Source organism: Plectropomus leopardus, chromosome 12, assembly GCF_008729295.1.
Source record: "Plectropomus leopardus isolate mb chromosome 12, YSFRI_Pleo_2.0, whole genome shotgun sequence".
Lineage (NCBI taxonomy): Eukaryota > Metazoa > Chordata > Actinopteri > Perciformes > Serranidae > Plectropomus > Plectropomus leopardus.
The window spans coordinates 30,234,678-30,367,484 of record NC_056474.1 but is presented as its reverse complement, the minus strand read 5'-3'; the positions used below and the strand labels follow the sequence as shown (position 1 = coordinate 30,367,484).

General features: G+C 39.0%; 5 protein-coding genes, 2 non-coding genes and 2 pseudogenes across 8 annotated transcripts; 6 read left to right on the top strand and 3 right to left on the bottom strand.

Moving 5' to 3' along the window:
• Positions 1-16,673: 16,673 nt before the first annotated feature.
• Positions 16,674-30,693, top strand: LOC121951966 (tissue factor-like). Its single transcript, XM_042498465.1, has 7 exons — positions 16,674-16,861; positions 18,653-18,767; positions 23,247-23,336; positions 25,209-25,315; positions 26,572-26,750; positions 29,471-29,636; positions 30,315-30,693. The coding sequence occupies exons 1-7, from the start codon at positions 16,795-16,797 to the stop codon at positions 30,446-30,448; spliced, it is 858 nt and encodes a 285-aa protein (XP_042354399.1). The 5' UTR covers positions 16,674-16,794; the 3' UTR covers positions 30,449-30,693.
• Positions 30,694-39,182: 8,489 nt separating this feature from the next.
• LOC121951854 lies at positions 39,183-55,827 on the bottom strand. Its single transcript, XM_042498340.1, has 10 exons — positions 55,573-55,827; positions 53,209-53,370; positions 49,645-49,842; positions 48,252-48,410; positions 47,100-47,180; positions 46,669-46,807; positions 44,524-44,568; positions 43,906-44,373; positions 41,299-42,830; positions 39,183-40,264 (listed from the first exon to the last, which is right to left on the bottom strand). Exons 1-10 carry the CDS (start codon positions 55,771-55,773, stop codon positions 40,217-40,219), a joined length of 3,033 nt encoding a protein of 1,010 aa, XP_042354274.1. The 5' UTR covers positions 55,774-55,827; the 3' UTR covers positions 39,183-40,216.
• A 5,047-nt stretch (positions 55,828-60,874) lies between these two features.
• Positions 60,875-69,634, bottom strand: LOC121951853 (annotated as a pseudogene).
• Positions 68,469-68,542, top strand: trnan-guu. The gene has a single exon. It is a non-coding gene; the product is annotated as a tRNA-Asn (tRNA).
• trnan-guu lies at positions 68,761-68,834 on the top strand. Its single transcript has one exon. It is a non-coding gene; the product is annotated as a tRNA-Asn (tRNA).
• A 3,013-nt stretch (positions 69,635-72,647) lies between the features above and the next one.
• pdca (phosducin a) lies at positions 72,648-75,220 on the top strand. Its single transcript, XM_042496952.1, has 5 exons — positions 72,648-72,702; positions 72,962-73,098; positions 73,919-74,138; positions 74,335-74,447; positions 75,032-75,220. The coding sequence occupies exons 1-5, from the start codon at positions 72,654-72,656 to the stop codon at positions 75,218-75,220; spliced, it is 708 nt and encodes a 235-aa protein (XP_042352886.1). The 5' UTR covers positions 72,648-72,653.
• Positions 75,221-77,610: 2,390 nt separating this feature from the next.
• On the top strand, positions 77,611-96,531 carry LOC121951400 (kinesin-associated protein 3-like). 2 transcript variants are annotated; one of them, XM_042497706.1, is made up of 20 exons: positions 77,611-77,743; positions 79,524-79,655; positions 80,506-80,663; positions 80,980-81,041; positions 82,188-82,329; positions 83,261-83,360; positions 83,455-83,579; positions 83,719-83,817; positions 84,217-84,395; positions 85,913-86,075; positions 87,467-87,567; positions 87,707-87,815; positions 88,933-89,045; positions 89,169-89,334; positions 89,803-89,928; positions 90,317-90,415; positions 90,567-90,652; positions 91,236-91,392; positions 91,748-91,832; positions 92,783-96,531. In XM_042497706.1, the coding sequence occupies exons 1-20, from the start codon at positions 77,715-77,717 to the stop codon at positions 92,883-92,885; spliced, it is 2,334 nt and encodes a 777-aa protein (XP_042353640.1). In that variant the 5' UTR covers positions 77,611-77,714; the 3' UTR covers positions 92,886-96,531. The 2 variants fall into 2 exon arrangements, with proteins under 2 accessions (XP_042353640.1, XP_042353639.1); XM_042497705.1 differs by having other exon boundaries at positions 87,464-87,567.
• A 1,826-nt stretch (positions 96,532-98,357) lies between these two features.
• On the bottom strand, positions 98,358-119,066 carry LOC121951544 (protein Niban 1-like). The gene is made up of 14 exons (XM_042497911.1): positions 118,881-119,066; positions 114,889-115,019; positions 114,250-114,387; positions 114,035-114,152; positions 112,959-113,120; positions 107,129-107,244; positions 106,940-107,044; positions 104,985-105,147; positions 103,864-104,045; positions 103,582-103,728; positions 103,326-103,436; positions 102,094-102,201; positions 101,879-101,990; positions 98,358-101,513 (listed from the first exon to the last, which is right to left on the bottom strand). Exons 1-14 carry the CDS (start codon positions 118,933-118,935, stop codon positions 99,706-99,708), a joined length of 3,456 nt encoding a protein of 1,151 aa, XP_042353845.1. The 5' UTR covers positions 118,936-119,066; the 3' UTR covers positions 98,358-99,705.
• Positions 119,067-122,146: 3,080 nt separating this feature from the next.
• On the top strand, positions 122,147-132,103 carry LOC121951379 (annotated as a pseudogene).
• Positions 132,104-132,807: the final 704 nt, after the last annotated feature.

Below are 132,807 nucleotides of genomic sequence, written 5' to 3'. Positions count from 1 at the left end.
CTGTGTTTTTTTATTATCATAATTACATATTTAAAAAAATATGTTATGGAATTATTAGCATTTTTAAGTGCTTTTTCCGGGTTTTTTTTGAATTTCTTTTTCATGATTTCTTTTTATTGCATATTTTCAGGAAATTTTCTTGTACTTTCCACTAATTCCTTGCTCATTGTTTTATTGCTTATTGCTTCCCATGTTCTTGAAAGAAATCAAGTCAGTTTGCTCAGGTTTCAAAGAGTTAAAACTTCTGAAACCTGAGAAAACTGGTTTGATTTCATTCAAAAACTCAGAAAAAAACATAATGGGCAACTTTAAATACACACACACACACACACACACACACACACACACACACACACACACACAGTCTTTTTTTTACATTTCCTTCTTTCTTTTTTTTTTTTAAAAAAAACTAAAACTAATTTTAGAGTAACTTTATGGACCTTTTTTATGAATTTCTTGCTAAGTTTTGGGCCCTTTTTTGTGAAGCTGCTTGTTGCTGTCTCTTCATGTTTTTTAAAAAAAGAAATCAGCCAGGTTAAGATAAGACATGTGCTCTTCATCCCTCCACATCATGTCACAGAGCGATCTCCACATCTCGATAACCAGCAGCGAGGAATGCTTTTTATGTGAGTGTAACTTATCTGAAGGCATGTTCAGAGACCTGCCCGCCCTGCTCACACACATTTTTCACCAACTCTTCATGTTATTCTTATGTTGGAGCAGATGTGTGATGTTGAAGTTGGACTGCAGAGTTGTTTAGACAAACTGAGCTTTCATAACATCCTGACAGCCCTGGGAGTCGGTTAGTGATGGTCCAAAAGAACACGCTTTCTAGCTCAGTTTGGCTCCTGCAAAGATTTCACAGTGAGGAGGACCAATCAGATCTCCTGTTTGTTTGTTTCTACTCTTTCCCCCTAATCTTCAGGTAATTTTCTTGTGTGTGTGTGTGTGTGTGTGTGTGTGTGTGTGTTTTGTTTTTTTTTTAATACATTTCTTGCTAATTTTTGGATCATTTCTTCTAAATGACTTTCCTCATGTTTTAAGTCAAGAAATGTTTTCAGTTAGTTCAGTCAGTTCACACCTGTTGTAAAGGGTTAATAATAAGCTTTGGAAAGCCTTCTAGTTGTATATAATCAGATCAGATCAGGCGCGAGTTCAGAGCTGAGGGCTCCTATAACTGCAAAAGCTCGGTCGCCTTTGGTTTTGATTCTGGATCCCTGAGTAACAATCCAGCTCTGTAACTGGGAGCTAAATGTTGACCTATTTCGAAAGTCATCAGTTAAATCTTAAAATCCATCCGAAAACTGAGAGGTAAACCAGTGAGAGGCTCAAACAGGGCTGCTGGAATCTTGTCTTGTAGTATTTGTTAGAAGATGAGCTGCTGTGTTTTGAAGACATGCAGTCGTTTTAGGCTTTAGACCCTGAATATGAAGGGTGAAGGGTTAAGCCCTCATCATGGTTTAAAAGTCAAAGTGTAAGTCATGGATCTGAAGGCTGCAGATTCACATTTTACAGTCTGATACAAATTGTTGTTGGTTAAACTGTCAAATATAGCAGCTTTCCAGGAACACTGACAACAAAAACAGTCCTGTTTAAGCTTGATGACATCATGACCCTTCCTCCGCCGCTAACCCTTCACGTCACTGTCTGTCTTTGAGCACATTTGTGAAGAAACCAGCATCTAACGGATTCTCACTCAACGTGAGGCATCAAAATGCTGACAAGCATGCAGATTAAAACTGTCAAATTACATCATCATTTGGAGGACAGCATTTACAGAAAATGATGTGTCACAAAACACACACACACACCAAGGGTGCTTAATTAAAACTGAATTGAATAAAATTTAAAGGGATATGAGCTGGCAGTACAGGGAGAGAAATGGGCAAGATATGATACAAAACAGCTATGCTGCCTCTGATGGAGTTATTCAGATCAATCTGTTCTTGCTTTTGTTTTAATTCTTGTGTGACTAGATTAAGGTGTGTATGGTGAAAATAATGGCAGAAATTGGGAATATACATGTTTAAAATGAACTTTCTTATAAAATTGAAAAACAGGGGGTAGGATTCAATAAGTATGGAATTTCTCCTACTCCTTTTCAGACACAAAATACTTAATATGTTTACTGAATATGTCCAGTTGTTTATCCTGCCAACATATTATTTTGTTTTAATATTTTATTTTGCATGCTCTAAATAAAGATCTGATTGTAAAAAGAAATCAAAAAACTATTATTCATGATAATTTTAATTTAAAGACTCATATCTTTAGTTAGTGGTCCCCTACCTAGGGGGGGTCACAAGATTATTAATAGGAAGAAAGTATTTTTTTAAGAAAATACTGCACACATACACTGTGCAGCTTATGGCCTCTAAAAAAACGTAAAGACAAATAATTTGAAAAATAAAACATAAAAACCCACAAAGGTTAAACTGTGTACAAATCAAGTCCAACTGAAAAGTAATTATGGAGGTTTTATGTTTTTTTTTTTTTCAAATTATTATTAATGTAATGTACATTATAGTTGTCGCAGGAGAGTAAAACCTATGAGGAGGATATGCAAAATGGCAAAGCTGCTGAAAATGGAGACAAATGGTGTGTTCTCAGCCACTTTGTCACACACGATCAAAAACTGAGGAGCAGTTCTGTAAATATTGAAAGCAGCATCAGATCCGTCTGGGATCCTGTCCTCTCCTCCTGCTGATGGAGGTTGCTTGCAGCAGGAAGTGAGGCGGAGTCACTGTGCTGGCTGTCTGTACTAACACTTATCTCATATGTACAAATCAACCAAAACATAGGAACGCCTGCTTTTTATGTGACAGATAAGCCTGTTGGTTGACTGCATGTACTGATTGTGTCCTTTAAATATCTACAGTTAAATGTACCAGGCCATCACAGAAGAAACTAGAATTTGATTTGTTTTGAGATGTACCCCCAACAGTGTTTGTTTAACCTTTACTGTTACACCTGAATCAGGCAGCAGGCCCGCAGGAGGCAGTGGTTACACTGGGATTTATAAGGACGGGCACTTGTCCAATAAGGCTGGGCGGTTGGGTGTTTCCAGTGAAAAGTGTAGACTGTGTTTTGTGGATGTGAGCCAATTTCTAGTAACAGATTGACTTGTCTGATTTTTTAATGCTGCTTCATAAACAAAATTCCATTCGCTTTTATTGTTACTTGTATGGAAGCCCTAAACTACCAAACGTTCACACTTTTTTTCCCCCTCCGTTTTTCTGGATCAACATCACTTTTCTTGTGGTGCCTTTAAATGCATTTCACAATAAGTTTGTCTTCTTTGGAAAAAAAAAAAAAAAAAAAAAAACAATGAGATGACATGTCATGACATGACATGACATGATGAAATGTCACCAAATTTCAGGAAATTGGTAAATTTGGAAAATTCCTTTTTTTATGCGCTATGGAAAAGTGTCTAGAAAGGTATATGTATTATTATCATTATTATATATTTAACATATATTACAAAATAATTAGAATCTTTAAGCACTTTTCTCAGGTTTGTTTGTTTGTTTCTACTCCCCCCCCCCCCTTGTGTGTGTGTGTTTTGTTTTTTTTAAATACATTTCTTGCTAATTTTTGGATCATTTCTTCTAAATGACTTTCCTCTCATGTTTTAAGTCAAGAAATGTTTTCAGTTAGTTCAGTCAGTTCACACCTGTTGTAAAGGGTTAATAATAAGCTTTGGAAAGCCTTCTAGTTGTATATAATCAGATCAGATCAGGCAGCGAGTTCAGAGCTGAGGGCTCCTATAACTGCAAAAGCTCGGTCGCCTTTGGTTTTGACTCTGGATCCCTGAGTAACAATCCAGCTCTGTAACTGGGAGCTAAATGTTGACCTATTTCGAAAGTCATCAGTTAAATCTTAAAATCCATCCGAAAACTGAGAGGTAACCAGTGAGAGGCTCAAACAGGGCTGCTGGAATCTTGTCTTGTAGTATTTGTTAGAAGATGAGCTGCTGTGTTTTGAAGACATGCAGTCGTTTTAGGCTTTAGACCCTGAATATGAAGGGTGAAGGGTTAAGCCCTCATCATGGTTTAAAAGTCAAAGTGTAAGTCATGGATCTGAAGGCTGCAGATTCACATTTTACAGTCCGATACAAATTGTTGTTGGTTAAACTGTCAAATATAGCAGCTTTCCAGGAACACTGACAACAAAAACAGTCCTGTTTAAGCTTGATGACATCATGACCCTTCCTCCGCCGCTAACCCTTCACGTCACTGTCTGTCTTTGAGCACATTTGTGAAGAAATGCAGCTCCACAGAGGGCTGTCTCTCTGAGAATATTGGTTCAGTTTGGGCAGTTAAGGCCTGACTGAGGTCATGTTTATCTGGTTTCTTATTGCTCTCTGTGTGTGTGTGTGTGTGTGTGTGTGTGTGTGTGTGTGTGTGTGTGTGTGTGTGTTCTTCGACATGCTACATAGTGAGGACCACATAGTGAGGACCAAAAAAGTATTTCTACAGCAGAATGAAGACATTTTTGGAAAGAGAGGACATTTTGACTGGTCCTCATTTCATTAAAGGACTGTTTGAGGGTTAAAACTTCGTTTTCAGGTTCAGGTTTCAATTAGGGTTAGGCTTGGATTAGGATAGGGGTTGGGGTTAGGCATTTAGTTGTGACGTTTAAGGTTAGGGTAAGGGGCTAGGAATTACAGTATGTCAATGAGAGTCCTCACAATTATACAAGTACAAGGATGTGTGTGTGTGTGTGTGTGTGTGTGTGTGTGTGTGTGTGTAAGAGTCAGAGCAATTTTGTACTAAAAGCAAAGGTCATAAGGAGAATATAATATTTCTGCTTAAAAATGTTTTGCTCAGAAAATGATGATCAGCTCTGTGGCTCATCTACAAAACGCCCTCCCCTCTCCTCTCCCCTTTAGCTGGTCATGGGGTGCGCACAAGGCATCAAGGAAAAAGACTCAAACGCAGATAACCAGGAGACGGGAACAGTTCAGTGATGGAAATAGTTAAATGATGATTTAGAGATTTACAGTCAAAGGCAGCAAGTCCAAACAGAATGAGCCAAAAAGCGTAAGCTTGAAAGGAAGTGAACAGAAGAGGTGCAGGCCGGTATAAGAACACAGTCAGGTTCAGACACAACAACAAGTACAGCAGGTCAAGCTTAGAGCGAGAAGCGGTTCAATAGACAGTTATTCACACACACTCTCATCCCAACTCATCACATGGTGCCACTCTGTCAGTGACCTTCTGCGTCAGCTGTTTACACTTCCGATTCCGTTAACGTGATGTCAACAAATGTAGAGCACTAATATTTACATAATAGCACATGGCAACCAACTCGGACCCTCATGACCGTTAGTATTAGGCAACATCGTCACAGATGGTTAGGCAAAGGAGGCACATAGTAAGGTGTGGAAAAAAAACCTCACATCCACACGGGAAGCAAAGTCTGGACTCTCCCTATATTTAACTCTTTCTCCTGCCCTGCTCCCGATTGGTAATTTCTCACACTAATTTCCCAATTTCATACGGATCAGATTTTCCTGAGAAAAGAACATGTCCAGGTCACTGGCGTGCTGCCATCTTTGTTGTGATTCAGAAACAGTCATAAATTGGGAAACAGTCTAGAAATCTTGTTTCCTGGAAATACTTTCAGAGCAGTAAGTGAATTGATGCCTATGTGCCAGCTATCGCCATGGCGAGGGATCATGTTTTCAGGTTGTATGTTTGTCCATTTGTCCCATTCTTGTCAATGTGATATCTTAACAACGCCTTGAGGGAATTCCTTTAAATTTGGCACAAACATACACAACAAGTCAACTATGAACTGATCAGATTTTAGTGATTGAAGGTCAAAGGTCAAGGCCACTGCTGCCCTTATCAGTCTGATGCTCATGCTATTTTAAGAACACCTTGCCAATTCCAGGTGGGAATTGGCAAGGTCAGTGTGACCTTGCATCATTCCATCATTACATTTTTGAGGTAATTTCTTTAAATGTTTACGCAAATGACACAAATGTTCACTTGAATGCAAGAGTGAACCAATTAGAATTCATATGCTAATTATGACAAAATGGCACATTATTGTCAAATAGGCTAAAATAACGTAGTGATGACATACTGTATATCCAAAAGGTCAGAGCTAAGCTTCACTGTGGCATCATAATGTTTTGTAAAAACACTTTTCTGTCAGTTACTCAGCGTCATATCTCAGGAACAGAAGAGGAGACATTTGGTGTGATACTGAACTGGTGACATTTCATATATGTGGAATCTTCTGCAAAAACACTTAAAGCTGCTCTCTTTGGTCCCTCAAGGCCGATTCAAAGCTCTGTTACATGACTTTTGTGTGTCATCTTCTACATGGCAGTGTCAGGGTGTATCTTGCTGGGGTTTTTTTATGGTTTAGTTATAGCATATATGAACATACTTTTTAGTACTTCCTTGTGGTACTTTTTTTTGTTCTTTTTGTGTTTTATATTGTTGCTTTGGAGCTGGATATTTTGATTTAGTATTTTTGTTCCATGTTGTCAGTAACTTTTGTTGCAGTCTGTCTTTGCCAGGACACTCTTGAAAAAGAGATTTTTCATCTCAACAGGTTTTTCTGGTTAAATAAAATAAAATAAACAAACAAACAGTTAATTATTTTTGGGAGAAACTGATGGTTACCTCTGTGTTAGAATGTATGCTGAGAATTACTAACTGAGGCTAAATTCTGGGTTAATGTAGTTGTAGTTGTGTATATGGGATGTTGTGTTTCCAGTAAGGGAGGGTCTCTGTTTTCCATGACGTCAGTGACTCACTCCACATCTTTGAAAGCACTTTGGTTCCTATGCAGACGATGATCTGGATCTAGTTCTAAAAATGCTTCTTGTGATTCAACACTTACAGATTCCACCAGTGGATTTAATCTAAACGTATGTACTGAAACAAGTCAGCTGGGATTTGCATGTTCCAGCTGCAGCTGACAGCTTTTTTTACAACTGCAAGGTTACTGCAACCAAATCCCACAGAGCAGTAACTGGGAAGTCAGTGTGTTTATGTGACAGCATGTGGTTTCTGAAGTTAAGCTAAAGCTGAGACAAACCTACGTCTAAACAGTTATTCAGTGTGTGAGTCACAAGCATGAGTGAGATGCATCAGAGAACATGAGTGATCGGGGACGTCAGCTGTTGAATTTATTCATTCATTATATTAGTGGGCATGTGAGACAGCATGCTGAGCACACTTCCAAGAATCTGGCATTCCTTACAGACGTATCAGAGTGGAGGTTTCCACACCCTGATACAGGGAGGACATCCTGCTGAAATATTACACTGTGTGTATTCATAAAATGTCTGAGTTTCTCCAGCCTTCCCATCTTATTACTGGAAATCTAGCATATGTAATGTTACATACCAAACTGAGGCGCTGCTTTAGTCCCACAGGAGTAGCCTACACTCGCTCCAGTACTACACCACATATTTCTGGGCATTTTGTCGTGTTCTGCTTCAGGGTCAGCTCAGGCACACGTTTAGTTATGTGTAAATGCAGTGGCTCCCCCAGAAATGTTTCACAGGGGTGACCAGATAATGTAACTATAACGTTTGGAGTGGCACATCAAAACCAAAAGTCATAACTGAATTTCAGGAATTTGATTATGTGTTGAAGTATATTAGAAGAAAACAATGTCAATATAGAGTTAAGGAATCATAAACTGAAATACCTCGGTTTCTTATTTTACTCTGTTAATCATCTGATGTACATAGGCCAGGGGTACTCTACTTGCTTTGCCGAGGGGCACTTTTTAAAATGACAGAAGACCAGGGGACAGTTAAGAAAATATTAATGAAATTATTTAGCACAGAAGATAAATGAATTACCTGTTTTCAACCTTGCAACATCTGCCGTCCTTATTTCACCAACAGGCAAGTGGTCCTGCACAGATCAAGGGTGTTGCTAGGGTCTGAGGTCAGTCGGGGCCTCTTTTGGGGCGTCACTTGGCACTTTGAAAAATAAAATAACATAAAATAAACAAGCTCTATTTTGATCTTTTTATGCAGTCTAGCAAAATAATTTTCATTGTAAATCCTTTTATTTTTACTGCAAATCAGAAAAATATCAATGGGCCACACAGCAACCTATCGCAGGCCAGATTTGGTCCACAGATCATAAGTTGAGTATCACTGGCACAGACTAATACCACTACAGTTAACATTTTGAGTTCCACAACAATCCTGTTTTATGTGTTATGCATTATGTCATATCATGATTAAGGCTGTCAAATGATATTAAATAAAAAAAGATTAATTGCAGAAGTTCTAGAATTAATGGCAAGTAATCATATTTTTTAATTTCATATTTTCAATTCCATTATTTTTCATTTCAAAACAGTTATGAAGTCCATATTAACCAGGTGAAGCAATTATGACCATACTGTCTTGATTAGGAATCAAATGACAGCAAAAAACTGCACTGCACTGTTCACATATAGTGGGCATGTCTATAAAAGGGAGACTCAGTGGTACCCATAGAACCCTTTTCATTCAGATATCTGGAGGTCGGAGGTCAAGGGACCCCTGTGAAATGGCCATGCTGTTTTTCCATCATCAACATTTAGCCTGACTTTGGAGCATTATTGTGGGACGGGAGGGAGGGCAGCAATTGTATCAAGGAAGCCCTGCCCCAACCACGCACCCACCCATTGAGTGTGTAAATGTAAGAAAAGTACAATTAAAACACATTTATTCATAACCTTTTCGAAATTTAAATGTGTGTGGCTACAACTAAATATGTAGATATGTATTTGGAGCTCAGTGCACTTCCTTAAGGACCAAAGTTAGATTTGTCAGGTCTACTGGACTGTACTGTACAAGTGTAAGCACCTTATAATCTGGAAACTCACTGTAGCTTTTTCATCTCTATAAGAAATTAAAAGCCGGTGGTACATCCATTCAAATCACTGAGGATGAATCAGTGGGCTGAAAGAGCTGTTTTTATTGTTTCTGTGAAATGTTAAAGAACAATGGCTGTTGGACTGACAGTACCCCAATGCTTTGTTCAGTTTGTGTGTGTGTGTGTGTTTTTGTTCTTTGTCTCAGTAATCAAAAACAGCTGTCTGTGGTTTGTACTTATTTACAACACAGCTCAAAGTAATTCTAGTGCAGCTTCGGGCGAGGGTTGAGAATGTTTATGGGAATTCAGTTCACTCATTTGACTCCATATAAACATGAGGTGGTAGGGCTGGGCGATATGGAAAAAAGTCTTATCACAATAATTTTTTTCATATCAGTAAATATTGATATATCTCACAATATACATCAAATCACTATTTTTGTAAAGCTTAAAGGTTCCCTATTACTCCTAAGTGAGATATGAAGATATCATAACAAATATACTGTAGAACAGGCGTCACCAACTGGCGGACCTATTCTGCCAAAATTCAAAGAGGTCCAGTTACTACAGTTTCCTCCCAGCAAAGGTCCGAACCTCATACCTAAAATCACTATCACCATTAATTGAACATTTACTTCGACTACAATTAATGAATAATTATTTTGCTTTTAGCTTCTTTTTTTTGTAGTTTGTTTTTTGCGCTCATAGTTCCCTGACACAATTGCATTTGACCGTGGTGTGTTGGAGTGTAATATGATTATTTATTAAACTTTCCAGCATCATATAAAAAATAAAAGCTCCAGCTTACACAAACGTCAGGTAAATTTAAGCACATTGTGGTGATAATAGGCCAAAAATAAGATCATGTGCTTGTGGCCCCTGGCCCCCAAACCATTACATTTGCCCCTGGTAATAATTATGAGAGCTAAGCGCGAACGGCTGGATGAGACAGGGAGCGATGTGTCCTGCTGTTTCTAAGTAATTCATCCAAATCTGATTAAACCTGAAACTAACACAAAGTAGTCTGTAGATGTCTAAAGAAATCACTTTCCACCTCTGCATATGTGACACTCTGGTGCTTTGAGGAGAGGCTGCGCTCTGTTTGTCTGTGTCACTGCGCTGCTGTCGGACCATCAGCTGTTTGAGCTGCGATAATGAAACACTGTGGAGGCACATACGACTTGGTTGTCAAACACTCAGCTGTATTCTACAGACAAAGCTGTTCACTGCATTTGGTTCACCACTGCACCATTCTTATTATTATTGGCTGTTCGTGTTGTCTGTCAAAACAGCCATGTTTTGACAGACAACACTTCTATCGACATTCTATCGACTATTTCTCATATTTCATTTGAGGAAAAGTTATTTCGCCATTGATATCTTTATCGTTTTATCGCCCATCCCTATGAGGTGGTAAAAACTATGTGTTTGACATAAGGGAAAATAAATACTCAAAGGCTGGGTCAACCTATCATTGTATAATTCTGCTTCTGCAGCAACCAAAACTCAACACTTGGTTTCTTTTGGGACACTAATGGCGATCTCCTCAGGTGAAAGTCCTGTATCTGTTTGATATTCACCCCCTCTTCCATTCCTTCAGCTTTCTACACCAGCTGGTTGAACAAGACATCGCCTCGTAGACCTCAGGGTGGGTTGGCCCAGGTTACATCATAGATTTTTCCCTCATGCTGTATTTGGAGAGACAAACCTGAAACTTATTTCAAAAATATAAAAAAAAACCCTGCACATTTTAATTCCTTTTTCATTTAACATATGGCATGACGTGGTATTAAACTGCAGATTGTAGGGATCATTGAGATGACAAATAAATTGTAAACTATTACGCACAGAAAATATGGTAAAATTTAACTTAAAAAGAGTGACCATCCACTCTAGGTAGGATGTTTGAACTGCTGTATCCATGTGAAACTGCAAGAAGACTCTCTGCAGGATTCCTGAACAGTTAGTGCATCATGTTGGGGAGACTTTACTAGAATGACAGGAGTGACTGTCTGACTGTCATAGCCTCTTACATGTCCATCTATAATGTATTCTCTGCCCAGGCCACCAAAGTGCCAAATGTGCATTTGATACACCCGTGATGGACTGAATATAGTACATATTACTGTGATCAGTTCATGAATACAGCCCACATTCTCAGATCCTCTACAAGCATTGATTTAGCCTTGTTGTTGATACTCTCTAGTTTCTGGCCCACGGTGTTCATTTAAACTTGCTCCAAATGTTTGCCTTTAGGACAGACTTTATGATTGGCAAGATTCCTCCCTGATATGAAACAGCTGATGAGGATGTCTCTGATCTAGCGTTAGACCATCCAGAGAAACTACGGCTCTCTCACTGTGACAGATTCAGAGGTTAGCGGGTCCATAATGCAGTCTGTGGGTAGAGTCATTTCAGGTTTTACACATTGCTGATTTAAGTCCTCCAACACTGTGCTGGAATAAGTCGTCACTCTGTGGAGAGAACTCTGGCCCTCCTCTCCGCCCCGCTACAAGGCTCCACAACACAAACACATGTTGATGGAGGGACTGGCTTCTTTTCATGCAGTTGTAGTACTGTGACATGTTTGCCAGGTATTTACGAGTAGATATAACTGCTGCTGGAACAGCTATGTGCCCCGCCTACTTGCTACAACACTCTCCCACCATAGAGAACCCAAGTAATGAGTCTGAAAACCCTGAAATCTGTTCAGTCCATTCCAGCACTCCTGGTTCCCTTGTCTCAAAGTTCTTTGGATGGGTTTTTGGTAGGAAAACTGAGATAGGCTCTGTGGTTAACACAAACTAAAGAGACTGTCATGTTTTGTTCTATGACATAAAATACATCAGCAAATACCCCACTGTGAACTTTGAAGCGATAATGTGTCTTGAAAAAGACAATTTCTAACAAGTGGCTACATGAGACTACAGGGCGTGATCACACAAAACTGCACTGAACACGGCTTTACAGCCTTGTAGCAGTGGTAATGCAGCTGTAGTACAATTTGTTTTAGCCTAGCAATAGCTTTTCTACTAATGGCAATTGCGCTTTGGCTTTAAAAATCCTGAAAGGTGTTCATTTGTGAAGATTACTTACAAAATGTGTAAGTATCATAAACCTAAGATTTCTACGGAGCAAATTTTCTGCAATGATCCAAAATGGAAATATCCCATTTACATTTTGAGGGGGGAATTAAGGCAAGTTTAGCTTCCGCATTGGCCTATACAAAAACGCCATCCCTGGGGCACTCTATCAGTCAACAATCAGCCCCCTTCACTCCTTGGCCCAGAAGCGGAAGACCCCAAAAAATGCTAAGTTAGCATTAAGCTAACTATAGAATCTTACATTGAAATCATGGAATTTAACAGAGATACAGTTAAGGTTAGGGTATAGGTAATGGGTAGGCTACAAATTGTTACTTGTGTTTATGCTAAGCAATTGATGAGCTAACCATTAAGTATTACTTTAAAAGAGAGGCTGTCAAGATAAGGGTTAGGGTAATGGGAGGTCTACATCTTGTTACTTACTAAGTGAATCACATCTTCATGTACTATGAATTAGGAAGTTTGGTTTTTCTGCATTTGGTGACATATTTGTTCACTGCAGTGTAGCACTGTAGCAGGATTCAGATAACTGTTGTTTTAGTGGGTTTGTCTCCTAATAGCGGTGGATGTGGTTAGTAGGGGCATGTTGTGTACACTACAAATGGAATATGTCTGCAGCTAAACATGTCTTGGTATTTATGCCTAAGCGGTCACATATCAGATGAGGTGGACCAATGAAAGCGCAACCCAGTAAAGTCCTCTGATTAAATCCAATAAAACGGCAGTGCTGATTGAATATGACTCAAAATTATGTCTACGCTGCCTATTTCTAGCCTTAAATTTTTCCAGGAACACATTTTAGTGCTCAGTTTAGCTGTAATAGCGAGAGTTTGTGAACAGGAAAATGCCATACTGCTTCCTGCACTGTGAAACGGAGGATGAAAAAACTAAGATCAACCAGTAAACCTTGGTAGTGCTGATTAAACATAAACTAAGATTCTGTTACTGAGTTGCATATTTTCACCTCAAATATTTTCAAAAACATGTTTAGCTTACTACTTAACTAGAATACAAGATCATTTTGTCAGCCGGTTGTATTGTTTCACATGTGAGAGTTGTGCATCACCCACCGGCAGGAGCATTTATTGGTCTTATGCAACGCGTTGCATTCTGGTAGTTGTAGGTTTTTCTCAATTTTGAGCAAAAACATCAGTTTTCTCTGGTTATGTAGCACCAATTTATCTGTGTCTTTCTCCTGCAGAGACGGCCTAGTTTAATCAGCAGGCCATCTTTACAACAGTGAAATATTTCTTCAACACTGTGTTGTTTTTAATGCCGTAATTTTAATAAATAATTATGTCACACTGTTACTTTATTACGCTATCAGCTGATCTTTGTCCTATTTTCTAGTGTTCATTACAACAGAAGTTTTCAGAGGTAATTCAATAATCCTATAATGAAGACCCCCCAAAATCTGTGAAGTACATTTTCTCCTCCCTGGGACACTCCATCCTCAAACTGAACATCAACAATGAAAGCCTTAATGATGCTTTTGTTACAAGGTCTACCGATGAAATGCCGACAATGAATTTTCTGCAGATGTTTAACATGAACATTTTGCCAACAGAACTGTTTTGTTGTTATGTTGATAAAAAAAACATCCAGAATCATTGTTTATGACAAAATGGTAATGAGTTGCATATTAGGAGATAGGGATGAGTAATACAAAGATGGGGCTTTTTTTCTAACTCTGTGTGTGTGTGTGTGTGTGTGTGTGTTTTAGAATTTCTGTGTACATGTGTGGAGGCGAGGAACAACTAGCTCAGTCACATGGTTACTAATTACTACCAGGAGGTTTCCCCCAAATGATGCACACAATGTTGCAATGTTCCCACAGTTCCTCAGTAACACTGAATCATAAAGGTCACTGTTTTACAGCAGATGTCTGATAAATTTGAATGCTATTACCTTAACTAGGCATTGACCATTTCCACAAGAAACCAAAAATATCCACTGTTGTGATCTTTGCAAAAACTGTTGGGTTTTTTTTTTTTTTTTTACTTCTCTTCAGTCCCACATTCCTTGGCTGCTCTCTGCTGTCCCAGAGGAACAAAAGGAAGAGAGCAGAGGCCCATTTCAAACATGTAACAGAATCTGTAAGCTTATGGTTGCAAACTTTGCAAGGTCTTTGTATTATATAGGAAAATCATTGAAGTGGGTGTTGTTACTGTGTTAGTGTTGTATAATGGGACGAATACAAAATAAAACACATTAAAAAAAATCATAGTGTTATATACTAGTGTTTTATAGTGTATGTGTAAATGTTCTGATTTGCTTTGTATTGTTTATCTATCTTTCCTTTTACCTATTACAATGTTTATATTGTTAGTCTTGTTGGTTTATGTTTTATCATGTATTCTGCAGCTGCACTCAGCACTTTTGCCCAAGACAGATCTCTTTCGAGACAATAAATTTTATCTTATCTCATCTCATCTTATCTCATCTTGTCTTATCTTAATATTTTATGCCTTTATAACTAAGTAAAGCGTTCATTATTACTGACAGTGAGTTTAAATAAAAATAAATAAATGTCTCAAAGTTTATGTTGAATGTTGATAAATTGGTTGACTGGATTTGTATTGCAACACTGAAGCAACTTTCACAACATCCCCAAAGGGTCCTAATTTCATTGTTGCAAAAAAAGCACTACAGTCTATACCCTGTAAAATTACAGTATTTTTTAACTTAAAAAAGTAAGTGTCTGTGCTGCTTTCAGTTTATTAGTTGACTGAATTTGAGAAGACAAGTTGAATCATTACATAATTACCTCAACTGGTCTTCTAAAATGTAGTCAACCTCTGTGGGCGAGGTACCAAGTATTTTCAGGTCAGAAGGCTCAAGTCCAAATGAAGTCACTGCTGTCACAGTCCACATCGAGATGCATGTCCTCTCTTGTCAAGTCGAGTGGAAAGTCTTGGAATTCGTGACTCGAGTCCGACTCAAGTTCAAGTCATGTTTAGATGTTCATGTTTTTATCTTTATATAGATATCTAATTATTTTGCACTTTTTTGCAACTTATGAATGGAATGAATCACAGAGAATTTTTATGACGCAATCGCCGGAAACCACAGATACGTTATTATGTCGCAGATATGTTGAAACTTTTCATTTCAACAATCCTTCAAAGCCACTTAGTTATAGTTAGGAAAAGATCACATTTTTTTATAAAAATACCCAGTTTTGGAGGGACACTTCCCGCTGGAAACAAAGTGATGTTTCAGTAAAAACCAACTGCTTTCATGCTGCTATCCTTACTGGAAAAATGTGCCTTGAACAGTGGTCTCTCCTAGGTGACACACCAGCCACCACCCCCTCCTCCTTCTGATGACAAAGTCAGCTTAAATAGTACACAACTTTAGAAATGTTGATATGATACGTGTGAATTGTGCAAATGTAACACATTTACAGACATGTAGAATAACAACATCTTCTTCTGATGACTGGGCTGGATTTTAAATGATAATCAAACTTTTACTTAGAGCAACACATTCTCATCCCAAGTCGTCACATGTTCCCACTTTGCAGAGAACTTCCATGTCTACATATTGTGCTCTAGGTATCCCTCTGTGTGTACTGCCAACGTTCTGGGATGCGGCTACCATGATGTCAACAAATGCACATGGTGGGATTATGCTGCACGTGGTTATGTTTAGGATAACCCCTGAACATCAACAAACGCACATGCTGGCACAGATGGTTAGGATTAGGAAAAAGAGGCACATGGTAAGGTGTAGAAAAAAATATCACATTCAAAAAGGAACATCATTACAGGCAGAATTTCAACCTGACACCATCCAGTGGCGTATCACGCGGGTGTGACAGGTTCCATTTAGCAGCATTCTAAACTGACGCTGCTCGTCAGTGTATAAAATATCACAGCAACAGGTTCTGTCGGTCTGCGTTGTCAGCTGACAACGTCCAGCAGCGTATCACGCAGATACGGACAGTGATCGTTTGAAAATACCGGAACAAAAGTGTCAGTATTTGACAACTTCAGAATGAAAACAGGCTGAGCTGGCACACCTGAATGAAAAAAACAGCTGCAATTAACAGTTGCATTAGAACTAAGTATTGTTTAGTCTCTCTTCGCATTATTAAGTAAAGAACATGTTTAAAGAAATGGCAAAAAGGCAATGATCACATACATCAGTTGTGGTAAGGATTTAAATGAAAGAAAAGTCAATGTTTAATAATGAGTATTAGAATTGAGATCCCATATCAGGCTAGATTCTGGATGTTCTGAGTCTCCAGTGTTTCTGTGCGAGTTCAGAAAGAGATTAGCATGTTTCCTGGTGAGCTCAAAGTCTGTACAGAATTTGAACCGGACCACATGGGAATAAGTCTTTGAGCTGCCAAGGCAACAGGGCAGCAAGCCGTTTGCTTTTCACAGAAACACAGCTGAATCTATGAGCAGCATGGTGCCAAGAGTCTCCTTCCCACCAAGAAAGATTTAACTCTTTGGTTGTTGTGAGGGAGGGTGTAACCATTACTCACATCTCTGAGAGTCTACACACAGGTCAGTCACACAGGGACAGTTTCCAGGTCTTACAGGGGTGTCGTGCTTTAGCCCAAGGACATTCATGTTCTCAATCAGCACTTCGCTGAAAGGAGGAGTTCAAACTGAGCAAGTCTTTGCAGAATCCCCCATCAGCAGGCAGGCATGTGGGAGGGATCAGCAGGCGGAACGAGGCAAAACCCTCAACAGTCCCCCCAGTTCTCACAGTTACGGAGCAGAAACCAGTGAGCAGCTTAGACCCAGAGGGACAGCTACTACTCCTCAGCTCATAAAACTTTAACAACATCGAGGACTGAAGAAGAAAGGATTTTTAGTTGTGTTAACATGGCATCTGTGAAAACTGTGCTTTATCTGGGAGTCTGTCTATTTGCTGCGATCATCACTACTGCAGGTAAAACCACATGTTCCATTAGATTCAGATAGATAGATAGATAGATAGATAGATAGATAGATGCATGTTCCTAACTTTAAGGAATACTTGACCCACAAAATGACCATTTGTAAATCAGATAGTAACGCTGTGTTACCTTGAGTTTGTGAAGAGGAAGTTGTTGTTCCTGCATGCCTCCACGGAAAATGCCAAACAAACTGATTTATTGATTGATTAGAGACCACTAAACCCATTGAAACATGAGTAAATAAACAATTTAAGAAGAAATCACCCAAATATTAGCAAAAGAGTAGTAAAGAAGTACAATTAACTGATAATTCAGAAAACAAAAAAAAAGCAAAAGAAAAAAAAAAGAAAAGTACATGGAAAAACATGCTTAAAAATAATAATACTATTTTAAAATAATTTCAAATTATTACCAATTTGCTCAGGGTTCAAAAGTTTAAAGGTTTAAATACTTGTGAAAGGCTTTTGAACACAGCACAAAAAAGTGACGTTCATCAAGGTTTCAAAGGGTTAAACAGCAAAACTACATTAAAATGTCCACTTTCAAACTCACACAACTGGTGTGGTGCAATCTCAGTCACATTTATGCAAATACTCAGAACTTCACAACTCATGCATTTTTTACTAAAACCTTAAACTTATCCATGCGCTTTTAAAAACCAGACTTTAGTAATGAGGTTTTGGTCAGAATGCATATGTAGAAAGTACTGAAGTATCTCCTCTTGCTAACTGATATCAAAAGTTGGTCTTAATTGTTGGAAAAGTGAACAACGTTTCCATTGCATAAGGACTTTGTGTGGTAGTATTGATTGTTCCAGGTATTAGGTAAAGCCTCAGACGTTACCAGGGAAACCGATTTATGGCGAGTGAAAAACTTGAGATTTTGACTGAAAAAGAGCAAAAAAATATAAATGGAAAGTGACCATGATATAAGCATGATAACGCACTTGGAGGTGTACATTAAAAAGAATCAGGCCTGCATAAAGGACAGCTCACGCCTCCAAATCGGCCTTTAAAAACAGACATAATCTATTAAGGCAACCTCTAGCTCAGCAGGTACAGTGTGCACCCGATGTAGACCTACTCTGTAGCAGCGGCCTGAGTTCAGTAACAAACCTGCAACCCTTTCAGCCCGTGTCATCCTCGATCTCTTTCCCATTTACATTTCACTCTTCTATATTTACACAAATGCCCCCCCCAAAATACTCTTAAAAATACACATTAGATATAAATTCATATTAAAAATAGAAGTCATGCTCAGGCAATGGAAATGTTTGTGTGGTTATTCCGGCTAGTGTAAAGTGAGTTTAATGAAACAAGAATTCTCAATAGTTTTAGCATTCCGCAGCGGTTTTGTAATCAGTCAGTGTTGTATGTTGGCATTTACCTAATCATGACAAAGCCTTTTTTTTGACATGTGGAAATGTTTCAGCAACTAATGAACCAAACCAAATGTTCCTCCACATTCTTTAGATGCTGCAAGACGTGAACACTTTGGGAACATAACGAAATGGTACAAGAATGTTGTGTGTTTAGTATCTTAAACTGTATAAACAGCATTTATGAGATTGTTTCTATTACAAAGCAGTTTCACTTGAGCTCATATTTCCTTTGCTCTCTGGCTGACTTTAATTGTTAAAAAAAGGACAGGGAGGTGTTTTTTCCAGCTGTTTCATCAACGTTGATAAATGTGATACTTCATTACACTGACAAAACAAACACGGGGGGGGGATTCAGAGAACATGGATGATTAATAATTAATGTTGTGTTACATTTTATTCATAGACAGCGACCTTCTGCCTAAAGCACAAAACGTACGCTGGGTATCTCTGGACTTTAAAACCATCCTCCACTGGACTGTCGAACCATCGAAGTACAAATACACTGTCCTGTACTCGAGGTGAGTCCACACATATACACACACACACACACACACACACACACACAGAAAGAGAAAATCATATTTTTGTTCAAATTGGTCAAATTTGACTAGGGTATAAAATACTTTCAATTGCAATAAAGTTTTTTTAATATTGTGATACTTCTACTTTTTAAAGGGTAACTTCTGTATCAATGTGGACCCTAATTACTCAAGTTTTTTGTGTCTTAGTGTGAAAGCAGTTGCAAAACAGGACGCAAAGTAACCACTCTGGGCATTTGCGCACCGACAATTTACCAATCAAAGTCTTTCTTGTTGCCACTGACAGCCTCAGATTAAGCCTATCATTCTTACTGTCTGTTAACACGGGCAAACCCGACACACATGGCTTACACTGACACTGTGTCCTCAGTTCTAAGCTGAAATTATCTGGGCCAATGTGTTTTAAGGTAAAACTTTGTAAGTTCCATGTAACAGCTACGGACAGTTAAATACCGCTGCGCTACATCCCTTTTCATGTGCTGCTTTCAGATGCTTTTTACAAGTATTCAAACCTTTGAACCCAAATTGGTGCGTGGTTAAAAACAAGGAAAAAGATGCAATTAGCAGTTTGATAAAGATATGATTCATAGATTGCAAGAAAAAAGTAGATTTAAAAAATGACTTCAAAAAAAGCTAGGGCAAAAAAAAGGCTAATAATCATGCATAATTATTATAATTATCACAATTAAGGATTTGAAATTGTTGCAAACTATTACAACTTTTAAGCACTGTTCCCACATCATTTTATTGTTTTCTCTACTTTAAACTGGATTTCAGTTAATTTTCTTGTACTTACTTACTTACTAATTTCTTGCTAATTTTGGGTTAATTTCTACTTTTGTTGCTCATTGTCCTTATGTATTTGAGATAAATCAAGCCTATGTGCTCAGGTTTAAAAACATTAATTATCTTGGCTGCATTATAGACATGTTTTTTAGAATCCAGTGAGAAAAGCTTCATCTCTGGACAGCCCAATTCCTCACACACTGGAGCTCTAGTTTAAAGTAATTTTGGTAATGCTGCCATCTCCTGGTGTTATCACAACACTTCAAACCCAAAATAAATTGATAAGGGCTATACTATAAATTCATCCACGTACACATCTTAATCCTGTCTATTTAAAAAAAGCTTACATCCTTACATCCTTCCTCACTTCTAGGACACAATCAACCAGAGGTCGCTTGACAGACTTCATAAATTATCAATTCAACAGCCTAATAGGCAAAAATACATTTCCACACTTCATCAGAACAGTGGAATAATCTGCCCACAAATCTGAAACAGTATTTAGAGTGGCCTCAAGGAAATGGCTCAAAAGTACCACTTAGCATACTCACTTTTTAATTTGGAGCTTTTATGACCAAGAAAACAAGGACAAAGTAGCAAAAGGACATAGCTACCCCGCTGCCTGCTGTTGATTTTTATGCTGACTTTCTTATTTTGTTCTTGATGTGATGTTTTTATCTTGTGCTGTGCTCAGTGTTTGCAAGAGGAGCACAGTGGAAATGAGCCTTCAGGCTTAAATGTGTGTGTATCTTTGGGGATTCGTGACATGACTGCAGTGCTATGCTACGTGCTTTTTTAGTTATTGAATAAATACAATCAATCAATCATAATTATGGAAAGGATTCCAAAAGAAGGCGGGTTTCCATTAGCCTTCAAATTGCGCAGACTGAAAATGAAAAAATGAAAATGCCACTCATGGAAACGTGTCAGTTTTTTTTTTAAAAAAAACTCATTTTCGCGCATAAAAAGTTTTTACAAATGCATCTGTTTTCAGGTGATTTGAAGAAAGCATTTGGCAAAACTGCAATGGAAACACTTTTTTGGATTTCCTAGGTCACATGATGCTATGTGCTTGTCAGTGGGAACTGGCTCCCTCATGATGCAGCAGGAGCTACAGGAGCTGTTATTGCGTCACATAAGTCTTCAAAAGTTAAGCGGATCATCTGGAAGATTTGAATCTACAATTTCTCTGTGAAATCGTGAACTATCACCTCCCAGGGGCTTGCTTTTCCATTATGGCTTCGCCAACATAGCCTTGAATTAAAAATAATTACATTAGGTTAGATTATCCTTTATCATGACATACACAATCAAACTACAATTAACACACTGTAACCTCCCCGGATCCACACATTAGGTCAAGAAAACACAGGCAACATGATCACACACACATACAATCAGATTACAATTAACACACAATATACCCACCAGTCCACACACCCTGAGAGTATTGTACAATGCCTCAAATCAAATGGATGATAATTACACTGAAGTGCTATACAAGATTATTGCCCTATACATAATAAAAGCACACACACCACTAAGAACTGCACACACACTCCATACAAGTCACCTCATTTACCCTATGTCAGATATTACACAATGCCAAAATACTGCCCTAACACACACACACACACAGACATACACACAGACACACACACACACAGACATACACACAGACACACACACACACACAGACACACTTGATCACCTAGTGCTAAGTAGTTTGATTGATAAAGGGACTGATGAAAATGTGTACCTGTTAAGCTTACAGTTTGGTAACTGGTACCATCTGCCTGAAGGCATCAGCTCATACTCCTTATGTAGGATGTGATTTGGGTCAGTTGTGATTTTTAGGCCCTGCTTCAGTACTGTCTGCTCTAAAATGTCTTGCAGATAAGACAATGGCAATGCGGTGTCTGCAATAGAAATAAAGCTGCTAATGTTTTGAATATCCATCACCATGCTTCTTGAAATGTTATCCGCAGAGTAGAAGTCACAGAACATCACTCAATGTAAATGCAGTCATCTCATTAATACTGAATCCCAAATTGCTCCTGATGGCTGGTCCATCAGTGTGTGACTGTGTATCTAACTGAGTAGCAGGTAGCACCTTGTAGGCACCAGTGGGTGCATGTGACTCATAGTGTGAAAGCTCTTTGATTGGTTGGAAGACTTGAAAGGTACAAGTGCAGATCTATTAATTTTAAGTTTTCCCTTTAAGAAAAGGATCCTTTTTCCATGCTGCCATGTTAATGTGTTGCTTCAGGTAGGCTGAGGAATGTAAATACGCAACAAGAAACCTGAAGGCTTCTCACACTAAGACCCTGCACTCCCATCATTTTCTGCTTAGTCTAGACAACTTCTTATTTTTAACTACAGCAGTTTTAAACTCAGTCCAATTCTTGATGATGACCCTTTTTCATGGTCAAACAAATAAACAGCGAATGAAAATTTTTTTCCACTGGTTAAATAAGCACATTGCTTTGATTCTGTCTCTAAGATTTCAAAGGGGAAAACATGCACATGAAATTGTGTGTAGATGTTTTTTTGGGGGGTTTTTTTGTGTGTGTGTGGGCTTCAAGCAGCAGCAGACTCTAGCGATTGACCCTATTCAGAGCCAGTACACAGTGGACAACCTAAAGCAGGTCATAGTGAGCTTTCACCTCAGCACTCCCAAAAAAATGACGATCCCTCTGCAACACTGACACCTTTAAAATCACCTTACTTAGGTGACATGGACGTGGTCTGATCTGGCACTGTGTTCCTTTGTCTCCAGCACTAGATACTGGAAGTAGATACTCTGTATTTTAAAACCTGAATCTGTAACTTAAAGGTCCAGTGTGTAGGACTCAAGGGGCAAACTGGCAGAAATGGAATATAACAAGAATGTTGTGGGAGTGCAGGAAAGACTGAGTCAAGTGGAGTCTGTTTGCTCTCACTTTAAAACAGCAACTCTAGGACAAGCTCACAGCTAACATGTCAGCTAACCTGTACTCAAAACAAAGCCCTGAAACTCAATTTACCAGAATCCCCCTCTCTAAACTCTGCACTCTGCTTCTTCAAGCAGCAGCAGTCTCTAGCGATTGTCACTATAATGTGGGTCACCACAATGTATTCCTTAGTGTATAATCTCCTGAAAATGAGTATCGTTGTGTTTTTGTCACCTTCGAATGTGCTATTTATATCTACAGAGGGAGCCCATCCTTGTCTCCCCAGATCACCATGTTGCACTGCCATGTTTCTACAGTAGCCCAGAACAGACAGAGGAAACACTGGCTTTAGACAGGGACATTTACATTCTCATGCCAGCCACCAGTTAGCAGCAGCTCTACATTCAGAGCTTCAGAAATACACTGATTTGTAACGTGACACTGCTTTATTTAGTGTTTTTACTGGTTTTAATCACCTGGGGTGTTTGTTTTGCAGACAAAGAGACGTCTGTGGATAATTTGGCTCCTGGTAAAAACCTCCTGGACAACTAACACCAGAAGAATTCTAACCAGGAGAAGTTTTGGCTAGTAGCAATTTGCAATCCTCAGCCCTCGATGCCACTAAATCCTACACACTGTTCCTTTAAATGAATCATGTCAGGGACAAAAGTGCCACACACTGTTTTTTATTCTCTGTAAGGCTTCATTCTCTTGTTTTATCTTGTCATGTGACTTTTAGGAATGGCAGTGACTGGATGGAGATACTGGAATGCACTCGATTGTCGCAGTCAGAGTGTGATTTGTCCATCCACCTCACACCCTACAACAAGTAAGAACATGACCATGATCTCCTCAAGCCCCGAATCAAATCTCACACCCAACACACTGCACAGTCATCTCTAATTTCTAACAACACTCATCTTTTCACATATTCCTGCACAAACATTTATTCCTCTGTTATCAGCAGTATTATGTCCCACCCATCTTTATCTTAGTAACATACATTTTGATGAGGCCGCTCAACTGTAAGTTTGGGACTTCTTAACCCTTCGAAACCTGGACCAGGTTTACAAGCATTTAGATGGACTGTAAACATGGATGAGGGACATGGATCTGGAAGACTTCTCCAAACAAAAACTGAACCACACAACCTCCTCTCCACCACGGAGACAGAGGACAGCCTACACAAACACACGAGAGGCGAAACTCAAGAACATCATCAACACAGAGACACAAACACGCAAAGCATGCAGAGGGCTTCACCACACAGGAACAGGACACACTTTGGGGTGGTCTTGTGGTGGTTCTCTTTTGAGTCATTACACGTCTTTTTGTGGTTTTGTGTCTTCTTGTGGTTGATTACTTTCTCTTTGAGGTGATTTTGTGTCTTTTTGTTGTCTTGTGTCATTTTGTGTCTCCCTGTGATTGGTTTGTCTCTTTTTGTAATCGTTTGTGTATTTTTGACATAATTTTGTTTTTTGTCTTTTTTTTCCACTTTGTAATCGTTTTGTGTCTCTTTGTGATTGTTTTGGCAGTTTTTGTAGTTATCATGTGTCTTTTTTTGGTCGTTTTGTGTTGCTCTTTATTCTTTTCTGTGTCCTTGTGGTGGTTTTGTGTCTGTTTTTGGATGATTTGCCTGCTTTTGTCAGAATTTTGTGTCTTTTTTATGATTGTTTTGTGTCACTTTGTATTCGTTATGTGTCTCCTTGTGGTTGTTTTTTTATATCTTTGTAACTATGCGTCTCCTTGTGGTATTTTTCCTGATTTTTAGTTATTTTGTGTCTTTTTGTTTGGCTGTTTTGTGCAATTTGTATTTATTGTATGTCTCCTCGTGGTTATTTTATGTATCTTTGTAGTTGCTTTGTGCATCTTTGTGGTTGTTCTGTTTCTCTTTGTGGCTGTTTTGTTTCTCCTTGAGGTTGTTTTGTGTATCTTTGTCATCATTTTGTTTGTGTATGCGGTTGTTTTGCCTCTTTTTGTAGTTATCTTGTGTCTTTTTTTGTGTCACTTCGTATTCGTTTTGTGACTTCTTGTGGTTGTTTTGTGTATTTTTGTAGTTGTTATGTATGTATCTCTTTGTAGTTCTTCCTGTTTTTTAGTTATTTTGTGTCTTTTTTTGGCCGTTTTGTGTCACTTTGTATCAGTTTCCTTCAGCTTCTCCTTGTGGTTGTTTTGCGTGTCTTTTATCGTTCGTTTTGCCTGCTTTTGTATTAATTTTGTGTCTTTTTGCAGTTCTTTTGCATCTCCTTGTGGTCTTTGTGTTTCTCCTTGCTAATTTGAGTAACATTTTGCAAGTGATTGCCGGGGAGCCCAATGATAATTTCAGCCCCGGCGCCTGTACCTGATAGGCACCTTCAGAAATCCACTGAACTTAAAAACTTTGAATGGCTATTGCTAGAAAAGTAATCATGAAAGTCTTAAGAATTATAACTTATAAGATGATCATTTTTGCAGCGACTTATCAAAAACTATAAAAACAACATAAATTTTTTTTATCATTTTGTCCTTCTCACATTATTACCTGCCCTCTGCTTACGGCAAGCCCTCAAACATGTTTTTGTTAGATAAATCTCAATTTCTACTGTATTACTTTAGAGTTTTGGCCTCATTCCAATACTTATGTGCAAAATCCAAACCGTCTGCATGTTGAATACATATCACACATACCTCCATCTCATACCTCTGCCCTCGTGTTTGACAGGTTCTTCACTGCAGACATCAAAACCGAGCCTGAGAGTTTGGACTACGACTACGACCTGGAGGAGTTCCCTCACACTGAGTCCCCACCCTTCAACCCTTATAAAGACAGTAAGTAATGCATGCTGGCTCACTCACACACACACACACACACACACACACACACACATAATATCCACACCTAACACATACTACAGTGGTTGAGACGGTAGGAGGCATATTTATGTCTTCAATTTCCGAAAATGGCCCTGAGAGAAAAACATATTGTGACACAACTTCTGCAGATCCTAGTCCTGCTCTTGCCTGCTGTTTTTCCTCTGCCTCATGCCAACTCTCCTGTCATGCACATCCAGCCTCTCCCTCCTCCCCTGCACTAACTTCTCTCCTGCCTTTCCCATAAATAACCCTCCCCCTCCTCCTACCTGCTCACCTGTTCTTACTTAACCTCAAAACTTATACTCATGCATTTTGGCCTTTTGTTCACTAACAAATTTCATTTAAGGGCTTTGAAATCACATCTTTTGCAATAGTCTGCACTTGCTGAAGCCTTTCAATAACTCTGTTTCCACTGGTGATGAGAAAAAATGAAAAAATGTACATAGACCAGCAAATTCAAATCTGTGACAGAGAAATCTGATCAAAAACTGAAACAACAGTTGACTCTGGAACTCTCATATCAAAGACAAAGTGGCTGGGATCTTTGTGTACAACTGCACAAAGCAGTGTGTTTTTTACGTTTTTAATAAAATCTGGATTTTACTTTATCCTATGTAGACATTGGTGGCTAATTTTATTGTGTTTAATCTTGTTTATTTACTGTTAAGGTAGGGTGTTTGGCACATTTTACACACTTTTCATCCTTTATTTTTTGATCATTCTGGCTGCATGTGGCATACATTTTGGCAAGATCGTGCATTTTTGTTTAATCTTGGAATTTCCAAGATGTTAAGTGCAAAAAATGCTCCATTGAAACCCATTCAAAGTGACATTTTTGATCCCACAGCCATCAAAGCATTAAAGTATGTGTTGTATTATTTCTGGGTGTCATTCTGGGCTTTTGCCTTGGAATTTGTCATTTTTACTGTTTTCCACCTGATGATGTCATTTTTACTATATTTGTTGTTAAAAAAATAAGTCAATAAAAGTAGAAACTAAAATTAATGTAGAATATTTTTTAAAGCTTGATTTTGAAAAGTGCATGTTTTGCGCAGAGCGACACAAGTGTGTGTAATATTAAAGCGGGTCCTAAGGGTTAAATTATTGAACACCACAGTGCTTGTAAAACTTACTCACATCCTGCAGCTTTATGAAGAAGACAGTTGAACCCAGATTGAAAAGCCTGACAGGTGGTGTCGTCCTCTCCTCAGGTAACATCAGTGCGGTGAACTTCACTGTGGAGGCTGCGGATGAGAGCAGAGCCATTGTGAACATCATCGATCCCCTGACCAGCATTCATCAGGGCAAAAAGCAGCTCAGCATCAGAGACATCTTTAAAAAAGACCTCAAATATAAGATCATCTACTACAAGGCTGGAAGCACAGGCAAGGTACAGTATGCAGCTCCCAACACTGACACCAGCTGACAAAGAGTCTCACCACAGTACTGAAAACTAACAAATATTACTCAGTGCCTACTAGAATGATCATAGAGTTAAGTGTTAATGTGCTGAATTTATGTAGTTCAGTGGCTGGATATTTCAGATATACACTGTTATTTAAATTAAGATATAATTGGCCTTAACCCCTTGGAACCAAGATCGACATCACTTTCCTTGTGCTGCATTCAGACACCCTTCGCAAGGATTTCCACCTCTGAATTTGCAGCAAAAAACATGGGAAGAAAAGGCAATAAGCTACTTGGCGAGAAGCTTTCTGCAAATTAAAATAATGAAAAAAAAAGCTAGATTTAGATTTTTTTTAGAACTAGAATTCTGTTTGCAATATTTATATATTACAGTCACTCATTGCCTTCTTCTGATGTTTTTGAAAAAAAAAACCCATCAAGCCAACACAGACTGATTTCCAAAAAAGTTGGAACACACCGGTTTTCTAATCTTTTTTTGACCTTCCATCAAATGCAGTCCAAAAAAAGGATATTTGATTTCCAAACTGATAAATGTTTTTAGGGTTGTTTCTTTTTTTTTTTTTTGTAAAGATACAGTTATTCTGAATTTGATGCCTGCAACATGTTCCAAAAAAGTTTTGACAAGAACAACAAAAGAATGGGAAAGTTGTGGCATGCTCAAACAACAGCTGGAATATAAAACCTCTGCAGTTCAAATCATGTGAGGTGACACAGGGATTTGGTCCAGAGAAAGGTGCTGAGAAAAACAGCCTTACAACCACACCTGCTCTCCCCTGCTGTATAAAATACATAAAGGAAAAGATGCTCACAAATATGGAGTAGCATACACTGACAGCACTCAAACGTCTGTACATCTGTGTAGTACATATCATGCTGCAGTAGCGAGTGAGTTTAAAGTCATAAAAGTCTGGAAGCGCGGCTTAACAGCTATCCTAGCTCAGTGTAAAGGGCCGTCCACACCAAACCCTAAAACTAGAACCGTGACTATAACCATAACGATGTGAGCATCCACACTGATGACCAATAACGTTCAGTAAACAGCAGCACAGATCTCGCGTTACACACTCGATGAAAATGGATGTTGATGAGCTGCCCACTAATAACTTTCGTGGTTCAGTGACAGGACAGTCGCTCTGTGCTGCCTCCCACTGTTAGCTGAAGCACCGTCACACGGCAGAAATTAGCCTAGCGGCTAACGGAGGTTAGCATAACCGTTGACATGTAGGCTGTAATTTCCACAGTTTCTCACTCACCGCGGGTTTACGTCTCTGCGGCTCCCGACAGAACAGTTCGGTTGAATTTTAGCCTAAAAGCCCGTTTTTTTTTATCACAACATTGCTGAAATTGAGCAGCTAATGTTAATGTTGCTGTAACAAGTCAGCTCAGTAGGATACCTGTAGAGGCGGATACGTCATTTTATGCTGCCTTCACGTGCTCCTCGGAAGTATCGCATTTACCGTATTTACCACTTACGAGCACATGAGCGGCCCCTCAAAACTGTAATTAGGAGTGTTACATTGGGAAATGTAGACGATGCCGAGTTGTGACGTTTGCGTGACGTTTCAGGCGGTTTCAGGGCAGCAGAAATGGCAGAAAGCATCCTTCTTAACGACCAAAAGTGCGTATTAATGTACCAAAAAAAATTCATACTTTTTTTTTTTTTTAATTTTGTATTTCATCAACTTCAGCCATAAATAAAAATACAAAATACTCAATAACTGTCATATTTTTTTAACCCTTTAATAACAAAAAACTTTATTTGACAAAATGTATTGATATATCACTTGCTTTGACAGCAATAATATTTACAAAATCCAAATAAACAGTCCACAGGGTGTGGTTGTAAAAATGTTTTTTTTAAAGTAAGAAAAATGGAGAAGAAACTTAAGCAAATTGAAGGCACATCTATAATAATGCAGTCTATTTAAGAATCACAACACAATTCACAGATGGAGGTGTCTCCCTGGTAAGGTCTATTCAGGGGTACTGGAGCGTAGTCGAACCTCAGATTTAGGAGGAGCAATGCGGTTTTCATCCTGGTCGTGGAACTGTGGACCAGCTCTGGACCCTTAGGCAGGGTCCTTGAGGGTGCATGGGAGTTTGCCCAACCAGTCCACATGTGCTTTGAGGACTTTGGGTAGTGACCGAGAAAACAAGGGTACAGACCGAGGGTACAAGTGGCCGAAATGAGCTTCCTCCATTGGGTGGCTGGGCTCTCCCTTAGAGACAGAGTGAGAAGGTCGGTCATCCGGGAGTAGCTCGAAGTAGAGCCGCTGCTCCTCTGCATTGAGAAGAGCCAGATGAGGTGGTTCGGGCATCTACTTAGGATGCTTCCTGGACGCCTCCCTGGTGAGGTGTTCAGGGCACGTCCCACCGGTTGGAGACTCCGGGGAAGACCCAGGACACGCTGGAGAGACTATGTCTCTCAGCTGGGCTGGGAACGCCTCGGGATCCCCCGGCAAGAGCTGGACGAAGTGGTCGGGGAGAGGGAAGTCTGGGCTTCCCTGCTTAGGCTGCTGCCCTCACAACCCAACCCTGGATAAGTGGTAGAAAATGGATGGATGGATGGATGGAAGGAAATATAAATGCAGTAGTCAAATCAAGAAGTGCTGAATGTCTAAATGCATGGTAAGTGAAATAGATGTTAACTAGCCTATGTAATATTTCCTTCTTACCTCTTAGAGAGAAGTCATATCTGACACCAGTACAACAGAGGTGACGAAGCTGGACGCAGGACAGAGTTACTGCTTCATGGTGGCCGCTTTCATCCCGAACAGACGCAAAGCTACCCAGCAGGGAGCCTGGAGCATCCAGCAGTGCACACCTGGAGAAATTAATATCCTGCAAGGTGCGTATACACTAAAATACACAGTGTGTGCTCTTTGTAAGAACTGGAGGCCAACATCAGCCTCAAATAAGGACAGGTAGGATTTATTTGCACTCCAGCACTCATGTGACACTGCAGACTCCCATTGCCTGGGGTCCACCGCGGGGTCTCTGACAGGACACCAGCATTGGTTCCAGTTCCTGAAAACTGAAAGTGAACATTTTGGCAAAACAAGGTTTGGGAGCATAGTCAGGTCATGAGTCCTGCTTGAGGCTTTTATGGATAAGTAGTTCTTTTGTCTGGTGTGCGTAGAGAACTCTGCAGCTGACGCACGCAGTGGTTAAGCCTCTAATGGCTTTCTTGTAAACCAGCATGGTTCTGTTCACTGTCACACCATGAACCTGACAAACAGGCCTCATAAAACATTGGCTCAGCTGATTGTCTTGTGAAGAAACAAAAGTAGAGCTGCAAAATCATGCTTAAAAAGAGCTAAAAATCAAAGTTGTTGTTACCTCAGTGGTGTCTCTCAGATGCTTTCTGTGTGACTGGATTAAATGTGGCAGAGAAAATTCTTGTCATAATTCAGCTTGCATTATGACGAGTCATTTAAAGCATAATTTTCTTTGAATTATGACACAGAATCAGTTTTATTAGATGAATCTGTGTGCCTGACTGATCTGTGACTGATTGTCTCTGCAGATTTGAGTCTGGGAGCGTGGGTCGGTATAGTCTTCATTCTGCTCACAGTTCTCATCATCATCATCACAGTGACGGTCCTCTGCTGCAAATGCTGCCGACAGAAGAACCCATCTCAGCAATCGGCAACTATTTAATGTGCTTGTGTGTGTGTGTGTGTGTGTAGGTGTCTGTGTATCACAGGGAGCTGGTCTCCCATCAGTTTTCTATCTCCTTTCTGTTTTTAGGAAAACACTATTTGACATTGCTCTGCTGTGCATTTACAGTGTATTGTAGTTTGCACTTTTTTTATTTCATATTTACATATTTACATGAATGTGAGCATGTGCAGCTTTCTCTGACTATGCAGTAAGAAATCTTTTTTCAATTTTATACTATGATAACCACCTCTGCCTGTCTTGCATTTGTCCTGTGTGTGAGATCATTAATACATAAAGAATCATGTCTACCTTAGTTTTTAAATAACAAATGCTGAGCGAAGGAGCAGCTACAACTGGAAGAGCTTTGTTAGAGAGAGGTTTTAATGTTTGTCCACCTGTTAGAGTGTATGAGTGCAGACTAAATGTGTAACATTCCCTCACAATTTTATTAACAAATCTAACTATATTTTTTAACCTTAAACTAATCTCAGTTTTAACTGGTTGTGGCAGTCTAGTTGCCCTCACTTTCTTTCCTCAAGGCATGTTTTTAATAATTTTTCATTCTTTCAATTCAACATTTCTGTAACCATATTCAAGTTCAGGGTTTTTTAGGGTTTTTTGGTGTGTGCTGCATTCAAATGCCTCTCACAAGCTATTTCATACTTTGACACCAATGCAAGTTAGTTTGATATCATTCAAAAAACATGGAGAAAAATGGCAATGAGCAACTTGGCAAGAAATGTCCCACAAATTGCATGAAATTAGTAAAGGGTGAAAAAAACCCCCCGGAAAATTAGTTTTAGATACAGGAGGTGAATAATCAGAACATTATGAAAAACAACAAACAAAATCCATGTATATATTTATTTAACTTTCATTTTCTTGTTTTTTTTCCCCCCATTTTTCTTTCTTTCTTTTTATTATTATTATAATTTTTTTTTTCAGGGAATTTTTTCGTAGCTTTTGACTTATTTTCTAGTATTTTTTTTAGACATGTTGTGAAGTTACTCATTGCCTTCTCCCCAACTTTTGAAAGAAATCAAACCAATTTGCTCAGGTTTCAAAGGGTTTAAGTTCTGCAGGAGCAGATCCAAATCACCACTGACAGACAATAAAAGAAGCTCACTAGTGGCCCCCAGTGGCTGTCCTTTGAAACTACAGCAACATCAGCAAAATCTTCACTACTAATCCAGATTCATGTATATTTTTTTGCCTTATATGTTGAAACTCATTCAGACTCTTTTATTCTTTGACTTTTTTTAAGTCACAAGTGTAACTTTTGTTGATCAAAAGGACTGAAAAGCAATAAAACATAAAAAAATGAAAAGCTATGTATCTCTCTCTCTCTCTCTCTCTGTCTCTCTCTCTCTCTCTCTCTCTCTCTCTCTATATATATATATATTGTTATATATTACCATAAACATTCAAGCATCTATAACACATGGAATGTAATGAATGGCAATCAAGACATCTTGAAATTCAGCCATTAAGCTTGTAACTTTTTTAGTTTATGACAGAAATGTGTGTGCATGCATGTGTGTGTGTGTGTGTGTGTGTGTGTGTGTGTGTGTACATGGCTTCAGGTGATGATTATTGTCAGGGTGTTCCAGCGCCCCCAAGTGGCCAAAAACATGTTTCTGGTAGTTTGTTGATACTGCTGCTCATTAACCAAATGTCTCAAGCGTAAACTCATCTGTCATGTTTTTATTGAACAGACATGCATGAACAAAGACACAAATTCAAAAGTAAATCTGCAAAAAAACAGCACCATTCTTTTGTGACACTGATCGCTTAAAGACAAACCAGATCTCACGGTGGAATTATAGATGAATTTTATTTTGTAATTTTTCCAACACAGAATCTCACAATTAACACATCAACACGTACACATACAACATCACACACTAATGTATTATCATGACGAGAAACCACGGCCTCACCATGGCTAAACACACAGGTTCTTTTGAATATCACTTCACTCAGTCATGGCTTTTAAAGAGCATACATCATAGAAAACACACACATACACACACATACTGCAATGAAAATGAATGAATGAAAAGCTCCAGAAGCAGCTTCATCTTCTCTGAATCTCTGCACAGTATCGCTGCGCTCACGACTGCCTTCAGTGATGCTCTCATCACTTTCATATCTTCATCATGTAACATATATATTATAACAGCCTGTACATAAAGAAATACAAAAATGCATCCATTCAAAAATAAATACAAAAATAAATAAATAAATAAATATGTCAGCAACATGAAATGATTTAGCAAAACAAAAAAATAAAGATAAATGGTCTTTTTTACAGTTCACGGGGTGACATGTTTATTGTGCTACATGTGCCTATGTACAGTGATACGTTTTCAACATTTCAGCGACCATCCATCATTCAAACAACCTGTTTTAGCTTTGGAGAGTGGATGGTTGATTTTACTCTGCTCAGACGTAGAAACACGATCCCACTTTTAAAAAATCATGCTTAAAGGGAGAGGATTGCCTAAAGTTACCTTTTTTATTATTCCTCTTTGATAACTGTTTTGCACCAAACCACAAAAGTCAGATTCCCTGTATGTGTAAATGTACTTGGCAATAAAACCTGATTCTGATTCTGACGTTATCTCCATGGCAAAGCAAAGTTCAATCAATATTAGTGAACATGAGACACTCTTTTTTTAAAGCCCTAAAATCAGAGAAACTTTGTTTGTTTTCTATTTTATACCTTAATGAACTTAATTCTATTACAGTGTTACCAGTTAGTATGCCATGACATCACAAATTTGAATTTTAGCACTCAGGAGATAGTTGTTCTTGTTGACTCATATCTTTGGACTGTCTTGAACCACAGGAAAATAGTGTATGAATATTGGAAATGAGCATAGCTCCACTTCGAAACACAACTGTTTGGAGAGCTGTCTGATTCTGGCTGAGAATGTGAACTAAGCTGTTGCTTTTTATGATATACTCGGAGTAGAATATTTGACATATTTAGTACTCTTCTGGCAGAATTTATCATGATGACCAACTTTAGTATGTCCTGGATTTTGTTTCTGTTACTGCGGTCCCTTAATGTATGCAGAAATGCAGGAAATTAATTTCCAATTGCGTTTTTTTTTCTTTTGAGGGAGGACCAAAGAAAACCTCAGGAACAAACCCTAAAAATTGGAAATGAATTAGCATTTTAGCACCTCTGATTCCCTTGTCTCAAAGGCAATGTTTAGTTATTTTTAACTGCGTTGAGAGTTAACACGAGCTGAAGAGACTTTCACGTTTTGTTCTACGACATAAAATAAGGCAGTTAATACCCCGCTGCGTACTCTAACACTTTTATGGCTTAAAAAAAAAAAGTTGCTAAATAAGACTACAGAAAGAGCTAATGAAGCTAAAGAGCACCGAACATGTTTTTATCGCTTCGTAGTGGCAAGGTGACCGTAGTGTAGTTTGTTTTAGCCTAGTATTAGTTTTTTACTTCTGGCGATTACAATTAGGCTTCAAAAATCCTGAAAGTAGTGTTCAGTTTTGAAGTTTATCTTGCTGAATAAATTGTTTAAGTATCATAAACATTTGTTTGAGTTTATTTTCTGCAATGATCCAAATTGCAATGGAAAAATCCCATTTGCTTTTTGACGAGGGAGCCAGGGCAATGTTAGCTTTCGGGTTGGCCTACAGAAAAACATCAGCCCTAAGGCACTCTATAGACTTTATCGATGGACAGCATGACAGCTTGCCAAAAGTGAAGCCAAAACATCTAGATCGCGCCCCTGGCTACAGTAAAGGTCATTACTCCGCCTCCTGTTAGGGAATGGGACATAGGCCAAACTAAAAAATCAAAGTACACACCAAATCATTTTTCCTAAAGATGATTTCTGTCATTTTAGGTAGTTTTTTTTATCATCCTGATAATTTTTCAAGTCTTTTTTGTGATAAGTTTGTTTTTTTCAGTTGTTATTTGATGCTATAAAAATGGGATTCAACATCATGATTGACAGCTGTGTGTGCCAATTGGTGTGCTTTTGTTAAATGGCACCGCTTGTATTTGGTCAGATGGGTGTATGGGCGAGCACTCGAGTCTCAAGATCGAGACTGGGATACTTTGGCTTCATTTCTGTATCAGGGCCGGCTCTTGACATAGGCGATATAGGCGGTCGCCTAGGGCGCCATCTACTGGAGGGGCGCCGCCACGCCGCCAGTCCCCCTTGGCCTCGAGGGAATATAATAATAAAATACAATTTTTCTATGCCTACTGGAGCCCTCACTTAGTGTTTTCTGTCTAGAAAAAAATATATATATATTAACATTACAAATAAATAAACAGTGACATGTTCCTAAATTATGTGTGAGCATGTGATGTGTCGTCGGGTGCAGAGGTGCGTAGGTGGGGGTTAGGGTTAGGGCACCTAGGGCACCAAATTGGGTAGTGCCAGCCCTGTTCTGTATAGAAGGGTAAGTCGAGATGTGTTTCCATCTTTATATACCATCTATGACGAGGACCCCAAAGACTCCCCATTTTATTGTCTCCTCAGTACTTCTCAAACCAAAGCTACATTATCGATTTACTGTAACAAACTAATTTCTTCAATCTGTAGAGCCTGCACACTGAGGCCTCTCACACATGAATGTCTTGGTGATACGATGTGTACATGAACTTGCATTGTCTGGACTGCACATGTTTACAAAGTGTCAATAATCACAGAATGTTTGCTCTTACAGGGTTCACAGTGTTGTCATGCAATCATGGCAGATAGTAATGAGGTAGGCGTGAACGGAGACTTAATATTAACTAAAAATGCCTGCTGAGTCTGGTCCACTGTGAGGGTAGACTGTCATATAGAGAGTATACTGTAGATTTATCATGTGCATAGGACACACCAAGATTCACATTATTCATCTTATATATAAGAATATTTCTATATATGTATATGTAACTGTACTTGTATGAAGCGGTTACATGGTGTATTGAATGTACAGTGCTTTGCAGACCAGACGATAACATGTACTGGTTACACAGTAGTCATGGACTGTTTCTTACAGCAAGCAGAAACAGAGCTTTGTTTCAGTTCAGAGTTTCAGTTCATGGTTTCATTTTCCAGCTGCAACCTTACAGTCATAGTTAACTCTTACTAGGCAGGTTTCCATTACAGATTTTCTCAAAACTTAAGCCATATTTTCGAAAGTTGATAAAACACAGTTGCGAGATGACTGCATTTCCACTGAGTGATGTTCTGCGACTTCTCCTCTGGTGATAACATTCCAAGAACCATGGTGATGGATGTTCAAAACATCAGCAGCTTTATTTCTATTGCAGCCACCAAACTAGCCGTCATTAATTCCAATCCAAGGTCACGTAGACGTGTGATGGAGCCATAATGGAAAGACAACCCCCTTATACAAGTACGTGGGAGCGGCCACGTATGAAGGATTTCTCAGAGGTGATTGTCACGATTTCACAGAGGAATTGTGGATTCCAAACTTCCGGATGATCGGCTCAACTTTTGAAGAGTTATGTGATGCAATAACAGCTCTTGTAGCTCCTGCTGCATCATGAGGGAGTCAGTTCCTACTGACAAGCATATAGCCATAGCATCACGTGACCTAGAAAAGACTAAAAAAAATTTGCGTTGCAGTTTTTTGAAATATGACTTTTTGGTAGCCCCTGAAATACCACCTCAGGCGAGCGCAAAAACTTTTTTGTGATAAAGGGGAGTTTTTTTTCGAAATTGACGTGTTTCCATTAGGGATATTTTCTATTCGCAGTTCCAATTTGCACAATTTGAGAGGGTTAATGTAAACCCGCCTAGTGCTCTAACAGCTTCAAACAGCAGACAGGCATGATTACTGGTGGACATAGAGGAGCATCGAGCAGATTAAGAGCCACATATTTCCTTCAGATGAAGATATCAAGCTCAAAGGTTATGATATGCCAATGTTGTGTTCACAACTAACTTGTTTCTGTCCTCAAGAGACAAAATAAAACCACTTATTGCAGGTTTAACAAAAGAATGATGAGAAATCTTTTACTATATGCAGGACTTAGAAACGTCTCTCCTCACCCAGAGCCATTCGAAGACAGCTAAATTGGACATTTCAGTCTTCAGAGGCAGCCAAACCTAAGTCCATGCTATCAGAGCGGTTAGGACTATGTCTATCATAAAGCCCCTATGTCTCTGTGCTCACTCGGCCTCTCGGATGTCTTTGGTTCAATGAGGGTAAACGTGTTGGAGGTGATTTTCTCACTGGCCTATCAGACCCTCCCTTCAGTGCATTTCTGCTGGGCGAACAGCGCCCTGCTTGTGCCAGATTCAACCTGCTGACTGAGTCTAGCTGTGTCCCAGTTCCACACTTCATACTAACTCTAAGCAGGTTAAGTATGAAGCATGTTCACACTAAATTACTGTCAATATATTAAAAGGTGTCAGTATGCTTAGTAAATCCCCTTAATTTTTGAGTGTGCTGTGGTTGTTAACTTTCGCACAAAGGGAATAATGAGCTGCTCACAAGTGAAACAGGACAGCACGAGTGAAAAAGCTTCAGGGAACCAAAGTGTGAAAACATTGCAAAGTCTCATTGGTAGTGGTAATCCAAAAAAATCTTGTGTGATTTCCTGTTGGTGAATACTGTGAGACAAATTTAGTGACTACATTTACATGCACACTAAAATTCTAATATTATTCTTTATGTGACGGTTTTCTGAATGTGATGATGGTCAAGTAAACAGCATATTCAGTTTGGATATTTCAAATTTGGTCTTTTTTTTGTCGATTGCAGCATTTTCTGTTTAAGACGTTTGATTCCATTCCATTTTTTTGTCCAATTATGCGGGCCAGGTCTAAGGGGCAGCAGGCTGAGCAAAGCAATCCAGTTGTCCCTTTCCAGCTCCTCCTGGGGGACCCCAAGGTGGTCTCAAACAAGATGAGATATATAATTCCTCCAGCTTGTTCTGGGTCTGCCAGGGGCAAACTACCAGTTGGACGTGCCCAGAACACCTCTACTCGGAGGCGCCAATGAGGATCCTGATCAGATGCCTGGACTTCCTGAACTGGCCCCTTTCGACACAAAGCAGCAGCAGCTCTACTCTAAACTCCCTCCAGATGTCTGAGCTCCTCACCTTATCTCTATGGCTGAGCCCAGACACCCTACAGGGGAAACTCATTTCGGTGCCTGTATCTCATTCTTTTGGTCACTTCCCAAAGCTCATGACCGTAGGTAAGGGTTTGGACGTAGATGGACCAGTAAATCAAAAGCTTTGCCATTTGCTGTGACGTTTGATATATTCTGGTATTATTCAGGTTTTAGGCGCATTATTTAGACATGTACACAACACATTTGGAATATGTGTCTCAACTGAGGTTTTCACTGCAGTTTGTGACACACAGCCTCTTGCCTGTTTACAGTCAGCTCTGTGCGTTGTCCACAGAACAACTTGCCAGCAGTTTGTGAGACTGGGACAGACATGCATGCCCAAGAGAAAAGCCCACATTTCTGGTCAAAAGAAGAAACACACCTTCTTTTAAACTCTATGAAAGACTTGGATACCTCACATTTTATGATATGTGCAAATATCACAGCTCTGACCTTTTCAAGAAGGTGGCTGCAGGAATAAAAGAAGGAGGCTGTGGTTGCTTGGTCTAATAAAGCCACCACTGGTGGAAAAATGATGCAAAGAAGCAAAATGGTAAGCGGCTGTAGCTGTTCCACTTTTTCATTTGTTGACATGATAAAGGACATGTTAATAAGGTTATACACGGCTGCATATAAATGGGAATGTTGATGGCTTATTAAAATTCATTAGTCATGTAAACAGCTTAGTAGGAGACTTTGTTAAAAAAAAGAATATTTTGTGCATGTAAACGTTGTCACTGAGATCCAACTGTAAAAAAAGTTGACAAAAATTTAGCAGGTAGTACATGATATCAATTAACGATGGATTTTTGAACTTGATTCTGTAATCGATATTTGAGGTGGTAAAAAAAGTGATAAATAGGCCATATTAATGTTTTATAGAAGTGCAGAATTTAAATAAGCATATTTGATGGGGATCACGTAATGAGAGGGACATTTTACAGTGCACACTGGAGGACAAACTGTAACAGAGACACTGTGTTTTTACTATCTAAAACATTTCTGTCTTTTGCGGTATATGAAGATATATGTTACAAGCCACTTGTTGTGTTTTTAGTGTTGTGACACTTAACAAAGTGAAATTTAAATGATGAACACAAAGAAACTGAATGTTGTGTTGATGGACATTCTTGCCCCTCATTGCAGCATAACAGCTTTAAATCACTGAAGCAGACTGCAGACAGTGATGTGGAGACTCTTGTGGCAGCTCAGAAAACACATCATTTAAATTTGTTCTCCATTTTTTGCTTGCTGTTTGTTTTCTTATTTGAAATTGGCAGTAGTCTTTCAAAGTCGCAGTGTCACAGCAGATTGTGCCTTTCACACCTGCCCTTTTGTGTTAGTAGCAAACGGTTAAGGAAAGCTATGCTATAACTACCAAAATAGTGCACAGTCAACATTAGTGCATAGTATTTACTGTGTAGTATTAGTATATCATATGGAAGTGGGACACCGATGTGGTGAAATGCAGTGTACAGGCCATTCAATGCTGATTTCTTTCAGTAAAGGTCGGAAATTCAGGTTCTAAAATGCTTTATAGAGTAACTGAACACCTCCTGAAAATCTTTTTTGTTGACCTCCAGTTGCTTAAACTTCTCACTTTTGGGCAGTGACGTGCAGGTGTGCTGCAGGGGGACATCCCCGTTGGGTGTGTTAACTTGTTCATCAAAGCACTCTGGAGCACATGCTGAGAGGTGAAACGGGTGAAACGGGTGAAACAGGCTTGAAACTCGGAGCCAGAGGTGGCAGTGACACACTGCTTTAAGCCTGCTGTAATGATCCTCTTTAAGGAGCACCTTACTGATGACTGAAAAACACTGGGCATGTTACCATGGTGACAGTATAGATATGCGCTCACTGTACAACCCGACCAAAATATTTATACAGCTCTCATCCAACTCAGATCTAAAACTACTAATTGACTAGATAATCTGATAACCACAATAGCTGAGTATATAATTTATATACATTTGATCTATGTGACAGAGTCACACAAAGTCCACGAACACATGCTCCAACACTACGCTCAAATCACATTAGGAGAGATTATCTTTACTGTGGACTAATTACCCTTAAAACTGTAAAGTTGTAGAGGATGGGGATCTTCACTAAGAGACTCAGAGGACACAGGAGGGAGCTGGCAGCTGATAGTGTGAATAAATAACAGAGAATATCAACCTTCTGATTGACTGATAAGCATCTTTTCGGGTAAAAACAGTAGGACCACGCTTCAAAGAGAGTTGCTTATTTTTGACCTGTATAAACCACTCACAATAGAGTGAAGTCATGAGCCAGACAGGTTTTCTTAACGTTGATCTTTAGATCTTATGGAGTGAGACAGTCTAATGCTGCCTGGTAGTTGTTACATCCTGCCTGCTGCTAATCTTTCCATTCTGACTTAAATGTTTCGCTTTGCAACATAAAAACATCAGAGACTAGAATTATTGCAGTAAATAACAGCAGAATGATCTCTCCCTCCTGTCTGTGGAATCATCCCTCCTTCATCCCATCCCCCTTTGTATCCACCTCGTCACCCGTCCTCTTACTTCTCTCCTCATCCATTTCATGTCTTGTGTTGCCGCTGTTGTGGGATTTTTGTTTTTACATGGCAACACCCCGACATGAGTGTTGTTTGGTGAGAGATCACTTCAGGTCGATGCCCTGAGTCTGGGACTGAGCCTTCTCCTTGGCCTGAAACGCACAGACAAGACAGCAGAGGTTGTTGGTGAATATGATTAAAAGCAGTTGGAAATGGTATATATGAATTTAATGGCATGATATTTTACAGATAGAGCTGTCAAGTTGTTTGATATGTAAAATTTGCCTTTAAAAAAATCTATATTTTCATCAATACATTAAGAAAAACACACATAAAAAATCTTGAAGGATCCTCTAACGTTGGTTATTGAGGAGCTGCAAAAATATGTCCTGTGCTGGACATTTTATAGCTCAAACTTATGCTCTGTGACGGACAGACTATGTAATGAATATCCTGCTGGAGGCTTGTATCCTTTTTCCATCAAATGGTTGGTTTTTAAACTGGTTTTAGTTCAGGATTATTGGAACCTTGGTGCTATCTAATAAACCAGCCAGCCGTTCCACCAGTTTTAAGTGGAACCATTGTAATCAGAGATGTGTCATCAATGGAAGGCGTAGCATAAAGCACAATGAAAGTAAACAACAGTAGCAATATCACAGAATGCACTGATTACCTGCAAACTTTTGTCCTGTTGTAACAGGAGATTTGTTTTTACCCAAAATACAAGCAGGGACCACTTATTAATGAGACCACTGCACGCTCACAGACAATTTCTCACTTGACTTCTCCATTGTTGCCTACTCCACCCTCTCTTGACCTCTAGAATATGACACACACTGATGTCATCACAATTTGAACTTATGGTAAAAGAAAACCTGTAGGAAAAAGCTCTAGCAATCGCACACATCAAAAAGCAGTAAAGACTAGGTGCTGGACAGAACCAAAATAGATGCAAAAAGACAAATATAATATGATATATAACTGATTAAAAAAACACTCAGTCAGACCAAATCTAAGTAGACTAAATCATCCAAAATGCAGAACCAAATATAACAAGACTCTAGAAAACTAATTTAAATGTATATAACCTGGACGTGGCCTGATTCGGTCCAGAGTTGGGTCTTGGATACTAAGAAACTCAGAAAATTACCAAATATGAGTTGCACCAGTGTGGTTTCCAACTCACCCTGAGCGAGGGCCGAGGAGGCCTAACTGGTTTGGCGGATCGTGCTGGTTCTGCTACTGGTTTCGCCTTCCTTCTCTCCAGAGGCTCTAGGTCGTCCGCTACATCAGGACATCCGATGTATCCTCCAGCCCCAAACACGGAACCCAGATCACCTTCTAACAAGCTCTGACTTGTAGGAGCATTGGATGGTGCAGTGTCCTGTTTAGCCGGCATGTTGCTGACGGCCATGTTGAGGGTGTCCGCAGTATTGGTGTTTGTTTTGTTGGTAGTGCAGATACTGGTGTTACTGAGTTCCAGTCCCAGCAGGTCTTCTGATGCCACATCACTGTCTGAGCTGTTGTTAGTGGGACTGACATCAAGCTCTGGTTCCACAATGCATTGGTTATTGTTCGCTTCGGGGAGAACTTCCTTACTCAACAAGTCCAACACCTCTTGGTTGTCATGACTACCTAGGTCCAGCAATTCCTGATTTTCATTGCTACCGAAATCCAGGAGTTCCTGGTTGCCATGCCTACCTGAAACTGGCACCTCCTGATTTTCTTTGCCACCAAAGTCCAGTAAGTCTTCATTGCCATAGTTATCTAAATCAAGCACTTCCTGATTTTCGGGATGGGACAAATCCAGCAGTGCCTGACTGCCATGGCTACAAGGTTCCAGCACTTCTTGGTTACCATAGTTACAAGGTTCAAGTAGATCGTCATTGTTGATATTGCGATAGGGTTCCACAACCTCCTGGTTGTCATGACTACAGAGATCCAGGAGTTCCTGGTTTCCATGGCTAACTAACCCTGTGTTGTCCAGCCTAAAAGGTTCTAGCACTTCCTGGTTTCCATTGTTACGTAAATCCAGCAGCTCCTGGTTATTGCGGCTACAAGGTTCAAGCACTTCTTGGTTTTCATGGGTATGAGGTTCCAGTACTTCCTGGTTGCTATAGTTAGAGGGTTCTAGTTGCTCGTTGTTGTTAAAGGAGCAAAGTTCCATTGCCTCCTGCTTATCATGACCACCTAGGTCCAGCACCTCTTGGTTCTCTTCCTCAGGGCTGAGCTTAAAGCCATAAGGGTCAGAGTCCCGTGCCGTTTGGGGGGAAGTGATATCAAACCCATAGCGATCAAAGTCTAATTGGTCTGGTTGAGAAGAGGCAGGCTCAGGGTCAAAGGTCAGATCATTTTCAGAGGGTTCTGGGCTCAGTTCAGCTTCATCAGGGTCTAAGAGAGTGTGACTCGAATGTTCTGGACTAAGTTTAAAGCCGTATGGGTCAAAGGAAGACTGACTGGTTGGTTCATAGCTCAACTCAAAGCTAAGCTCTCTGTTGTGATCTGAGTCAGGCTGGATAAAAAGGTTCTGAGAATCTACTGAGTTTTGGGGAGTTGCAGGGTTTTGAGGTTCCTCTTCAATACTGCCAACCCATTCTGCCCCCTGACTGGAGGCAACGTGATGGGACAGAGTTTGCTCTGTGCCGCCTGTCAAATCTGGTTCCAACAGGACTTGTTCGCTGAGCTCAGGGTTAGCCTGAGTTGAACCAGAGCTTAGACCTAGGAGAAGAAAACAATGAGGGGTAAAGGCTAGAAATTTCAGGTACAAGTGAAAAATAACATGCTTATCAAAATGACTCTCTGATGACTTAAAACCGTGAAGTCAACCATATCAGAATATATAGAGAGAATCAAAGTACCTAAAACTAGTATATTTGAAAGAGGTAAGTGTCAAAAGACATGTTTTAGCAAATCCCAAGACACATGTTTTATACTAATTTAAAGGTTCCATCCAGACACATTCTAGTGTGTAAGAGTACTCTGATAAATATTTTGTTGCACAAGGTTTTCCCACCTGCATCGCGATGGTGTGCCTCTGTAAACTACTGAAGTTGCAGTTTACATCTATGTTTGTCTAGAATCATATGACAGTTAAAATACTTCAAATATGGATTTTACAAAAGGCTATATATTCTAAAACATGGATGCTTCACTTGTATCTTCAACCTGACAGCATAGATGATCCAGACAAATAGCACAGTTTTCAGATGGATACCCAAGATGAGAGTCACTAACTTAGTAACTGAGTTATGACATTCAATAATGGCCAGAAAAGTGTATTTGCAGTCATCACTTCATCATTTTATCCTGCTTGGCATTGTGTAAAATTTTGTCATGATTAGCGAACAAATTCTTAAGAGGGAAAATAAAGATGTTTGAGGCCAAAAAAAGAATCAGTTCATGGTTAAGTCAAAGAGGAATTTTGTGTCAAATTTGAGGAAATTCCCTTAAGTCTTTCTTGGGAAACCATTTCGTGACAATTAGATGGGTGAAAGGTCACAGTGACCTTGACCTTTGACCACCAAATTCTAATCAGTTCATTCTTGAATCCAAATTGACATTAGTGCCAAATTTGACGAATTTTCCCCAAGGTCTTCTTGGGGTTTGTTATTTACGAGAATGAGACAGATCCAATGTCATAGTGACCTCTACATTTGACTACCATAACCTAATCTTTTAATCTCAAGGGTTAACAAATGAACATTTGTGCTAAATTTAAAGAAAGTAAAATACTTTAGGAATAAGTCCAGTTTACACAAACAAACACTCAAAAGAACACTATAAAAGAAAATACCATGTTCAAGTCCTGCTGTAGCCTCGGTGGTAGCCTCTCCAGCCAGAGATCCTAGACTCTGTTCTTCTATGTCAGAGGGAGGTGAGACAGCGCCAAGGTCCAGCTCGTAACCATTAGGATCTGATTCTACAGAATACTGACCCTGGGACCTCCAGCCGTGGATGGGCTGTGGCCCCAGCTCCTCTGATGAGCTCTGAATTGGTTTAAAACCACGAGATTCATCGACCACAGCGATGGCGTCCAGGTCCTCCCGGCTGTAGCTAATCTCTATGTCGCTGTCTTCATCGGGGAATTCAGACTCAAAGCACTGAGTTCCTGTCGAGGCTTTGTTTTCAGCACAGGACAAACTGGTGTCTGCCTCATCACAGGCGTTACCTGCACCCTCATCAGTGCCGGCGTTTGCTTCTGGGAACAAAATATCTGCTGCAAAGGGGTCGCTGCCTTTGAAAGGGTCTGAAGCAAAGCCACCTGGCAAACAGGGTATTTGACCAAAAGTTACATGTCAGTTAAAATCCTACATCCATCCCAGCATTATTGAACAATTTCAAGAAGCCTTAACCTAGTTGAACCAAGTTTTATGTCAAATAATATGTACTCTACTAGAGTATTATTACTCACCAGAGGAGTCAGTTTTAGGGAACAGGTCTTCATTGAAGAGGTCATCTACAAATGAAGTGAGAGAGGAGCTGGAAAATCATTTTTACACAGACAATGATATATTATAAAGACTGATCGCATAAAGAGCCTGACATCATCTTGAACAGATGCTTTACTTAGGCCTGTCAGCATTAAGCCCTAAATTGCGATTACTATACGTACGTAACGCATTAATTTGTCACATTTTTCACATCACATTACTCGCTGACCTACTTTACTGTCTTTATGAGGCTGTTTTGGGCTGAGTTTTAAAGCTACAGTCATGATACTGGTATTATCTCACACAGGAGGCCTAAAGGACACAGATTATCAACCATGTCATGCCAGCTTCTTTGTAAAGCTGAATACCGCTCCAAATGTAGGCAAAATTTTGGCAATGGAAAACGGCATTGTCGTTTCACAGGGGTCTCTTGACCTCTGACCTTAAGATATCTGAATGAAAATGGGTTCTGTGGGTACCCATGAGTCTCCCTTTTAGAGACACGCCCAATTTATAACAATTTTTTGATGTTGATTCCTTATCAAGACAATCTGGTAAGAATTACTTCACCTCGTCAACATGGATTTCAAAACTATTTTGAAATGCAAAATAAGAGAACTGAAAACATGTGATCATAAAATGTAATTAATTGTGATAAAATATTGAAATTCTACGATTAATTCTGATTTAAAAAATAATAATAATAATTTGACAGCTCTAGTGGTAATCGTTGACAGTCTGAAAAGAGCATAAACCTTTTGATTAAATAATACTTAAATAGATAACACAACATGCCACTGGTCAGTAACCAATGAATTCTAATTCTACAAATCCTGAGAATGTTCTTGTACGAAAAAATCCTGCCAACCAGCAGCTGTTTATATGCAGTGACATATGTGCTCGAAAAGCCAAAAAGGAGGTGAAATGCTCAGATTTTAACTTTGTAAAACAAAGCTTTTTTTAGGTAAAGCTGCTTATCTACTGCTATATCATTCTTGGACACCGCCTTTGGCTGATGTCTGTTGCAAATGTTAAGTCAACTGTCAAGTCAACAAGTCAAGTCAAGTTAAGTCAACTTCTATCAGGTTAATGCATGTCCCCCCATTGAGGCCTGCATCCTTTTCTTGTTGACTGATGATCAAAATGTCACTCTCTCCTGAATGATGTGGTAGTAGTTGGTACTTCTAGAGGAATTAGTGGTAATTGAATCCCCTAGAAATCCCCCATTTGACACTCAGAAATGATCAATCGTGTGTCGCATATTTCCAGCTTTGAAGAACATTAAAAAGTATTACAGCAAAAAGCAACACTAGCTTAAATTAAGGAGCTGAAATAAAATTAAGAATAGTGAATGCACAAGTAAATGTAGACTATCTATGTAGGCAATTTTATCACTCCGTTATCTGTAATGTGATAGCTGCACATTCTGCAACTTTTAACTTAATGCAGCCAAAATAAAAATTATAATCAAATGAATAATATCTGTGATTAATATCAACAGACTGATCTTTCAACTGTAATGTAATAGAAGTGTAATAACAGACTTACGGCCAATAAGAAACTAAGCATATAAACATAGTAAGTGGCAATGGTGTGGTATGATTTGAAGATATTATGTTGCATTTCATGAGCAATCCTGAATAAAAAAGACAGACACATTCAGTCATTCAGTGAGAGTCACAACCTTGTGTATAAAGATAAACAACATTCTTACTCAGATGTTCTGCATCAATTATAAATGGCTGGTTCCTGTGTGGAAAAAAAAACGCTTTACGATGCATATAGCAATACTGTAACTGCACGGCGTCGTTAGGTAGCATTTACGTCACATTAGTGCTCAACAAGTTGTATAAAGTGTTTTTATGTTTTCTCTCAGCTGACAGTCTGTATGGGTTATATACTGACACAGAGACGCTACACAATTAAGTTTTTTAAGGAGCTTTTCGGCTGATTTCAAGCTGCTCCAGACCAAGTTAAGTTTGCCACAGAAGTTACCATGGCGATCCAGCCAGGTTAAAAGAGAGCCACCTTTGTAGAACAGCAAACCCCGGTTTTAGATTCGACATATCTTGCTAAGACACTAATCTCGCTCTCAGCCTCACGGTGGCTCAATGTGTGGTACATACGGTCACTCTGACAGTGGCCGAAGGGGTCGGCTTTGTAGAAGTCCAGTTGTGGACTAGTGGACTCCTCCTTCTCTCTCTCTCTTTCCCCTTCATTGTTGAGCTCCCCCTCCTCGGGGTCATCCTCTAAGTCAGATCTGTCCTGTGAAACAAGACAAGGCAGTGTTTAGTGTTTGCATCTCACACTAAGGACAGCATGTTATACGAAGGGTGACCACTGCTGGCTCATGTGCTACATTACACCAACTCACAGTCAAAATCATGGTATTATTAACCAACTCTACAACTTCTCAAAATCACAAGGGCTTTTATGATTTCAGTCTGCACCCAAGCAAAATTATGTTATTGTGTATTTATTATGTATGTATTATGTTTATGTGACCCAAAAAATTGTGTTGTGCATGACGTGGGATGTTCTGTGAGAATGAAGCTACCTTTGGCGAGCTGGTCCCACTGTCGTCTACTTCTTCTCTGGTATCTGCCAGATTATTGCAGAAAGAGGAGCCACTGCCCCTCTGGATGAGTCACACACACAAACGCACACACACACACAGAGGAAAAAAAGACAGTGAGAACTGTAACAGGAAACTTATTGCTTAATAATGTTAATTTACCAAAAAGAATTCCAACTGGATACATTAGGTAAAAGTAGTCACCTGTATTTTATTAAAACTGAAAGGTCTTTTATTCATGAAAACAATGGCTGCTAAACCTGCTAACCTTCAGCTTTAAATACATAGAAGTCAACAGTAGCAAAGTACATTTACTTAAGTACAGTACTAAGGTAGAGTTTTTGAGTATATCTACTTTAGTTTTTGAGTATATCTACTTTACTTGAGAATTACTTAATTTGACTTGACTACATTTGAAAGACAAATATTGTCCTTTCGACTCCACTACATTTCTATGAAAGCTCTTGTTACATTTGCTTAGAAGTCAGCGGATTATTTTTGTTTCTCTTCTATTATGAAGAAGTCCATCAATTCACAAAAAACTGTTTGCACTGTCAACAGAAGTTCAATTTTTAACTTGAACATTGGGTGAATGTTCTCCCAAAATTAAACATCGTCTGGAAGTTATATTTGGTTGTAAATTCATACAATATTTAGTAAAACTTTTATATCTAGCTGAGTCGCTTTTGAACAGTTATAAAGATACAGGTGTGTAACTGGGATGTTCAGGTAGGCTGTTTATTTTATTTGATTTTTTTTTAATTTGTTATCTTTTAAGAAGCTGCAACTACAGCAAATTATACTGCCTGACGGACAAGGTATTGACCAGAGGTTGAGCTTGCAGTAATTTTAATCAGAGACATAAAACGAGAACTGCTACAAAAAATTAGATTCGAAAAATGAAAATAGTAATGGTGGTCCTTTCGTCAGCAAGTGTTTCTCTGGACATTTCTGTAGGCTTTGCAGCATATCTAGCACATTGCAGCACATTTGTGGTCAACAAGTCCAAACTGAGATTACTCGGCTGATAACAGAACTGCATGGAACAAAAACACAACATGATACAACCTAATATTCTGCAGTGTTGGCTCAAAAGTGCTTAAAGTAGTGCTCTGCATCATAACTGTGATTTACCATGATCAGGTCAGCATAAGCAGGCAGTGATTGGCTCCGTCCCCAAGGCCTCATAGGTAGCGGATCATCTTCAGTGGTGTCTGCAGGAGATGTTGACTCCTCCAGCTGGCTCTCTGGAGTCACTGCTCCTCCTGACAGAGAGTAAAGAGTGTGCTCCTCCTGCAATTAAGACACCAGTCATAAGGAAAAATTCAGTCTGATTTCTCATGAGAGATCATAGTTAGCAAAAAAAAAAAAAAACAAAAAAAACAAAACGCATCCTCTTAGTATGAGTGAAAAGCATGTATGTGATAGTTTTTTTTGCCATTCCTCAGTTTTTCTAAATAACTGACATCTTCTCCCTCTAAGCATGATTATAAGCATTAAGATCATGAACTTGTCTTTCCCTGGTGTTGTTGTTATGTGGAGGTTTTTTTTGCCCCTACAATGGTAAATAATTGCAAACATTACTCCGGTTCACTCTCCCATTCTCTGACGTTCTGGGCATGGGGGACTCAGCAGCGTGGCTTCAGATAATGGTGGATCATGGCAGGGAAGCACCAAGTTAACAGAGAGAGAGGGATTTTCAGTCCCTGTTTGCGGTCCAAGGTTTAGACACATATTGGCTTTTGTAAAAACGGAGATGATCTTGATAAAATGCTTGCTGTTTGCAAAATACCGGCGGCACGATGGTGTAGTGCTTAGCACTGTCGCCTGAATGAGAAATGTAAAATCCCCAAAATCCGGAACTATCCCTTGAAGTAATGCAATAGTAAATGAGGTCTAAATAAGGATTTACTATTGGATTGGCTCATGTAAAGCAGGCAGCTATTCCAATGTTTGATGGTATGATAAATGACTGTCCCTTTTAAAGCACTAGATTTTGGGCGAGGTAACATGATTTGGCCATCACTTGCTGCTCTGGAGAAATGATTGTGAAAGTTACTGTATTTGGTAAAGTTAATGGCTGTGGTTACATGCAGTCGTTTTCTCTCACATCTCATTGACAAAATACTGCCCCATGTTGACATGCTCTCAGGAGACTGCTGGATCCAGAGGGGTGCTGGGTCTAAAGCCAGGGTTCCCTGCTCTACGAAGGTGGCTTTCTTTTAGCCTAGCTGGATCACCATGACAACTTCTGTGGCAAATTGAACCTGGGCATAAACAGGTTATGTTCTAAGTTTCAGCTTGAAATCAGCTGAAAAGCCCCTTTTGAAGCTTCTCTGCGTTGATAATCTTGATAATCGCCTTCGTGGTACCCTGTTAGCTCTGACTGAAGCTGCAGGCTTTGTCGAACCAGCTCAATCAAAGAGAGCCTAGCTCTGTTGAACTGGCTTCGTGATGTACCCCCCAGGCCTGTTGTTATCAGACATGCACACAAACACACAGCATACACATGCATGTCCTCTTGTACCTGCAGGATCTCTTCATAGGACTGTCTGATGGAGTCTTGCAGAGGAGTGTCCCTCTCTCCAGCCTCCTCCACCTTCCTCTTGGCCTGCTTCACTTCCTCTCTCAGCTTCCTCAGCCTCCATCTGACTCTGGCCAGTTCCCTCTCGTACTCCTCCACCTGGTTCTCCTTTTTCACCTCCTCCGCCTGCAGAGACAGGATCTGGCAGGGAAGGACAGGGAGTCAGTGATTAATGGTTTTTAAGCCATCATAGTTACAAGCAATTGGCTTTTTCTGTCACATTGTGGTCGTACTGCAGAAATGAACACAGAAAATGAACCAGAAATGTCCTAGGATGTGCTATTTTAGACTATTTTTTTAAACCCTTCGAAACCTGGGCAAATTGGTTTGATTTCTTTGAGGAAAAAACATGGGAGAAAAGGCACTGACCAATTTTTCAAAAAAATGATCCAACAAATTGCAAGAAATTAATAATAATAACAGCGATGACAACAACAGCAACAACAACAACAATAATAATAATAATAATAACTTTATTTACAAAGCCTCTTTTAAAACACAGTAACTAAGTGCCTTACAATTAAATCATAACAAATTTCAAGACTGAGAAAATTAAATTAACTAAGAGCCAAACACTAGGTACACTGTAAAAAAGGATGACTAAACAATGTCATAAAACACAATAGGTAAAAGGTTTTTAAGGAGATTATTAGAAGATTATCAAGTAAAATTTCCAGAAAACTATATATTTTCATTATCATAAACTTGTTACAGAATATTAAAAAATAACTATTTTTTATAGTTATTTTTTGTTGTTGCTTCCTTCCAGGTAATTTTATTCTAACTTTTTAATAATATCTTACTAATTTTGGGGCCATGTCTTGTTAAATTGCTCATTGCCTCCTTGCTATGTTTTTGAAAGAAATTGAACCAATTTGCTCAGAAGGTTAAATAACAGCAACAGCATTATATATACATTTGAATGATTCCTTTGGTGTCATTTTTTCTGACCACAGACAGCACCATTAAAAGGCTTGGGATGGCTGCGCCTCTACATGATGATAGTAATTTTATGTTGAAGCTTTCTGTTAATGACTTGGCTTGCTGAATATTGTTTATTATAAATTAACCTATATCAAATATAGGTTATGTTTTATATCTATCTATCTTTATATATAGTAGGAAAAAGACAGGCAGGAGAGGCAGAAGCCTGGAGTGTCGTAGCAGCGTGCTGTGGTGTTTGTGCAAAGCTGTAATGAGACTGTAAAGACGGAGCTAATTAAAAATAATGAGTGGTGCTGGTTGCGCCTCTACGAACCATCTTAGCTACTGATGTTATGAACCTCATCACAGTTTACCAGAAGATTATTTGCCCCGCTGCTCTCATCCGCTGTATTCCCTCAGTTTCATTAAAGATGGCAGGATTTTACGCAGCATCTTCAATCTGTTGATATGAATAGTGGCTGGAAAATGCTTTTCTGTTGCTTGCATCCTATAAATAAACTAGAATTATTGCCTTGAGCTTGTATTAAGTCACCAGCCAGCCTGGTTGCATTGTACATTCATGTCTGTCCAGACTTAAATATGGAGTCAAGGCTTTGACGAAATAACCCTTAGGGCTCGCTTTAATGTTTCATACACGCTGTTATTACACATTAATATTAGTTTCTACTTTCATTGTTATTTATTTCATTGTTTTTATAACAAACATCCGTCCTGATCATAAATATCAAACATTCATCAATTTTCAGAATTTTAACCCTTTAAATGCCAGGTTTTTGTCATGATGCTACTATGTTCATTAATTCATTTTCCATAACCAATCGTCCTTGTGAGGGTCGCGGGGGGGCTGGTGCCAATCCCAGCTGTCATCGGGCGGAAGGCGGGGTACACCCTGGACAGGTCGCCAGACCATCGCAGGGCTGACACATATAGACAGACAACCTACACGCTCACAGTCACACCTAAGGACAATTTACAGTCACCAATCAACCAGTCTCTGGACTGCGGGAGGAAGCCGGAGACCCCGGAGACCCCGCCTACTACTATGTTTTAGATTTTTAAAAAAACACAAAAAATAATTATTTTAAATATACTTCCTGACCTGTTTCATAGATTTTTTATGATCACAGCCTCAAATAAGTCAATAATAAGCAGTAACATTGATTGTGACAGTGCATCTAGTGGAAATAGCATGCCTTTTCTCCATATGCCAAATACAGTAAAAATGACATAATCAGGTGGAAAATAGTAAAATGACAAATTCCAAGGCAAAAGCCTACAATGACACCCAGAAATAATACAAAAAATGAAATAATGAAGAATGAAAAGGGCCTAAAATGTGCCAAGCAGTCCCTATGGGTTAATAAATGGTATGAAGTGTAGTTCGTGGAGTGTAGAGGACTGATTGTCACAACAATCAACTGAAGCTCAACATCAGCAAACCACTGAGGCTGTGACAGACTACCAGAGGAACAGGACAGAGCACAGTGTTGTAGCCATGACAGTAGACAACGCTTCACATATGGATGTTGCTGCAAAGAAGCTCCAAACTCTAAAACACAGATGCTTCACACACTTCCTCCCTCCGGCAGCACAGACGATCTCTTCAGTCAGCACAATTTACAGATTAGTGTCACCAATTCAGTACCTGACCAAATGTCTCCCCTTCTGTTCTGGAGATATGACGCTGAATTATGGCCAGAAAACATTATGATGTCACAATGAAGTTGACCTTTGACCTTTTGGATATAAAATGTCATCACATCATCATTTTATCCTTAACAATGACCTTGACCTTTGACCACTGAAATCTAGTCAGTTTATCCTTGAATCCAAGATGACTCTATATTATATAGATATTTGGATATTGCATTTGATGGACATTCGACAAACTGAAAACATAATGTCTCTGGCTGTGGTGAGAGCCGGCCCAGAGCAATAAAAACCTCTGAAAATGGACTGGGCTGACCTTTGACCACCAACATCATTAGCGCCTATAAAGGAGAACCCTTACTTTCTAGCCAATTACAATTAAAAACAATAATACTAACAATAATTCAAGTGAAGTTTACTCTTGTAGCTGCAGTTTAATCTGTGGTTTTTACCTAAAAAACAAGTTTGGTTTTCAGCTGTATAACGGCTCAATAGGTAATCGTCTAGGTCGGGGCTCTTCAATCACTACATGTAAGAGACCCTTAACAAAACTATTCATCTTTGTTGCATTTCAATTAAAAAAAATAACATTGACCTATATATTGGAATTTTTTAATCCCTAAAATACTGAAACTGAGATGATTAAATATGATGTCTTAGTAAAGTGGAAATTCGTTACTAAGAAATGTCTGAAGCTGTATCCAATGAGAAATCCTTCAACAGTTCAAACAGACATCAATGCCACATCACAGACTGTTACAGAACCCCCACAAGAAAGGGCTTCCACAGAAGACAGTGTTTTAAACTGACCCGCTCATCTCTTTCAGCTTGATCATACTGTGTTTATTGTTCTAAGAAGGAGGTAGTTTACAGTGAGAGCAAAGCAGCTGTGCAGTAGCTGGTCATCATTACCTGTTGGCTCTCTTCGTAGCACAGCTGTCTGGTTGTCTTTATTTGCTGCACCAGCTTCTCTTTGTGTTTCTCTAATTTCACCAGAGTCTCCTCCAGCTCCTTGCGGTCCGACTGCTGCTCCTGGAGCTCCAAGTTCTCCACCGCCACTGCATTCTCCAGCTCCTACCACATCACACACACATCGGACACACACTGTTTAGAATTTAAGAATGAGTCAAACTCAGATGTGGGATGATAAAACATGCATGGAGATGTATACACACACACACACACACACACACACAAGAAATGTGGACAGACATGTTTCCTCACAACATGTAAATGATCCTATGCAGGTAAATGGTGTAACTGACCTGATGTTACAGAGGTAATTACTTCTTAATGCTTGATCACATTAACATGTACCATGTTGAGCTCAGCATGTGATAGAAGATTTTGATAAAGAAACACTGCTTGTATTTTTTGCCCAGAGTTTGATAAGACATTGATGTCCTTTTCATCTCCAGTGAATAAAAAAGCTTAAAGCTATTTTTAGCTCAAAGACTGGAAACAGGGAGACTCTGGCTTCACACTACAAGTCTTGATGCCCAATTGTAATTTGTTGCCTATATCCTTTCAAATCCAATATATTGCATGTACACCTGCTTAAACTTTGCTCACAGCGTGCATGCATGAATGAATACTGAAATGTCCTCATAAACATGTTTGTTTTGATACAAGCGCTGTATTTTCATTGGTCTTTTCACTTCTTTGCCCAAAAGGCTTAAAAGACAGGTAACCTCTGCATCTGACCACTGGCTTGAGCCCTTGTTCTCCATTGTTGTGTTTTCTGCTTCCTGAGCACATGTAATTACGTCATTAAATGCAACATCATTGTTTTCATCATTGAGGAAAAGAAATCTGAATCTCTTGAACCATAAAGTGTAAATCCAGCCACTGTTAGCTCGAAAAAAAGTAAAAAAATATTCCCATTTTATACCTTGTAGCAAAGACAATTACCAATTACCTCTTCAAAGAGGTAACTTAGAGCCTGTATTAAAAACCATAGACTTGATGTTGCTATTATTGCTACAGCAGTTTTTTACACTGAGCCAGGACTGCAACAAACTGCCGGGACCCCAGGTAAACCTTCACTGTGGGCCCTTATGTTCCCTGATCCTCCTGGTCTGTCTTTAATAGCTGCCAGGCAAAGTGCACACTGTAGAGTACAAATGGAAGATTCAGCATAAAAGGCAATGATTTTTGAATTTGCAATTTTGAATTGGGCATTAAAACAGTAAAAGAGTAAAGAAAAAATAATATGACAATGTAAAAAGAATTGTTAGAAAATTATTTTAGAAACTTGGAAAGAATATACAAAAAAGTTATTATTTTTTAATTTTATTAAGATAATTAGAAAAGCGTAATCATACTATGTTATGATTGTTATTATAATTTCCTTTTTGATTTTTTTTTGTCACTTTTCTTTTTTCTTTTCCTTTGTTTTTATCTTTTGCTATTTTTCATGAAATGTCCTTGTAATTTTTAATTTCTTATTTTTCATTTTGTTATTTTTTCATTTTTTATCGGTTTTATACATTTCTCCTGGTGAGACAATAAAATTTGACCTGAACTGTCTTTTATTGTTTTAAACAATGTTTAACAACATGTTTAGCAGCCCTGAGATGCCAAATGACAGCATTTTTGAGGAAGTTATCCTGATAACAACAATGTATCCCATGTAAGGCTCAGACATGTGAACATGCCATAAGCTGATAAATAAAGGTGATAACCAAGCAAAACAGCTAGGAGTCCAAAGACTTGAACACAGACATATTTAGGAATATGCATCATGTAGATATGTACATCATATCAACTAAAACAATGAAAAAATAAGGGTGGCCTCAAAATTAGGTAAAAATGCAAAAGCTGCATTTAGGTCCTGCTATTTTTGGTTAATAGAGAAGAGATAACAAGTAAAATGACCACTGCCATGTTATTAAATTAAATGATAATGAAATGAATCATATAACAAACCAGGAAGAAAACCTGGGGCCTTTAGGGCCCCTAAGGGTCCGAGCTTTGCCCAGTTGGTAAGCCAGACCTCCACTGAGCACATGTATTGCTCCATCCAGCCTGACACTAGTCTTACGGCATCATGACATCACATGAAAGCATCATGGGAAATGCAGTGATGGAGGAGTCCCGAACTGGAAACATCATACATACACACAAACACACACACGATGCACATTCTGTCCACATCGCTTATGTAAACAAAAATGGTGATACCAACACAAAACCCACCCACACAACATGTATGAGAAACCCTACATACACACACAAACATGCACACACCAGCGCTAGGTGCTGCGGTCTTCTTACTCTGATCTCGGCTGTCTTGGCGAGGATTCTCTCATCCGTTTCCACGACGTCGGTGTCCCTGGGAGACGACCAGCAGAGGAGACAGGAGTGTTTAAGGAGGGAGGAGAGGGAGCCCTTATTCTTCCAGTCTGCCTTCCCTCCATCCTGCCCTCCTTCCCATGATCCCTCTATTTTTTCCTGCTGCACTGCTGGCTCCTCCATTGCTGCCCTTGCTAGCTGTCGCTACACTGCAGAGGAGGCGGAGCTGCCTCTGTGAACGTGTGTGTGTGTGTGTGTGTGTGTGTGTGGTGATGGAAGCATACAGGCAGAATGCACCAATGTGAGAATGGAAAGAGAGAGGGGGATGAGTCAGAGTAAAGGCAGGAGAGTAGGCTTATCCATCCATAGGAGAATTTATTTCCTCCCCTCTAGTCTCCTCCTTCATGTCCTCCCCCCTCCCTTTTCCCTCCTACCATCATGCTGCTTCTCTGGTCCTAACACATCTCTCACCTCCTCCTCTATTTCCTCCTCCCCCTCTGTCACCATCACAGGTCCACTGCAGTATGCACACACACACACACACACACGTACGCGCACACACACACACACACACACACACACACACACACACACACACTCACACACACACACACACACACACACACACACTGAAAGCTGTGACTGAGCCATTCATAAAAATCCCAGAGAGCACAGAGCCACAGTCTGCACCAGCAAAAACGTTACCAATCAATCAATATGCTTTCACAAACGCATGAATATCCAATAATTGCTATTTCTCACTATATACTGTAATCTAATTAAATTAAATGTATTTATTGCATTATTAAAATAAAATAATAATGATACATTTAACCAATAGAGCGCCTTACTTAATAATGCTGTGCAGCAGACTAGTTAAGTTAAAGAAAACTTAAAGCTGCATTAGGACTTGTGATTATATTGCTATTATATTTATATTAAAATTGCGATTGCAATTTTACTCACAATTTTATTCGGAATGGTAATTTTTGCATTACATTTTCACAGGAATGAGTATAAATATGATGATGTGATTTTTTTCTGGGGTCTGTACTAAACAAGCATGTTCTCTTCCATCTGGAACATGATTTTTAGGCCGGGGCATCTCTGCAGTCCCACAAGGCTTCATTTCAAATTCTGTGATTTGACAAATTTTTACATTACAGAAAAACTACAGATCCTGTTATTTAGATACTGCACTTGGACATAGTTCGATTTTGAGAATATTGTGATAAACTGTGAGGCCCTTGACTGCATTTGTTTATTTTTTTTTTCTTCTTCTTCTTCTTTCCCCTTGGGGTCAGTGAAACAAGCTGTACACATTATCATTATTATCACCTTTTAAAGCTGATATGCTGAATGCCTCAAGAACAAAATACTTGCCACAAGGACTGGGCGATAAAACAATCTCAATAATAATTATAATTCAATTTGCAACATAAAGTTAGTTACAGTAGCTGTGCAGTTGGCTCATCTAATGCTAATGATAAGTTAGCAAGTTAACTTGATTAACTATTTCATATAATGATTTGACATAATGTGACTAAACATAGCATTAACATTCATACATTTTCTCGTTGAATTTCTGCCTCAGTCCCTTCATAAAGATTTTAATCAAAGTCCGTCTTTTGTTATTGTTTTGATCAAGAAACAACAGAAATGACATACCTTGGTTGTAAGACTACACTACACTATACAGAAAGTACTGACCACAGTCAGGATTTCGGTTTTATCAATTTATTCTGTTTACATTGTTGCTAAAACACTTTCAAAATGCTTGAAACTGTCAGCACAAAGAGTTTAACAAGCTGTTGACCAGAACTAAGATTTCTTTGTTATTGTGTTTTTATTGTTTTATTCATTGGCATTATTTTGATTATATTTCTTTTGAATTAACCTGAGATTTGTGAAATATTCTGCTGTTTGGCAAATGTTGTCATGTTCTGACAATAAAAAACACTTTAAACCTCAATTAACTAGATGATTTCTTCAACTTTTACTCAGGAGCTAAAAACAAAACATTAAACCTTAAAAGAAATAATGGTCTGACTTTTTGGTAGATAATTATTGATATCAGCAAATATGAAAATTTTCATGGTGAGAACGTTGTTGACCATATCACACAGCTTTACTTCCACATCTGCATAGTTGTGAGGGCCTTGTTATGTAAACCACAAAAATTTGAGTGTGCCTTTACTATGCACAGAGCGTGCATGCTAACAAACCTGTGAAAATGCCAGTGTGCACAGACAACTAATATAGTGTAAAAAGAAGCACATGCATTTCTGCAGTTTTTAAGTAGACATACTGGATTCTGTTTAACCCGTTTTGCAACAGAATCATTCATTTGGAGTCCAGTTTGTATCCATCTGATCAGTGTAAGTCCAATATTTACTCTCCTTTCAGCTCTGGTTTGGTTTAGTGTCTAACTTGGTCTGTTGTTTAGTCTTGAGCTACTGAAAGTGAGGTTGATGAGAGCGGCATTTGCAGGCAATAAGGATTAGGATTTGTCCCTATAAGCGTCAACTTTCACATTACAAATGAATAGTTATTTGTAGACATCATTGCATGTTTTAATGGATTCATATCAGCTACTCTATCTCATCCTGCAATAGTTGTACTAATATAAGAATATTAATTTGTGCAGGTTTGACTACTTTAGCAGACGGAAATTGCCCACATTGAGATTTAAAAACAATGTGCTGCTACTCCAGAGTTTAAAATACATATCTTTAACAGCTATAACCTATATTTAAAGAAACTGGCATGTGCAATTACATTTAAGACCGCTGAATATGACAGCACTGACATGCAACATGACTAATAATACTCAGAAAATGTCAGACCCCAAAAATATATTTCATGTACTGCAATATGGCAAAACCAGGCAACCCTTGAGGAAAAAATGTGCCAGGGATCTAGTCTCAGACCGCTCTGACTCTCCATCGGATAAGCAAACTTTCTGTTGCTGCTGTTGCACAGGTTAGACCCAGTGCTACTCCTGGTAGGCCCATGTCAGGGGGGTCAAAGAGTACAGATGACCCCAGCCCAAGGTCAAAGGGTCATAAATGTAATGTATTAGCGGCATGTAATAAGGACATATTTTTGTACATTAAACTTGGAGAATTAAGGATTTATTTTGACCAAACCAGAGCTGGTGATTATTGAAACAATGGACTTACTAACTAGATTACTAGCAAGAGTCACCAAGACTGTTTGGTGACTACTGAATTCGAATAAATGTTTAATGAGTTAACAAGGCAAGTAGTAGGAGGGGGGTGTCAGCGCCAAACCCTAATATGGACCAAATAACCCGGTGAAATTCAAGAAATCAACATGACTCGTCCCTATTAACTCGGTGGTTGGCCTTAGCCACTTGTTAGTAACGCACTGTTAAAGTCTAGATCAATATTTAAAACATAATATTATCAAATACAATCTGGATAACTGTGTTGCAAAATGGCATGCAATCAATAAAGAAAATGATGCTGTGTGGCAGAATAAAACGTGTAAAGCTGAAAAAATATTGAATTAATGTTATTGAGTATAATTATGTGACACTGTATGATTTACAGTGATGTATCATCTGGTGTTTCTTGTGGTTACCTAAAACGATGAGCGATTTAAGGGGCTACGGGGATATGACTCAATAGACAGGCAACCAAATGAAACGCAGTGTTAGCTTGAATAAAATCTCAGATCACAGATCATATTTGGGATAATGGAGGCATACAACTCAAAAATAAAAAGTTTTTGGGGGCATTTTAATGTGGAAATGTTACATGTTATCTATATAAGTAACTGATGTCTGTTGTCTGCTCTAACATGTACATGAATAATAATGAAGGATATCACACCTCATCAGGGTTTTAAAGCCTGTCAATTATTTCCATTTGAGTTGGAAGCTTGACAGTGTCTTCTACTGCACAGCTACTGTGTCACTATGATTTGAGCTGCTGTCCACGACTGTAACACAAGCCTGCACAAAACAGGGCTGATGTTAGCCCAGTTACTGGCAGGCAGCAAGGATTTATCCATGACCTTAGTTATTCATACATCGATGCTTCCGTTTTTAAGTACCTCAATTACACTGATCTGTTAAAAGAATGAGATGGATCTGAATCACTTCATCGATATTTAATTTAAAATGTTTTCATTTCTTTGAAACCGAATCCCAGGTTTGTAATTCAGTGAACTCAGCAGTGAGGTCTGCTGCGGCTGCCACTGACACTGCTGACTATCACGCCAAGTCGAAAGGCAATATCGTTTAAACGGGTCCGGATTGAAAAATTCTTGCTGTCACAGTGAAAAATTGATTAGCCATAGCAGAATACCATATGATAATACACTGCAGTACTGCTTTATGCAAGATTGGATCGGCTGTATAAAAATAAGGTCTCTGTCTACGTAGACGGATAACTAACGGTACTCTGTCAAATACACCCAAAAAGAGAATACAGGACATGTAATTTATAAAAATGTATGCTGTAGTAGACATTTAAATTCAGCTGGACTTCTACTTTGAATCGAATTACTGTGTGATGTGAAAGTGCTAGCTTGCAGTAACATACTGTAACTTCAGAGGATTATAAGCCAGTTGCAGCTCTGCAGAGCTTTTTAGCCACTTGTAGTTAATTATTTTGGAACATTTACTTGAACACTGTGTTTTCCCTCATCTCGCAGCTACTATTCTCAGAAGCTGGTGGAGACCAAACCAAAGCTAAAGGGAGTCCCTTTTGGACTTATCTATTTCTTCATCAGATGGACGCAAACATGACTCTATTTGCTAATATTACTCTGTGTCTGCTCGATGTACAAATAGGCATCTATTTACAAATCACCATAACAACCTCAAAAGGTTACAATAGGGCTGTAGTCAGCTTGCTTTTCAGTCTACAATACTGTTATTAACCCAAACCTAAAAAAAAAAACTAAAATAATCAATCCTGTCACCGTGTGTGTGACCAGCACAGCACCAGCAGCAGCATCACAAACACTGAAATGTCCTCTGCCGAAAAGAAAAATAAAGGAAATGGGAATACACAAATATCTACATTCAAAACTGAATACCTACCCAATGAATGAATACCCGAATAGCCGAATATTTGGGTCCAGCCCTCGTATTATCTCATATTTTATATTCAAGCTACAGTATAAACTAGATCAATAAATCAGCAAGGCTCACATGTATCAGTTGTGGTTAGTTTACTCCTCTTATGTATTATGTTGGTCAGTAAATAACAACAACCTGCAGTACAGAGGTCATTTGGTCCCAATGTCACCATTACTGCTTGTTCACCTGAGAGCAGTGGCAAGTTGATTTTCACACTTTAAAATGTTCCACACAGTATGGTCACTATATCTGGTTAAACCTTTCCACAAATCTAAGGGATCCTAATGAAGACTGTTTGTGTTTTGTGTTGATGCTGGCTCAAGTGAATGAAATTTGAAATACTTTACACACTGGCTGGTAGTTTAACCCTCTGAAACCTGTGCAAATTGCCTGGGTTTCTTTCAAAAAACATGGGTGGAAGGAAATGAGCAACTTAAGATGAAATGACCCAGAAATAAAAAAAAAAAAAGCAAACAAACAAAAATAAACAAACAAAATGGGATAATCAAAAAAAGGAAATGACCTGGAAAAAAATCTTAAAAGTTACACTAATTCTGTAAAAAAAAAAAATGATATGATAATTGTGAATATATTTATCCAGAATTCTTTCCCTAGCTTTTCTAAAAAAAATATATATATATATATCTGTATCAACTAATTTCTTGCAATTTGTGGAGAATTTCTTACAACGTTGCCCATGGCCTTTTTATCAATGTTTTTTATTTATTTATTAATTTATTATTTCATCAAACCAATATGCTCAGGTTACAAAGGTTTTATTCTTTGCATAAGGCGACTGAATGCAGCACGAGAGAAATGATCCAGGTTTCAAAGGGTTAATGTATATACAGTTTATATGTGTGGATCAAATGTTCTGAAAACTAACTGGTGGGGTGAAATGCAGTGGACGTAGTACAACAGTAAGGCTAAGAGAAGGCTGCTTGGTCACAGAGTTACCCAGCATAGGTTTAGTTATGTTACATTTGGCACACTTCCCACACTAACATGAGGTTCATTTAGCACCGTGCCTGCTCAAATGGGCCCTGAGATGCTGTAGCCCAATTTACGCTGAGCCTGACGGGATAATTGCTTTTCTCGGTTTAAAGGGTCGCCTTCATTTTAGTTGTTAAAAGTTTAAAACCGCCTTAAAATATGAAACCACGCAGTTCCAGTCGCGCGAATGTAGCAAGGACACCGGCCTACTTTAGTCATTCTTTGTGGAAAAGTGTTAACAGTAATTTTACCCTTCATCCTTGGGGTTCCTCGCTCTCGGTGTCCTCAGGCAGTCCAGAATAAAACGCATCATTACTGCAGAGCTCGCGCTCTCATCCTCTGGCTGTCGGCTCCGTTACCGACAGGGCTCGTGCAGCTGCAGTGTCAGTAAATCTACCGGCAGACTGAAGGACTGTCCTTCAACTCTCTGTTTTCTCCCCGTTAACTAGACACCGTAACCACGGTGAGCAGAAGCTGCTAGCTCTGACAGACACGGTGCAGTCTGACCAGCTGCGACTACAGCGGCAATCTTAATCACAAAGGACTTCCTGTTTAACCTTTCAAAATAAGAACGGGCTCTTGTGACGAAGTTACGTTGTAGCACTTTCAGGCCTACTTTACAAAGTATAAGACAACATTTGTGACACATATTAAATATCACGCACTAACATGTAACATCTTTCGCCTGTTTTGACACTAGGCGTCAAATTTCTTTCCACTCTATATATATTCCCACGTTGCCATTAAAGTGTTGCTTTTACATTGAAGGAAAAATTCAAACTGTTTCCAGTATTGTGTCGGTGCTTGACGCAAGGCTCGCGCTGCATCTCTGCCGCATCCCTGTGGTGTTATCATACTTCACAAACTAATGCCATTAGGCTTATCACTCATCCAAATATGTGTGGAAATGGAAAACAATACATGAGAGGGGTGTACTAACTTCTATAAAGGACAAAAAAAATCTTTGCCTTTTATATTTCTTTGGGGCAATAAGAACAAAAATCCATGTTGTTTTTTCTTTTCAGTTTTATTAATTCATGTACTATTGTTATTATTATTTCATTTTATTTTGAATAGTCCTCTACCAAACGGTTGACATGTTCCTTCATGGTATTTGTTATACAGAAAGAAAAAAAAATTACAAAACTTACAAACCACATTTTCCTTCTCTTGAGCTGCCTTGTCCTCTCTGGCCTCAGAGAACTCTCCCTCCTCCATCCCCTCACCCACCCAAATGCATGCATAGCATACATCAGGTCAAACTTGTGGTCGAACCAAGCCCAGGCCTCTGCAACAGCAGTGGTGTTGCTCAGCATGCACACAGCCCTCTGGACCTTGGCCAGGTCTCCACCAGGAACCACAGTGGGCGGCTCGTAGTTGATGCCCACCTTGAAACCAGTGGGGCACCAGTCCACAAACTGGATGGTGCGCTTGGTCTTGATGGCAGCAATGGCAGCGTTGACATCTTTAGGCACCATGTCACCACGATACAAAAGACAGCAAGCCATGTATTTACCGCGGCAAGGGGCACATTTCACCATCTGATTGGACGGCTCAAAGCAGGCGTTGGTGATCTTGGCCACCGTCAGCTGCTCATGGTAAGCCTTCTCAGCGGAGATGATGGGGGCGTAGGTGGCCAGAGGGAAGTTGATTCGGGAATATGGAACCAAGCTGGTCTGGAATTTTGTCAGATCCACATTGAGGGCGCCATCGAAATGAAGGGACACAGTGATGGAGGACACAATCTGACTCATCAACCTGTTCAAATTGGTGTAAGAGAGACGCTCAATGTCGATTTTCCTGCGGCAGATGTCGTAGAGGGGCTCGTTATCCACAATGAAGGCACAGTCAGAGTGCTCCAGGGTCCTGTGGGTGGTCAGGATGGAGTTGAAGGGCTCCACCACAGCCGTGGACACCTGGGGAGCTGGGTAGATGGAGAACTGCAGCTTGGACTTCTTGTCTATGTTGTTTCAAGGACACCTGACAAGAAGTGGAACACTGTCCATTTGCTCATCGGTCAAGATGACAACCCTTCCCTCCTTCTTTGCCCAAAGAGACATGTATTGTCCTGTGACAATTGCCTGTAAATATAATTTTTTGGGTTGGATGCTCAATGTAAATGTACAAGCAGTACACTGTAGTGTATTATGCTCAGTTTCTTAAAGTTCCTAATTTGGTCAGGCAAAGAGGCCTCGAAGTTAGTGGTCTAGGGATGTTTAGGCCTGGAAGACAAATGTGTAGAATACTGGTGCCTGGCTAGAAGTAATATGGAATAAGGCTCCTTCCAAATAAGGAGATACTTGTGGGGTTTTGTGATTGATCACAGCAGGTAAAGAGTTGCTTTACGGACAAATGTATTGATGCCTGTACGTATATAAGAGACTTGCATGAGCTGAAAGGGAGAGATTCGCATTGGTCCTGAATCTTCTCCCAGGCAGACCATGGGGCCTGGTGGATGCTGAACTTTGCTGCAATAAATTGATTATTATGCAACCGAGTCGGTGTCCGCGGAGGTTTCTTCATCTTCCACACATCATTGTTACTTAAAGAGAAACAACTACAACACAAACAGAAAATGTCTCATGCTCAATATTTATATTCTTCCTAAATGTGGACACTTAACCAGAAGTCCGCGGTTATATTTTTACAATTACAGCCATTTTTTGGCACTGAAAAATACCTCTTCAGGCCAAGGTTTTCCACTAGGATGACACACACCACCTTCTAAGGAGAGCCATGTCATGCTGAAGAAAGAGCATAGTTAATCAATTTGCATTTCATTTCTGAAAGCATATTCATGTCTTTTTGATGTAATACTTACTATGCTGAAGTCAAAGCTTCCCCCCAAGAGCAAATACCAGGCTTACCGTAATATTAAAAATAATAACACAATATTAACACACATGTAGTGCACATATACCCAGTGAATCATGCCTGGCTTTTAATGTGGAAAGAAAGTGTTGAGGCCTGCACACTCTAATGTCATTTAATACCTTATATTGCACATTTTTGTTTGTAAATGTATATGGTAGCATGATAAAACACTGAGATTCACACTAAAGATTTGTCAGATGTAGATGACGGTGAATCACTACTACATGTATTTACAAATGAATGATGCTTACGCGTTCCATTACACATTAACATTAACAACAACTCACCATTATCATAAAGACACCACAGTCATTCCCACTGGTCTGCTTCGGAAACCCCAGTATGAAGAAGATTGAAAGTGGGCAGACAGTTATAATAACTGGGACTAATACAGCACAAACCATTTTTAAAATTCCACTGGCCTTTGTATCAGTCCCTCTAAGGAACGTGAAGAAATAAATACTGACTTGGCATACTGAAGACTCCTTTTTGTGTAAATCCATAATCACAACAGAAGGATGATGTCCACAGTTTACACATGTGAGATTATAGCTGTGTGACGAAAGGGCTTCAAGATGAAGGTAACCATGGAGCATGGACTCACAGTCTCGATATTGCTGGTTGTTGGTGGCTTGTAAAGTCTCCACAACTCTTCAGACTGTCATATGGTTCTAAAAATTGATGGAAGTGGTGAGGTAATTGATTGGAAAGAAATATATGCACAAAATTAACAAAACAATATCAAATTTGTATTACCTGTGTAGAGTTCCTCAAACGTAGACAGAAGTGAAGTGTCAAAATGACAGGATCATTAAAGTTGAGCAGCCCCTCTGCCCATTCTTGATACTGGTAAAATGTGCCACAGACAGCTCATTTTTTTTTACAGTTATAATACCTGTAAAGGGATGAATTGTCAATGAAACAATTGTCTCTGAATGACATACCACAAGTTTAGCCATGCATGGAACTTGTAAAAAGAAAACAGCAATAATAATTGCTCTCATGTAATGACACCTACCCTCCACAACTCCTGTGACTGACACAATCTTGGCTTTTTTGGATATGGCAATTGGCTCAGAAAGAGGGACTTTGTTGGGACACTTGTGGCAATACAACTCCTGTGGAACCAAGTGCCTCGGTATGTCCTCAGAAGATTGTATTGATGTCAGGTGCTTTGGAAAGTTTGTTGGCAGGGCTTTATGGAATATGAGATATTTTCCATTTCCACAAGTGCCTCTCCCTCTGGTGGATAGAAAAGAATATCTTCTGGGGACGTGTCATCTAACACAGGTGCTGCCTCAGCAAAAAAGTTTGAAAGAGTCTTCATCCTGCTGAGTTTGACAGCATTTATGTAGTTTTGTGCAAGGGCAATGCCAGGTTTTTCTGTTGTTATTGTAATGAACCATGACACTCCCAAACCTTGAATAGCAGTGGATGTTTGCCTCCAACACAGAAAAAAATAATGTTCCTGCTCTTGGCCTACGGTCACCTCAACTGATGCACCTTCAAAATTGTTACGTTAATGTCCCTTAGGACAAAAATGTGCTAATAAAATCATCAAGCTATAATTTTTTAAAATTATTATTTATTTTATTTTATTTTATTTTATTTTATTTTTTCAAACCAACATCAGTCCTAATCATAAATAAAACATATTAATACATTTTTAAAATTGTTAACCCTTCAATTGCCAAGTTTTTGTCATGATGCAACTCCATTTTATGGTCTAAAAAACACAATAAATGATTTATTTTCAATATACTTCATGCAAATTGGATTATTTATGCTTTGATTATTGCAGTCTGGTATATGTGAAAGACGAGCAGCAACATTTATTTATATGCTTTTCATTTTTGCAGTGTCATATTTCATAAAATGTTTTGGTTCTCGTGGCGACTGTAACTTTCATGTGCTGGGAAAGGTCCTGTGTTTTGTTTTTTCAAAGCTGTGCAGTTGCCCCTGTGTAGATGTGTGTTTTATGTATTTTACAGTAAAAAAAATGTTGTGTTGCTTTGGACATTTGCATAAAAATTACACATGAAACAGAGGATATGGAAAAGGTGCCACTTGAAAGCTATCTGCGCTTTTACACATTCGGTCATAATCCATCAGAATCGGAGGGAAACCATCAGACACTTAAAGCCACGGCTTCAAATGAAGCGGAGAAATGAGAAGATGTATGTTTTATACTTTCTTTTCGAGCAGGATAAAAAATAGTTATTTGAATGGGTTTCATTCAAACTGCACATTTTTGTGTGTAGGGACATTAACTGGTCTATTTCAGGCCATGTTGTTTACAATAGGCTAAAAATAAAAAATACATGAAAAAAACTGAGAACACCCAAAAATACACAACCTTGTATAAATCATCAACAATATGCATTAAAAAAGGATGAAATATGCTAGAAATTAAAAGCCAAAAACACAAAAATGTGCATGGGTGCGTCTGTCATCTTAACCCTTAAATGGACAGGCACATATAAATAATTTGGAAAATTAGTTTATTGTTATTTTCTTAGGTATCTAGGCTAAAATGACAGAATTTCACAAGTTTTTATTTGTTTAAAAATATGACCTTTAGTTTCCAAAGTACAGTTTGTATCTGTAGAAATGCATTGCCCTTTCATGGTATAAATTTAACACTTTCCCCATGACTGAATTGTTCATGTACCAGCTTTTTCAATATTTTTTAAACAATGAATTTGCTACTTTCTTCATGTTTTTACATACAAATTTATTAAGTCAAAATGTGCTTTACCAAAATGGCTGAGCAGAGTCTTATGGAGTCATTTGAAAGTAGTAAAATAACTTTTGGTGACTAAAAAAAGAGAGTGACAGATAAATATGTGTTTGTTATTGCTATTTTTATTGTTATTGTTTGTCATAACATATCATCTAAAACTTTTCTCACGTCCACCAGAGGATCTTGGTTTGACCTCGGGAAGCGCCTCTGCACAAACCACAGTTTACTTTCGGAAGCATCATTGAAGTCATAGCATTTTATTTTTTTCTTTTAAGACTCAATACAGAAAGCGCACATACAGAAAATATTACACTGGTATATTTGATATGTGGCTTTGGTTGTTGTGGCTGCTCATCATTGTGTTCCAGCAGTCCTGATTAACAAAATAACCATATGTCGGCCTTAAAATCCTCACTGTGTCAGCCAGATAGTAAATCCCTTTTCACTGATTAATGAAATTACTGTCATATATATTTGCATAAAGCCTTCAGCTCCTGGTCAGAATTCAGACATCAATATGGTGCACCATTTGGTCCCAAATACATCTGCCCAACTTTGTGTTGCGTGGGATGTACACGAATATTACTCAAAAGTCAGAAAAAAAAACAAAGGAAAAGCAATCAAACACCCCCCTTCACACCCCCACCCCCCCACCCCCCATCAAAACAAAACAAAAACAAACAACAACAAAAACAAAAACAAAAAGGAACATGACCTGAAAAAAGAGGCTTAACATATAGTAAAAAATCTGAAAAATAAATTTAAATACTTTAATAAATACTTTCCCCTAGTTTTTTTTCAAGAATTTTTCCAGATTTACTAATGTCCTCTAAAAACATATTACCGACTTGCAAAGGAAAGCTAACCAATTTGTTCATAGTTGGCAGGTTTAAAGGTGTACGAAGGTGTCTGAAGGCAGAACAAGGAGATGTTGATTCAAGTTTCATAGGGTTAAATAAAATCTTGCTTTTTGGAATAACATTGTGAAAAAAATACAGTAACTCAAAGTTAACTAACTTAGTTTTAATGCCATGATGTACCTTGAAACCAGCATACTGCTGCAGCTCTGCTAATAATCAACATTCAAAAATATAGTACAACGGCAACTGTGACTGTCTGAAAAAAAATCTCTGAGCACATGCACGACCGGCAAGAGTCTCTGTGGCGCAATCGGTTAGCGCGTTCGGCTGTTAACCGAAAGGTTGGTGGTTCGAGCCCACCCAGGGACGGCTTCTGTTTTGCACCTTGCCCTGTTTAAAACTTCGATATTTTACTGTTTCAGGGTTACAATGCTTCAACATCATAATGTTCGCAGTCCAGGCAGTTACCTGAGATTAATTGGAACAGATCTGAACTGACTACAAAAGAGCCACACTGAATTCACTGAGTGTGCTACCGCCCCAGACGGCTAAATAAGTCCTGCATCTGACGCTTTTCCAACATGGCTGTCTCTGTGGCGCAATCGGTTAGCGCGTTCGGCTGTTAACCGAAAGGTTGGTGGTTCGAGCCCACCCAGGGACGGTAGGTTTTTTTTTTCCCACTTTTTATTTTCTACTGCCAATTTCTTGTATAACATACTGTTCGAGCGAGGCTAAGCTATAGCTAGCCATTAGCTCTGTTTTATCATGCACATCTGTCATTTCATTCATTCTGTACTTGTCAAGTACTAGTCAAGTTGTAAAGCCAAGTTTATTGCATCAGCTGTCTGAAAGCTCATTAGTTCCTAAAATTATTAGACTTAAGCTAAAAATCAGTTAGCTGTATCACCAACAGGAAATGACTTTTGAATGCTGTTAAAGTGTACTGTGAAGAACTTTGCTATTTTTTCCCTTATGCTCATTGTATAATCATGTCTCTATTGACATAAATTAGTGATAAACTCAGTATAGTTATCTCAGTTTAATTTGACAGTATTGTGACTGTCAGCAGATGTTTCTTTTTTAAAATACTTTTTCATTGCCAGGACATACAGTCGTGTCCACTAGCAACTATTCTGTGACATCTGTCAGTCAAGTAGTACCCATGTAAAAATCACTGGAATCCCACTCTGCTACAGGTGCTATTTCTCAGTAAGCTATTTCTGGTCATTCTAAACTAAACATTTTTAATGATGACTAATGGCAAGGACGAACAGATGCAGTAAAAGCTCATTAGTAAGGTGATGGTGTTGGTGTCTGTGAAGTGGTGACTTCCATTAAAAAAAAAACATTGCCTAATGACAAAAGTTTACTCCAGGGTGCTGACTGATTGTTGAACCTCAGACTCAGGATGAGCAATGTAGAATCTGCAGAGCCCTCTACAGGGTGGTTCCTGAAAACCATTTGGTCCTTATATATCCAGAGTGAGAGCTGTTTCCACATACTCTACATAGAGTCAAAAATATTCTTAGTGGGTGTTGTTCTTCACCAAGGTTGTCCCTAGTCACCGATTCTGGTTGTGATATGCATGGAGAGAATTGGAAGTAGCAGCTAGGGGGAGGAAAGTCTGGTTAAGGTACCTTAGAATTACATCCTTTCTCTTTGCAGATGATTTAATTCTGTTGGTTTCATTACACAGTGACCTCCAACATGCACAGGGGCAATTTGCAGCCATGTTTTAAGTGGTCGGGATGAGATCCAGCACATCCAAGCACAAGTCTGTGGTTTTCTGCCGAAAAATGGTGGATTGCTCCCTCTGAGTTGGAAGAGAGCTATTGCACAGAGCAAAGGAGTTCAAGTTTCTTTGGGTCTCATGAGTGTGAATGGAGTGTTAGATGGATAGGTGATTTTGTGTGATTTTGTGTGATTTTGTGTGATTTTATGTGATTTTGTGTGATTTTGTGCGGCATCAACAGTGATGGGGGCGCTGCATCAGACCAGCATGGTGAAGAGGAAACTAAGCCTGAAGGCAAAACTTTCTGTTCATTGGGCCATCTACGTCCCAACTTTCACCTGTTGTCATGGGCTTCAGGTACAATAGCCTGCTTTCAGCATGAGAAAGAACTAATTCAAAGTTAATGAGAATGATCAGGTCTCTTAAAACCACAGCTTAACAATTTAGGACTGAAATTATAATAATAAATAAGATCACAAAATGTAGACTTGCCAAATTGATAATTGTTTATATGTGTTCTTTTAACAGTTACATTTAACAGTTGCCAGTATTAATAATTTCAAATTTGAAAAAAAAAAGTATCTTACCTGTCTACTTTCCCATCATCAGTCCACAACACTGAGCCTGGTATCACACCTAATCATATTAGACAACATGATATTACTGTGATGATGAAAATGTTGGTGAAGATTAAGCTTAATGCCTCATCTCTCACCCCACCCCTTTCTAAACTTGTGTTTCCCTCTCTCCTGTCAGTCCTCTGTGTGTGGACACTGCACTCAGTGAATGCCTAGTTTGACAGACAATAAATAGATACAACAGACAAAGATTGAAAAAAAAGAATAAGCTGTTAGAAACTGACAGACAGTTCTTACTCAAGACACAAAGGTAAGAATTTTTGGCTGCTTTAGTAATGTATGATGCATTTATTTGATCAGATCATGATCGTCTGTGTTCAGAAGCTAGAAATATAATTTCTCCAAACTAAAATACTTTCATTAGAGATAAAGTTTATTTTGTATAAGTCACTGTTAGAAGTAAAAGCTGTGATCACTTTGTTTGCAACAAATTCATATTCAGATGTTTTCTGTGTATATTTATTGTTGTAGTACAACATCAGCACTGCATCACCTTAAATTAAACTTGATTACCCAGAAATTTAAAGTTTTCCTGAACGGCACATGAAATATATGCTTACATAAATGTATATATGCTTAAATAACCATTGTTTTAATCAAATTATTTGTTCATGCATATCCATGTATTAGAAAGTGTTTTCATGTTATGTTGTGTTTAAAACCATTGAGGGTTTAAGTCCACTTTCCAAACTGCCTTTCAATTTATTTAAATAATTTTGCAAGAAAGGTATCGCTCTGATGGCGTGAAGGAATTAGCCGCCTCAGACTTAAGGGCATTATCAGTTTAATGACTGACGTGTTGTCATCAACAGCTCAGCTGTGTCAGCACAATAGCTTTTCATGGGGCCATCACTGGCATCAAGGGGAGAAGTAGTTCCATCAGGAGTGGATGTGTTATACTCAGAGCACTGTGCAACTGATTGCAACATTATCATTTATGTTGATTTATTCATAATTTAATGAAAGCTTTCATGCCACATTTTGGTAACTTTGAAAAAGGAAAACGTGTTCAAAGGAGCAAACGTATAATTTGACAACAGAATTACATTCAAGAACTACATAATCTGTTTAGTCACTGTCTATCCTGGAATCCAGTGAAATGTAAAATGATAAAGAAACAAAAGAAACAGCCTCTCCTTTATTCTCTAAAAATAGGGTGTGTCACCACAGGATAACCTTAAACTTTCAGGATCACAACAATCAAATAAAACTTTAGCTTTTGGATGATGTCATATCACACACGCAAATACATATCATGTCCTGGGCGTGTGTATGTGTCAGAGTGTTGGTAATCTCAGCGTAATCTGATAAGTAAACTTCAGTCTGGATCACAGTAAGTGGTCATGACAACGTGTCCAATTGCATGGAGGCATGCAGGACTCAATACTACCTAGTGGCTGCCAGGCTGGAAACCAGGCATTAGCTTTTGGTTGCCAAAACTGAAAATAAGGTTGCCATTTGTAGTCCCCCTTTATTTTTTAATAATTAAGGTACTGTATGTTTATAAGTCATCCTAATAAAAATGTGACACAAAAGAGAGCTTTATTATAGTAATTAAACTGGAAACCAACTGAAACTGAAACTGAAAACTGTTGAGACCTGCCTTGCACATATGCACACAAAAAATGTTGCAGATAGTTTTGGAAGTGTTGTGTGGCAGTTCATCTTTCCTTTGTCAATATGCATATTATATGCATAATATGCATATTAATCCTGAAATAAGGATAGCTCTGTATCAAACTCATAGTAAAATGACGGAAAGCATTATCAACATATAACATATATAACACAGAGGTAAACAACAGGACTTGTTCCTAGTCTAGCTCAGCTTTTTTCCTTTTTTTTTTGCCGGTAAAACCAAACATAAACGATCCGTATGTTACGCTAGAAGCTAGAATTTATAACAGCACACGCACACCTGCAGGACAAGCGCACATGACACTTTGGTCGTAATCCATCATTCTAATATATTTCTACCTGACATTTGAAGTGTTGTTGAGAGGGAGTTGTAACATGGTTTTCAGAGGACACATAACCTCACCTGCTCTCTGGATGGGCCTGATCAATTCATCCAGTCTGTGTGTTCTCTGTGTTGCAGACTGCTGGCAGGATGTCTGGCTGTGCTCAGGAAGAAGATGAGTTGCCTGCCAATCACACAGGTCAGAGGTAGAGGCCAGAAAGATACAGTAGACTTGAATAGCTAAAATGACAGTGTAGCCTCACTCAGTGTAGAGTCGCTTTTATAAATCACTAAAACCAAAACTATTAACCATTTTGACTCGAAACTGATGAATGTATGAATGTTGTTTCTCTGTAATAAGTTTATTGAGGCATGGATCGATGTTCACTTTTACTAGATTTAATGTACTAATTTCTTCATGAAGAAATGTTCTTGTGGGCATTTCCTTGTATCTGCAGGTCCAAAAGGTGTGATTAATGACTGGCGAAGGTTTAAGTTGGACAGTGTGGATCAGACTGCCCCTCAAAGCAAGAGAGAGCTGCTCAGACAAATGTCCAGTCCCCGAGAGGATGACAAGGAGAGACTCAACAGAAAGGTGGATGGAAACACTCACAGAACTTCACATAGAGGAAAACTTACCTTTGACAGATTTGATAGTCAGTGAGAGGATGACAACAGACTCACCTACAATCACACAGATATGTGCCAAACACAAAAAGATACATACAGACTGTAGCTGTTAATGACAGACAGTCAAGAACCCACAAGCACGACTCTTAAAAAGGCTAGGATAAAGTTAAAAGTCCGAGATTTATTTTGGCAAACAATCAGGGTCAAAACTAAGAGACCAAGCATCAAAGGTAAACTGAACCGACAGGGATCAGGCGGGTAATCAGAGTCCATATAAAGTGCAACTAATGGAAACATGTCAGTTTTGAAAAAATCTCGTATTTATCGCAGAGATTTTTCACACTCACATGAGGTGGTATTTCAAGAGATTTGAAAAAGCCATATTTTGCTAAACTGCTATGGAAACACTCTTTTGGCTTTTCTAGGTCACATGATGCTATGGCTATGTGCTTGTCAGTAGGAACTGGCTCCCTCATGATGCAGCATCACCATGCTTCTTGTTATTGCAAGTGGAGTTTGTGCAAATCTGTGATGGAAACCCGTCTACTCAGTGAAATGGAAAGACAGACAGAAAAATTAAGAAATACTAGATGAATCAAACTGGAGTATCAACACACAGACACTGAGAGGAAGACAGACACAGTAAAATAAAAACATTCACTTAACACAACAACAATATACTTTGACTTTGATTGTTCTTCATTTGTGATTTGCTTTGGACAAAAACAAATACATTTAAATGTAACAAAAAGGTGAAGCTGTAAGATATGTTTTCTTACCTCTAGATGAGTGTTCAGGAGTACGAAATGATCCAAGAAGAAGATGAACGTTGCCTGAAACGCTACAGAAAACAGTGTATGCAGGAAATGCATGAGCGCCTCAGCTTTGGCCCCACGTTTGAAGAGGTCCATGAGCTCGAGACTGGAGAAGCCTTCCTGGAAGTCATAGAGAAGGAACATCGGTTGACGCTAGTGGTAGTCCACATTTACCAGCATGGTGTCAAAGGTTTGTTTTCTTTGTTTGTTTTTTATTGTGTTTAAGTTTAGGTTCATTGACGCATGATACAACTTCAGTGTAATCTTACTGATCTACTAACATGCTACAACACAGACTCCAGAAATGTGTATATGTATTCCAGTGGAATGGTTCACTGCTGTGCTGTTTGCTCAAAATTCTGCATGCATTATTTGTCCTTTGTCAGGCTGTGAACAGCTGAACTCATGTCTGGACTGTCTGGCTTTGGAGTACCCCAGCGTTAAATTTTGCCGTATTGATGCTGTGGCGACAGGAGCTGCTGAGCGCTTCTCCCCAGAGGTTAGTAAAATGTTAGAAATATCATCAGCAAGAAAATGATGATTTCATGTCTAAATTATTGGCTATGTCATGTTGAAACTATGACTAAACTATTAAAGTGCTGCAGGGATGATGTTTTTTTTGTAGGCCAACATGGAAATAAAAGTCGCCCGGATTCCCTTGACCAAAAGGGAGTGTGGTTTTTTTTTCATTGGTTTTTGGATTTATGCAGAAAATAAGTTATATGGCAAACAAACATTTATGATACCTGTATGTTTTGTTCAGCAAAATAATCTTCACAAATGAAAAACACCTTCATGGTTCTTTAAGTGTAAATGCAATCACTAGAAGTAAAAACCTAACTTTAGGCCAGGGATATTCGCCTAAAAAAATCTCCCATCAATAACTAACTTAAATTGTTGTTGTGGCATTGTTAATACTAAGACTGATTTAAACCTTTTGTTATTGAAAAAAGTATATTTAAATTATTGTTATGAATGCAATTTAATGACTATTTTAAAATCAGCATCACATCACTAAGAAAAAATAATCAACATCAGAGACAGCTTATAGCTACATTTTGATTCGTTTTTATATCCCTCCAGGTTCTTCCTGCCCTGCTGGTGTACAAAGCTGGTGAGTTACTGGGAAATTTCCTGGCTGTTACCAAACACTTCAATGAAGACTTCTTTGCAACGGATGTGGAGGGCTTTCTCAATGAATATGGCCTGTTACCTGAGAAAGAGTTCACAGCATGTGCTGATGATGAGGATGTGGCAGGTGAGGTGGAGTAGTACGAGAAGTAAGAAGAAGAAGGATGATCACTGAGAGAGGGTTGGATTGAGTGGAGGAGAGTGGGTAAAAGCAGAGACAGAGGAAACAGGAAGAGGAAGTATAACATTAAAGGGAGGAAGGAGAGCTGAGCAAAAGAACTGAGGAAAAGGTGAAGGATAACAGTGGGGGCAATGTTGCAGCCAGGACACATGCACACAAGTTAAAGCAAATAAATTACATGAGCAGATAAACACAATAGTAAACATCCACCAGCACACACTGAATTCCCATTGTATTTAAATGTACTTAGGAGTAAACCACACGCTGTGAGTGTGAGCCGAAATACTGCTTTGCAGTTGTATCGTAGCTCCCCAATAAAGATGACTTGACCAAAGTGCTCTCTGTCTGTCTGTGTGGCAATAGACTTTAAAAACCCTGATGGTATGGATCTGATCTTGGCATCATAAACAAAATCAGTGCAACACAGCATTACGAGGATAATTGATTTACAGATGGTCATTTGTGAGTGAAGTATTCCTTTAAAGAGGAACAGTGGCTATTATTAAAACATGATATTATTCTGGAGGCTATATAATTTGATTTTAAAAAAATGCACATATTTCCAGGGGGTGCCGGGAAACCACTAGGTGGCAGTATGCTTGCCAGTGGTGTTTTGAAGGAAATACATAATTTAAACATTTGCTAAAAGGGTTACATGCTGCCAAACATGCTGTTACTTTTGGAATCTAGTTTATGTTAATTCTAAACACTTCTAAAAACTTCTGCTTCTGCGCTGGTGCCATATCAGGGAGGTCAAGATCTGCTTGTAAATAAATACATGCGTTTTTAAAGATGAAATGTTTCTGAAATGTAGTGGAAGTATTAAGTTGAATTAAATTAAGTTCCATGAAATTTGACGAAGCAGAAAATGCAAATACTCAAGTACCATTACATCAAAACTGTACTAAAGCACTGTACTTGAATAAATGTACTTTGTTACACTCTATCACTGGATGTTGCTTATTCACAAGTTGGAGCCTACATGTCTCTGTGTTGTGGCTGTTCAAGGTCAAGGGAGATCACTGTTTTGTCATAGAGCTGATTAGACTGGCTCCAGTAACTAATTCAGTAATAATTAATACAAGTAACCACCATCACCTTCACTTTCCAACAGTTATAACAAAAATCATTTTACGAAAACTGGTTCCAGTTAAGGAAGATACAGTCGAATTTATAGTGAAATCTGCACCTCTCAATACACGTGTATTTGTCTACTAGCAGATCTCGACCTTGCCAATATGGCGCAAGACGTCACGTCAAATAGGGGATGCGGTATCTACGTTTCTGTATCTATGGTTATTTCCTTATTTATTAAATTAGATATAACATAACATTATTTCATTGTTTTGTTAGCCAGTCATCAAAAACATAATGTGCCTGGTGCGTATAAATCCTTTCATGGGTGAGTCTGTTCCAGTGCTTTTTCTCAGTTCCAAAGGACAGGACTCGCATAAACTGTAACTACAGGAAGAAAAGGGAGTTAGGAAGGTAGGACAAAATTTCCCTGTATTAGGGCTGTTTAATATTAACAGAAAATCAATTCTGAAAGTGGCAGCATGTTCATGTTTATTGGCAAATATGGTTTAAATCTGTACTTAATTCAAAACGCCACAGGTAGGCAACTTCGGTAAGTTAAAAAAGTTTTTAAAAAAAAAGTTAAAAAAAAATAGAAGTTGTTCCCATTTAAGTCAATGACTCAATCATGGTCACTTCGCCCTGAATTGATTCTTATTTGGTAATACACAGTATTTTATCTTGATGGAACTTTGGTTCATATGACCAGATCTGCCTGCCACCTCAAAGGTAGGCAGCTATTCATTCAGTGTGCAAATAGACGCTCTAATATACAACTATACTGGTAACACACAATCAAATCGCAACCTTTAATCCCATATGATGTGAAAGACGGCTAAAATGATGTATTAAAATCAGCCCAATCACACGACTTAAATTTGTAAGCGTGAATGAAGGCGTGTTCATCAAGTGTGCCAATTTTTTTAAGCAAAACTAAGACACTGATTGTAGTTGCAGTCAGGGACATGCCCTTGTAAGTAGCATCCTGCTTAGGAAGAAATCCCCGAGTTTAGTCTCTCAGGCAGCTGCTGCCCTTTCAACCTGCCGATTGGCATTCGATTGGCATTGATTGGCAATTGTATATGATTACCCGTTGTGGCAAAATCAAGGTTAAGGTTTTGCTCACTACCTAATGTCAATCCTTTTCTCACGAGGTCGTATTTATATTCAGTACGAAAATAATGGCTGCCTGAGAGTCTTGACTGTGGGGAAAAAAGCCCAATATTATAAAAAATAAGAACCCCATGTTTGTAGTCCACTCTTATGACAGCGGTGCTAGCGATTAGCACACGGATTTTAGTGGTCGTGATTTGGGAGATCTATTAAATGTAATCTAGTCATCAAGTGAAATCAAAATCTGAAACATTAAATTTGAAGAAGATGCAGGATGACGCGCGCTACCTCAAACGGTAAGACATAACAAAGTTAACATTCATGTAATGTTAACTTAACGCTAAGTATTTTGGGAAAGAACATAACGTTAGCTAGCTACGTTAGTCTTACTACAATACATTTTAAATCCATAGATGTAACATAAAAACACGACAGCATACCACGCCAGGTGTAATAAAACATTTACAAAGCATATAGGCTTATGAAATGCCATCGACTAATTAGCCGCGATGCGTGCGGTTCTGTTGTATGGAGAATCTCACCTTTGATCGTTACTGGTCAAACATGGGGATTTCATATTTTCTCGCTCGCTAGGCAAAACGATTACAACTGTAAGGTGTCTTAAGAACTTTTGTAAACCAATATGACCCACTGATCAATTCGGCATATTTTCAATCCTAAAATAAAGCCTATTCATGCTAAAATGTCGCATTTTACAACTGGCACCGTTTCCACAATCTAAAACCTATCCACAGTGGCAGACAGCGCTAACGCATTGCAAAAATCTAAGAGGGCTTATATATGTGTACAAGAAACAGACTTGCTGTTCGTGCCGAATTCACCAGAAGACTACAAAAAAATGTTTAAAATGTGTTTATTTACAAACCGACCTATATTCTCGCCAGTAAATGCAACGCTATTAAACTGACAGATTGTCCAATGGGGTTTGGCGTTACCTTCACTCAACGGAAGGGGCTATATCTGGGTTATAGCTCATATAGCTAGCAAGCTACTGTTAAACGATGACCGATAAACTGCCCAGATAATTAACTTTCTTATGCTGGTTTACTGCGTGGTGGTTTACATCGTGAGTTGAGCTAATGTTTCTAATTATCCAGCCCTTTATGAAAACATGTTAGCTCGTAAATTAGCCAGTCCTGCACTGTATGCCGCTGTCTGGGCGTGCCCTCCTTATTGTTTTAGTGGATGGTTAATATTAGGGACAGTTTTAAATGGTTGTAACTGCTCCTGGGATGACAGTAAGAGCTAAATAGTATACACTGGTGTCGTGCCAAAGACTGTTTCCTCGTCAATATGTCTTTCCCCTATCGAGACCTGACCCAGACCATTAGTGGCTGTGCACTTATAGCACCCATCACTGTATGATTTTATTATGAACCCAAGTGTGTTTTAATGTCTTTTAAGTATCTCAGCACTTGAAGCACTTACATGATTCTACTTTAAATTATGGTCATATTTTGCGGATAGATTTAATTGATCTTTTATATGTTTTATATGCATATTTGTATTTTTCTTATATTTTAATATACCCTCTTCTATTCTCCCACTCCCCCTCTTTTCTTTCTTTCTTTCTTTCTTTTTATTTTTTTTAAACATTTTTTTTAATTTTTGATTTTTTGCATTATTTCTTAACACCACAACTTTAACACCACAAAAAATGGTGAACTATAAGAACTACATAACCGATCATCCTCTGCCCCTCCTATGCATGTGGACCAAACACTTTTAATTTTTATTTTTAAGGAAAACATGAAGTACTTTTCACTGACCTAGTCCTCATTCACCTCTGTCCCTCGCAAACCTAGGGGGGTGGGGGCACTATTCAATGGGAGAACACCCTTCGATACTACACCAGTATCTATTTCTTGTGCATCTCTTTTTTCTTATTTACATCATTAACTTTTAAAGGCTGGTAGGGACTGTTCTCGACGGTGTGGCTTGGATGTGACTGTTTTTTTTAAAAAAAATAATCATATTTCATATTTTGTGGTTATGATACATGAAAAACAATGACACTTGAGTTAATATTAACTGTCTGTTCATTGTCACCCAAAGCAAAGTGACTGCGGGCAGTTTGGATGTCCATCCCACAGAGAAGGCCCTCGTGGTCCACTATGAGGTGGAAGCATCTATACTGGGAGAGGGTGGAGGTCATATGCTGGGAGAACGAAAGGAGGGACAAAAAATGTGAGTGAACTCTTTTTGTTAACAGAACTTTTATTTTTCCTGTGATTCATCGTGTCTTCCTCCTCTGATTGAATTGAAATGGAGTAATAAAAGTTTGTCACAGAACTTTTTTAATGTTTGCAGTTGATTTGCTCTTTGTGTTATCTCCCCTCTCTCACACAGTCCAGATTTCCATTGTTCTTTACGTGTTTTTATTTATTGTTATCGTCACTGGAATTAGATTTGTTTTATTCAGGCTGGTCCCTGAAGTCACCACTGTAGTACTCTTACACATCTAGACTGTATAGGAGCAATGAGCAATGTTGTTGTCATTTAACTGGTACGCTAAAATGGTATCTCGTGTCATGCAAACTGACCTCACAAATGTGACATCAGCTGGTTCCTAAAATGCTTTTAGGTGAGGTTACACCACATGCCTGTCCTTAGGTGAATACAGATCATAGGTTAATGCCCAATTTGCAATAAAGAAAACAACAACTTTAAACTGTCATTAAGTCAAATCAAGTCAATTTTATTTAGAGCCCATTATCACAAAACATGGTTTACCTCAGAGGGCTTTAAAGTGTACGACATCCCTCTGCCCTTAGACACATTTAATACTCTATATATTTTTAAAGCAAATTTTCCAGGTCAATTCCATGTTCATTTCACTTTATTTTTCCTTTTTCCCCTCTTTTTTTCTTTGTTCTTTAAAATTATTTTCAGGTAATTTTCTTCCACTTTTTTCTTTCTTTTTTTCTTCTGTAATGTCATTTCATTTCATCATTGTCTTTTTCCAGTGTTGTTGAAAGAAATCAAGCCAATTTGCTCATCTGTCAGCCTTCTCTTTGTCCTCTTCTCCTTTCTCCAGTATCCGAGTGAAAAGTTTATCTCCCAGTACAGATGTGGGAGCTTTGGCCAAGAAAGTGGTGGAGGAGTGTAAACTCATCCCTCCTTCCCGTTTGCCCCAAGTGGAGCAGCTCCTCTACTACCTGCAGAACAGGAAATCTTCCCCCGTCGAGGGCAAAAGTCAGTCAACATTATTACACGCTTTGCTGTAGAGTCTAAATATTTATCCCAATTTTCATTATGAAAATGTGGTCACAAACCTGCTGGCTGACACTCACCTGGCACAGTGTTTACCCTCTCACCGATTAGCCATGTAGCTCCTGGAACATGCGCTATATATTAATACATGAAGAGAGAGTTTGTACATACAAGTACAATATTTAATAAAATAATAAAGCTTACACAAAGTAAATCAAACTTTCAGAGTTTTGAATTAAATACTGTCATACTGAAATAATGTTTTCATTGTTGGTTGTTTGTGTTTTTGTTTCACCAGTGGAGAAGAAAGAGAAACGAACTGTGAAACCGAGAGAGCTGACACCGTTTGAAGGAATGGAGGTAACAAATGAAAACACATGCCTTTTTGAAATTTTAAAAAAAAATTTTTTTTACACAGATCACACTGTAGTGCTGCCACAAAGTCCCCTTTTGCAACGCCTTTGCATTTTTACATAAATAATCGTGGCATCATTTCACTCCAGTGTGTGATTTTAAGATAGATAGGATAAGATAAAAAAAGATTTTTATTGTCATTGTTTAAAAATCAGCGAAAGTCAGCTGACTCTTCAGCAGCAGCACAAGGAAAAAACGCAAACAATGGACAGGATGCAGGCATCCCAGAAGCAAAAGAGGCGGGACAGGCATGACGTTTAACACAGCAGTTTAAGCCTCTAGTGTGACATATAACATACATGTCAGCAGCACAGTGGCAGAACATGGCAACAACAATCACTCACTGTCCTGTTAAATGGCAGTAAAACTCCCTCTCTGAAGGGAAAGGAGCTCCTGGACAATGTTTTCCCAATTTGCAGACATTTTCAGTCACTGTACTTCTTTGAGTTAGGTGCTAACAGCCTTCAGCTGTTTTTTTAAATCTCCTGCAGTGAATAGCATGCAACACTTTGTCAAAACTTGACACCCACGCTGCCCATAATCTCGTCCTGCTAGCTATTCCATCAACACAGAGGTCGCTTTGGTGCTGTTACTACCTTCAATGCTGGCTTAAAGGCGAGGTGTATGATAATTTGTCCGTGATAATAAAAAATGTCACAAGCTGTGTAACGTCTCAAAAAGTGCATGTAAAAGTCATTGGACCCAACTGCTCTGGAGTTTGAGTTGGTCCGCTCAGCCCCTCTCTGTCTCTGTGTTTATCATGATCCTGGATGCACAGTGTCTGTCACGGCTCCACCCTCAGCCACCCCCCACCCTCGCTGACCGAAGCTCTGATTATTCGCTGTTGATCACTCCAGCCCTACTACTGACTGATTATTGCTGTTTGTTCGTGCATCTTATTTCCTCACAGCCATTGATCTCAGTTCTCAGACAACATTGTCAAAATTTTGTTCTGTTACTTTCATTCTTTTTTATTTATTTATTCATCCATGCCTGTAGAGTTTAATTTGCAACACGGCTGGTGAAAGACTAAAAAGATTCAAGTGTCATGCCTTATTATCACTAACAGTATATATCTGTTTGTCTGCATAGTTAAATGAAGAGGCCAATATAACCAGAGTGGATGAGTATATTGAGCTGCTGTATGAAGGCATCCCAGAGAAGATTCGCGGCTCGGCTCTCATTCTGCAGCTCGCCCGCAACCCTGATAACCTGGAGGAGCTGCTGCAGAACGGTATAGTGTCATTCAACCTGCTAACTCTGATGTTTATAGCAAAGAAGCTCATACCTATATTTGCATGTATACTTATTTTACTTAATAGCAACAGATTTGAAGTACGGTACTTCAGGTTTGGCTGTAATCAACTAAAGAAAGTCTTGGTCAACTGACATTCTACCTACTCTTCAACCAGTCAACTGGCCAATGAGGGAAAGAATCTGCACGTTATCTCTGGATTAACTATGCACCTTTTTTAAAAAAAAATTCTTATTATTTTTTTTAAAGATTATTTTTTTGGCTTTTGCCTTTATTTAAGATAGGACAGTTATAGTGTGTGTGTGTGTGTGTGGGGGGGGTGACATGCAGCAAAAGGCCGAAGCTGGAATCGAATCCGCAGCCGCTGCAGCAAGAACACAGTCTCTGTACATGGGGCACCTGCACTACCTAATTTCACCACTTCTAAGCCGAGGGTCTCTCATCTCTCCTCTGTGACGCTGCCTGTGAGTCCATAGCTCCCTACTGTACCGGAGAGTTGAATGAAAGCCGAGAACACTCATTCCACAGCAAAATCTGGGGACCAAAACGTCCCCAGAAGCACACCACAACTCGATTTGAATCTATTTCAGTCAGACTTTGAAGGGGGCAACCTTACATATGGCCGTAAATAAAAACGCCAGCAAAGATCTCTTAGTCAAGATTCTGGTAAAGTAAGCCTATGCTGTAGTTTAACAGCTCCAAGTTTCTGTAACAAGCAACCAACAGTACCAACAACAATTCACATCTCAACCACACTTGTTGCCTTATTTAACACACAACTGGTGCCACAGTCTACTCTGCATGTACTTGCATGAGAACTGTTACCTCAAATGTAAACTTTTTTTTTTGTGTGTGTGTGTGTGTGTGTGCGTGTGTGCGTGCGTGCGTGCATGCATGTGTGTGTGTATAGAGGCAGCTCTAGGTGCTTTGGCCAGAGTGCTGAGGGAGGACTGGAAACAGAGCGTAGAGCTTGCCACCATCATCATTTACATCTTCTTCTGCTTCTCCAGGTAACACACACTCACAATGGCACACGTTCCTTTAATATGTCTAACTGTTCTGCGTCATCCTTTGATACAGTGCATTTCATCTCCTATCCTGCAGTTTCTCCCAGTTTCACGGAGTGGTGAGTCATTATAAAATCGGTGCTTTGTGTATGAGCGTGGTGGAACATGAGCTGAAGAGACATGATGTTTGGCGTGAGGAGCTACGCAAGAAAACCAAGGCTTATATCCTTTTATCTGCTGTCATCTGCTCATTCCATTTGAACTGTCGGGTATCAGCTGTCTAACCTCCTCCTGGATAGTTGACTTGACCAATTTTGTGTGTTAGTGCACTGTGTGTGTTCCTTAACTCTCATTTGTGTACGTGAGTCAGCACCAGATAATGGCTCTCTGAGAAGAGACCAGGACAAAGCTGTGAGAAAATACCATGGTCTTCTGGCTAAACAGGAACAGCTGCTCAGAGGTGGGCAGACTTTCAGCACTTAAAGAACTTATTTTTGTCATACATTAGCAATAACACATTGCTAGTGTTATGTGATTTGAATTCCGCATTGCTGCAAAATATTTAGATCCATTGGTATTCTTGTTTTTAATGGTAACCAAAGTATGGCCTGTGTGGTACTACCAGAAATATGAAGTTGCTGATATTTGAATTTTAAAATTTCTCTCTCTCTCTCTCTCTCTCTCTCTCTCTCTCTCTCTCTCTCTCTCTCTCTCTCTCTCTCTCTCTCTCTCTCTCTCTCTTCTCTCTCTCTCTCTCTCTCTCTCTCTCTCTCTCCGCTCAAGAACTCTAAGGAGCAGACCAACAATGTTTTTGTTTCTCATACCTTCCCCTTTTTCTGTCTCTGTCACTGTCTCCCAGTGTCTCTTTACCTGCTGTTGAACCTTGCTGAGGACACAAGGACAGAGCTGAAGATGAGAAACAAAAACATTGTTGGTCTGCTCGTCAAAGTTCTTGAGCGGGATGATGAGGAGCTGCTGGTCCTGGTGGTTTCATTTCTCAAGAAATTGTCAATCTTTCTGGAAAACAAGAATGACATGGTAAGTTGAAGAGATGTACTTGTCCTGTCAGCACAGACAAATCATGTGAGGAGGGACAGATAAAAAAACCTAAATTAAATGTTCATTTGCACTGACACCAAGCAATGTTGAGTCATTGCCAAGAGTGTCACTGCTAGCTTCGAGTCTACAACTCATCATTGATCATGATCATTTCCTTCTATTGTCAACCTAAATGACAGATTCACTATCACCAATGCTGCATAACAATTTCTATGGTAAAATAATGTGATAATTTGATTATCAATTAATGACCATTAAGATCTAGATTTTATATATTTACATTTGTTTTCATAGTGAGCTCATTATGTCCTGTCTCAGGGCTGATCAAGGCATTTTTTTTTTAACTGATTGGGATCGGCTGTATTGGGCTGTATAGAGCCCGATCTGATCCATTCTTTAGAATTAGCTGTCAAACAGGTGTTTTTTCTCACAAAGCTTTCATGCACAGCAATGTAAAAAGTGTACTGGTTGTCAACTATCCAACTCTCCGTCTCTTCTCCACTGGGCTGAGTTCTGCGTGTGTAAGAGCAGGGGCTGCACCCACCCACCATTATTAACAGCAAAATGTAGTATATGAATGTTTATTTATGTTATTTATCTAACTTGCGAGCAAATCCGTTTCAGCTCAGTGTGAGTCTCTTGCATTTTGCTGTTGTCTATGGCGCACGGTGTTGCACTGCCCTGGTAGGAGGGGAGATAAACTGTGGTGGAGGGCTAGAGACAGCCACACTCACAACACCATTGCAAGTGCATTTGTAACAAAAGCCCAGCAAGCGAAAAGTAAATGAATCTATTAATGTAATCTGCGCAAAATATGTAAAGATGGCAAAAACAAACATTCAAGACAGTTCATTCAGGTCACTCATGCAAGGCTGCACAAAAGCAACAAACAATGGAGAATACTCTCTTTTTCTCGTATACGTGATATTTCAAGAGGACCTTTCACTTGGATTCAATGATGAACTGATTAGATTTTGGTGGTTAAAGGTCTCTGTGACCTCTCAAAATATATTTTTTGGCCATAACTTGACTCAGTGTCACTGTGACACTGTGAATGTTCTGCAAAATCACTTTTCCTGCCGTTAGTCAACATCCTAACTTGGGAACAGAAGAGGAGAGATTTGGTCAGATACTGAATTGGTGACACTGATCTTGAAATTTGCTGATTGTAGAGATCATCTGTGCTGCTAGGTTAAAGATGTTTTGAAGCATCCATGTTTAAGACTTTGTAGCCACATCCATATTTGAAGCATTGTCTACTATTGTGGCTGTGTCTGGACAGACATGGATGTCATCTGAAGCTGCCACTTGATTGGCTGGCATACATACGTATGTCATATTTTCCTTTAAATTATTTAATGTTTAATCCAGGATTTGGACCTGGGAAATTATCTGAATGCCTTAATAGATTGTGGTGGTGATGCAGAACCTAACATAGTCTGTGATGGCAGAGACCCTCTCCAAAAACTGTCTGATTTTGTGTTTTTGATATGCAGGCTGAGGTGGATACTGTGGAGCGATTGGCTCGGCTGGTTCCCTGTGACCATGAAGACCTGTTGAACCTGACTCTGCGTCTGCTGCTCAACCTCTCCTTCGACTCTGGACTCAGAGCCAAGATGGTGGAAGTTGGACTGTTACCTAAATTGACTGCTTTATTGGGTAACACTACACACTAACATAGTAGCATACAATACATACTGACTATATTTCATATAAAGTGTGTACACACATACACAGCTCAGTGGTCATGTGATGAATTACTACCTCTGCTTAGCTCATAATCTTAAATTGTCGGGCTACCATTTTTGGTCCCGACTGAAATAACTACAGTTGTGAAATGAATGGCCATGAAATTTTGTGCAGATTTTCATGTCTGTCAGGGGATTAATCCTGATTATTTTTGTGATCTCATGACTTCTTTTTGACAGTTTGACTTTTTGTATGATGTGTGACACATGTTCATGCTGTTAAGGGGATGAATCCTACAGACTTCGGAGATTCTTTATTTATTTACTTAATTTCTAATTTAAAAGGGACACAACATATTAATCAACATCAGTAAAAAATACAAATGTAAATATGATTTAGCAGGACTGCTAATTTACATTCGTTGTCCCTTGGCAGGGAACAGACAACAGAAATATCAAGAAAGAAAGAAAAAGAAAAAAACAACATTAATTCATACAGAGGACAAAAGTGCAGTTACAGTAGCAATGTAAACTGTATGGCATAATGTGCATGCTGCAAAGTAAGGGGTCAACAGATATTGTTTTTTCAGGGCCAATACAGATTATTAGTAGTTAATGAGACGGTTATTTTGAACTGATATGTCAGTATTTAGGATTTGGAATATAACAAACTCCAACTCAAGGCTTTGTTTAAATGCCTTTAGCAAATGTTAAATCAAAACTCAAACCTTCAACATCATATACAGCAAGTTCCCAGCGACTTTTCTGTTAAAGTCAATGGAAAATTTAAATAAAAATAGCTCCCTGAGGTTTTACAAAGTAAAAGTTCCTCGGAAGCCCACGCTTTCTTTGCACTTTTTCATTAATTAATTTCATCTGAGGTCCTTAAAATAAGACTACAGAAAATTGGCAAAATGCAGAATATTGACTGCAATAGTCTGCCGGGCCGATAATCTGTCGACCTCTATTACAAAGCGCCTTATCTATGTGCAAGGTGCAAAATTCAGCATGTATTGCTTTGACCTTTCCTCTCTCACCACTGTGAGGTTGACAGTTGGGATATTCAAGAAACAACTGTAAGATGGATAGTCAGTGAATTTGGTAGAGACATTCAAGTCTCCACAGCATTGATTGTAATCACTTTGGTGTTCATCAACAGACCAAGCTTTGCCAAGTTTTTCCAATACTTTGGGTAATGACCAAATATGTGTAGGATAGTGAAGACCTGTTACATGGTGAACATTGTGTAAACATTATACCTGCTCAAAATCCATATGTTAAAGAGGTGTTGGAAGTGGTTTTTTTTTTTGCTGTTTTTTTATTTCAGTATTGCTCTGTGTATGTATTTTTGTTGTCAAGCAGGTGATGAGAACAACCGTCAGGTTGCCATGCGCATCCTGTATCACATCAGCATCGACGACCGCTTTAAGGGCATGTTTGTTTACACTGACTGCATACCTCAGGTACAATGAAATCCACTGAAAATAACTTTAAACAAACTTTAGAAATGTTAACGGTTAACCTCAATATTTCTGCTGATTTTTATAGCTATAGTTTTATAGCTACAGGTAAAGCTGTGCTTGTCTTTGTGTTTATATCTAGCTAATGCAAATGCTATATGAACACGGTGAGGAGGAAATCGAAGCTGAGCTCATCTCCATCTGCATCAACCTGGCTGCAAACAAGAGGAATGCACAGCTCATGTGTGAAGGTAAATTTATCTGAGCTGCTTTTAATGAACGCATAATGGCTCTCCAGACCACCAGTAGATCTTACTTTAACCGCTAAATGGGCCCAACGACAGCAATTAAGTCACCAATTATATCACTGAAAATATAATTTATGTATTTACATGATTAACAAATCCCTGTCCCGGCACTTAACATGAAATGGTGCGGCCCATCTGAGCGTGGGTCGCACCAAAGTCACACATGCTGCTGATGTAAAGATGTGAGGGGAGCTGCAGCCTGACTAGTCAAAATACCTCACCAAAATTTAGGGTCCCCAAAAGAAAAGCCAGGGTGCAGAGAGAACAGGAAAATGAACGGAGAAGAGAGGCAAAGGCCAAATGTCTGGCTAAAAAATATGAAGAAGCAGCAGGTGTGGCAGGTGGAGCTGCAAGTGAGGATTTAGGCAGAATTACAATAGCAAATGAAACCTGCTGCAGCAGGCTCTGTTTTACAGCTACAGGTAAGATATAGACATCATATTAAACTAGATTACCTGAGGCATCCAACCAATCATGTTACACTATCTTGTCAGGAAGGGGGCCTAATAGCGCTCCAAAGTTGGACTAAAATTTTGGTGCAGGAGAGAGCGGCATTGGGGACTGTTTATTATTTATGAGGGTGCTGCAAAACAGGTGAGGTGCTCAAGATAATTTTTGAAACACTGGGGAGGGAGTCATAATTTTTGATTTGGCTTAGGGGAGGGACAGTCAACCTTAAGTGGTTGTATTTTGTATTCAAAACTCACAACTCAGTTTTATGTCATGTTTTCTGTCAAACATACCAAATTCACACCATTTTTCATAGTCTGAAAAGTGTAATGTGGTTATTAATGGTGAAGGCAGGGTCATGCATTTTGACCCGCCACCCCTTATACTCAGATAAATAAAGTACTGTTCATCACTGTTTTTCAAAACAGGGTATTTAACAGTATATTTCTGTGCACTGGGGTGCCTCAACAATCTTAGAAATGCATAAACCGGGTATTGTTTGATTCAACATTTCTCTACTCAGTGAGTATATAGTCCTATTGAATTGATCTGTGATTCCTTGTAAACCAGTTGCTGTGTTTTACTGTGAAGTCTCTGTTTGTGTCTGCAGGAAATGGGTTAAAGATGCTTATGAAGAGAGCTCTGAAGATGAAAGATTGCCTTCTGATGAAGATGATCAGAAACATCTCACAACATGATGGGCCAACCAAACCAGTCTTTATAGTGAGTCACAAAGGTGTATTGTGAAAAAATTGAGGTTTTGTTGCAGCGTGAGTATTAGTGAGTATTAGTGTAAGTGGTAGTAGTACAAGCAGTAGATGTCATCTTTATTCTTGTGTCTGTCAGGACTATGTTGGTGATCTGGCAGCAGAGATCTGTGCAGAGGAAGAGGAGGAGTGGGTTCTGGAATGTCTGGGGACTCTGGCTAACCTCACCATCCCTGACCTGGACTGGGAGTTGGTGCTGAAAGAGTACAACCTGGTCCCCTACCTCAAAGACAGACTTAAACCAGGTACTGATTAGGTACCAATTGATTTGGATTGGTATATTGATTCAATAATAAATAATAAATAAAAAAAACACACTGTCATTGATGCAAAGTTAAACAATACATTCGTACCATCATCTTAAAGAAACACCTTTATTTTGAAAAACCCATGACACTTTTGTCACCATTCCAGTTAAAGTTCACCTCCTTTCTATTCATTGTTCGCAGCAGGCAGATAATAGCAAGCAGCCAAGAAACAGATAAGAGTGTTTACTAATATCTAGTATTGTTTGCAGGCTCCTGGATTGAACCAAATTAAAATGTTATCTTGGCTCACTGTGCTTAGTTTGTGTGCTTTGTGTGTAATTTCAAAGCTTCCATTTGTCACTTAATATATGTCATTTTTGCTGCATGTTTTTCTCTACCGCAACAGCCCAGATCACCAACATTGATGAAGGTTCATCTTGTGAGGTTTGTTTGTGTTTGTTTCAGGCTCAGCAGAGGACGACCTCATCCTGGAGGTGGTGATAATGATAGGAACGGTTTCCATGGATGACGCCTGTGCCGCCATGTTGGCGAAATCTGGCATTATTCCAGCCCTTATTGAGCTACTGAATGGTAACACACACACACACACACACACACACACACACACACACACACACCTGTAGTTTTTGTCAAGATGTGTTGTCTCATGAACAGAGTGACTTGGATATTTTAATTGTCAGTATACTTGCTTTTGTAAAGGTCTTAAAGGTACAGATGTCCTTCAGAATAAACCCTCTTATCCTCACTGAGATGTGAAATGAAAATCACTGTTTTGTTTTAATGAAAAAAACCCAAAGACGTCCAGGCCAAATTAAAGGCTGCTCATTTGTAACCATATTGAAAACACACAAATAAACCAAATAGTGCTCACTGGCAATATGAAATATGAAACCTGCTCACAGATATCACACCATTAACAGTTTACAACCTGCTTTCCGTTTGCTTTTTCCGTTTGTAGCCCAACAGGAGGATGATGAGTTTGTGTGTCAGATCGTCTACGTCTTCTATCAGATGGTTTTTCACCAAGCTACACGAGACGTCATCATCAAAGACACCCGTATCCTTCCCACAATGCACTTGTCTCCCCTATACTTAAAGATTAACAACCTCTTTTGCATCTACTGAGGTTGAAGTGAAACAAGTTTCACAGAATGCAAAATCTCACACCAGCACCCTGGAAGAATTTCTTTCTTTAACCTTCTCTGCAGAGGCTCCAGCTTACCTCATAGATCTGATGCACGACAAGAATACTGAGATCAGAAAAGTGTGTGACAACACCCTTGATATTATTGCTGTAAGTGACGACACACATGGCTGATGCACACACAGGGTAGCAACTTTAACCCTTAGGGACTGTTTGTTGCAGTAAACCCACTTTTCATTCTTCATTTTGTGTTAATTTTGGCTGTGTTCATGTGTATGGCATTAATTTTGGCAAGTCTGTGCATTTGTTAAATCTTGAAATTTCTAGTTCACCTCCTACAATAAGTCTAAAATACAATGTGGAAACTAAACTGTTACAATCAGACTGTTAAGTGCAAAACATGCACCACTGAAACCCATTCAAACTGCAGTTTTTGACCCCAGTTTTTGTTGTTGTTTTTGTTGTTGCGTTATCTAAAAACATAGTGGCATCATGACAAAAACCTGGTATTTAAAAATTTAAAATTCAGAAAAGCAATGGATAATTGATACTTATGATTAGGAATAATGTTGGTTAAAAAATCAAGTCAGTGAAAGAAGAAATAATATTAATGTATAATATTTTTAAAGCTTGGGCCCAAAGGGTTAAGTAACTAAGTTACATTTGAGTCATAGAAACACACCTTCCTGTCTTTGTAAGTTGTTATCTAATTAATGTAACCTTCATCTCTCAGGAGTACGATGAAGAGTGGGGGAGAAAGATTCAGTCTGAGAAGTTCCGTTTCCACAACAACCAGTGGTTGGAGATGGTGGAGAGTCGCCAAGCTGATGAGTCTGAACCATATCTCTATGACAACGACAACGACAGGACCGATCTGTTCTATAGTGCAGGTGCAAACACAACTGGTCTATGCACGTAGAATAACATATTCTGCAAAAAGTGACATACCGGGCATTTTATCTCATATCCTGAATAATCAAGTTTACCACAAGAATTTTAAAGGAAAAGTTAGAGTTGTTTGAAGTGGGTTTGTATGGGATACGTATCCATAGTCAGTGTGTCACTTATATTGGATGTCAGTTGGAATGCTCCTAGTTTGGAGAGGGAGGCTGGAGTCAGATGGAAGCAAGGGAAACCACTGCTGCAAGCTCTCTCTGCAACACCAAAGAGCTTGTGAACAAATTGTTTTGTGTGTGAAATGTGTGTGTATGTGTGCATTTTATCCTCATGTGTATGTGTCTTTAGATGGAATTACTCCAGCAGATGGTTCAGTCAGCCCAGATTTCTTCAGTGACCTACAGCCTCAAAATGGAGACTTGCACCATACAGGGTGAGGCAACACACTTGAGAAACATAAGCTGTCCCAACTGGTTTGGGTGAAAGAAAAAAAACAAAAAAAACAAATATTTTGTCCAGTTTCTCCAGCTTAAACTCTGCTAGCAGAAAAACAACAGAAAGTGCTTTGCCTTCTTCCCCTAAACAGTTAAAAGCATTTCTTTAGCTGACTGCCAAAGATTGATTATCTCCTAATGTATGCATTATAAAGCATCAGATGGTGTACACAAACAGACAGCTGTGGAAAAGGTCAGTTCAACAAAAGAAAGCCAGTCACACTTGAATTTAGCCAGTTTTAGGGCCAGAATTATTTTAGTTTTGGCTCCATGCCGGCCATTGCTGTGGCAGGAAGCATTACGTTTTCAGACTATTCGTTCCATTCTCATGAACGTGATATCTCAACAATGAGGGAATTTCTTCAAACTTTGCACCAATGTCAATTTGACTCAGTGAAGACTAATTAGATTTTGGGGGTCATGGGTCAAAGTCAAAGTTACTGTGACCTATTCTGTCTCATTCATGTAAACGTGATATATCAAGGACACGTTGAGGTATCTATTTTATTTTTATTTTTTTCCAACTTTGGCACAAACGTTCACCTGGATTCAAGAATGAACTGATTAGAATTTTGTGGTCAAATGTCAAGGTCACTATGACCTCACAAAAACATGTTTTTGGCGCTAAGTGAAAAATTCGAATGGTAATTATGACAAAATTTCACAGAAATGCTTATTAGGATAAAATGATGAATTGAAAATATTTTACATCTAAAACGTCAAAGGTCGGCTTCACTGTGACATCATAAAAGACTTTTCTGAAAATGATTCAGTGTCATAACAAAAATACTAATGTTGGCTTGTATGCTCTTAACTGTTCCACCACAATGTAAAGCTACTATTCTTCTTCTTAACTGTCTGTGTTCATTTGACTGGCTTTGTTTTCCAGAGATGGCAGTGATGTCTTTGACCAGACCAGTTCATCGCCTGGGAGACCAGCTACCGCCTACGGCTTCAGACCTGATGAACAACCCTTCTATCAGTACTCATAGACACACACACATACACACACACAGGACGTCCTGTCGTCTTAGATCCATTCCCTACTAAACATGATTACATCTTTAGATAAAACGTTCACTGCTAGAAACCCTCACGACTGAAGACATCACATTGGTATACATACTAAGAAAATAGCTGCAGTTACATGGACACTATTTCTTCTGTCCGACTGGAATCATTCTGATTAGAGATTCAAATTTTAACCGTTTACATGGATGCTAAATAAGGTGATCCGATAAGATGTGCGTTTATGTGCCCAAGCGAATTTTACCAACTTTTTTCTTTTGTGCAATGTGGATCCAAATAAGAAGAGTTTTTCCAACTTTATTGAGACAATTCCATTAATTCAATACATAATTATAGAAAGACAAGAAGCAGTTACACCTGCTAATACATTTGAGTAGTATGTAATGGAAGTGTAACGCTGGTTATTTTCTGTTGCTGTAAATTACAGATGTCCCCTAAACACCTCACATGCAGTCTGTGGATAGATGCTTTCCTTAACATCTCATGCAGGCCACAGCTGCTGGTAGCAAGAGACGATTGTTGTGTCCAGCGACTCAACAATTCAACTTGTAGCAATAACATAACATGAGGCCACTGTTTCAAAATCAAATACATGTAGTAATCCAAGCATTCACATGCTTAATATTTTTTTGAGGAGTGCATATGCAGCATGTTGTGTGCATTACAAGCACCAGCAAAGATACCCAGTGTTACCACTACGTGAGCAAACATGCACAGAAGAAAAAGTTTATTCCAACCAAATTGGACTGTATACAAGGTTATTAGGTGCTAAAATATCCAAAAGGTTTACACCACCCCTCTCAACCTGATCGAAAATTCCTTCAGATCAGGCCGCATTGGGTCAGTCTTCTCAGATTTAGGATGTAGCATAAGGAATTTTAATTCTGATTGGGCTACTATTCTGATTATTAGTGAAATAATAGGATCCATGTAAATGCACCTATGTGTCATAAAGACTGAAATACATAATCCCAGCAAGGACTGAAATACTACCACTGCAGATTTAAAACTCACCTTTCATTACACATTTCAGCAATCTAATTAACAAATAATTAGTTAAGTCTTCCTCATCCACAGGTTACAGTCTCTTAGAGTGACTTCCCAGTGGGTCAGAAAATACCTTAAAGAATGTGAATGGACTTAGCATCTCTAATGATATACTGTACCATGGTTTGTTTCTGCATGTTTTCCTGTGTAACAATGAATGTTTGTTGCCTCTTCAAGTCTACAGAAACAAACATTTAGTGAAATGCTTTCTGACATTCCATTGTTAAATGGTTTGAGATCCACAAGTTTGACTTACCACCACGTCAGCCTGCTGAACTACAGTATGACTAACACAGTCTGAACATGTACAAAGCTTTCTTTTGTCCATGTCACTGTCAAATGGGCACATTTTTGTTAATGATCCTTACAACTTAAGGTGCTTTCACACTGGCAAACTTGTCATTAGCCCCAACCAAAGCTGACTCAAATAAAACCAAGCTCGTTTTTATCAGACTTCACACAGCTCCCCCTGGAGACACAAAAAGTTTTATACAATTTGTATTACCAGGGTATCTCACATTAATTTGTGGCAGCTTACTACAATTAAAAGATCTGCCGCCATGAATAGATCTTATATTTTTGTAACAGGACTGTTCATTATAGAAACCCTGTTGAAATATATATATATATATATATATATATATATATATATATATATATTACTTTACAGTTGGGGTATTTTTAGCGCCATACTTACAGAGTGAAGAGTGTACTCTGGGCACAGATGGAGCAGCAGAATGCCAGTCACAGTGAAAGCTAAACTAAACCCTTCATTCTACAAGGTCTTTAAGTTTGCATTCACTCACAGCAGCTGCTCTTCTCATGTATCGATCTGATCACCTCAGAATGGATCGACAGATCTGTTGTCCACCCCGCAAGTCACAAACTGCTGCTTTTTGGAACACTTTATTTAACAATACAACAGGACAAATCACATGTAAATCAATTAGACAAGGAATGTACCTAAAATGAAAAGACAGTAAATAAAAAATAACAGCCATAATATAAAATTACATGAAATAAAATTACCCCTCCCCCAGAAAAACACATCTTCAGGGCTGTCTTTGAGAAAAGTACAACGCACACTTTAAGGAAAAGAATAGTGTCCCCTTTACACTGTCATCTTTACTTTATTAGTAAGAAAATCAATGCTAAGCCACATTTAAGCTTAATGATGTGTTAAGCTAGGAGGGTAGTGGAAAACAGCTGCTTGTTGTTGGCTTCTTTGCAGCCCTCACAGGCAGCTGCGCTCCCCTCAACCGTGGTTACATCTCTCTGCCATTATTCTCCATTTTCCCCTTGTATGTCAGAACACTAACCAACCTTGTCTCTAGGCAACCGTGGTAAACAGCTGAACTTTAATGAGCAAAATATCACCACGTATTGGAAAAACCATCAGAGCAGCAGGACAAAGAGGGGCCATCAGATTTTTAAAAAAGCAAACCCAGTGTGAAAGTGGCCTAAGAAACATTGGATCCAAGTTGAAAATGGTGCCGACTTGTGTCAGCATATGTCTTTGGTCATTTTTTTGGCCACCACTCAGTGTGATCTTTATGTTACTGATGTCAAACCATAACAGTATTACTTTTATTCAGCGATGAGAAAAGAAACCATGTCACTGCACAAGAAGTAGGCCTTCTCTTTCTAACTGGATACAATATGTCACTACCATTAATTGTATATAAACATGAATAATGCATGTCCACTTCTTCCTCCTGTACAAAAATAAGGCTAAAATATTGGCAGCTGCCATCTTTTGCTGGTGACGTCATAGTGATTGGGAATTGCAGCCACAGTGTCAAGTTCTCATCCATACGTCTGTCCGACCAATTGCGATCAGCGCCACTAATTTTGAGCACATGATTGGCTTACACAGCTGTCAGTCATGTGTTCAAATCCCCTATTTATTGCATCAAATAACTAATAAAAGGCAAACTTATTAGTAAAAAACTTTAAAAAAAGAAAAAAAGTTTCTAAGAACTACCTAAAATCCACCTCTTAATCTAAGGAAAAAGGTGTGTTTATGTCCTGTACTGTTGCCAGCCACCAGGGGGCGATTGAGACATTTTGTCTTAACTTTTGGGAAGCTGTTTTGTTGTCCATCTTTATATACAGTCTGTCGTCACTTTAAAATGATTTATTGACCGGCCACTTTACACCCTTATACTGCATCAGGAGCGTCCACTTACAATGTCAGCTTTAACTGCTGGAAGTCACAAGTCCTTTAAGTCATTGCCAGCACATGTAGCAGCTAGCAGTAGGGCCAAAAATGCTCTGGCAGAGTACACAGGTTTCTGTTTTTTCTAATTTCACTTAGTTTAGCTATTAACTCTTATTTTGTAAAGGACATCAGAGAAACCACCTTTCATAACTGAACTGGCTTGAAGGCTGTTAAAGTAGGAGAGGAACCTTTAGTTTTCCATGCTTGCTGAATTAGAAAATACACCAATAATCCTCGATGGCCCAGGTCCCATTATCTCATGGCTGTTTAACCCTTAAAACCTGGAGCAACTTCACTTTTCTTGTGCCGCTTTCAGACTCCTTTCACAAATATTTAAACCTTTGAACCCTGAGCAAATTGGTGCGATATCTTTCACAAACACGGCGGGGAAAAAAGGCAACACACAACTTGGTAAGAAATGTACCATGAATTGCAAGATATTAGTAGATTTAGAAAATAATTTTAAAAGCTAGTGAAAAATATCCAGGTAAAAAAGAAAAAAAGTGAGGGAAAACTATATTTATAATGATCCTGATTATTATAATTTTAAGCACCTTTTCCAGTTAATTTCCTTGTTTTATTTTTACTTTTTTGATTTTAATTTGAAAATTGAAGATTTTGAGGTAATTTTCTTGTAGTTTGTACTAATTTCTTCCTAACTTTGGGGTAATTTCTTCTGTCATTGCTCATTGCCTTCTCTCCATGTTTTTGAAATAAATTATAATTTGCTCTGGTATCAGAGGGTTAAATAGTCAGAAGGCACCACATTGAAAGCATACAAATTCCTCATACTACTTGTTAATAGGATGCACATTTAATTTCCTACATGTTAAATCATATACAGTAACTAGTTGATTTTCAGTGCATATTTTGACATTTAACCAACTGAGATGGAGGTTTATTTTGTGCGTGCATGTTAAAGGAAAATGCAGTGATGCTATTCTGCAAAACCTGCTTTGACATAATGAATGTCATTGCATACATTGACACTACAAACAGTGTACAGTATTAAGCATCATATCATCACTCTTTATGCTTTTGGGCTCTCTGTACTTGAACAGCAGTGAGATCAGAAGACTTGAGGCCACGTGGGGTCAATGCGTCCATTTAAGTCAAACTTATTGATATGTTTTTTTTGTGGCTAACTTAGTAAATGATGTACCCTTGAGTATGGCACTTACTGCTGTAGAGTAGAGCATGTCTGAATGTATACATGCTGATCAGAGAATATTAGATACACTTTTCAAAACAAAAGCATATTGACTAAACGACATGAAGAGGAGAATCACATATACTGTATTACATGCTGTTACTTATAGGCATATTTGCACTTTAGTTAATTTTTTAATGCATGTGATGTTTTCTTTTTTATTGTAAGTTATTGTTAATCTGTATATTATTGTTGTGTTTTTATAATGATTGATTTTATTGCTACTTAATAAGACACTGTAAACAAAAGCAAGTACTGGACTGTAGATATTTTCCATCTCTCTCACTGTCTTTAAGGTTCTTTTATGAAAAATAAATCATATCTACATAGTTTTGTTTTTCACATCAAAATAAATGTATGTACCGTTAAGCCTGTAGGTACTTTCAATACATTTACTTGGTTTGGTTTATTGACAATATGGTTGTACACTTATGAAATGTCGGCCGTATACTAATTTGTACTTGTATGGCGACAAAAGTTGTTTAAAATGTTGAAGTTGTGAATTTCTTTTTTTTTCTTCTTGTTTTCCTTTGTTAAAAAACACTGGCCTAAATCTGACAGTAGTTTTTCCATAATCTTGCTGACAGACAGAGAAACAAATCCAACTGAAAACATCATTTTCTTTGAAGAGGTAATTGGGGTTTTTTTTTTTAATATTAGGGAGGTTTTTATCCACTTAAAGTTTTTTTTACTTCCCTGCAGATAGACAAAATTAATGGCAGAGTATATGAGCCAAATATATCACTAGAATTGGTGGAGACCGAAAACAGAGCTAAAAGCAGAGTGAGTAAGTACACATACGTCCGTGGACAGATACATGACTAAGAATAAATGATATTTTTGTTCCGTGTCTGCTGGATGTTTGGTAAGACCTTAACTGTATCAACATACCAATAAATTTATAATGCGATTAGAGGTAAGTGTCGGTCAAATAGCTGACAAAACAGTGAATGCAAGTTAAGATCAAGTTTTTCCATCTTTATTGAGTCTTTTTTTCCCATTTCAATGTAAGTGGAAAAAACAAAGCAATGCAAACAGCAGAATTCAAAATAATTTGTAGCTTTTATTTAAAAAAAAAAAGAAGCTTTTTGACTTCAAAATGTGGTAGTAAAAAATGTGATGCAGTAATAATATAAAAGGTTAACCTTCCTTCCTCCTCTTTTTGTTTTTTCTCACTTTCCTTCCTCATTCGCTAATGTTCACTGTACAATTAAAGGGAAAATTCGCCACCTTTTATGTGGACGTCCAATCAGTGTTGATAGTAAATGCTGTCAATTCCTGAGTGGATGCTATATTTACCAAGAAAGTGAAGTTCACAGCTGCAAAATCTGTTATTCCTTCATCCAGCATTATTATTTGATATGATGGTGATGTTGTTGGAGGCAGGCAGAACTGCAGGTTGGAACAGCAGTAGCTCAGTCCGTGGGGTCTTGTCTTGGGAAATGGCAGGTCTCAGGTTCAATTCCAGATTGATTTGGTTTGTGTGGATTGACAATATTTTTTCAAAATGGAAGAAGAGGTTTGATATTGTCTCTGGGTATTTGGGGTTGTACTCGTATTTAACTCAAAAACAGAACTCCCTGTTGTCTTTGCTTGTATTGCAAACTAGCTCCACTTCCAACAGTAAAAATGGCATCGCAAAATATGAGTGCAGAGGATATTACAGACCAGGAAACATTTTACAGTGCAGCGGAGTTTCGACTAGTGGTCCCTTTGCTCAAACTGCCCTACAATGCCAACAGAACCTGAGTCATGCTGCAATGAATCCCATTGTTTGCAGATTTTGTTGGATGCTGACTCTGAGAGCCTGTGTGTGTGTGTTACTATGCATGAAAATTTTTCAGTGCTGAAGACCCTCAGAATGCTGAAGAAAAACTGGCAAAGACAACCAAGACCAGCAGATCTGAGAGGGCAGATGAATATTGAGTGAGTTTTTTTGATTCCCAACACTGTGTTTTGGCTTGTGCACAATGCGTCGTGGTAGCAAATTTGCGAATCCTTGGATAGCGAAGGAACAACGTGCACTCCTCTCATTATGAGTTACCCCCATTAAGGCAGAGCAAGCCAGGCCATCCTTTTGTCATCCAAGGACTCAGATTTGCATCTTAGTATATGTAGGCACTGCTGGCACACATCTTCAAACATAGCACACACCGAGGAATATATTGTTTTACGGACTATATATACCGTCAACACTGATTGGGCATCCACATAAATCCAAGAAATGTTCCTTTTACTTAGAAACTTTGAGGAAGGTAATAGTAAAGGACATCTGGCTGGAAGATCTTCCAGTCGATTGCAATGACTACATATCTGTATGGCTGCCATTGGGGCAAGGGCTGACCACAGTTTCCACTTCAGTAATCTCAGTCACAAGTTCTCTGATAATAGCCACACTGTCCAGTGGCAGTTCAGTGGTACTCTCTGGCTGTGATTCGACTGGCTGCGTGCTTTGAAAAACCTCCTTTTCCTCTTTGTCTTTCTCTTTCTTTCCTTCATTTTCCACACAAACTCCTCTCTGTTCTGCCTCCTCCTCATCTTCTTTTCTTTTCTCAGTCTCAGGCTTACTACCTTTCTCCTCACCATCTATTCTCTCCTCACCCTCCCTCTGTTCTGTGGTGAGGGCAGTGGTGCTTTCTGCTGGGGGTTCAGACGATCGGCAGCCTTCATTGACGGTCTCACCCACTGATTGGTTTATACCTTTCATTTGCTCTTCACTTCTTTCCTTTTCTATCTCCTCTTCTTTCTCTTCTCCTGTCTGTGTCTCTTCCTTCACCTCTTCGACTGTCTCATGCACCTCCACCTCTTCTGCTGCCTCTATCTTTTTCTCCTCTTTGACTATCTCATGCACCTCCACCTTTTCTGCTGCCTCTATCTGTTTCTCCTCTTTGACTCTCTCACGCACCTCCACCTCTTCTGCTGCCTCTATCTGTTTCTCCTCTTTGACTCTCTCACGCACCTCCACCTCTTCTGCTGCCTCTATCTTTTTCTCCTCTTTGACTCTCTCACGCACCTCCACCTCTTCTGCTGCCTCTATCTGTTTCTCCTCTTTGACTCTCTCACGCACCTCCACCTCTTCTGCTGCCTCTATCTGTTTCTCCTCTTTGACTCTCTCACGCACCTCCACCTCTTCTGCTGCCTCTATCTGTTTCTCCTCTTTGACTCTCTCACGCACATCCACCTCTTCTGCTGCCTCTATCTTTTTCTCCTCTTTGACTATCTCACGCACCTCCACCTCTTCTGCTGCCTCTAACTGTTTCTCTTCTTTGACCCTCTCCACCTCCCAGTTGTCCTTTATTTGTCCTGTCAAGTAGACAGCTCTGTCAGTGGTTTGCCGTTCCATCGTCTGCATTACAGAAGGTGCCACAGAGTCGCAACCAATGGCCTCGCATAGTGACCCAAGCCTGATTTTAACTGAAGTATCTGTACAAGGTGGGGGTGACGATGAGGGGCAGGGATGCTGGTCCGAGGTGTCTTCTGTCACTGTAACTGAGGTTGAGAGGTCAGGTGTTGCAGAACTTTCTGGCGTTGCAGGTGGATCACTTTGAGCACATGCAGCTGGAGCATCTGTGGACTGTGGCGAGGATAGACTGGACATTAGAAGATCGGGGGAGTCTGTGATGGGATTGGTGGAATCTGAGGTTGGTGTACCAACTTCAGCTGCATCAGAGTCAGTTGGGGCTGTGCTGGAAGGCTCAGCTGTAGCTGACTCCATCTTAGAAGGTGCGGAAGTAGCAAGCTGGAATTCTTCTCTGGTTTCCTCGATGCAAGAAGCCTCCTCAGCTGCAGATTCATCGAACTGTTGGGTCACAACAATCACAGGAGACGGAGACACTGTGCTCTGGTCACGGCTTTGAGTCACACCAGGGTCAGGTTTGGCATCAGTGTTAAGATCTGGCTCATTCTTAGGGACTTTCTGACCTCCTTCCTCCACCACAGGAGCAGGTTCTGGATCTTCAGCGGCCGCTGCTGAGGAGTCTCGAGCAGAAGTGGCTGGACTGTCTGGCGCAGAGCGAGGTGGTGTCAGGCCCAGCAGACTGTACTGACTAATGGCCAGGTCTGAGGTGTCCAATAAGAGATTGTTGCTCTTCTTACTGGCTGCATCCTGGACCGCTGAGGAGAGGACAGACAGGTATGTTCAGCAAATGCATAAATTTATAGGACCCAAATGTGTGAATCCTAGCTAGTATGGCAAAGAAATGGCCAACCTTAATGTGCCTTATTCTGCCTTTGATTGGCCCAACATGACGTTCTTATCCTAACCCCAACCACTCCCATTGTACATGCTAAACCTAACCAATCCAACAGACGAAGGCACCAAGTGCTACTACTACTAATAATTATTACTGTTATTAATAATTATTAGTAGTACTAGCCAATCAAAGGGAGAGCAGGGCATTCCTTTGCTGTCCTACGATTTGCTAATTTGGGTCCCAAAGGTCCCAGGACACTTTGGAGTGGCAGCCACCAGTGTTTACCTGTCTCTATCTCCTTGCTGAGGATGCTTTGCAGTACATCATCATAGATGTTACGAACCAGGATGAAACTGCTGTAGTCTGAGAAAATGTACTGCTCAAACTGCTGCAGCTCCTGAACAGAGAAGAAAATGTGATACTTGGTAGACTCAAACTAGTGAAATGAGAAAGAGTAGGAATGTTTCCACTGAAGAGACAGAGCAGTGCGTTTGACCTACATTCTTCCACTTGCTGTCCATTTTGCTGCTGAGAGCGGGCAGAGTGATCTTCAGCAGAGCTTCCTCATAGAGCCTCCTCTGGACAACTCTACTATCATAGTCCAGCTGCTGCTCACACACACGCACACACACACACACACACACACACACACACACAGTGAGAGAGAGAGACTTTTCATTCATAAGATTTGAATGTAGGACCTGAAACATTTCTACACTGTAGTATTGCAACTTTCACTTAGGTAAAAGTTCTGAGTACTTCTTCCACCTCTGAGTATATAGGACTTCTTATTGTGGACAAAAAATAATGTATTTTAATATCATACCTAAAACTAATTTTAATCTATAAAATAATATTTTGTGGAGAACATTGACCCTAAATGATTATCCATATGCAGTAAATAACTACATAACCCACACCCACAACTATAATTACAGTTGTGCAGATGTATACCTTTGCACACCAGTCACTTACACTTACAGTTTACACCCATGCTTGTAAAAAGGAAGACCTCTACAATCAGCACGGTTTCAAGGTGAACACCAAAGATTAGAGTCCTTTGTTCAGTATCTGACCAAATGTCTCCCTCTCTGTTCCTGGGATATGATGTTGACTTATAGCCAGAAAAGTGTTTTTAGCTGAATATTTTATTGTCGCTTTGACCTTTTGAATATAAAATGTCAACACTTTATAATTCTCTCCTATTAGACATTTGTGTGAAATGTAATGATTAGCATATGAATTCCTGAGTTATTGCAAAAAACATGTTGTGTGAGGTCAAAGTGACCTTGACCTTTGACTACCAAAATGTTCTCAATTCATCCTGGGGTCTATGTGGATGTTTGTGCAAAATTTAAAGAAAAAAAAATCAAATTGAAAAAAGAAACCCCAAAACCTTAAGGTGTTCTTGAAATATGTTCACAAGACTGAGACAGATAAGGTTACAATGACCTTGACCTTTTACCTATGACCACCAAAATCTAATCAGAATATCATCATCTTGGAGTCCAAGTGCACATTTGTGTCAAATTTGAAGAAATTTGGACTAACTGTTAACATAACAAAACATGTAACTTAATGTCTATGTCTATGTGCTAACTGCTATGTCTGTTGTCGGCATGGAGCCATAAAAATTATTCCAATTGAGTTTAATCATAAACTGACTTTGGTGCATGCAGTGTCATACAAGCTTGATTTCTAAAGCTGAAAAAGTATTCCTTGCCACCTTTACCTTCAGGACTCTTTCTTTGGCTCTTTCCATCTTGACAGGAATTTGAGACGGCTGTAGTCTGGCTGATGACTGGAGGAACAGCTCTAAGGTGTACACAGTGCTATCCAACAGCTGGAACATTCAAATGAGAAGTACTGAGGGCTTAGAACTTTCTCTGTTTTGCTCAGGCTTATTAAAAGGTCTTGGTTGTATTGAATGTTGTACTTTGCCAAACTCAAATGAAGGCCATGACTGAACCTCTAGCACTGCTCCGTACCTGCTCCATTTCCAGGTGTGCAGAGTTAACCAGCCTCTGAGGGCTGTTCAGTCCAAAGCGCTGCTTTAACTTTTGAAGTTTCTCTGTCAGGCTCTCCACCTGCCCATAGCTCTGATCCAGACTGATGGAGCGCAGAGTGGACAAGGCCTGCAGAGCACACACAAAACCAGATTTTAAACCAGGTATTAATAGAATTTGACTTGGGTAATGTGAGCTTAAGTTTGGGGCAAAAAAATGAAAAGAATCAGATATGCATACACAGCTGACACAAAGGTCTCTCACCTTCTTTGTGTCCTCTGTTCCTCCGTTTGTGTGTGTGAAGGCTGAGTCCATCTGTGTGTGCAGTTTGTGTCGCATCCCCTGAATCCCTGCACTTATGTTTTCCGTCAGAGCTTCAAGGATGGAGGACAGGTAGAGTGCTACAGACTCACTGCACACTTTCTCTGCTTCTTCATGTATACATGCTGCAACATATGCACGCACATATAGGGACACAAAATGTTTACTGTGACTTTTTGTAGGTTACTGTAGGACTCTTATCAGACAGGAAGCTGATATTGCAGCCCTAGATGTTGGTTTATCCTTTTAAAACCTAGTTCAGTTTTCTTGAGCAGCCTTCAGACGACTCTCAAGCTGTTTAACCCTTTGAAACCTGTGCAAAGTGGTTTGATTTTTTTCAAGAAGATGGGGCAAAGCCATTGAGCAACAGGGGGTGTGCGGCACTTCTTCTGCCACTAGACGGCAATACCTGTGACCAATCACACCTGAAGCACTTTTTGCACTTACTAAGGGTTTTTTCCTTAAGTCTAAATTCTTGCTTGTGTTGTACGTCACTTTGGATAAAAGCGTCTGCTAAATGAAATTGTAGAATTGTAGAATTGTAGAACATGGTTAGAGATGTCCCACAAATGACTAGAAATTAGTAAAATGTAACAAAGAAAATGAGCTGAACATTTGTTTTAAAAAGGGGGAAGAATTATTAGGAAATTATCAAAATTATGGGAACATGTCCAGAAAACTACATTCATAGTCATTATTTTATTTATTTTTTAAAGAATATTTTATTGAACTTTTAAGTGTATTCATAGTCATTATAAATGTATATTTAAAATTTGTTACAGAAAAAAATACACATTTTTAAATTTTCTACACTTTTTTGGTTTTATTTTTTACTTTATTTATGTAAACATTTGTTTTGCTGATTTATTATATTATTATTTATTCATTTCTTCCATTTTTCGAGGGCATGTATTGTTAAGTTGATCATTGCCTTTTCCCCTAATGTTTTTGAAAAAAAATCAAACCAGTTTGCTTATGTTTCGAAAAGTTAACTGTGCTGTGTTTGACCTTCCAAAACAGTCAGTCATTTTTCAGGTGTGTTAAAAACTTTACTGGTTCAGTACCTCTGATTTTCTCCTCCAGAAAGAGGTGAGAGGACATTATCTGGTCCAGGTTGGATCTGATTAGAGCCTGATTGGCTGATGCTGTCTGACGACATTCCTCCCTCAGAGCCTCCAGACTTGCAGTAAGTTGTTCCAGCACCAGCGTGTAGGTGGCCTGCACTGTCTGTGATTACACAAACATAACATGATACCATAAAACATTTAGTTTCATATGTGCCAAATTGTTAACAGTTATGTTCAGTGTAACACAGGATAAAATATAGTATTTACAGGGTTTAAAGCTGCAAATGTGATTAATATCTAAATTAAAACAGCTGATGCAGTATTCTAAGAAGACAGAATTTATAAGATAATAATCAGAAATTAGTGGAAAGGAACGACTGAGTACTTTGCATTGCACTGAAAGCATTCATTGCTTTTTGTGGCCACTTAAGGGCAACATTACAAGCTGTAATATTTTCACCTTGTAAAGTTGTTGAGGCAAATTAAAACCAATTACCCATTAAAACCAACCTGATTACCAGAAAAAAGGATGGCATTATAGGTTCCTACAAACCATGGATACTTTATATTTGCATGTTATTCTGTAGTTGATATGTTGAAACTTGACATTTCAACAATGCTGTGGTTGACATGTGGTTATGTTTAGGCGCAAAAGCCAATTGGTTATGATGAGAAGTGTTTCTTTTTTTCTTTTCTGCTTAAATTTCTGGTTTGGGGAGCACAAACCAGCTAGACAAGAAGTAATGCGAAATAGCACCCACGTTTGCGGTTAAAAAGTAGCTGGAAAAAATGCCACAAGTCACAAAAAAAATGTTTACATTTAGGGGCTGAAAAGCTGCTGAGATTAACACCTATGGTTGCTAAAAAAAACATGTTAAGGGGCTAAAAAGTTGTGGATATGCATGATTAGTTAATAAAAAACAATAGCTTTTGTTGTTTGTTGGTCTTGAACAGTGGTCTGCAGTGATCTGCAGCTTTGCAGGCTGCCTGTGTGTCATGCCACCCACCATCCCCTCCAACTCCCTATGACAAGTTCACTTTAGAAATGTAACATTTGTGGTTTGCAGAAATGCACATTGCCAACATTTTCTTGTGGTGACTTGGCAAATTAACACTTCCAACAGACACAGAGCTACATTAGAATTCATTTGGAGTTGTGTTTGTGGCGACTGGATGAATGTTAGTCCAACATTCACTCTGCTTTTAGTTCTGGTTTGGTCTCCACCATCATGTGAGAAAAATATCTTGCTCTTTAACCACTAAATGCTTCACTGTGTTTGCTGTTTGGTGCTGGGCAGGTGGTGCACAGTGGGTTTATCAGGTGCCAGCTGCTGCTGGAAATTAGATTAATAGAAGTAGTAAGAGTGAACCAAAACAGTAAAGCTGTGGGCGACAAAACCAAAACAACCAACAACCTAAAAGATGCTAAAAAGCTCCCTAGAGTTGTGGGAACAGTATAGTTACACGTTAATGCCTGTGGGTGTGTTGTTATGTGACCTATTTCACATATAATAAACACACATTTTTATACATTAATATAAAGATATGTACAAGTGCATTTTCAGGATAAAATCTGTGTTATTTAATTTCAGAATTCAACTTCAGTTTCTGAATTCTGAATTTAGTTGCGCATGAATTCTTCCTTACTGTTCTCTTGTGCTGTGTTCAGACGCCTTTCAAAAGCTATTTAACCCTTTGAACCCTGAGTAAATTGGTTTAATTTCTTTGAAATCACTGTGATCACACAGCTGCAGGAGGGATGTGCTCATTGGCCATCAGTTGTGATCTTCAGTGTGTCCATGAAAAAATGTTTTGGCTGAGACACAGGCAACATGAGGCAACGCACCAGTTGGCTTTCGTCATTGCTACTTCTTTGATGTGGGTTTAGTATATTTGAGCCTGACTTTTCATCACACCTCTGTCGTGTTGGTTGGTGTATAAATTCAACTCACTGCCAACCACTGTCGTATCCTTTCAGTCTTCTTGCCCTTCACTCTAGACTGAAGTTGGCTTTGTAACCATGGCAACACTTCCTCCATCACCTGGCAAGCCAGCACCTACACATGCAAACACACATTTTAATAAGCAAGAGAAGGAACACCAGAAACAGACAGAAAGCGGAGGTGTGTGTGTTTGCTGACTTGTTCCTCAGTGCCCAGCAGCATTTCCCAGGAGTCATAGCATCCTTTGTCCTGTCGGTAGAGTTGGAGGGCTCGAATGTACGCCTGGCTCTCATAGGATGAATCACACCAGGGGTCTACAGAAAGGAGATATAAAGGAAATTGGTTGAAATCATGTTTCAACTACTGTGTGTGTCTCAAGTTTAATATATCTTCTTTCTCTGTGCCATACAACACCATTGTTTTCCCAAAAATTAGTAAAAACATTGTGAGTCACACTGTTGCACTGGGTGACATGTTCCTTCCTTACAACCAAATGTAGATTAATCCGCCACTTAAAATAATCCCCAACAAGTGCACTATTTGGCCCTGTTTGAGTAACGTTTATTAAAAACTACAGACAAGCTCCTTCAGGATCCGTTGTGGTTCTCTGGTTGAGGAAGGGTTGGATTAGGTTTGCGACTTTTGGTGCAAAAAGCCCCAAAACAAACAAACAAAAAAAATTAAAAAACTAAACAGCAAAGTCTCATTCCAAAAATCAGGACCTGGTTACTCAAGGTTATCCACATATCTTGTGAGCAGTTTCATGAAGGAACTATTTTCTCTCTACTGAACTACACCTACCAACTATATCTCCATGAAGAAGCAAGCGTGTATATACTGCTAGCTCACCCAGTACCACAGACCTAGCTAATGTTGCTAGATACACGCTGCCTTCTACGTTGTGATACGGTTGTCTGGTGTAGTTCAGTTAAAAAAAAAGTTTCCTGAGCAGTTTCATGTAGGAACTATTTTCTTACTACTGAAGCGGGTTACTCAAGATAATCCACAGACCTTGTTGTGGGCAGTTTCATGTAGGATCTATTTTCTTTCTACTGAACTAAACCCACCAATCGTATCACTGCGCAGAAGGAAGTGTGCATCTACTCATGGACAAGAGATTTGTGCTCATGATAGCATAAGATGTAAACATTAATGGCGTCTTCTTCGGCTAAGCAATAACATAAGCTAGTTCAGCGGTGCTTGGTGAGCTAGCAGTAGTGCACACTTCCTTCTGTGAGTTGATGCACGTTTGAGTGTAGTTCAGGAAAGAAGATAGTCCTTTAGTAATACAGGTAAGACTATGTATTTCTGATTTCAGGGTGAACTCCTGTAAGGCATTAAACGCCCCAAAAATAATAATGTAAAAAATACAGTATATATTTGTGATTTGTTATTTTAAAAATTACATTTTAAGTAGGAACTATGGGCTTGTAGCTGAGAGAGATACTCAAAGTATTGAGAAATAGACTAAACTATTATTGGGGTTGGCCTTAAAAATCTCTCACAAAAGTAAATGTGATTCTTGCGTCACATCATGCATGTGTCCCAGTCACTGCTATAATTTCTGTTGTTCAGACTCTGCAGTTAGTTCTGGTCTTGCTGTGTTTAGTAGTTTTAGGTTTCACATCTCTAATTTATGTCCTGTTTTCTTCCGTTTTATATCCAAATATTAATTCTTTTGTGATCTTGTTCCCCATTAAGGTTTTTGGGCATTCTAAATTGATGGAGGATGTTTGAGGAACAGAAAGCTATACAAATGCTGAGTAAGTATATTTATCATTAACACCATCAGTGTAATTCACACTTGTGCCACTCAAAACTGAAGCAGGCAGCATGAAATCATTTCCCTGCTGATGTCACTGACATGTGATGTGCTCCAGTGCTTTAAGGGTACACCAGGAATACAGTTTGAAGTACAAAACAGTCACTCAGTTGACAGAAAACACACACACACACACTCACCCAATGTGGTGACATAATTTCCTTTACAATTTAAAATTTTTATTTCACATCACTGCAACCAGTTTGGTGGCAGTAGGGCGCCCTTTGGGCTGACTCTGGAGATGGTCCATCTTAAGTACGACATGGTGCATTTAAAATGGTAATGAAAACGCAAATCAGTGTGACATGGATTTATTAGGTGTGGCAAAAATGCCAATGGAAAATCTGGTAACAACAGACATTGTTAGAGAGGCCTAGTGCTCAGTGGGGAAAAAATGCAGCTCAATTCCCTTTCAGATGAGCTTTATAGGTGCAGTGTGAAGGACTGAAGGGGAAATATTGGCAGAAATATAATATTTATTACAATGTTTGTCTTAGGTGTATAATCACCTTGAACTAAGAATCGTAGTGTTTTTGTTACCTTTTGTTACCCCTGAAACTCGTTTAGTTATGCATGAAGCCAATAAAGTTCAACTACCAGGGTAGAAAATTGGAGTTGTTCTGTAAGTAGAGCAGGCGCAATAGAACTCTCTGCCTGCCAAGCAGCTAACTTCAATTTAGCCCCTCTCTAATCTGAATGAGGATAAAACAATTTAATCTTGGGGCTCTTTGAGACTTTAAAAATGTCATTGGACTGAATGGATCAAATTCTGATGGTGAAACATGTCATTTCATGTGGGTTTTGATGCTTAGAAAAATGTATACACCGATTTACAGATGTCTGTTTTACATTGCATGCTAATGGGAAAAAGTATGTCTTTTGGGGCCTAATGGCATCATGTGACCCATCAAGTTGTAGTCACTTGGTTTGATGTCAAGTTGGCTTGGCAAAGTCTGGCACACTTCCCTAGGGTCTGATATGGAGTAGGTCCTCTGTTGTGGTGTGTGATATGTTATTTCTACAGTAGCCCAGAACTAACACAGCAAACACTGTATCTAGATAAGGCCATTCACATTTTTGCATCAACCACCGTAGTTCTCAGTTGTTTGCAAGTTTCAGTTTTGCATCCTGCAACCTCACTGCTGGTTGCCGCTAAATCCCACACACTGGGCCTTTTAAGGTACAACGTGTATGGGTGTTTAAAACACATTGGTTTAGTATTCAGCACAGCAATATTACTGATCTTCTCAAGTAGCAACATTAAATAAGCTACCAACCCTGCTATCCAACGTTTTGCACCTAAACTGTCTTACTGTATTTCCCAAGGAAATGCCTGTTTTCCTCAAAATTATACGCATCATCTCAAAAGACCGTAAACCAGCTTAATGAACACTGTATTTAATGTTTTTTATGGCCAGGAGTCCAGGCTGACCATAACATTTGACATGTTATCACCTTATAAAGTTGCTCATGTGTTAGCAAACAATTGCCTGTTTAAACATCTAGCAGACATGAAGCAACATTAGCATTTATGTATGCTTAGTCTTAATTAAATATTAGCTCTACTTCTCGCTCTGTTTTGGTATCCACCAACATGAGAGACAGATAAAGTATGCCAGCAAATGCTAAACTATGATCGCCAGCTGGTTGCCAGCTTTGTTAGTCTACTGTTTGGTGCTGGGCGGGTTGTGAGATGAAAACGGCTTGCTGCTGCTGCTGTAAAGTAAGTTGATGAGAGCACCGAGACTCAATTGGAACAGTAAGGATGTGGGCAAGAGCACCAAAAAACATGAGCTAAAAGATGCTCAGTAGAGCTGATGTGAGTTGTTGCTATAAGCAATTTGTTTCATGTTACCCAAGGTCATTTGACCCATTGTTATTTAAAAAACAAAGTTGATTGGTGCATCTCAAAGGAATTTCAATAAGACTTACTTTGGTAATCTTGTAAGAGAAAAAGAGAAATGTCTTTTTTTTGTGGAAGTTCCCCCGTTTACTCAATTTTATCTGGTAAAATGAAACAGAAATGCTTGTCAAGACTTGTTTCATGTTATTTATTTTTGACACTAGAGGGAGCCATCTCTAGTTTATTAAATCAAAGAATTAAAGTTCCAAAAACGTAATAAGAGTAAATTTAAAATGTTGTTTGGAAGAGAAAAAGACTCATATATTATTTTGGAATTAATAAGGTCGACACTTTAAGTCACTGCTGGCCAGCTGTTTGTTGTTTCCTGTTTCGGCTGACAGTATCTTAGTAGCTGTGCAGATATGACATGCCATACTTTCGCAACCTTATGACTTAAAGTAAAGCAGTAGCTTTTGCTTTGTATCCTTGCTAACCACACAGGAAGTCAACAGCATTAATATTTTTATCTGTCGCCAGGGCAACTGCCACCACAAATGACAAATTGACAAAGAGCCAGCCAGTAAGACAATTCTCACTCTTCAGCGGGTTTAAATAATCTCATCTGACATTACAGACACGTTAAAGTGTTGAGACCTGTTTAAATCATCAGAGGGCCCACACCACCTCAGCAGATGGTGGTTATGACTCAAATACCATTTTGGCAGTTAAAAAAAACTGTTCAGATTTTTTAAAAGGGTACATTTTAAGGCATGTGGTGTTGTGCATCACTGGTCAGTTTTAAATTAACATCACCTATATTATTGATGATATCTCTTTTTTTTTAGGTACTTCATATTTTCTTGTTTTAATTGATTTAATTCTTTGTCAATATTTTTGGGATTAATTTCACATTTTGGAAAATAAGCATGTTTGCTTTCTTTACAAATGTAGAAAACAGGAGCAAGGACTAGCTTAGCACGAAAATACTAAATGTTGTATCTCAAATGTTTAATTAGTAACTCGAAAGCAAAAAAAGTGAAGTAGACAATGTGTGATAATAGGGGGTTGTTTGGCGTGCTGTAACCAAGAAATAGTTTCAGCATCTCTAAAACCATGAACTGTCATTTTTACATTTCTCTTTGTATTCAGATTAAAAATCAAGTTAGAGGTTGAGTCAGCTCAGTCACTAGAAGCCAATGTTGGCATTGTGCATTTCTGAAAACCATGGATACCTTACCTTTTTACATTATATACGAATCATATCAATATTTCTGAAGTGACATAGTTCTCTTTTCATCTAGTGAGTAAGTGACTTAGTGGGATGGCTGCCAGCTGCGGACCACTGTTAGAGATCAACAAACAAAAAAACAGTTGTTTTTTGGCAACACATCAACAACATTTCCAGTGGTGATTGTCCCACTAAAACCAGGTATTTTAACCCAAAAGATCCATTTTCCTTATCATGACCAGTAGTTTTTGTGCCTAAACCTAACCACGTAAACCACAGCATTGTAGAAACGTTAAGTTTTGTCATATCCGCTACATTATAAGTTAAAAATGTTACTTTTCTGTGGTTTTCAGAAACATACAAAGCCAACATTTACGAGGTACCAAACCACTGAAATGTTCATCAGTGAATCACAGCCAAGTCAGGGAACTGGGTCAGGCAGGTGAGTCACTCAAAAAGTTTGATTGTATAAGCTAATATTTACTAGCCTGAGCTACTGGCCATAAAAGATTAAGAAAGACTATAACAGAGACGTGTAGTAAATAAGGCAATATATAGTTTCATGTCAGAGAAAGTTGTTTGACATATCATCTCTTCTTGAAGGATACTTTGCTGATTTTCAACCAGCTTTGCATCAAACGGTAGTACGACCCACCTAAACTAGGCAGTGCTGATCAAATATAAATCCAAATTATGATACTGCACTGCCTATTTCTTGCCCCAAATGTTTGTGGAAACATGTTTTAGTGCCCTGTTTAGCTGTAATAGCGAGAGCTTGTTAACAGGAAGTGGGCAACATACTGCTCTCTGCACAGTGAAAATGGAGGCCGAAAAAACTTGAATCAAACGGTAAAACTAAGCAGTGCTGATGAAATATAACCTTAGATTCTGTTAGTGAGTTACATATTTCTCAGCTCTGTTTCACCGTAACTGTAATACGATATCTGTAACTATCATCATCATCTTCTCATCTCTTAGAAAGAAAGTAAATAAGTGCATTTCCAAATATGTTTGAACTATTCTCTTTGGCAGCTGAGACTTTATAAGGGTTGTTTTCTTCCGATGAGAGTTAGCCCCCACTTTCAGCTACGGCTTGCATTACATTAGCAAATGTGTGGGTGAGTGTGTGTCTTACCAAGGTTGCCGTGTCTAATGCAAGTCTTGAGGGTAGACAGAAAGTTATCTCGTTCCTCTTCCTGTTGGAACAGGAAGCATGTATGGCCCATGTAAGGCAGGTGCAGATACACAGCAAGGGCAGCTGGAGACGATACCACTGAAGAAGAATCCTCCTTCACTCCTAAACACACACATGGACACACACAACAGTTTACAGATATTGCTTGACTGTTTTTTCTGAAACATGAATTAGCGGCATTAACCATGAACAATGCTCAATCCTGTAATGTTGATCAAACTGGTCATTTCTCATTAGCTGGCCACCAATGTTGATAGATGTTGATGTTTGGTTGAATTAAAGTTACAATTTCAAGTGACCAAAATTCAATGGCAGGACAACATCTAATGCCAACATCAATCTGATGCACATTACTGAAGGCAGGTGATATTTTGTTGGTTTCAAGTTGTGTTGTTGATTAACAAAAATCCCACGTTCTCTTAACATCTCATGCCAATTTCTTCTTGATGTAAATAACAATGTTTGATCATAAGGTATGGAAAACAAACCCAATGTCTGCCAAGCATCATGAAGTTTGCAACAACACAACATGGATTTCTAACACAGCAGACATTTAAAATATCCTCAACCTGATTATAATTCCAACCAAAATTTAACATCTGTCTAACTTTAGGGCCCACACCTTTCTGACATCATTTGAGAATCTGAGAAACTACAATTTTGGGTACTTTCACATTGGCTTCATTAGCCATAGTTAGCCGCTTGTTGTGAACCCAGAATCGAGCTATTGTTAACTTCTGTAAAGATGTTGTTACATTGGAATAAATTGTAAAAGGGACTTCTGCACACTGTCTAACTTGTAATGCCACTTTTGTTTGCAACGTTTCTGTGCTAGAACTTCATCAGGCGATCAGAATGAAGGTCTAGTACTGAAATCTCACAAATAAAAGTGATATTGCACATTAGACAGTGTGTGGGAGTCCTTTTGGTCAATCCGTCCCTCTCCAACGCACCCGTCTCATGTGATAGATGTGCAATGTGTTCTTCTGTTGGATATTGGAATATGTTAAAATTACCATTGAGTATTCCTGCACAGGTCTGCTCCAAGTGAGCTCTGGACTCCTCCTCTGTGGTGAACACACTGCCCCCTGCTGGCTGGAGGACCAACTTTGCTGCACATCCACGATTGAAAGACTACAGGTGAAAACAGAGAAAACAATCTCCAGTACTAGCATACATTTCATTTGTATTATGAATGATTTTCGTGAGTGTGTATATATGTGAGTCTCACCTCCATGTTTTCATGTATCTCCACTTTGTAGTCACGTCTCAGGATGGTGTATCTCTCTCTGCATTTCTTTCCCTGCTCATCCCAGCAAGAGAACTTTACATTCCCTTGGTACAGCACTTCCTCTGGAGCATACTGAGGCTGTAAGTACACACACACACACACACACACACACACACACACACACACACACACATTAAACTTTACACATTTACCTTTTCAAAAATTGGCAGATTTTCCTGCCACATCCAGCATGTGTGTAGTCAGCAAAAAATTCTCTCCTCAAACTCATCAATTGTGGCTGCTTAATGAACGACTCTACATGTCACACTATGCTCTATGTACCCTTTTAGCGTCTGTTTTGGATTGTCATGGGTGGCGTGTCCTGTGTTTACTACTCTTCCATCTCACTCCACGCAAACTTTCTCACTCTTTATAAAAGACAAGTTGCTGAGTGAGTCTCAGAATGATGTGGCTCAATGTGTCTCATACAGACACTAAAAGGCGCCTCGCTACATTGATACTGAGGACCACCGACCAAAGGTCGCTATTTGACGAGTTTGGAGTAAGAGCACCCTGTCAGCCAGTGTTAACAGGGCATTGTTGAGTGTTGATGGACAGATCTACAGGTGCAGCTCTTACCCCTCTTGTGAGCAACAGGCCCCTCCCCTCTTTCTTAGGCTCCACCTCTTGGTGTAAATGTCCGATGTAGGCTGCAGAATACTGCTGACAGTAAAACACACGGAAGCGCTGGAATGAACTGTCCACAAGTCCTGCAAACACACATACATAGATGCACATATTTTTAAAAAATGATATCATACTGTATTTATCTCTGTTTATCTGGACCCTTTAAAAATATTTTGTTTTCCACCTCAAAAATTAATAATCACCTTATTTAATTATTGCATGGAATAATTAGTACATCCTAACCATAGGCGCAAGATTTGGTTTTAATGGGGAACAAGTGCATATTACTGTAAAAGCTGCACTATGTTTTAAAATTTTAACAATGGATTGAATGCCAGCATGTTATATGAAAGTGGACACTTACAGATGAGCCCACACAGAATGATCATCATACTTTGCTGTTTACATCCCACCTGGCTTATTGTTCAGTTTTATGCCCCATATCTTTACTGTTTTGGTTCACTCTCATCAAACTTATTACCCTTGATGTAGGCTTATAAAAGTTGTGATAAACCAACTGTACACTACCCTCTTAGCGCCAAACAGCAGACAGACAAAAATAGTGACCAGCTGCAGAACATAGTTGAGTATTTAGTCAAAGTCACGTCAAAGTCAGCTTTATTGTCAATTCTGACATGTATGTTAGACATACAGTGCAAATAAGTACAATTAGCTTCTTAAGAGACAGATATTTTTGTCAGAAATTGGAGACCAAAAACAGAGTTAAAAGGAGAGTAAAGATTGGTCTCCAAATATATAAAATAAAAGACTCCAAATATTTTTTTCCTGTAGACATTTCAACTGGTTTTGTCAAAATTATTTCTGTAATCTACTATTTTTTTTTTTTTTGCAATTTATGGTACATTTCATACTGCAATTCAATTTATGTGTCTGAATAATCCCATGTGGGACGGGTCATACAAATGACCATACAAGTAAATAAAATATTAATTAATTAATTAATTCATACTAAGTTGCTCATTGCCTGTTTTTTTTCCATGTTTTTAAAATAAATCATACCACTTTGCTTAAAGTTCAGAGGTTACATACTTGTGAAAGATGTCCAAGGTTTTGAGGGGTTAAATACTCATGATGATTGATTTAATCAAGCTTAGAAAGGGGAAATGTTAAATGAAATAACATAACATAACACAGATACAATTTGTACTACCTATAGAGGCAAAATGCTCAAGTATTAATGATGGAATCATAACAAATCATATGCAGGTGTGATGCTGTTTAACATGTCTGAATTGTCAATAGTTTTTTTTCCAGATCTCATTCTCTTTAATCACACCAAAAGTATTAATTTACAGATCTGAAGATCTTTTTGGGAGGGCAAAATCCATCTTTAATAACATCTTCAAACCAGTGTCTGTATGAGATTTGTCAAATGTCTTGAGAGAGATGAGAAGGGTAAATGTTCTCCCTTAACTGGAGCCTCTTGATGTGTTTGAGTGTGGCTCAGTCATAATCTATTGTTTATCATTTGTTTACACTGTATGACCATTATCACACATTGTTTGGGTCACTTACAGAGTGACCCAAACACTGTGACTGACTTTCATCTTACACACACACACACACACACACACACACACACACACACACAGATCAGACAACCCATAATAATGTAATAGTTGGAAATGGCTGTAATTACATTGTAGCAGATTAGTGACAGGATGTGGTTGTGCTGATAACATGTATGGGAATGCACACATTGACATAAGCAACTCACAAAGTGCATCATGTTGTACAATTTTTGTTAGTCAATTTTAAATTTTAAAGTTAGTTTGAATTTAAAATTATAAAGTGTGCCTTAATCCCAAAACACATTTTTATTTATCACACTTTCAATGACAAAAAGTTACTGTCCCAGTGTCTTGGTGGTTAATGTGAGTACCATAAACCAGACGTCCCCACGTTGTTTCCGGGGACCTTTGCTGCATGTCACACCCCTCCCCATGTTTCCTGTCTGTGCTTAGAGCTGTCTAATACCGACCACCGAATGATATGTGATGCCATCCTCATGTAGAAACACTTTTAAAGTGCAGTCTGATACAACGTCCCAAAAATGACCATAGATTTGAATGAACTGTTCTGTAATAGTGTCAGTGCGGTATTCAGTTTTTTTTTTCTCTAACAAGCAATAGTCATCACTGACGTAACTTGTTAAAATTCTTCTTACAGTCTGCCTTATTAATATGCATCTTGGCTAAAGTGGTTATCTTACCTCCAAAAATCACCCAAACCAGAACACTTCATACATGTCTCATGAGATAACAATTCCTACACTGTCACTCATAACACACTAAGGGACTGTTGGTTACTAATGAGAGAGGAGGGGAGTAGTGCAAAACGGGGGATGGATATCATTTTTGAAGCACTGGGTAGGGAGTTATGGGTTGTTTTTTTTTTAAGTTGGGGAAGAGACATTCAACTTTGGTAGTTGTATTTTATACCCTCAGAAACCACGAACCAGCACTTGGGTTTGAAAATCTCTAAAAATCTGCCCAAATGAAATTTTATTTATATAGCACCTTTCAAACCAAACTAATGCATTTCAAGTGCTTTACAGTTAAATTGAAGAAACAAAAACAAAACAACACAGGAAATAAGCGAAAATAGATCTTAGAAAATGGATCTTAATAAATAGAATAAGTATCAACCATGAAATTGTGATAGTAAGACACTACACAAAAGCCAGAATAAAAAGTTAGGCTGTTAGTCTACATTTACATTTATTTCCAGGGAGCTTGGAGGGCCCCCCTTTAATTGGGGCCCTGGATAAGAAGTCCCACTCTCCTCTCCAATACAACAACCCTGTGTTTTTTTGTGGCTGGTGGAGGATGAATGAGAAAAAGGTTTATAGATTTTACAGAATATGCTCATTGACTGTACTGTATTTGTGGGAAAGCAATGAAACATAATTCACAGTTTGGGCCACACAAACTTCTGTTTCACTGACTGTGTGAAGAGTTTTGACAGTATGACTGTGCATTTTAAAACTGTAAGAACATATAAAGACTCATGTAAAATAATGTGGCATTTGAGGATAAACTAGTTCTAAATCGATGTTCAGATTTAAAGCAGATGGTAAACCAACATTAACATTGCCAATAGGGGTCGACCAGTACAGTTTTTTTTAAAATTCAATTCAATTTCAATTTTATTTATAAAGCCCATTATCACAAAACACATTTTGCCTCAGAAGGCTTTAAAGCATACGACATCCCTCTATCCTTAGACCCTCATATCATCTAGGGAGAAACTCTCCCAAAAAAACCTGTAACGAGGGAAAAATGAGAACGATAACCAATATTTGGAACTGATATGTATTACCAAAAAAAAAAAGAAAATATTTATATATTTAAAATTTGGAATATAACAAACTCTAACACAAAACTTTGTTTAAATGCCTTTAGCCATGTTTTAGCAAAACTGATATGTTCAGCATCATATGCAGCCAGTTGCCAGCAACTTTTTTTATTTATGAATATATGAATATTTTTTCAAAAAAAAAAGTAGCTCCCTGTGGTTTTACAAAGTAAATGTTCTTCCCATGCTAACAGTTTCTTTGCACTTTTTAATTGAATAATTTGATTGGTGATTGGTGAATATACAGATAATCGGTAAAATGCCACATATTGCCCTGATAACTATGATTACAAGTGTTACCATCAGTCCTACACACACACACACACACACACACACACACACACATACATCCTGACCACTTCTGTTATTTCTCCTTTACTTCACTTTTCTGTCTGCTTCTCTTCCTCTCTATTTATCTGTTTTTTTCTCCTTGTAAAACCTCAAATCGAGCAGTCATACACTATAAGATACCTCGGCCAAAAGTCCTCCTTGAGGATTCCACACAAGAAGTGCTGATAGAAATGTAGTTGTATAGGAAAGTAGGAAAAAATATCTCTCAGTTTTACCTTTGATGTTGCTGATTTTAGCCTCGTCCAGCAAGCCAGAGGAAGATGCTCCCATAGTGTTTCTCTAATCCCTTCTTCTCAAATTAAAACTGAATTCAGTTCTGTGTATGTACACACACAGAGTATACACAGGAAACCTGTATGTCAACTAAATGAGCTGCTCTGATGTGTCAAGAGGTTTTTGCTCAGCTCATTTCCTCTGTTTGGCGATGAGGCAGTGTGTGGTGAGCGGGGCGGTAAAACAGGAGGTGAAATCTGTCACAGCAGTCATCTCAGCAGCTTCAACACCAGACACGAGTGTCACAGCCTCCCCTGTAGGGCCATCTGCTGGTGAACACGCAAACAAGGCAGCATTTTTAGGTCCAGTGAGGCATGTTACTCTAACATCAGTGGAGTTACCACTTAAAGGTTAGTCTTTCACAAATGAAACCTAAAACATAGGCCTAAGGGTTTGACTGTTTTATTGTCAAAAGAAACTAAGGGGTCTTTTAATTTAGGGGGTAAATTAAGGAGTATTAAAGGTACTTGAAAGGAATACTTAACCCTCCTAAAGGTGTGTCGGTGGTGAAGGTGTAACCCTTTGGGACCTGGAGTGACATCACTTTTCTTGTGCTGCATTCAGACGCCTTTTACATGTATTTTGTTTAAACCTGTGAACCCGGAGCAAATGGGTTTGTTTCCAAAACATGGGAAAAAGGCAAAGAAACTTGGTGCAAAAATGCTCCACACACAAAAACAAGGAATTAATAGATTAAAAAAAATAAAGGGGGGGGGGGGGGGGGGGGGGGGGCCACCTGATAACCACAGGCACTGACTGGGGGATGTACACTTTCCAGGAAGTGATGGGGAATTTTAGAATATATAGAATTACCATAATTACATATTTAAAATTATGTTGCATAATTTTTATTATTTCATTTTAATCTCTTTTTTTCACATCCGTTTGTCTGTTTATTTGGGTTGGGGTTTTGTTGTTCTCTCTCTAATATTTGGGTCCTTTCTTCTTTTGTTGCTCATTGCCTTCTTCCCATGTTTTCGAAAGAAGTCAGGCTAATATGCTCAGGTTTCAAGGGGTTAATCGCAAAGAAAACTTTGTTGTTCTCTCATGCCTCCATGATGAGCTAATAATCCAAAAAAAGGTGGACATTCTTGATGAAATGGAGTCATAGGGGGCCATGTTTTACAACAACATATCTATAGTGTCCCAGGGATGTTGTTTCTTTTTTCTGGCTGTCGCCATGGTTCCCTTGTCTATAAGTCTGTGGGACTTTTCCATTGTATTTTGGATTATAGCAGAAGTTCTGTGGCAAACAACCATGTATGATACTAAGATGTTTTGTTCAGCAAGATCATTTTCCATTGTTTCCATTCTTTTACTGTGTCAATACTAGGGGTAGGGGGAAAATTTGATTCTTGGATGCATTGCGACGTGGATGATTCCGAATCGATTTATATATGTCATATAAGTCGATTTTTTTCTAACTTAATTTTGAAGGACCGAAAAAGGCAGAACATGGAACTCTAAACTGCAGAAGTGCAGCAGCCGCCCGGACAGTCTATTGGGTGAACATAGCAGAGATATGTGAAGATGGCTGAGTGCGAAATTCAATCAGCACCCTCTGGATTAAAAATGAGTTTATGGAAGCACATCTGCCGTGAGTCCTCTCAAGACACAGAGGAAAATCTCACACCAAAACATGAGTGTTTGACAACCAACTCGTAGGTGCAGTCAAACATTCACTGGTGGAAAGTGATTTCTTTAGTCTTTCTAGAAGAAGTAGGCCTCCTCAATTTTTTTTTCCCTGAGTAAAATGATTAATGACACAGAGCAGAAGTTGAAGTCAGAGTCCTGCAGTCAGGAGAGGTTGTCCTATTATCAGCACAATATGCTCAAATTTACCTGAAGTTTATTTAAAACAGAGCTTTTAATTTGTATATAATGCTGGATAGTTTAATAAATAATAATAAATCATATGTTTATTACACTCCAACACACCATGGCCAGATGAAACAGTGTCAGGGAACTATGAGGGAAAAAACAAACCACAAAAAAAGCAAAATAATCGTTCAGTAATAGAGGCAAAATGTTCAATTAATTGTGATATTAATTTTAGGTACAATTGCCCAGCCCTAATGCAAGTTGTGTCATACTAAGTTAAAATATTTTGGGAACATGACAAACATCAGAAACCAAATTACACGTTTCCACCCAAATGAGGAGGAAAAACAGCTGGCTGCCAACCAGACAACCATTGAGCGAATGATCACAAAGCATGACAGACATACCTCTTCCATTTCTTTATTAATAAAAGATAATGGAAGTAAATTCAGCTGTTTATTGTGTTAGTGTTTATTTTAATAATGGATCATTACAAACACACTGCTTTGATAGTCACACAGTGAGAAAAAAGAAATCACGCATAGAAAAAATGATCCATAAAAAAATAATTGAATAAAACAACTGATCACAAAAAAGATGCATCAAGATCATCAAGGTATCGAGATGCATCGGTAATGGTTTTATCATTGCATCGTAGCCCTCTGAATCGTAATAGAATCGTGAGGTGGCCAGAGATTCCCACCCCTAGTCAATACTATATATTGCTTCAAAAGTATATTACCGTTATATTTATTACAGTATTTTACAGTAGACTATCAGGTTTACAGTTTAATATTGGCTCCAAAAAAGCATAAAGATTTGCAGTATTTTACTGTATTTTGAAAAGCAAAACAAAACTGTAGATTACTGTTATAATTTGGCCGTATTTTACAGCAGTTTGTTAGTGTAGGCTACATACCATTTCTACCAAAAGATGCCATGACATCCTAAACACTGGACCTTTAGATAGGCCTGGTAAGATTTCTTTTAAATGCAAAGAAAGTTAGAGAGTTTCTTCTCGAATTCAGCATAACTTTGGGTAAATTATTGATATGCAATTTTTTTGGGTGAAGTATTCCTTTAAGGGACTGCTGACTAAGTCTCTCTCTCTCTCTCTCTCTGTCTCTCTCTCTCTCTCTCTCTCTCTCTCTCTCTCTCTCAGTCCTGGTTTGGACCGGGTCCGGTATGAAGGCCTGTCTCCTCTGTCGGCGCCACCCATCTCACCGGCGACACGTCGAATGGAACCGGTCCCCGGTATTTTATTCATGAACTTTTTCATGTTTTTTAATTCAGCCCTTTAATGAGCGAATTCACCGTGAATAACTCACATCCGAGAACTGCACGAGTCGGATGTGTAAAGTTTATTTTTAATTTTCCAGGCTGAAATGTTGTCAAGCTTTTGAGGACACTTGGACGTTTTTTTTTTGAAGCATTTGGAAGGAGGACAACTGTTGCGAAGCTTGACTCCAAACTGGACGACTGGATAAGCAGAAGGTGGGCGTTAGTTCCCCGAGACTGTCAGACTGGACCTGCTCAGCCGTTTTTTGGCTCCAGCTACTTGGTAATTGCCTGAGACCTGTGTCCTCTTTCTGAGCTGTCCATTGTGTGCTGCTTGTGTGCAGAAATGTGGCGCAGGTTGTCTCTGCTGATTTTCTGCTGCGCTGTCAGCGGTCTGGATGCTCTGGAGTCGGGCGCGAGCGCTCAGCCCTCGCGGGAGAAGACGCTGCTAACCGACGCAGCGGAGCTGGGCACACCGGACAGGGATGCTCCCCCCGCGGCTACACAGCAGGGCACAGTCCCGAGGACAGACGCCCCTGTTGTGGGTTGGGAGGGGAGAGTTCAGCAGCCAACCGCGGAGCCTCTGGAGGAGGAGACGGATAACCAGGAGAACGTTATTAGCCAGGTCAGTGTACCCCAAACATACAAAACTTTTCTTTTCTTTTTTTTTTTTTTAAATTGCACGTTTTGCAGATCAAAAAGAAGCAAAATAGCAAGAAATTTGTAAAAGTTAGAAAAACAAATACCTGAAAAAAACAGATTAAAAAAAACAAACAAAAAAACAAGGAAAAAACCTGTGGAATGTGATTAAAAACATAATTATTCTGTAACATGATTTAAAATATTCAAATATGATAAATGTTAGTATTGTTTTTCCCTTGCTTTTTCCTCTTACCCTAGATATTTTTTCCTGATCTTTTTAAAAACTATTTTCTAAATCTGCTTATTTCTTGCAATTTGTGGAACATTTCTTACCAAGTTGCTCATTGTCTTTTCCCCATGTTTTTTGAAAGAAATTGCTCTATTTTGCTCAAAGTTTAGGTTTCAATACTTGTGAAAAGTGTGTGAAAGCAGCACAAGAAAGTGATGTTGCTCTAGGTTTCAAAGGGTTAATAGGTGATGCTGGCTAAAAGATGAGAGACCCGGTACGGTTGTAACACTTTTTGTCTCAGTATAGTAGGGCTACAGTGTAGTGTCTCTTGGTTGCTAGAGCTCTCAGATTATGATACAAAGTATTCTTGTTTGTCTTTTCCAAAGAAAATGTTTCCAACATTTCCAACAATATCACAGAATTCATTAAATTATGACAAATAGAAGGAGTTCCATTGTTACAACCTGCCCCACTACAGCTGTAACACTACCTGGTTCAAGTTCTAACAGTTTATGGGACAAATTGCAAAAAATACATATACAATTGATACAGAAACTAATAATTAATCCTTACTTATGTCTAACTCACTAACCTGACAATGTCAGATGCTCAGTAGCCTCCCTCGTGTGGAGGGAGTCTACAATACAAGTCTGCTGCTTTAGTAAATAACCAGTTAAGACATCCGCTTACTGGTAATTGAAGACTTTTTGACTGTTGTGTTAGCTCACACAGGTCAGCTGTGTTGACCCTCTTTTTTGAGGCTTTGTAATTTCTTGCAGTATCTACTCAGTGTCACATAGTGGACAAAGCATTTTTTGGGGACAGACCTCAGTGTCTTGCCTTGCCCCACCTCATATGATGCTGATTTTAGTGTGTGGGCACACCCCTGTCAGTTTCTCTTACCAACAAAAAAACTATGTCATAATCAACATAATGATATATTTAAAACTTGTTACAGAATTATTACTTTTTAAAGCACTCCTTTTTAATTCAATTTCCTTATTTATTTATTTTAAATGTAGGACTTTTTTAAACTTTTTTTTTTTTGCTAATTTGTGGATAATATCTTCTTAAATTGCTCATTGCCCTTTTTCCATTTTTTTAAGGAAATCAAGCCAATTTACTCAGGTCTGAGAGGGCTAAACAAAAATCTGTGATTTTGCTTTAAAATCTTCGCACCTCTCCGCACAGCTATAAAATTTCATATGCAAGGTTACTAAGGAAGGGGTTGAACAATAAATGTATGACATCACTAACAGGTCATTCCTTCTTGGTGAAAGTGGTGCTGTTACAACTATGCCATTGTTACAACCATACCCAGTCTCCCCTAATCCAGATAACGGGGGATATTAAACAGCCTGAACTTCACCCTAATACCAGTTTAATAGTCCTCCCTCTATCTGATCTCACTTGCAGACATTCTCAGGGTATCAGATCACATCTCAGTGGTTACTTGACCTCAGGAACATTTTCCGTCTACTTCATCAAGTGAAAACCACATGAGAACTCAAAGCACTTGTGCCTTTTGGACACATATTGCTTTTTAACTACAAACCTTAAACTTCTAATTTACGGTTTGAAAATGAGATTAAGAGATTGTATTAAGCTGTTTTTACTTGCACAACTAGGACTATACTTAATTTTTCCTTTAAACACAATCCAAACCCCACAGTCGGTCAGTTCAACTTAAATAGTGTGTTAATCAGACCCAGACCTGCGTGTGTGTGTGTGCGTGCGCAGCACGGCAACGGGTTGCATCCCTCTGGTGGTTGGTTATGTAATATCCTTCAAACTGTAAGGGTTCCAAACCAAAAAGTGGCTGTTGTAATGAAATGCCTGCAGCTATCCTCTTCTCAGGCAGCTCACCACTGCTGCAGCTACACATCAACACAACTGTAACTCTTTTTTAGATTTCATTCAAGTATTTATGCTTAATATATATTACAGAGTCCACACTCAGTAGAAATACTTGAATGAGAACTATATTCTGTCTAAAGCCTAGTATAACAAACATAAATAGTAACAACATCAATAATAATAATAATAATAACTTTATTTATATCGCACCTTTTAAAAACAGACTTTATTAAGTGCTTTGAAAGTTAAAGCAAAGCATAAATGGGATACATAGACAGTGATACAACAACAGAAAGCCAAACAGTCCTATTGAACACAAGCGAGACAAAACTAGGGAAGAATTAGGATAAAGTTTAGACCAGAGGACAAATTCTGCAAGATGCAGGACACATAATGTCAATATAAAAGAATACAAAGAAAAAGACCAAAAACAACAACAGAAGCAATAAAACCACAAATAAAAGGAAATAAAATAAATGAAAAATGAATGAAAAAGGTAAAATAAATAAAAAGATGACATCACATAAAAGCAAGTCTATAAAAACGGGGTTTTAAGAAGTAATTTAAAAGAAGTCACTGAATCTGGAAAAGTAGCCTATACTCATAGTGAAGATGAGTGAAAAGTTTAAGTTTGTTTATTATTCCTTTAAAGTTTCATTTTATCTGAGCAGCCTGAGTGAGATGATAAAGATACTGAGAAAGAAAAGACAAACTCTGTTCCTCTCTCTCAGTTGCTGGGTGATTACGACAAAGTGAAGACCGTGTCCTCGGGGTCCGACTGTGTGTGTCGCTGTATTGTTCGACCAATCAAACGCTCTGACTGCAGCCGCATCCTTAACGACGACCTGGCATCGCCATCCCAGGATTTTTACACCGTGGAGACGATCACCAAGGGAACGGATTGCAAGAAGTGTGTGTGCATGGCTCCGCCTTCAGCTGTCAACCCCTGTGAGGGAGAGTTCAGGTTCAAAAAACTACAAGAGGCCAGCAAAGACGACATTAAGGTAGAAACACAAACACAATTTCACCCTCACAGTTTTTCTGGTGGTTACTAGTAAATTATTTCTTGAAGCAGCGTGAAGTTTTGAACTTTTAATTCCTGTAAACCTGATCAAAGTTTTTTTCTTTTTCTTTGTCCTTCTTTAATCCCTCTGTATCATTTTTCTCTTTAGCTGGCAACTATTATTGACCTGCTGGAGGGCTCTCTGTATGGAATGGACTTGTTAAAGCTCAACTCTATCACAACCAAGCTGCTGACCAGGGTGGACAACATGGAGAAGGTAAACGCACACAGCGACATATGTACATCAACTCCTGGTTTTTACCCACATGTAGCTTATATATAAGGTGTTCCATGGAGGAAATATAACTCCAAACTCGCTTAAAAAATCTGCTCTCCATAAGGAGGAATGTAACAGGGTGGTGCGTGGGAAATTGAGGCTGTTAGGCTTTCCCTGAGCCAGTCTGTTCAAGGCAGGATTATCGGGCTGTCATGCTACCTTGCCATTCTGTATGACGCTCGCGGAATGGGGGGGCAGACTTGCCTCACCATTAAGCCGCAATGGGAAGTAGTAACAGCGCCAGGACAGTGTCTGTTTAAACAGGACATCCAGCAGGACGGGACCATGGGTGGCAGGGGTGTGACGTTTTTACATCATGTTATGTGGGCAACCCACTGTAACAGATACGGGAGAGGTCAAACTTGTTATTTCTTTGGTCAATAAGTAAAAACAAAAAAATTCCAGCGCACACTGTTGCAAAAGTTAAAAAGCCTAATAAATGAACTTGATGCCTACGCATCTGTAAGTGAATGTGTGTACTGCTTAGGATGGACTGTTTATGTACTATCATCATGTATGTGTACTCCAGGCTATTGCCCGTAATTTTACTGAGAGAGCAAGAGAGAAAGAACGTGCGAAGGAAAGAGCAAAAGAAAAAGAGAAAGAGAAGAAGGCCCAGCAGAAAAAAAAGAAAGTGACTGACTTGGAGCGTGCAGGACAGAAAAGTGGAGCAGCTGCCTATGCCAACAAGCAGGTACAAACCATCTGAAAGTTTGTGTCCAACATATCAGACGCAAAGACTCCCACATCATATCTATTTCCAAATAACATATTGTCATCTCAACTAAAATGTCCATACTTTTCAGAAATTAGATGGAATGTGCTTGTTCTGTTGCAGAAGACATATGAGAGCACACTGAAGAAGAACCAACAGCAAGATGGTCTGGAGCAACCACAGCCAGCCAGGAATAAGACAGGAACTCAAAAGCCAATCAAAGAGAAGCCAGAGTCAAAGCAGCCAATCAAAGATAAACCAGAGCCAAAGCAACCAATCAAAGACAAACCAGAGCCAAAGCAGCCAATCAAAGACAAACCAGAGCCAAAGCAGCCAATCAAAGACAAACCAGAGCCAAAGCAGCCAATCAAAGACAAAATCAGAGCCAAAGCAGCCAATCAAAGACAAATCAGAGCCAAAGCAGCCAATCCAATCAAAGACAAACCAGAGGCAACACAACCAATCAAAGACAAACCAGAGGCAACAACCAACCAATCAAAAATAAGACAGAGCCAACGCAGCCAATCAAAGAGAAGTCCGGTATGGTCATCAGGGGTGTGACCTTTTACAAAGCAGAGGAGCAGAGCTACAAGGAGGAGGATGAGGAAGATGAGAAAAGTAGAGGAACAAACAGTAAGTCTGACATATCCTTATTGGGTGTTAGAGCACGGTGAAGGCAACATTGACTGAACATTAATTGACATCAATGACTGATTGCTATGGCAAATTTGTTAGCAATTGAAGCATACAGAGCAACTTTAACACTGATTTGGCATCAAGAATCATGCTCATTTGTTTTTTGAGCATTTGATTTATGTAAATCCAATACTGACTCTCTTTTAGCCCTGTTTTTTTTGTCTCTACCATCTCCTGAGTAAAATATCTGGCTTGAGTTGTGGTGAACTGTTGGGTAATGATTCTCTGTAGGTCAATAATTACATGTCATGATCCATTGGTCCAAAAATATTGATGATAGCCCGGTTGTGGTTGCAGGTCATATCCATAACCTCCCGGGGACAATCGTGTTAAGGTCTCCGCAATCTTATGATACAGTCTTCTGAAATATATCATTCACTGCAAAACTTTGATTACTTTAGTGGTAGCAAAACTGACAGCTCTGGCGGGCAGATAGAATCATCTGGAAAAAATAATTCAACACAAACCCGTGCTCTCTTTTATCTTATTCCTCCAACCTTGTATTGCAACTGCTGCACAGCAACTTCCAGTAGTTCTGTCTTGTCTAATCTAGTTCCTATTTTGCTTCTTTACAGCAACTCCTACTGCCACCAAGAGTCCAGGACTTTCAACCACACAACTACACTTTCAGGACCTGTCAGAGAGACCTAGCAGTCCTGCACCTACCCAGCAACCAACAGCTCCCCTGACTACCACACCAGTTCTCACCACTACAACCACACCAGTTCCCACCACTACAACCACACCAGTTCCTACCACTACTACCACACCAGTCCCCACCACTACAACCACACCAGTCCCCACCACCACCATCAAACCCACGACTGAGTTAACTACTAACATTCCACCAACAACTCCAAAACCAATGACAACCAAAATGACAACTACTCCCCTCCAAACTACGCTTCAGCCTTCCCAGCACGCCCACCAGCACACCACCGCACCCTCAGATACCATCATAGGTCCACCCATTGATGCGTCACCCACAGCAGTGTCTCGGCCAGGATTCAGAACCCGGCTAGTATGGACGGAGAGCCCCGCTGACCAACCAAAGACCACAAAGAAACCTGGTAGCGATTCATACAGTACAGTAGTTTATCTGGTAGTGAGTGAGCATATTTTAGGATTTTTATCATTACAGTAATTAAAACATGCTAATTGTGTTATATAGTCTTGATTCACAGTGTCATATTTATCTGTGTTTTTGTAGCAGTGTAAGGACACAGTAGCCAGCATCTCTGAACCAGTCCAGCACAACTCTTTCGGCAGTAGAGATGGATCCTGGATGAGAGATGCTCGCGGCCATGGCAATGTCATCTACCTTACCAATGGTCACTATGGCAACAATCTCCTGGAGTTCAGAGACATGGACACCTTCAAATCGGGTATAAGATTTGTTTGTTGGTGTGTGGGTGTGTAGAAGATAATGAACCCATAACTTGTTTCCAATCATGCCAAGCCATCAAGCCGTGTCCAGTTTAAACAGTTTACATGAGGGGCCTAGCCATGTGTGCCACTATTAGCATGCCATAGCTTAACTAATGGCATACTAGCAAAAAGTATACAAGAGAGTTTTCCACACACTCACTTATTTGTGGTGGCCCACCACAACAGCATCTGCCACTATGTATTAATTTTATAATGTTGGCGCTGGAGTGTCCATTAGGAGTACTAGGTATCAAACAAACGCCATCTCTCTGTTCCAAAAAGTAGCTCGAAAGTCAAGAGCGCTCACTCTGCAGGAAAATCGGGGGTCCAAAACTGTCCTCAGAAGTACACTGCACAGAGAAAAACAACTGCTCCACTTGATGTAATCGTAGTTGACTGAGGGTCTTTAACTGATGATTTAAATCTCCAGCTTTCAAAGGGGCAGCCCAAGCAAAAACACTTACTACTATTGGATGTATGGATCACACCTGGATATGCAGTCGTGATTACACATGTTCTGAAGGTCATGGTGTGGTTTGTGAACCTGACCAGCTGCATCTATGTGTTCTGTGTGCTCTTCCCGCTCAGGTCAGGCAAGTAACTCATACAAGCTGCCCTACAGCTTCACTGGAACAGGCCACGTGGTGTATAATGGAGCTTTCTACTACAACCGTGCCTTCAGCAGGGACATCATCAGATATGACCTGAGACACAGATACGTAGCTGCCTGGACCACACTGCATGATGCTCTACTGGAGGAGCAAGCTCACAGGACACAAACTGAAGTAAGACCCATGGTATACTTAATGTGAGAGTGGTAGCTGCGATTTAACAGTACAAGACGCACCTCATGATGATTTACTAGTGGGATATACACTGGGGACACTTTGAGGGGTCATAACAGGTCAGAGTGGGGAACAAAAACACTACAAATCACTACAGAGTTCAAAAGGGCAAATAGCAGGAGTAGAAACAAGTGCTGTAGTTTTGTTCTTTGTTCATTTCAATTCATATTTCACCTGAAATATCTCAAGACTTTACCCTGATTAAAGTTTTAAAAAATTATTTAAAGGAATAGTTATACATTCTGGGAGCACATCTATTTTATTTTGGTTCTGGGCGTGAGATGAGTAGATCAATACAACTCTCCATTTTTGTGAATTAAGCACAGAGTTGCAGTTTTGAAGATGTTCGTTAGCTTAGCAAAAAGGCTGTGGAAGCATTGGGAATCAGCTAGCATAGCTGTCTTTAAAGTTCAATAAAACCCCTGACTCAAAAGCTCACTTATTTACATTTGTATTAGGGGTCGACCAATACTGGTTTTTCAGGGCCGATAATGATACCGATTATTAGTAATTAATGAGACTGATAATCGATATTTGGAACCGATATACATTTACAATAAAACTGTAATCTTTCTGTGAATATTTAGAATTTGTAATATAACAAACTCCCAACACAAAATACGTTTATATGTCTTTAACAAATGTTTAATCAAGGCTGAAATGTTCAACATCATATACAGCAAGTTCCCAGCAACTTTTTTTATAAAGTTTTTTTATAAAATCTAAAAAAAAAAAAAAAATTTTAATAATTAATAAAAAAAAATTAAGTAAATACATAAAGAAATAAATTAAGAAAAATTAAAATAAATTACTAATATAATAAATAAGTAAATTTGAAAAAAGCTCCCTGAGGTTTTACAAAGTAAAACTTCCTCCCATGCTGACACTTTCTTTGCATTTTTTAAATGATTTTATCGGCAATCATTGAAATAAAATACCGATACAGCTAATCGGCAAAACGCTAACTATCGGCCCCAGTAATCTGCCAGGCTGATAATCTTTCAACCTCTATTTTGTTTCTTGTGTGTTGAACCCTTTGAAACCTGAAGCAACCCCAAGCAACCAAAATGGAAGAAATCAGTAGATTTAGATTTTTTTTTTTAAATAGGTAGGGGAAAATGTCTTGGGAAAAAAAGCTAGAGAAAAACTAGATTTATAATTATCAGAATTCCATATAATTACATATTTACAAATTTACAAATTACTATAATTTCTAAAGCACTTTTTCCAGGTCATTTCCTTTCTTTTTTGTTTTTTTTCATTAACTTTTTCTTTTCATTTAATTTTGTTGAACTTTTTACTAATTTCTTCAAGGTCATTTTCTTTTTTTGTTCTTTTTTTAGTGTAAAATAGCCTAGTAAAAAAAAAACTCGATAATTTTCCTAGTTACATATAGAGTTTTTGTTACAGATTATTTAAATAATTTCTAAGCACTTTTTAGGTAATTTCCTTGTATGTTTATTCTTTAAGCTAAAAATACAGATTTTAAGTGTAAAGGTAACAAAAGCTTAAAGTATGAATGAGTTTTAGTCTTAGATGTTTGGCCCTCTGTAAGTTACAGCAAGTTTGATATTTCACAGGTGGAGTTTGCTGTTGATGAGTCGGGCTTGTGGCTGCTCTATCCCGCTCTGGACACTGAGGGGTTCCACCAGGAAGTCATCCTGCTGATCCACCTCCGCCCCCGAGACCTGCAGCCAATACAGAGCTTCCGCACAGGCCTTCGGCGTGGTCGCTACGGAAACAGCTTCCTGGTTTGCGGCGTGCTTTATGCAGTGAACAGTATGGAGCACCGCTATGCTAATGTGACGTACGCCTTTGACACACACACTCTCACACACACCGTGCCGAGCCTGGCGTTCACGAACATGCACGCGCACACGTCTCAGCTGGCTTACTGCCCGCTGGACAAGAAACTGTACGCATGGGACAACAGTCATCAGATGACGTATGATGTCGTCTTTGCTTATTAGCACAGTGAATGGACACACAGATGAAAAAAATGAATGGAGGACTGAGAGTTGGCATTTCGCACATCCAGGAGGTTCGAACAAAGCTGAGAGCATAATAACTAAACAGATCTTGTATTGATGCTTTATTTCTAATTGACTGTTAGACTGCTCAGTCTAACTGAATGTGTTTTTATATTGACCTCAGCTGCTGCTTTGTCTCACACACCCAATACAATATTAGCAAGAACAGCACTTAACTCACAAGAAGTCAGAAAACAAGTGGAAATATATAAATTTGGAAAAAGACAAAACCCCAGGGGTCATATGAATGAATGTAAATAAATATATTCACGTCTTTATTTCTCCATATGGAAAGTTCCTTTCCCTCTGCACATCTGACTGCAATGCAGAAATCACCGTACAGCTGCCACTCCCAAAACTAAAGGGTAACTTTTGCAATTTTCAAACTGGAACCATATTTTTCCATGTTTTTCTATCTAAGTGACTGATGTGAACATCATGATTTTAAACTGGTCCACTATTAAGAAAGAGGGCTGCAGCCCCCAATTTAAGCACATGGAGCATTTGTGCACTGTCACAGTACATCCATTTAAAATGGTTATTTTTGCCACAGACAGACACTGGTTGTTATTATTGTCTATAGTGTCCCTCTACCTTTGGCTTGATTTACCGTTGTTTAAATCTCGCTTAAGAAGAAGTTCTAAAATCAAGGTTATAGTGATTGTAGTGATCATTGTAAACCCAATATCTAAAGACGACATTGAGGGAGTTTCCCCAAATTTGGTACAAACATCCACTTGGGCTCAAGCAGTAAACTAATTAGAATCTGCTGGTTAAAGGTCAAGATGACGGTGGCCTCATAAAACATGTTTTGGACATAACTCAAGAATTCATACACTTAAATTCAATAGAAATGTCTCATAGGAGATGAAGTCCTGACATTTTATATCCAAGAGGTCAAAGGTCAAATGTGGCATCCTATTTTCTGCAAAAACACTTTTCTGGCCATTACTCCAAGTCATAACTCTGATTGTAGAGATCTTCTGTG

Bases quoted from the DNA above. Each gene is read 5' to 3' on its own strand.
- LOC121951966 (XM_042498465.1), top strand. From the start codon at position 16,795: ATGGCATCTGTGAAAACTGTGCTTTATCTGGGAGTCTGTCTATTTGCT. The intron at 18,768-23,246 runs GTGAGTCCACAC...TGTGACTTTTAG, and splicing joins TACACTGTCCTGTACTCGAG to GAATGGCAGTGACTGGATGG. The intron at 26,751-29,470 runs GTACAGTATGCA...CTTACCTCTTAG, and splicing joins AGGCTGGAAGCACAGGCAAG to AGAGAAGTCATATCTGACAC.
- LOC121951854 (XM_042498340.1), bottom strand. From the start codon at position 55,773: ATGGAGGAGCCAGCAGTGCAGCAGGAAAAAATAGAGGGATCATGGGAA. The intron at 46,808-47,099 runs GTAGCTTCATTC...CTTGTTTCACAG, and splicing joins GTGGGACCAGCTCGCCAAAG to GACAGATCTGACTTAGAGGA. The intron at 42,831-43,905 runs GTATTTTCTTTT...TTCTTCTCCTAG, and splicing joins TACAGCAGGACTTGAACATG to GTCTAAGCTCTGGTTCAACT.
- pdca (XM_042496952.1), top strand. From the start codon at position 72,654: ATGTCTGGCTGTGCTCAGGAAGAAGATGAGTTGCCTGCCAATCACACA. The intron at 74,139-74,334 runs GTTTGTTTTCTT...GTCCTTTGTCAG, and splicing joins TTACCAGCATGGTGTCAAAG to GCTGTGAACAGCTGAACTCA. The intron at 74,448-75,031 runs GTTAGTAAAATG...ATATCCCTCCAG, and splicing joins CTGAGCGCTTCTCCCCAGAG to GTTCTTCCTGCCCTGCTGGT.
- LOC121951400 (XM_042497705.1), top strand. From the start codon at position 77,715: ATGCAGGATGACGCGCGCTACCTCAAACG. The intron at 79,656-80,505 runs GTGAGTGAACTC...TCCTTTCTCCAG, and splicing joins CGAAAGGAGGGACAAAAAAT to TATCCGAGTGAAAAGTTTAT. The intron at 91,833-92,782 runs GTGAGGCAACAC...TTTGTTTTCCAG, and splicing joins GGAGACTTGCACCATACAGG to AGATGGCAGTGATGTCTTTG.
- LOC121951544 (XM_042497911.1), bottom strand. From the start codon at position 118,935: ATGGGAGCATCTTCCTCTGGCTTGCTGGACGAGGCTAAAATCAGCAAC. The intron at 114,153-114,249 runs GTGAGACTCACA...TTTCACCTGTAG, and splicing joins AGATACATGAAAACATGGAG to TCTTTCAATCGTGGATGTGC. The intron at 113,121-114,034 runs GTAATTTTAACA...GTGTGTGTTTAG, and splicing joins CTGTGCAGGAATACTCAATG to GAGTGAAGGAGGATTCTTCT.